The sequence below is a fragment of the Ceratotherium simum genome, chromosome X (assembly GCF_057802395.1).
Source record: "Ceratotherium simum simum isolate JZ-2026a chromosome X, ASM5780239v1, whole genome shotgun sequence".
NCBI lineage: Eukaryota > Metazoa > Chordata > Mammalia > Perissodactyla > Rhinocerotidae > Ceratotherium > Ceratotherium simum.
Genome location: NC_141940.1, coordinates 106,413,941 through 106,558,119, shown reverse-complemented (window position 1 = coordinate 106,558,119; position 144,179 = coordinate 106,413,941).

The window sequence follows — 144,179 nt, the reverse complement described above, 5'->3', positions numbered from 1 at the left end:
CTTTCCTTGTCAAAGCCCCTCACTCTTTTTTCAGTGCATACAGCACATCATCTTGGCAGATACTAAGCTGCACACAAAGAAGCAGGTTGTTCCTGCTAGGCTTCACAAGGAGGAGGTGACAGAAGCCCAGGCATGAGCACACAGCCATGGTCTCTGACATGGTAGGGTACAACAGCCCCTCCATTCTGCACAGAGCCACATGTTGACTGTATATCTGTTGAAATGTTGCTAGCTCCGATCCTGATCTACAGAACACTGTGAGGCTAGTTCTGAGGAAGCCCTGTTCCAGAACCAAGGAATTTTTTATGGCAGTGACGTATGAAGGTGAAAATATCTCATCCACAGCTTCCATTAAGTTGGCTACAGTGACCAGGCCAGGCAACTCGAGCTTCTGCTGGGAGAACTCACAGATCTTTATGGCATGCCTGTAAATGTCCAGCCAGCCATCATGGATCTCCAGAGAGAGCTACTACCTTCCTGGCTACCAAGTGGATGACACCCTCTTCAAAGTCTTTTAAATATTTGAGTCAGGATACTAAAACACACTGCAGTTGGCTGAGTACTGCACTGGAAGGACATCTATGGAAGACCCAGTTGGCTAGACCTCAGGTCATTATGATTTGTTCTGGAAGGTTTGTTGTATTGGCAATGGTCAGGCTCACAAACTGGCCGCCTTGAGATTAGGCCAGTCAAACAAATTGTACATTATGTCTTATTTCAAGTCCACAGGTTGAGCTCATCCACAAGCAGCACAATAGTCTCCAGAAGTGGTTTCCAATATAACAATGTTCCAGTTCCTCAATGTTTTGAGGAATTGCCATATTGTTTTCCACAGTAGATACACCATTTTACGTTCCTACCAACAGTGCATAAGGATTATAATTTCTCCTCTGCCTTGACAACAATTGTTATTTTTTATTTTATTTTTTTGTGGTAGCCATACTAATAGGTATGAAATGGTATCTCATTGTGATTTTGATTTGCATTTCTCTAATGATTAGTGATTTTGAGCATCTTTTTATGTGCTCATTGGTCATTTGTGTATCTTCTTTGGAGAAATGCCTATTCAATTCCTTTGCTCATTTTTTAAATGGATTATTTGTTTTTTTGGTGTTGAGTTGCAGCTCTTTATATATTCGGGATATTAACCCCTTATCAGACATATGATTTGCAAATATTTTCTCCTCTTCTGTAGGTTGCCTTTTCACCCCGTTGATTGTGCCCTTTGATGCACAGAAGTTTTAAATTTTGATGTAGTCCAATTTATCTACTTTCAGTTTTTATTTAATATCTGAAATCTAAGTTCAATGACTTGCATCATTGATCTTCAAACTATGTCATGAAAAGATTTATGAAATCAACCAAATATGGCGCACTCGTACATGGATATCTAGTTTGCCTAACTGTTAATATAGTTTTTTCTTTTAAATGCTGTCTATACCCAGTTTTGAGGCCCTGGGTAAAGGCCAATCAGTTCCTCTTCTTGAGCAACCGATTAAGTCCACATACCAACCACTTCTCTTTTTGGCTCTCACACTATGGGTCACTATGTACCAGCCCCAATCATCCTATGGCCAGGTACCAGACAACTAGGGGCAGCACCTATGCCCCAGAGCCTATGAAATTATCCAAATTAGCCAATCCACAGGGAGCCTGAGAAATCTAGCTAACCTCATCAGCTTAACATAGACAAGCTTCCTCCTACAGCTCCAGCTTGCTGTTACCCTGTCCCAGGTGCAGCCCTCTAGTGTGGCTCTGCCTGCCAACCTTCTCTCATTTGGAGCTGTAAGTAACAAAAATCTCTGCCTTTCAGAACCATCCAAGTGTCTTTGTGTTGTATCCTGCCATCAGAAGAACCTTTAAATCTTATAAAACAATAACCAAGACAATGTAGAGTGCCATCAAACCAAAAATTAATGATATAATGATAAAGATGTCAATTCTGGTCAAGATGACACAGAATAAAAACATTTGATGCATCCCGAATACTTCAAACACATAGAAAAATAGATAATATAAGAATAGAAAATAAAAAATAGGAGGCTTAAAATAAATATCTTCATGAACCAAAGACAAAACAGAAATACTAAGCTTAAGCCATGTACCTGCTAGTTTACAAACCCAGAGGCAAGAACTAATGATTATGTGTTCATATCTCCTGAGATAATGGTGTTAAAATATGCTCTATCTAGTGGATAAAAACCTGACAAAGGCAATAAAAAAATACATATGTCCCTAATGAATATTGCCATCAGAATCTTTAGCAATATATTAACAAGTTGACATCAACTATTAAAAGAAAAAATACCTGGGGCCAGCCCCGTGGCTTAGCAGTTAAGTGTACGTACTTGTGTCCATCAATAACATTAGTGGAGGGCCGGCCCGGTGGCGCAGGCGGTTCGGGTTCAGATCTGGGCGTGCACCAACGCACTGCTTCTCCGGCCATGCTGAGGCCACGTCCCACATACAGCAACTAGAAGGATGTACAACTATGACATACAACTATCTACCGGGGCTTTGGGGACAAAAATGGAGGAGGATTGGCAATAGATGCTAGTTCAGAGCCGGTCTTCCTCAGCAAAAAGAGGAGGATTAGCATGGATCTTAGCTCAGGCCTGATCTTCCTCACAATAAAAAAAAAAAAAAGAAAAGAAAAAATACCTAATAAACAATGTTATTATCCCAGGAATGGCCAAAAAGCAGATGAAAAAAGCTCAAAATCATTAGTCATCTGGGAAATGAAAATTAACATCACAATGAGATATCACTAAACTCACCGGAAGGGTAAAATTAAGCCTGATAACTCCTAGTTTGTCAAGGATGTGGAACAACTGGAACTCTCATATATTGTTGGGTGGGAATGTAAAATGAAACAAGTGCCTTGGAAAAAAAGGTCAGGCAGTTTCATATAAAACTCAAGATATACCTATGTTGCCACCAGAAAGTACACTACTAGATATTTACCCAAGTTATATGCAAACATATATGTTTACACAAAGCCTTGTATAAGAATGTGCATAGAGCTTTATTCATAAAAGCCAAAACTGGAAACACAGCTCAAGTGTTGATCAATAGGAGAATGAAATAGGATATATTCATATAATGAAATACTACCTAGTACTATAAAGTAGTAAGTTCCTTGCACAGAGAGTGACATGGATGTATGTCAAAAACATCATGCTGAGTGAAAGAAGCTTTACACAAAGGAGTACATAGTGTATGATACAATTCATAGAAAGTGCTGGAACAAGCAGAGAAAAACTCATTTATGGTGGAAAAACGTCAGAGTAGTGGTTACCTCTGACAGGAGGAAGAGAGGTGGAGACTGACTGGAAAGGGGCACGTGAGAACTTTTCCAGGGTGATGATAATGTTCTATATTGTGATAGGAGTTTAGGTTATTTGTCAAAATTCTTCAAACTGCATGATTAAAATTTGTACACATTGTTGTAAGTAAATTTTACTTCAAACTAAAAGAAAATGTAAACAAATATTGAACTCTTCCTTATGATTTGCATGCTAAAATATTTAGGACTGAAGTATACTGATGTGTGCAACTTATGATAAAATACCTACAAAAAAATAAGATCGCTCGATGGATGGGTAGATGGATGGCTAGATAAAGAGATATGTGATAACATAAGTATAGCAAAATGTTGATTGTCTAATACTGGTGTTCAGTATGTGAATGTTCACTGTAAAATTCTTTGAAATATTGTGCATGCTGGAAATATAATATAATGTTGGGGAATAAGTTGTGAGTCTAAGGCTTTGAAAGGAAATACATATATAACTTAACACCATAAAGTAGCAACATTTTCTCTGGCTCTATGACTAGATCTGTGTTACCTACCATTTCTGCACAGGCAGGAACACTGAATCATCAATGTCATGGAAGATTCCTGAGGAGGCTCTGAGATGGCAATTACAAATGCTCTAGAAGGAAAGAGAGAAAAAGAAGGAAAATTTTTCATTCAAAATGAAACTCCTAATCAAATGCAAAACATGAACAAGTGGTATGTTAGAAATGGAAACCATCAAAATTCACCATTCAAAATATCAGTTCAATAAATTCCACGAGGGAGGCGGCAAAGCCCTGAAGAAAGACAATCAGGTATTCTAATGGTGTTAATTGTTTCTAAGAAAAAGAAAGTATAAATTGAACATTAAATTGTCATTTTACAGCATGACATTTCCCTGATGGGACTTTAGATCGGTATATGCTATTTAAAGTATATAAATAAAGATACCAGAGAAACACATATATCCAATTATGACTTGATCTTGGAATGCTTCAGAGACTATTCAGCTCTTCATGTATTAAATTAATGCACTCATTCATTCACCAAATATTTATAAACACTTAGAATGATCCAGGTGCTGTCCCTGGTATGCAGTGATGTAAAAAACAGCTAATGGCAAGGCCCATAAAGAGAATACTTTCTGAAGACTCATCTTTACTTCTTTTTTTCTTCTTTTTTTTAAACGTCTTATTTTTCCAGTTTTATTGAGACATAATTGACATACATCACTGTTTAAGGGGTTCAGCACAATGGTTTGACTTACATATATTGTGAAATGATTACCGCAATAAGCTTAGTTAACATCCATCATATCATATAGATACAATAAAAATAAAAAGCAAAAAAAAAAAAACAAAAAAATGTTTTCTCCTTGGGATGAGAACTCATGATTCACACTCTTAACTACTTCATCTTTACTTCTGAGGCATGGTGGAGGACAAAAGCTCGAACGGATGACAAGGGTAAGGCTGGAAATAAAATACTTATTGGGCCTTCAGGATTAGCTAATTGAGTTAGCAAGAATAATGCATGCAAACTACACACATTAGATGTTATTTTTCATTTTGTCTCTACATGAGGCTAACAAGATATTGGGGTGGAGTCCTAGCTGCCATTGAATGCATAACACATTTTTACTAGAAGACTTTAAGCTGTGGTTTCATACTCGAGGTCAGGAAGAATTTTTAGGGGTGGGGTATGTGGTGTCTCAAGTAGTTAAAAAGTTATAGTGTTGACAAAAATCAAAGATTTTATTAATTGAACTGAATTGTATTGAGCTGAATTGTTGGTTAAAAATTCCAGTCTACATGTTGAAAGAGAAACATAATGCTATTTCCTCAACTAGCTTAAGTACAGACCTCAGCATATCCTCATCTTCCTCCCAAATAATACACACATGTTAAAATTATTATGAATTTATCTACTCAAAAATATTATTGATCAGTAGCCATTTTCTCTGCTTAAGTGTTTTTCTTGCTAAGGTTTCTCTGCTAAGTGATAGGAACATACTTGTGATCAAAATAGATGATTCCTGACTTCATGGGGTTTATATTCTTGAGACGAAGACTGACAATAATTAAAGAGATAAAAAACCAAGATAATTATGATATATCATAACTTCTATGTAATAAATAAATTACGTAGTGCCTATTGAATCCAGAAGCCTTCTTACCTTGACTCAGAATTAATCCCGCAGGGGATTTTTGAGGTGCTTAATTTAAAGAAGTTCAAGTCAACTCAATTGTGCTCTTCACATCTTTGATAGAACTCAGTAACATCAATTTTTTTCTGAGCATAATGGGAAATGAAATAGTATTTCGCTGTTTTTTTAACTTGCATTTTATTGGAATTTAATTCACATTTCCCCAGTAACTAGTGAGTTTGAACATCTTTTCAAATGTTTATTGGTTGCTTGAGTTTCTACTCTCTGAACCCTCTCATCTTGTGGTTTGTACTTAATTTTGTCGATGGACTGTTTGTACATTTTTAATTTTTTTAACATCCAAGAACTTTTATTCTCATCTTGTTCATACACATAATTTTTGACTTTGTCCAATATCCTCAAATTTTACATATGCATACCCAGGTATTCAGTAGACAAAAGGCACCCTAGTCATTGGAACCTATATATTTTAGAAAGTGGTCAGAGTTTTAAAATTTATTTATTTGTTTATTTATTTATTTTTTGTGAGGAAGATCAGCCCTGAGCTAACATCCACACTAATCCTCCTCTTTTTGCTGAGGAAGACCGGCTCTGAGCTAACATCTATTGCCAATCCTCCTCCTTTTTTTTTTTCCCCCAAAGCCCCAGTAGATAGTTGTATGTCATAGCTGCACATCCTTCTAGTTGCTGTATGTGGGACACGGCCTTAGCATGGCTGGAGAAGGGGTGCGTCGGTGTGCGCCCGGGATCCCAACCGGGCCGCCAGCAGCAGAGCGCGCGCACTTAACCACTAAGCCATGGGCCGGCTCAGAGTTGTAAAATTTAAAACAAAATTTTCTACATAGTAAAATTTTATAATTTAGATAGATGATTGATGATAGATAGATTTTATAAAGTGTACTTGGTTTCAACTTATTCACTACAGGGACAGACAATGTGTACAGTATTCTATAGAAAACAAAACGTGGGAGGTTGAAGCTTGAGTTGGAGAAATTATGGAGAGATTTTCTAAAGAACAGATATTTCATTATTTGCTTTTGCTTTTGCATTGCAGCTCTATAAATCCCCCCACCTCCATATTTCAATGAATTTTGCTACACAACAGTCTTTTGTGTGGATGAAGGAAATGAACTAAATTCTATACCTTAGCTAGCATGATGTAGAACAGGGAAAGCATGAATGACTCTTTAGATCGTCATCACCTGGACCAATTAGAGGGGAAATGGAGTTTAGGGTCAGAACTGAACATGAGAACACTGGATCTGAGGAGCTTCACAGAAATGGAAATTGGACTTTCTACATACTATGGAATAGTGTTTTGAGCTAATCTTCATTGTATTTAAAAGAACAGGGCAAGTTCAGATTTGGTTTTCTATGTTTGGTTTTCCACTTCCAAGATCGGAGAAGAGTTGAGATATCCAAGTTATGCAGCAGAGCAGCTGAGTGTTTTAAGACCATTCAAGGAAAGGTTTTTTTGTGTGTGTGAGGAAGATCGGCCCTGAGCTAACATCTGCCAATCCTCCACTTTTTGCTGAGAAAGACTGGCCCTGGGCTAACATCCATGCCCATCTTCCTCCACTTTATATGGGATGCCTGCCACAGCATGGCCTGAGAAGTGGTGCGATGGTGTGCGCCTGGGATCTGAACCGGTGAACCCTGGGCCGCCGCAGCGGAGCGCGAGCACTTAACTGCTTGCACCACCGGGCCGGCCCCCAAGTAAAGGTTTTTCGTATGTCATTATGCATCAAATCAATCCTTTCACCTTCTCTTAGTACAGTCTTCTTTAATTTAATAAAGTTTTATTGAGGAAAAGGAGGAAAGAGGATGAATTCCATACTTAATTTGGATGCCTAGACACACAGAAAGGAAAAACTTTAAAGCTGAGCATAGAGAACAAAACTTCAGTAAAGGGAAAATTATAGTCAAAGGAGACCAAAAAGAAATTAAGTCCAAACCACCCATCTACCTCACGCAACACAAATTAAAATGTACATAATATTGGGGGAATAATGGGATTGGAGTTTGAGCTATTCTCTTTTAGATCTTATGGGACAGGTAGGTCCTGCTAATCCCTTTCTCTTTAAGAAGCACAATAGTCCCTAAAATTGCAACTGCCTATTGCATAACTCAACCTCAGTACTTCTCAAATCTGGTTTCATTTTAGAGCCAAATAGGAAGCTTTAAGAAATAAAAATATCTAGGCCCTATTACACACCAATTAAACAATACTCTCTGGAGCTTGGCCTTCTGCATTGGTATTTTTTAAGCTTCCCAGGTGGTTGTAATATGAAGAGTTGACAACTACTACAATCTGAGTCTGTCAGGCTGAGCAAACATGGGCAGGTATATAAACATTCTAGCTATTTTTTTGCAGTTGGATATTTTGTAGACTTTCTGCACAAGCCACCTCCCAGGAGCAGAGCTCACTGGTGGCAGTAAAAAGATGTCTACGTGTTCCATACCTAGTTAAACTGAAATGCATTAGTTTAGAGCAGTGTTTCTCAAACTTGGGTTTTCATAAGAATCATCTGAAGAGCTTATTAAAAATATATTAAGGGACCACTCAGAAACTAATGAATCAAAATCTTTAGAGATCTCCAGGAGAGGAGCTCAGAGCTTGCATTTTTAACAAATATCCTAGGTAAATCTTATGGTGAGGCAAATTTGCTAAACACTGCTTTAGAAGAATCACCATAATAAATTAGGATCTTGGACTTTCAATATCTTGTCTTTCCAAGAGAGCATCCCGTTATCTCATAGGAATATGAACACAGTCTATCCTCCATAAAATCAACTTTTTGAGGTAAGGCTAACACATACAGTCAAAAGGCAAGTGGGATGCCACATTCCATTTAGGCTTTAGCCATCTTTGCCAGGCTGGAATAACAAATATGACTAGTTCCTTTTAGGGGACCTATTCTAAAGAGAAAAATCAAGCTAGTTTCATTTTTAAACACTACTGAAAAATTTATGCATATACTTATGATTTGTGCACCGTCCGTATCAATTAATAGTTAAAAACAACAGTGCCAAGATAACCACAACAATAACCAATTTTTCCTAATTCCTCAAAATAAAAGTAGGGTGATTTGCCTAGTCACACATCCAGAAATCTTCCTTCAATGCTGAAGATTTAAGTAGGTCTAATTTCAGATAAATATGTGAGACCTGAGCTGGTGAAGAAATGATGCTGAACACTCAGTTGGGAATCATCCCCTGCATGAGTAATTACATCTGGCCAATGGGCAGACTCACCTGGAGGGAGTTTTAAATATACAGAACTCTGGGCTTTCTATGAAAGAACAAACATATCTCAACAGTAACAACGACAAAACTAAAATTAAGAAGGCAAAAGTGATATTACAAATTAATTATAGAAATTTTCAAGCATACACAAAGTTAGAGAAACTAGTATATTAAACCCAGTCCCAGGATAAGTCATTGTATACTTTTTGATCTTCTCCAAAATTTTAGGAAGTAGAAATTTTTAAATAAATACCATTGTCATTTTACATGTCAATACTTTATTATATGTGTATAAATGATAAAGGTATTTTGATTTTGAACAATTATGCTATTTTTATACTTATCAGAATTTACAATAATTTCTTAATGCCATCTAACAACCAGACAATATTCAGATGCTCTGGTTCTCTCAAAGATGACTTTTACAGTTTGTTTTGTTTTTTTCTTTTTAATTAGGTTCCAAACAAGATCTGCTTATCATGTTTGGCTCTTTTGTCCTTTAAGTCTCTTTTATTCTATAAGAGCTGCACATCCCCACTTATTTTTCCCCTTGCAATTGATTTCTTGAGAAACTAGGTCATTTGTCCTATAAAGCTTCTTACATTTTTTTTTTAGTTCCATGCTTTCTAGTAGCATCGTTTAACTTGTTTCTTAAAGCTATGTATTTCCTATAAACTCTAAATTAAATCTAGAGGCTGATTTGATTTAGGTTCAATTTTTTAAAGCAAGGATACTTCATTAAATCACATGATAAGGCGCATGATGTCTAGTTGTACTACTTATAGTGATGTTTAGATAAATCTTGGTGGGTTCAAGTGAAGCAATGAAGGAAATAATGTGAGAATGTATTCCATTATAAATGTGGAATATATTCCATTCCATTCTATTATAAAAGTGAGTCAAATAACAGAAAAGGAAGAGACTTCTTTGGAGATTTGTGATTCATCACCCTCCCCTCCTTTGTCTAGTAATGGGAACTTCCGTATGGACACTCAGTCTATATCTGTAGTCCTGAGATATGGAGAACCTGTGTTTGACTCCTGTTCGAGAAAGCTTAAAGTGTCGGTAACCACAGGATTTTGGTGGCTGCATTGGGATTAGCCTACAATTTTTGGTAGCATGAAATGTTCAAATGGACTAGATATAAGAAAGAGCTAACATAAGGTTGTGTTGAGTCCTGTTCAGGGGTAGCATTACATTATCCCACTGAATAAAATGGGCAAGGTGAGACCAAAATAAAATTGCATTGTGCTCACATCCTCTGAGTTATGTATTCTATATTCTGGCAACACATGAAGATGCAGATCGAATAGAAATGCAGCTATTGAAGATGACTGGCAGATGAGTAAGTGTAGGCAAAATGGAGAGATATTTCTCAGAAATTTGGCTGTGATGGCGCCAGAATAATGGAGTGCTCACTGGAGGAAAATGTAAGGAGGATTTTTTTAATGTAGTAAAGAGATTGGAATAAAATAAAGGGATCAAGAGACTATCCAATAGGGCCATCTAGAGGGAGGCAAATGCCATCATCAAATAACTGGATGTACTCTGGATACCTAGGGCTTTGAAAAGAGCTGCAAGTGATGATCTTGAAGAAAGAGAAATCCACTTGGATCAAGGGAAATGTAGGAGTGATCCCTATTAATAGGAATTTCCAAAGAACTCAGGAAATTGTCCCAAGAGAGAAGTTAAACTTAAAAGGTAGGTAACTTGATGATAACCTTTTTGGAGACATGCAGAGTATTAGCAGTCATCATTCTAAAAGGGTGCTTGTTGGAATCACTTGGTCCACAACCCAGAATAATTCAATCAGAATCTCTGGTGGCAACCCAGACATTGGTATTGTATTAAAGATCTCCAGTGATTCCAATATGCAGTGAAGTTAGAGAATGCCTGTCGTAGCTGATACACTCACTTCCAAGGAGAATCGAGTTTCAGTAAAGGTAAAAACATGGTATAGTGATTTCAGAGGATGGAGTAGAAAGGGCAAAAGAGGAAGACCGCAGTGGGAAAATGTTTCAGAGGTCACAATGAGCAAAACAGCATGGGGATGGTGGGAGGCTGGAAACTTGGGCTTTGGGGTACCATAATCTTAGATTCCAAGCCAGGCTCTTCCACCTTTTAGCTTTGTGATCTTGAACAAATTACTTACCTTCTCTCAGGTTAAATTTCCTCATTTATAAAATGATTTTATTACTAGTATCTACCTTGTTCTATCTGTTTATCGTTTGTCATCTCTCACTGAAATGTCAACTCCATGAGAATAGGAACTCTGTCTGTCTTGTTCAAAACTGAATTCCCAGTTCCTAGATCAGTGCTTGAGCATGCAGTAGATGTTTATTATATATTTTTGAATGTATGAATGGAAATACTTTATATTTTTGATTGTTTACTATATGCTGGGCACTTTATTCTAAGCACTTTACATCCATCATTTTATTCAATTCTTAAAACAACCCCAGGAGATGGGTACAATTTTCAGATGAGGACAATTAAGCAAAGGTCAGTTAATTAGTAGATAGTACATGTGGCATGATGCACGGAAAGCACTTAGCTAATCTAAGAAATTCTCACTAAATGTTAGCTAATTATGAGCAAAGGATAAAAGGCATAGTGGAATTATCTGCCCTTAAGATTCTAAGAGGAACTCAGGTGTTAGATTGCGTCCGTGAGATCTTATACATGGGAACTGAACATTGGGATATCAAAAGCAAGATGATGTTTAGAAGTATGCAAACTTTATTTACATTCCAGATAAAGCTTGAATGCAAAAGGTATTCCACGCTTCTACAAAGCTAGTGGAAAGGGATGGGGTAGCAAGTCCTATATGTCAAGAAAAAGAATATTGCCCACCTTGGATTTTGGCTCAACCTCTTGTATCTATCATTGAAGAATCAGTGGCTCTCTGTCAAAATTTATCTTTGATTATTATTGCATGGATGTAAGTACTGAAGAGGTGATGGTGTGTTGAGCCAAGAAATATTCTTTGGAAATGCTTGTCATGGGCAGTTTTTCGTCTGCTAATAGAGTGCAAAAAATGCTACACAAAATTAACTCCATCAGTTCCTATAGAAGGTGTGATGTGACCTCTCAGCACTTTCTGGCTTTAATATTACTAACTATAGGAATGAAAGATATTTCTGTCCCCAAACCCATCTTGAATCTAGCTATTTTGTTGCGATTGTCAACAACGCAGAGAATTACTCCTTAGAACATTTTCATGGGCAGAATTTTTTTTTTTCTTTTTGTGAGGAAGATCAGCCCTGAGCTAACATCCATGCCAATCCTCCTCTTTTTGCTGAGGAAGACTGGCCCTGAGCTAACATCTATGCCCATCTTCCTCTACTTTATGTGGGATGCCGCCACAGCACGGCCTGACAAGTGGTACGTCGGTGCACGCCCAGGATCCGAACCCAGGCCGCCAGCAGTGGAGCACATGCACTTAACCCCTACGCCACGGGGCCAGCCCACCATGGGCAGAATTTTTTAAGTGGAGTATTTGTATTATTTTTAAAGTGTCAAACTTCATTGTAAATCACAGCCTACTTTATTCTGAATTGTAGCATTTTTTTCCCTTGTACAGATACTGTGCCCTTAACTTGACAGTTTAGTCAGATGATCTCTTTGCAGTTCATCCATGTAATCACAACATAACAGATGACCATTAGAGGATCAGAGTTGAAATGTATAGGAATGCACAAACAATCTCTAGACAGGATTAAAACCAAATTGCCTGCCAACTTGGTACCAACAGGGAGAGCTTTGCTTTATGCACTTTCCAGTAAACTGCATGCCCTATTTAGCAAAGGAAATATGTAAAACTAAATAAAAAATCATATGTCTACTCATACAATCCTTTGGCTTCTGTAAGTTTTGTATTTCTTGAAATAACGTAAATAAAATGGCAATGTTGAGGAAATGAATAATTAATGCTATCAGAGTCTCATAGTATGTATTTAAATTTTAATCCTCTAAAAGCAAACATATTTTTCTAACGTGAATTTTTTCATTAGTCTATAAATAACATAGCATAGTTCTACTAAAGGATCCTTACAAATGCACAACATTTCTAAAGCTACATGTAAATATGCAGCACCTTAAAATAAAGTTGGTTGGAACAGTTTCATATACCAAAGCACAGCTACATATCGGATAACTGAAGAGGAATGGAGTAGATTTAATTATTCCTAATTCTTCACTCCCTCCCTCTAACAGAATTCTGCATACATTCCCTTTGCTGTGCAACTTTGTAGTGCCTATTAACAGAATAGGTAGATTTTACATCTCTGCCCCATTGACTTTGAGCTTCACCACATGACTAATTTTGGACAATGAATAGTTAGTAGATGTGATGTGGGTGGAGACTTTAACTGTCGGTGCAGTTTGGCTTGGCCTCTTGTCCTTCTGTGCATGTGCCACGAAAGTATCTGCTCCTCTCAGAATAAAAGACATGTGGAGGAGACCTAGACCCAATCCACTGCCTGAAACAAAGCCACCCTGACTGACCAGCAAACCTGTCAGCAAGAAAAAAGAATGTTTCTTGTTTTAAACCACTAAGATTTAGGAGTTGTTCGGCAGCATCATTTTAGCAGAGACCTAAAGGATACAAGGAGAAATGAGGAAACTGAGGCACAGAGGAAGAAAAGGCCCTTTCTCAAGATTATATAGCAAGTCACAAGACGCTCAAAGTTAAAACCTAGCTATTCTCATTTAATCCAAATACTTTATCCCCTTGACTAATATATTATGTTTTTGCCACGGAGAGTAAATTATTCTCTTATATGTGCATATATATGGCATCCACAAATCACAACCAATTTAAGGTTTTGGGAAGAAAGAGAAGTTAAATTTTGAACATCCATTCAAATGAACAGAGATAGCTCTGAGTATACCAGAAATCAGAAACTCGGGGTTAGATATCCACATAGGGTTTTACCACGTATTTGCTCACTGTTCTGCCCCTTATTTCCTCCAAACTCAGTTAATTGCTAAAAAGAGTTAACACAATTTTTTCAGAGGGTCTGTGAAAAAAAGATATTTAAGTAATGGCCTAGTAAGTGACAGGCACATGGTATGTATCAAATATTTTGTATTAAACATAAATTTATTTTTAACACCCTAAGATATTGTGTGAATTAAAATATTTTATTGCTCATTTATACTTACCACATTGTTGATTTAAGTACATCATAGCTGATCATATCTTTTTCTCTAGAGTTTGTAATCTAAGTCATGTATCATCAATTTAGAAGTGGATTTGATAAAATTTTATATTCCCAAATATTCATCTACCGTTAACAGGGAGCGAAAAAAGTCTCTTAAGAAGCATTTCACTCTCATGCTTCATTATTGAAAATGCTTTGATATTACAAAACAACTATGTAGAATGGAGAACAAACAATAAAATACGCCATAAAAAACAAGTTGTAAAGAACTTACCCTTTATAAGTATTTTCAGAGTTTTGCTATTCCTGGAATCAACAACATAAGTAGTAGAGTTGCAACTGTTTTTTAACAATTTCTGAGAGGAAATTTTCCTTTCCTTACTGTATTTAAATGTAATTAATAGAAAATGTCATGAAAAAGTTGTTTTTCATGATCAACTAAGTTGATAAAACTCAGGATAAAATACTTTCACAGTTACTTAAAGTAATCTTCTGCTGAGATGCAAATTCACAATTGATACAACTTTTTAACTTGTAGCCTATAATACAAACGTCTTTCTTAAAGTAGAGTAGAATTTATGGAACTTCATTATTATATAGAATATTTAGAGTTGGTGAATATTTTCAATATACTTGAAAATTAGAAATAATCAGTAGTGGATATTTTCCTAATAGTGTCTTTAGGTATATATGATTCCTCTCCAATACAAACCTAGGAGTGAATTGATGTTGTTGACCAGCCAATAAAAAGATTAGGGCAATTTACGTCTTAATCCTATTATTATTATGTACTTTCCAGTTAAGTTTCCAAGCCCAGAGGTCTACAATCAGTGAAGCGGAAAAAATGGAAAATGTAATGGTGTTTCTTATACTATGTAGGGTCTGGCAGAAGAAAGTTAGCCATCTAATGCCCTTATGCCTTGAATAAACTCAAGTATTTCAGATGATCAGGCAATATATTCCCAAGGAAATATTTATTTCCTGTGAGATCATTTAAACATAAATCTATTTTGAAATTTCCCTGTTTTTCACAATATTTTTCTTTATCAAATAACTCTAGCAGAAAATAATATCATCTATGTTTAATCAGACACAATTGTTAAATTAAGGAATTTAATAGTAATTACTGAAATTAATAGGTTAATAAAATTATGCTGAATAGTAGTTATACTTTGTTGGTATATACTGGAATATTTATTGGTATCATAAACATTCAACCATTTTTCGTGAATATAAGTAGTATAATGTGTTGTAGAAAAATAATTTTCCCTTTTCCTCCTGAGAAAAATCAAGGTAATGGTCCCAAGTTATTTATTTTTCTCTAAGATTGAAAAACAATAAGAGGGTAAAAATAAAAATAATGCTAAACAGTGGAAATTAGAAAGAGCAAACATGATGTCCATTCCTTAGAATAGGTCAATGTTTGGAAGCATTTGGAAAAGTCTTGGAGATTTTCAGAGGTCTTAAATTTTCTTCAGTGTTTGCATGAAACTTGAATTAACTTTATAAAACATGGAAACCTGCAAAAATATCGAAGCTTTCCTTTTTTTCTCTATAATAATTTGGAAATGATTCAAATTATTAAAAAGAAAGATATATAACCCCAATTTTTTAAATTAATATTTAAAAAATTAATTTTGGCCAAAAGAAAAAGGCAGCATAGTTGAAACACTTTGAGAAACATTTATTCTGGAAAATCATATACATACATACATATACATATATATACATATACATACATATACATATATACATACACATACATATACATATACATATATATATAGGTGTTTTGAGTGTTGGTGAAACCAAATATACATATGTTGGCGTTTTCGATGTTGGTTTGGTGAAAAACATGTTGGTGTTTTTCTAGAGGAGATCACTCTTCTAGATTATTTCCTTGAAAGCAGATACTTAAGAAAAATTATCTGTAATCCCAGCACTTGTGTTTGATACATATCAAATGCACATCCCTCATTAAATGTGATCCATGGTAATACTGGGTTCATTTCAGGTAGCAGCACTAGAAGCTTCTAATTCATGGAATTGAGAATTACAGAAGCAAAGGGAGACCTAAAGGCCACCAAACACAATATTCTGATTGTATGGATGAGTAAACTCAAACTCAGGTCAAGTGATTTACACAGTACCACACATTCAGCGATTGATTGGGAAGTGGAGCCTAGGCTCCCATTTCCACATTCTCCCATTCCACTAGGATGCTCTTTATATGATCTCATTATTATGGTAGAGGAATGTGAGGAGAGGAGGCATTTTATACTCCCTTTCTTCTTACACTTCTAACCTACATGAAATAGCTTGATATTTCAGAAATAGACCAAGTGCATCAGGAATAACCCCTTGAGTTAACTAGATTTTCTCTTTCAACTGGTTATCCTGGTTCACTGAAGCTGCCAGTCTGATCTGGAAGCTGTTGAAACTGACAGTTTCAAAGCCTAACTTAGAAAATAGTAGTCTCTAGACAATTGCTGTCTGATAGAACTTTCCGTGATGATGCAAACGGTCAATATCTGCACTATGCAATACACAATCGGTACTTGACACATGACTATAGTGACTGAGGAACTGAATTTTTAATTTAATTAAATTTAATTAATTTAGCTCTAAATGGCCACATGTGGCTAGCACCTGCTGTATTGGAGAGTGCAGTTCTAGACCCAGAAAATAAAGTGCCAAACGTAAATGTAGAAAAAGTATTTTCGTGGAAATGATATCTTTTCAATTTAGTGTCCACAGAAAACTAGCATATTTTTGAGGCAGCTTGAGCAGTTACCATCCAGGCAAAGATGAAAGAGAGTAGTGACCAGGCAAAAGAAAGGAGTAGTGGGTACGTCATATGCAAACTAGGATAACCAGCTGGAATTTTCTTTTTCCTTTCAGAAAATATTTTTGAACAGTGCTTCTCAAACTTTAAATTTAACGAATTGCCTGGGGAAAGGGTCTTTTAAAAATACAGATTCTGATTCAGTAAGCCTGGTCTGAGGTCTGAGATTCTACATTTCTAACAACTTCCAGGAAATGGTGATGCTCCTGGTGTGTGGATCACAATTCAAGTAGCAAGAATTGAGACAAAAGGTAAAACCTCTGGTGGAAAAAATATTTGGTGAACAAAGGGTGAAAAGGTATTGCAAAGTAATCATGAACCACATAAAATTGGATTCAGAAGAGCATCCCATACAAATCCAAACTGGATTCTCTCCACAAACCAATAAATGACTCTCAATTCCCAACATTACATAATCAAATTGCATCTTCCATGAGCTATATCAGCAACAGAGAAATCCTTTGTCATGTATCCTTGCATCACTGTGGTCCAGAAAAATGTTTTTAAAGGGAGAAAAGGAAAGGAAATCGATTGTTCCTGGAAAGGAACTGGATTGGGGCTCACTGAAGGAAAATTCCCAAAGCATTTCAATGTAGAGATAACCTGAGTCATATCTATAGCTGGGAAAAGGATAAAAGTGGAAATTGTTAATGACGTATATACTATGAATGACAACAGTGATGCTTCTTGCTTGGTATGAATTGAATATAGCTGCATGATTTTCACAGCTTTGGTTATTTCCACAGACATGTATTGGGAAAAATTAATCTAAACTTATTATTTCTAGTACTAACTTGGATAGACACATCCACGGATTTGACTGTTCCTATCAAGAATCTTAGGAAACAAAACTAGCTGTACATAGTAGATAACTAGCAAAAAAGGCTAGAGAAGCTTGGGCTAGGGTAGAACACAAGGGGCTAGTCTGGATTCAAAAATTTCTGGCAATGTATATTCCAACCAAGTTCAGATTTGCCTTTAATTCACGTTTATGACTGAGCCTGCAAGCAAGCAGTACAATTTGAGGGGATGGAGACACTAACCCATAATTATTTCTGGAGGGAAACCTGGAGTTTGGAAATCTGTGTATCTGACAAGGTGTGAAGAAACTATCAGGTTTTAAGAAACAAAGAAACCATGGGCTTAATGCATTTTATACATTAGGTTTAGAGAGTGGCCATGTCAGCATTCAAGAGTCTACATATTACTAGAGAAATTATTTGATGTTCCACAGTTACATAATATCATGTTCTAATTCTTACTCCTTCATCAGGCCCACAGCAGTCTTGGCAAGGGAACAGGAAAGCTAAATCCTCTGATAGTCATATCTTGCTGTATTTTACAGTAAGAAAAGAAATGATTAACAAACCAATCATTTGTCATCGAATGTCAAAAGATGCCAATGACTTCTAGTTCGTTAAAGTGTATATATTTACTGAATTTAAACTGCCAAAATGATTGGTTTCCATTAACCAACAGGCAGAAACACTGCAGTGATAGAGGTCACAATGTGTGCAATGGTGTAGACATTTAAAAACAGTGTGTCATTTCCCTTTTCACTCGGCCACTCAGCACGTTTGTATGTATCATTTGGGATGCTTGGAGTTGTCTGCAGTTTCTACAGTTTAATATCCCAAGTCAATTCTCAAAATGAGGTCATCTGTAGAACTGCTAAAAGATGTTATTTAGATAGTAAACCTGTAAGGATGCAGAGAAAGATTTCCTATTTCTGCTATGGGTTAGTAGAAAATGAATTATTTTGTAGTTGTAAAAACTCGGAATTAGAGATGTTAAGATATTTGGGGAAAAGTTATAACTTTACTATTTTTTCCTTATAAATATATAATTGGTATCCTGCAATCTGATAAGATCAAGTTCAAGATGTTGAGTTTACTTTGCTCTTTTTCGTACTAATACATGATGCTCCTGAATTTTTACATTGCCAGAAGTAAATACAATTAAAAAAAGAAACAAAATCTCATCTATTGCAATAAAGTATTTTTCCTTGGCAGAACCAAATTGCATATCTTCATTCTAAATCCCTTTCCTTGACTTCCCTCTCTTGCCTTCGGTCCAAGAAGAGAAAAATCAAGCAATATATAGATGTCAGAAGTTAATTCACTCTTTTATTAAATATCCAATAATAGAAAGTTTTTAATAAATAATACAGCAAATAAAATACAGCAAAAACTTTAAAAATCCCTCCCTCTCTCTATATATGTGTGAGTGTGTGTTCACATATACAGAAATAGACATATAAGGGATATTTTTAATAAAAATATAGACATTACTTACCTATTGATCCACTGTTTTGTCCTGTGTGCTCTTACAGGCCTTCAAAACTAGTGTTTAGTCTTGTTCTTAGCCAATGAGAATGCTTGATACTCTGGAAATTTTGTTTGTTGGTTTGTTTTCTAAAGTAAGAAGGTAAAGGGGCAGAGGCAGAGAGGATATATGAAGTATAGGAAAAGCAAAAGTGCAAAGAGGAAAGATATTTGTATTTTCTACAAAATTTAAGAGCTGAAAAGTAATCATTTTAACACACATAAAATTAATCATGTCTCAATGAAAAAGGAATTCAAAATCTCTGAATAAATTAAAGTGTTCCATTCTTCCAATATAAATTATCTCTACATTCTTAAGGATTATTCTAAGATTTCTAATTACTGTAGATAACACAGATTAAATAGAATATTACTTCTATTCTACCACTTCTAAGCTCTGTGACCTTTGTGGATAGTGGTCAGTAAATGGCATCTATTATTATTATGACTTCTTATCCACCCACCAATCATATTTTTCTCCCCACTTATCTAGGAGGAAGTTCATCCCATACTATCAAAATATGATACTGGCCATCAACATGCCACAGAATGCCTACCATAGAGATCACTATGTGAAACTGGTGGACATGTGTGAGGGGGATTCATTTTTACTGGAGACCCTCTATGACTTAAAGAAAGTATTTATTTTCCAACATCTACTAATTTATTAGGAGCATAACAGGAATTAAAGGAGAAGCCAAAAATGCTTTTATATTTCAAAATTTAAATGAATATTACGAGCATCCTATCACTCCCCACTTTTCACCTTAGTGGTACAGTTTTGATCTAGCATGGCTAGTTTGGGAATGCTAAGGCTAAACCAACCCTCTTTCTTTGTCCAGAATATATGATTATGTTTTGAGAAATTAGAAAAACTGCAAACTTCAGTCATCCACATTAATAGAGAAGAGAGACATAAGGAGTTGCATGAATAAAATCAATATTTTTGTTCCTAATATAATAGGCCAATTAGAATTATAATTAGAGAGTACTCAGGAGTTCCACCAGAATTAAGGACCTGTCACCATTTTCACTCAATTTTCCTCTTTTCCAGCGGTTAACATTCAGCTATTAAAAGAAAATAATCCTTGAGACACATAGTAAATATTTCTAGTGATTTTAAACGTCATTTTCTTCTTGACAAATTTGGTTGGTGCCACATTGATCATTTATAACTTGTAGATAACTGAGATCAACTTCTGCGTTAACAGCTTCTCGTCTTCTTAACTGTGGCTAACACTGCCTTCCCCAGGTAATTCCAAAAGTATTCACAGAAAAATATCTCAAATTTATGATTCATTTTGGTAAATATTTTGTATTACACTATATCTAATATATAATTGTTATAAAATATAATTTTGAAATACAGACAAAAACGTATATTTTTGCTTCCTTTTTTTCTCAATTTTTTAGCTGATCATCATTTAGTTTTAATTTGGTATTGTGTAAAGAGATTAAAAATAAAAATTTAATTCTTTTCCCCTTCCTGAATGCATACTTTTTGCAATGTAACTTTGATGTTTCTCCCATTAGAAGATGCAGTCTATTACTCCAACTCTAGAATCTGGGCTGGTATCCTGACTTACTTTGACCCATGGAATGTGGTAGAAGTTACATTGTGCTATTCCTGAGCCTAGGCCTCAAAGAAGCCTTTTGTGCCTCTGCTCTTTCCCTTGAAACCCTGCCCCAACCACGAGAAGAATCAGAGTTAGCCCTCTGGAGAATTTGGAACAGAGACACGTCATCCTAGCTAAGGCCATTGTAAGCCAGCCAGCCTCCAGCTAATCTGCCAGCTGACCATAAACCCATGAGGAAGCCCAGCTGAAACTAGAAGAACTTCCCAGCTTAGCCCAGCCTAAACTGATGGCCTGCAGAATTGTCAGCTAAGTAAGTGAGTCTTGTTTTAAGCCACTAAGTTTCAGAGCGGCTTATTATGCAGCAAAAGCTAACTGATACAGATATAAATATTTAAAACAAAGTGCACACAATTTTGATAAGGGATTAAAGAAATAGAAGTTACAGCAATCTACAAAACTCATACCAGAATTGATTTTACTCTTATTTGCAAGATAAAGAAAAGACTAGAAATTAATCAAAAATGACAAAGGTTAAAAATTAAAGATGAAAGAAAAGAGTTTGTAATAATTATAAAGACAGATATTGTATTTATTGTTTCTTTATTATTTGCATGTAGACACTTAGTAAATAAGTTCATACCTAGGATATTTTATCTTATGTATTTTATACTATTTGACATATAACATGTTTCTCCATGTTTACTATAGAAAATCTATAACGTAGCACTATCTTCTTCCTTTGATATGTCTTGTTATAAAGAAATCCTATAGTCATAGTTTGAGTTCCACCAGAAGCTGACTCTGAGCCTAAGGTTTGAGGGAAAATAATTTAATTTGGATATTAAGGATATAGCAGTAAAAGAGTGGGGAAATGAGGCAAAAAAGGAAAGTCAGCCAATAAAGGGTAATTATCAAGCAAACTAGCACTTTTGATGAATGGAGCTTATTTCTCCTGAAGACACACATCTCAGACTTATCCTAATTGAGAGATATGGAAGTTGGGTTATTTATACACTGACTCCCATCAATTATTGAGTTAGGGCTGTTCCTGGGAGTTATTAATTGCGCATCACTTTGGGCCTGCTGCATAGCTGCAAACCAAGCCCCAGAGACAAACAAAACAAAACATAAATTCAAGAGCTGGTAGTTTAAAGTCCACAGGTGTGAGCTGAGATGGTAAAGGTAAGAGGATATGGGTGGGATGACATCTGTGTCTGCTACACCTATCATTTTACAGATGTAGTCTAGGATTTGATTCAACCTATTCAGGTTAAAAAAGAAATCAAGCAAACACTTTTCATTGCACTGGGCTCCTCACATCTTTTCGTAACCTTTCAAAAATAGTGTAGATCAGCATGTTTAATGCAAGCAGATCTATATCCAGCATTGATCTTAGATTTCCTATAGAGTTTCTATTACAAAGAAAATGCCACTAGTTTATGACCTTTGCTTACTAAAAGGCACTGTCAATTTAGACTCGTTATTATACTTTTCTCCACTAGCTTCACTTCAAATTACTGTGTCTTTGTACATTTAATCTAAAATACAGCTCTAAGGGTCTTAGTTTAGGCCCTACCCCACTAGTTCCTTTCACACAAATCACTATATCTTCTTCCTACGCATTTTTCCTCAACTTAAACATGAGCCTCCCATTCAATTTCCATTGCCTTTAACCAAACTATTTTCTCCCCTGAATTAATTAATTTGACTATTCCTCTTTTCCTGGCTGCACTGTTACTTGCTGAGGAATTACTTTACAATCCTAGTATCTCCTCAGGTCCCAAAGTCATGGGCATGATGATACCAAAGAGCCTAGATGTCTAGAAAGAAGAGTTGAGAGGAGAGGCTCTTCATGGAAACGTGAAGTGAGAAGGGGCATGTAGAGGAGAGGTGGTACCACTACCTTTTAAGACAGCCAAGGTAAACGAGGATGCAATTGTGGATGACTTTGCGTCTTTTCACTATAATCTATACAAGATCCATGATCCTGAGCTTTTGCTTCAACAGATTTTACCAAAACGAACACAGAGTTTTGCATCTTTTGTTTTTTCCTCCATCCATCTGTATGTTTCTCTTCTTGTGAAGAAGTTGCTTGATGCATATGTAGAGCACGGCTTCCCAGGTACTGCTCTCTGTCTAAATCTGCATCCTCACCTCCTGAAATATTCTTAGCATAACCCGGAAGGAAAAATTTTGGCCCTTGCTCAAACACTCCATGTGGTTTGAGGTCTCCATTCTCCATTATTAAACATTATTAAACAGCCTGCTTCCCCTGCTGGGACCTAATATTCCTCACATCTCCATGGGCGAACTCTTACCTTTCAACACCAATATTAGTCATCACTTCCTGGCAGGGCTTTTCTTGACATTGACAGTTTGAGTAAACCAATTCCTTTTTTTTTTTTTTGTACTTCCTCTGTATCAGGTTTTCTACCTATATGGTAGTATCTAGTTTACTGACTAGTATGAATTCATTTCAATATTAGTCGCCCAACCAGACTTTGAAGTTCCCAAGATCCAAAAATGGGTCGTATTTTCTTTCAGCACCCAGAGCTAAGAAACATCTGTTACATAGTAAGAATGCAGTAAATGGAGTTCATTGTTGAATTACCATTTTATTTGGTTCTCTCTTATAACTCCTTATGGCTCTATGACTTTCTACATTGTAAAATTCACATAAAACTCTCCACTTAAAATTTCTACTCTCCTTAAAACAAAAATAAAAGGGCATATTCTTTTTTTTTTCTTTAATTTTTTGTTTATTGCAGTAACATTGGTTTATAACATTGTAAAAATTTCAGGTGTACATCATTGTACTTCTATTTCTGCATAGATTACATCATGTTCACCATCAAAATACTAATTACAACCCATCACCACACACATGTACCGAATTATCCCTTTCACCCTCCTCCCTCCCACCTTCCCCTCTGGTAACCACCAATCCAATCTCTGTCCCTATGTGTTTGTTTATTTTTGTTATTATCTACTACTTAATGAAGGAAATCATACGGTATTTGACCTTCTCCCTCTGACTTATTTCACTTTGCATTATACCCTCAGTGTCCATCCATGATGTCACAAATGGCTGGATTTCATCGTTTCTTATGGCTGAGTAGTATTCCATTGTGTACATATACCACAGCTTCTTTATCCATTCGTCCCTTGATGGGCACTTAGGTTGCTTCCAAGTCTTGGCTATTGTGAATAACGCTGCAATGAACACATGGGTGCATGTACCTTTACAAATTGGTGTTTTCAAGTTCTTTGGATAAATACCCAGCAGTGGGATGGCTGGATCATATGGTAGTTCTATCCTTGATTTTTTGAGGAATCTCCATACTGTTTTCCATAGTGGCTGCACCAGTTTGCACTCCCACCAGCAGTGTATGACAGTTCCCTTCTCTCCACATCCTCTCCAACACATGTTGTTACCCGTCTTGTTAATTATAGCCATTCTGACGGGCGTCAGGTGATATCTCATTGTAGTTTTGATTTGCATTTCCCTTATAGTTAATGATTTTGAACATCTTTTCATGTGTATATTCAACTTTTCCTGGACCTCCCTTGATTCCTTGTCTTTCAAATCAAAGAAAACTTTGCCACTTAATTTTTTTTATAAAGCAAATGCTTACGTTCCTCATTAGAAAATGATCCACAAATAGGTACATTACTGGAAGTTATTTATATAATGATCGTGGTCATTTCTTCCTTATAAGTTACCATAAGACGGCAATTGTATCTGTTTAAGTGTTTTGTATTCTTTCTATTTTAGTAATTTGGATTAAAAAAAGAAGGAATGACTTATTCAAGCAGGTGCTTAGTAATATAATTATCATCGTCAACATAATCTTAATTCTCCTTTTCCAAATATTGTTGCATTATACTGTTACTATGACTACTTATGTAGGTGAAATCATTGTTACATAGTAGCAGAAACACCAAATGGCAGTCAAGATACCAATGTTCCAATTTAGTACTTGCACTTTGCTGTGTATCTTGAAATGTGCCACTTAACTTCTGAGACCTTTGATTTCCTTACCAATAAGATAAAATTGTTGATAAAAATAATCTAGAAGGATCATTCTAGCTCTAAATGATTTCCAATCCTAGGACACAATGGTATTCCTTTCCCTTTTCTGATGATATCACTAGATCCATATGCTGTACATATAAAATTATGTCAAACGAGTGAATTTATGGAATAGGGGCTTAAGTTTCTACGATCTTAGAAAGAGTAGGAAAGTGAAGAAGGTTGGTTTTGTATACTTAAATGACAGGTATATGTCAAAGAAATGGAAACTAGAAGATGACGGCTTTTAATCTGGACTGGATTTATTCATGTTGTCGCCATGGAGATGTCAATGACATCTTTATGTTAGTCATTCTTATTGTTAACTCTATGTAAAAGCTGAAGGTAGGATCTAGATTCTTTAAATAATAACAATAATGAAGAGAAATCCAAAGAGCAGAAGTTAAAAACTGTCAGAAAAGAAAAGAAAAAAAAAACATGCTGCTTCTCAAACACCCATTAATATGAAAATAAGCTAAATAACAGTAGGGCAAGTTTTTCTTAAGGAACAAGTACCACACAAGAAGTCTATTAAATTACATGAGTTTTCTAAGATCTATGATCATGAGTGCCTATAATAGTCCTTCAATTAAGGATGTAGTAAACAGTGCAATGCTATGAGGGTAATGAGAAATCTAAAGGCGACAAAGGAGACCTCAACACTTACTTCGTTTCATTCTAACATTAAAAAACGGTGGGATGATAGCCTGAGGAATCCAGCCTGAAATTTTAAAAATTCATGTAAAATGTAAATTCTGCTTTACAATCAATCTTGTTTTAATATAAAAATAAAGTGATTTCTCCAACTCCCCTAAAAAAAAAAAAAAATAAAATAAAATAAAAATAAAAAACGGGAAAACATATTTAAATATTGATTTTCCTCCAAAGCTTTCAGTTAGCTATTTCAAACTTAATAAAGTAGAAAGATCCTAGAAATTGCATTTTAGATCTCAGTAAAATTATAAAGAGATTAAAAAGACCTGTGGATAATTTTTTACCTAACATACAGATGAATTTGAAGATTATCCTAAAGTTGAAGAATCATGTATTATATAATTTGCCACATTTAAGATAAAAATAAGGACACCATGCAGAAAAAATGTTATTGAATTTGTGGAAGAAATGCTGCAAATGTTTATTAGTGGACCAATACATTTTTCAGTAATATTTGGGAAACTGACAAATGTAAATCAAGTTTTGCCAGTTCTTAAGCAGATAAGAATTTACTTGAGTACATTTCTCCTTAATCACAATTGCAAATGTTACTACAAAATGAATTTAGATGTGCAAGCTCTATCTCTCACTCCACATATTGTCTACTTGATAAACAATCAAGTAGATTCTTATTTGAAAAACACAGCTCAGAGAGTCCCTACTGACTCATTCTGTCATGGTCTCAGCCTATCCTAGGCAAATGTGAAGTTATTTTCTACAAGAAATGTCAATGAAATGTTTCCTAAGCAAATGCCTTTCAGATCTATTAAAGTCAATATTTTCTATTTACATGGTGTCATAAATATAATTAACTATAACCTCTGTAAAAAATTACAAAAAAAAATTTTGAAAAAAAGTGAATTTTAAAACTATAACAATAAGGCAAAGCAGGAAAGTTTCCCCTATTTGGTACCATTAATTCAGCTGAATTGCAGTAGTCTGCTATCTGGTCTCTTGGCTCCTGCCCTAGCCACACTGTAGTGTCTTTTTTCTCAACTGGAGTGAACTTTTAAAAATGTTTGATCACATCAGTCATTTTCTCAAAGCCCAAAGGCTTCCGATCTCACTTAGAAGGCTCTTAATAACTTGGCCCCTTCCACCTCTCTTTCCTCCTCCACTCAACTCCAGTCACATATCTTCTTTGCTGTTACTTGAATATACAAACATAGCTCTGCCTCAAGAACATTTTACTTATTCCCTGTTTATATGTTCTTTCCCTAGATACCATCATAGCTCATTCTTAGCTTTCTTCAGGTCTCTGCAAAAACAAAACTAAAACAAAAGCCCTTATATCCTCTTCCTAACACATTTTGTCCCCCTTATCCTGTTTTGGTTTTCTACATTGCATATATCACAGGCTGACATTTTATGTGTTTTTACATACTATTCTCTTTTCTACTCACTAGAATATAAGCTTCATAGGGGCAGGGACTTTATCAGTTTGATTCATTACTGCTTGCCCAGCCCCTAGAATGATATGTGGTATGTCACAGACATTCAATAAATATTTATTGAAGGAATAAATGAGGTGATACGATGTATATTGATAATAAATATGTCAATATATCAACTCTCTGTTGGCCCTTTTGCTCTCAGTCAAATTATCTGCCAAGTGAACCTATCAAGAGTACATTTAATATGGGTAGATTACATATCCTAAAAGTTTGTTGAGACCTGCAAAGTGTGCATGTGTTTACTCTTTGGTCCTAAACATAAACTCGGGATTATCAATATATAAGCTTTGAGAAAGCAGCCTAGAGTGGCAGGACGGGAGATGGTGCCAGAGAAGCCGCATTTGAGAAGCCTTGGTTTTATTTCTTCTTATAACTGTAATTGGACAACTCAACTGGCTTCTCTGCATCTTAATTTCCTCATGTACTAAATTGGACCAATAGAGATAATTACTTTCTGGCTTACTTCACAGGGTTGTTGTGAAAGTCAAGTAAACTAAAGCATTTAAATATATTGTGCAAACTTTTTTGTGGGCAAAGTGTTCCTGATGTTTACCGGTGTAAGGAAAAATATAAATTAAAAATAAGAAAAAAAAATCAATTCTCCTTGGTGCAAATAGGGAAACAGGCTCCTCCCCCTTCCTTTTCTTAAAGCATTTGCTTTAGAAATTTTATAATTATGAGATATTTCTGTACCTCTTTGAAATGTATGTAAATGTTTTCAAAAGCTAAATAAGCCTCTTACCAGCTTTACAACCCAGGAATGTTTCATCAAGGACCTGGGAGCCATGTCTTTGAAATGTAATCATCAAGGAAGATAGCACCCCTATCTCCCATTTCCATGAGAGGATCAGAGCCTAAATTTGGCTGGCACCTGGCTCCAAGTTGCAAACCAAACTCTTGTCATAAAGATATGATAAATTTATTTTTCTTTTGGATAAAGACAATTACCAAACACAAATGATCACTCCAATCACCAGGTGAATTTAGGATGAAGCATGTGTGAGAAAAGAGTATTGTCAAGTTTTCTTACCTGAGGACTATTTGTTGTTTATCTTGGGAAAAGTATATAATAGTTTGTATCTGCTTAGCTATATTAAAAAGTGAGATTTCGTTCTGTCTTTGTAATCTCTTTAGATTGCCTGTAATGTGCATCACATTCCAGTTTAACACTTATTCAATAATAAAACTGTTTTCTCTCTCTTCTTCTACCTTTGTGGAGAGGTTTTCTGGGTTGGCAGAAGATTTTTGTTTCTAATTATATTTCCCCAACATAGGTAAATGAAAAGTCGCATTAAAAATAGAATGAGGGAAATTCTGGTTTCCACTTGGGAAGTAAAGAGCTGGAAAGATCATTATCCCATCCTGACAACAACAACAACTGAAGCTGGACAAACTGCAAGTTTACAACTTTTCTCAAATCCATAAGAGACCTTCAGTCACAGGGTAACCAACCAGACCAAAATCTAACAAGAATTCAGCTGGAATTGTTAACAAATTGGTAGAGGATGAGTGGGGACTGGCAAGAGAATGTGAATCCCTTGGGGATCATAGCTAGAGGGGCAGTTCAAACCCACTCTTAGGACCTACCTTTCTCCATGGGCCTCACTGCTCCCCGCCAAAAGATTGGTAGGACACCTGAGACAGCAAAACACACTGTTAAGAGAATGAAAAGACAAGACACAGACAGGGCAAAAATATTTGTAAATCACATATATGGCAAAGAACTTATTTCCAGAATATATAAAGAACGTTCAAAACTCATCAAAGAGAAAATAAAAAACCCAATAAAAATATGGGCAAAAGGTTTGAATACATACTAAAGCAAAGAAGGTATATGAATGGAAAATAAGCAGATAAAATGATGCTCACCATCCTTGGTCATTAAGGAAATTCAAATTAAAACCACTGTGAAATACTACCACATGTTTATTAGAATGGCTGGAAAAAAATGCTGGTGAGGATACAGAGCAACTTGAACACTCATACACTGCAAAATGGTACAGTCACTTAGGAAAGCAGAAGCAGTTTGTCAGTTTCTCATAAAGATAAACACACTTATACCACGTGACCCAGAAATCCCACTTCTCCCCAAAAGGGAGAAAACAAATGTTCACACAAAAATGCGAAAAAACGTGGATGTGTATAGCAGCTTTACTCATAATCACAAAACACTGGAAAGAACCCATATATTCTTCAATCAGTGAATAGATAAACAAACTGTAGTACATCCATACAGTGGAATACTCTTCAGCAATAAAATTAAAAAAAAAACCAATACTGGGGCCGGCCTGGTAGCACAAGTGGTTAAGTGTGCGCGCTCCGCTGCGGTGGCCTGGGGTTCGCCAGTTTGGATCCAGGGTGCCAACCGACGCACCGTTTGTCAAGCCATGCTGTGGCGGCATCCCATATAAAGTGGAAGAAGATGCGCATGGATGTTAGCCCAGGGCCAGTCTTCCTCAGCAAAAACAGGAGGATTGGCAGATGTTAGCTCAGGGCCAATCCTCCTCACCAAAAAATAAATAAATAAATAAATAACCTCAGTACTATTGATACATGCAACAACATGGATAATCTCAAATGCTTTTCACTAACTGAAAAAAAAGCCAGACCAAAGACTACAAAGTAAATGATTCTCTTTATGTGATATTCCGGAAAAGGCAAAGCTATAGGAATGGAGAATAGATCAGTGGTTGCTAGGGGTTCAGGGAGGGGAAAAGAGTTGACTACAAAGGAAAGGCATGAAGAAATTCTTTGAGTTGATGGAACTGTTCTGTATCATGACTTTGGTTGTAGATACACGACTCTGTACATTTGTCAAAATTGATAAAATTGTACACCACAAGGAGTGAATTTTACTGTATGTAACAAAAAATAAATTTAGAAGGAATAAAACATAATACCAATTTGATAATTTGTTATCAGTTACTAATAAATCTCAACTGTGGCACACTGAATCATATAAAAGTTTCAGATTTATTAAGCATAACTTATTCGGTTTTAGTGTATCAACAATGGATCCAACAAAAAGCCATATTAGTTTCAAACTGAGGACAAAATGGACAAAGAACATAAAGTGTATTTTATAACAAAATTATGAGGTCTGTCCTATTAAAGGGGGGTAGTATCATATTTGAAATATCAGGCTTACCTCCAGTCTCCTTAGGCTAGGGAAAGAAGAGCAGAGATTACAAAGGTTGGGTCAGAACGCACAGAAAGAGTTCAGGGTTGTGGGTATGAATTATAAAGACAGATTAGTCAGAGCTGACTGATAAGAGTTAAACAAATGAAATTGTAAGATCACTGCATGGTACAAAGATTTGAAATAGAAAGGAATGGATTGATTCTAGTAAGCCGTTTGAGCCCGTGTAATAACTAATTAGAGAAACAAGAAGTTTATTGATCAAATTTGAGAAGGGGATTATTCTATAAGCAATTCAAGCAAAATTTCTTTACAAAATGGTATTTAGACTATAGAATTAACTGTCAAAATGTCTTAGATAAGAGCAAAAGAAGTAGATAAATATGTATCTATTAAAGCAAGGGCTTAAATGAGAAAATTATTGATAGGCAATGTGCAATTATCAATAATTAGAAATAGGGAAGTGGAAATTAGAATTCAGCTCAAAGCTGGTTGCAAACAACTGTGTGGAGATTGTAGAGTAGTTCGTCAGACATCGGCCATCTTTCTTCAGCACATAGTACAAAGGTTTGTAAAGCATCTAGTTAATTTGATCAGTGTAAGCAGCCTAGTTCAAAGTGACAATGTAAAGAAGAGGGCTAAATTATCCCTTGGAACGTAAAATTTAAGCAAGGCTTTTGCTTTTGACTATTTAGGGTTGAATTGCATCTTCTTTTTGAATAAAAAGCCAACATGCTCAAATGAAAATTCATTAATTTCACTCAAATTATACTCACATAAAAATCAATGGGCTATTCTGAAAAGGCCATTATGATTTTCCCATTTGTCAAATGTTTACATAAATTTTATTTGTCTTCTTAATCTAACTGTTGCAGCTCTCTAAATATAATTCCATTTGGCATTTTCACTGACAATATGTAAAAGTTACTTAAAAAAGCACTCTCACACATTATTGGTGGAATTTTAATTGGTACAACAGCCAAGAGACTACCATTTTTTTCAAAAAAAAAAAAAAAGAATAAATTCTGCCCTCAAATACCTTCTCAATTAGTAGGGGAATCAGATGCATTAAAAAAATATGAAATGAGGGGCCAGCCCGGTGGCATAGCAGTTAAGTTCGCACATTCCGCTTTGGTGGCCCGGGGTTCATGGGATCAGATCCTGGACGCGGACCTACTCACTGCTCATTAAGCCATGCTGAGGCGGCATCCCACATAGAAGAGCTACAACTCTACAACTATGACACACAACTATGTACTGGGGATTTGGGGAGAAAAAAGAAAAAGAGGAAGATAGGCAACAGATGTTAGCGCAGGGTCAATCTTCCTCAAAAAACAACAGCAACAACAAAGAAATATGAAATGATACCTTAAGAGTTTATAATAGAATTAAGTATATCTAGAGCCTAGACAAGAATGTACCTTGGTCTTATAGGGATAATAGAACCTTGAACTTGACAGTAGACATCAGCAGTCATATGAAAATAGTCTTTAATAAGGAAAAAGAGAAGAAAATTATGCAGAATTTTAGTTTTTTAGTTTTTGGTGGAAAAATTCTTCCCTTGTCCCTCCAACCACCAGCCCAGCTCGGCCTTCAGTTATTACTTTTCCTTGAAAAAAAAAATTCCTACTTTGTGGGATTGTTTATTTAGCAAATGTTCTCTTGATGTCTTCAATGAGTCAGACTCTGTTTTAGACACAGGGGATACAGTGATAAATAAGACAAAGTCCTTCCCCTCATGGAGCTTACTTAACTAGTGGAGAAGTCCAATTATAGACAAATGAACGCATATATACAATTGATATTTTCGATTGCTATGTGTAAAGTGTAAGTAAAATTTTAAATTGTTTTGTATAAAATACCTAGCAGAAAGCCCCAAACTTAATAATCATCCCAAGAATATTAGTTCCTTTTCTTCCACTCTCCTTCCTTCCCTCCTTTTCTTCCTTCCTATATCCCATTGTCGCCCTTTCTTTCTCTCTTAATTTTTACTATCTTTATTTTCTTGCTGTGTATAACTTCTACTATGCCTATCTCTTCTCTCTAAAAAATTAGATTATTCTGTTGTGATTTTTACTTTTGAGGATGACTACAAAAAACCAATCCCAATGCAGCAGTGTCAACACTTGGAAGAGCCTTTTTGCTGTGGGTTTGAACGTCAGTGGACCAGCCTATTTCATACATTTATTATTAACCTCCATTATTAAAGCTGATGCTATTCTCAGTGATTAGCATCTTTGTGTGGCCTGAGCAATTCTGACATGAGCAATTCAGGACCAATGACTTTCCACCGTGAGTGCCACTGAAATCTCTCTCTCTCTATTCATAGCTATAACTGTTCTCTGGAAAAGTGGCAAATGATTTAACCCACCCTCTTAACATCTCAGTTGTATTTTCATCTTTTGTCAAATAGAGAATCCCAGGGATTAAAAGAGTCCACCAAGCAAGAGTGCGGGTTACAGAAGTTTCCCCTTCCATCTGCAGTCATGTCACACATGTGAGGCTGTAATATGGTGGATACTAAAATCAATTTGAGTGCCCTTTCTGCTTGATTATGTCATGGCTTACACACGCCGCACATCGATTCTTCACATGTATGTAAAGAGAATATCCTATATAGACGCTCAGATATTGATGCCAGTGAAATGGAAAAAAATATAGTAAAATTAACCCTTTTCCTTGAAGTGCTTATATTTTCATGCTCTGAATGAACCTCTATATATGTGGATAGAAACACATGAAAATATTGTCTTGTTAATTTCTTTTAAAATAGTTCACATCTTCCTTGTAGGCATTTACCAACAATCTCCACCTTGAATGATTTATAAAATATTGCAAGAAAATATTTCAAGGAATTTATCTCCCTTTTTCTTCTTTCTAAAGAAGTTGTATGTCAAATACTTTCATGCATTAAAAGCAGAAGATTTAGAGTTAAGGATTGATGTGGAAACAAAGGTAAGGCACAAAGCTGAGGAGTGATCTGCAGAAATGGAAATCTGTACTGAATCAATAAGATATTACAGTTTGCTTCAGAAATAGCCTTTGTTTAATCCACTGTACCAATCCAGATAATCATGCGTTATCATAGTGCTCTCTAGGACTGCACAAGACATGAATCACCATAGCAACTCAACCTAAATAAAAAATACCACGTTAGTGATTTTAAGGGGAAAAACCTATAGGTGCTGAACTCACAGCCATTACCTCCCCCACCGAGGTTATCCAAAAAGTGGAGCCATTTCACACGTGTGAGCATTTACAGACATCCATATTTGTGTCTAAAGAGCTTAGCTGATTCATTGAGATTCACAGCATTGTTCTCTATTCTAGACAAAGCCCACTTTGTTCTCTCCACAATTAACATTAAAATCTCTGCCTCACCTTCAATAAACCCTCACTCATCTTTGAACAAGTGCATATACCTTTTCCTGAGGTACTTTTTCTATAAATCTATGTCTTTAAGCTCATTCAAAATTTTACTTAAAATGTATCTCCTTTTCATGGTTTCTAAGCCGGAACCTACTTAGGATCTATCACTCCTATTATTTTAATGATTCGCATTCATTCTCTCTCTCTTTCATCTCTCAGTTTCCTTTCTACTTCCACTTATGTACAGTACTTAGTTCTTTTTCTTGGGACAGCTGCATGCTAATATGCATGCTTATATGTTCCCGTCACCTGAGCTTAAAGATATTTTTCTATATATCTCTTGTCACTTACTGATTGATATGGCTGGCAGATGGCATTTTTTTTAGAAGAAGTACATATCATCAACTATACAAAATATGCTGATATCTCCAGTAGTAAATAATGCAAGACAGCCATGGTTTAGAAAGCACAGTTCCTGCTTTTACAGGAAAAAGAAAATCATAGACTTATAAGAAAATGATAAGGTATACCTTAATTTAGAATATTCTAGAAAATGATCTTGGTACTTACAGTAAGAATTTATAGAAAACATTTTCTTTCCTTCATTTAAAAGATGTTTTCTGTGTGCATTCCAATCACTGTCCAAGGCACTCAGGAAGTCACGGTGAATAAGAATCACAAGGACTTTGTTTTTATGAAATTCATATTCTTTGTGGGGTGATAAAACATCAACAAGCAAGCAAATATGTAAATAAGGTAACTTTGATGATGATAAATCAGAAGAGATAGACGTGCTAATAATTGACAATCTGTATAGGCATATGTAGTCTGCATGTGTGTTTGGGGGACAGAGGTGTGGGACAGATGCTATTAATGCCCTTCCCTGTAACTCCATGGCCTACCTTTGAGTTCACCACCAGCCGGAACCTCAAGAACCTGCATATTTCTGCTTCTCGGCCTGGGGGCTTTCTCTGGCACCACAGCCGTATGCTCGACCAGGCACAACTCACAAGTGCAGGGGGTAGGGTTCACATCAATCCTCAACCAATGGGGGATGAGAGTTAGTATATAAATATCATAGTCTCCTTCTCCTCAGATGGGACAATTCTAAGGTGTGTTCCACAGTTTCGTAGAGTTTACCAGAAGGACTTAGCCCCAGTTGCTCACAGCACCAATCTCCTCATTAAGACATATTTCATAGGTTTTCTTTACTTCCCTACCTCACTTTCCCGACTCCTTCATTTGCGTTTCCTGGAATCAATTCCTAAATAAACTACCTGCACTCAAGTCCTTGTCTCAAGATTTGCTTTTGGGGAAAACTGAAACTAACATAGTAGGAGAAGGAAATCGAAAAATTTAATTGGGTAATTAAGAAAGATCACACTAAGGTAGTATTATTAGAAATGAGATTGAAATGACAAGAAGTTATCATCCATGGGAAGATCTAGAGAAAAGAGTTCCTGGTGGAAACAAGAGCAACTGCAAAGGTCCTGAGGTGAGCAATGTTCCATGAACACCGAGGAGACCAGAGTGGCTAGAGTAGAGTGGTAAGTGGTGAGCAGTAGGCAATAATGTCAAAGGGGCAAGTAAGAGATATGTTTTATAGGACTGTGTAGGTGATACTAAGGAGTTCAGGATGTATTATAATTATAATCAGCCTTTGTAAGCTTTTAAACATGAGAGTGATATAATTCGATTTTTAAATAACTCTCTGGCTATTTTTTGGAGAATAGATTTTAGGGACACAAGAGTTAAAAACTAACAGAAGGGAATCAAGAATACTAGTTATGAAACTGCTGTACTAGGCTAGGTGAGAGAAAAAATATAAGCTTCTCTTAATGAGGAGAAGTAGAGATAGAAAGAAGGTTCATGCTCAAGACACGTTTTTTGAGAAGAAATGAATAGGACTCACTGATGGATTACATGGAAAGGCAGTAAAGAGAAAAGAAAGAAACCAAATCCATTAAATATAAAAAGCCACATTGAAATGAGGATGGGAGAGGAGATATAAATTTAGGAGAGAGTAGCATCTAACAATTTGAAAACATGAAACCAAAATGTGATCCTCCAGGAGAAGAAAGTAGAGAGCCTAGGAATAAAATTTGAGAAAGAGTTAAAGTAACCACAAAGCAAACTGAGATGGAAAAGTTAGCAGAGTAGACAGAAGATAAGAATTATGGTTTCATGGACACCAAAAATGATATATATCAAGAAATATCACTTAGGAGAAAGTGGTCAACTGTGTGGAATGTTGCTGAGAGTATAGTTAAGAGGATAGAAAGTCAATCATTTGATTTGTCACCTTTCAGATCATTGATAAGAGCAGCATGAATTAGTGGGCATGGAAAATGAACTGTTTTATGTTGAAGAGAAAAAGTAATTTGAGGGTGTTTAAATAGGGAATAGAGAGAGATGTTTTTAAAAACTTTGTTCTTAAGAAGAGCAGAGACATAGAGCAAGAGCTGGATGGGGCATGTGGGATCAGTGCAACTATGCCAGAGAAAATGTTATGTGTTCACAACATTTCCTCTTCCTGAGCATAGGAAGAGTACATTTCTCAGTATCCCCCTGCAGTTAGGTTCCTACTATGTAACTGCATCTGGACAATGGGGTGTTGATAGAAATTATGTATGCCATTTCCAGGCATTGAGCTTGAAAAATATCTCATGCAGTCTTCCACTTACTTTTTCCCTTCAACGGCAAACTTGAAAGTCATGTGTTCCAGATGGAGCAACCACACAGTGGAAGCAACCTGGGTTGCTGGGTGAGTCTTGAGGAGAGCCTTCAAGAAGAGCCAAGCTACCCATCTTGGACTCTGATATGAGGAAAAGATAAACCTTTGTTGTGTTTGGCCACTGAGTTATACAGGTTCAATTGTCACCTCAGCAGAGCTAAGCCTACCCTGCAGCAATGTTTTTAAGATGATTGATAAAATATCATTTTGCATATTTTAGAAAATGTACTAGTAGAGAGACAGACTTCATATTGCAGGGGAAAGAGTATATAATTGCAATAATATTATGCTTGAGAAGATAACAAAGTCTGAGATCAAGAGGAGCAATTGTCGAGATTGGCCTCAGAAGTAGGGGCACTGCAAAGGAAGAGTACACGAAGGAAGGAAGGAATGTGAGTACAAAAGAAGTCACAATGATAAATTTGGTCAAAGAAAGCTGAAGGCATTTTCTCATTTATTGCTTCCAATTCGTCAGAGAAGAGTTAGATAAGAAAAGAATATCAGCTGAGAGAGAGAAAGTAGATGGGAAAATACTGCTTCTTTAAGGAGAGAGGACAACTTATGAAAAATAATTTGAAGAATGGGAAATCAGCCAAATAAGAAAGTAAAAGAAGCCTGTCTGACAATATTGTGCATATTTTAAATGTGTGATCATGAGTGTAAAATATGTCCAAGTAGAATATTTGCATGCATTTTTTTATGCTGATTTCAGGTCCCTGGCTGAAGGCATAAAGTATTTGGATAGATGACTTTAGCCAGGCATGTATAATGGAGAAAGAGCGGAGCAAGAATATAATAGGTAATTGCAAAGGAGTGACTCTAATGATGGATCAAGGAATGTTAGCTGATTAAGGGGAATACAGACATCCACAAGCGATGGATAATGCGTAATCTGTAGATGACAGGCCTCCATAAAGACAAACAGTTGCTAAATTAAGAGTACTGGTATAAGTGATGTAGAAGGATAAGAAATGGTGGTCAGAATGTAGAAATGCATTTACATCAAGATTTAAAAATTAGTTCACTTATTTATTGATGACTAAGAAGTCAAATGTATTGCACAGTAAAAGACAAAATACAATGTTTTCCTTACGAGAGCTCTTGGGGGAACCACTCTCATTCTTAAGATCAGAAAAACTTTGCTACCTTTGAGCAACCCATTTGTTTTTGTTTTATTGATGGTGGGAATTGTGTGAGTTATTGGAGAGGGTTATACATATGGCAGAAACATGAAAGTTATCTCTGTTAAATGTGGTGTAGATGATAATAAATCTTAGAAAGAGACCAAGAAATAACTTGAAGCTTATCTTATAAATTATGAATCTGTGGAAATTAAAAAGAGACTAAAAGAGGGAGAGAGGGCAGAAGGAAAGAGCAGGCTATTAAGCAGGTAGAGAACGTGCCATTTGGTGTCCTCTTTACTATACTAGATTGGCACCACTTGGGTTAGATAAAAGTTAGGCCCAGGACATAGGCTACAATAGGAAACAGAAAATCATCCACAGGTATAGTGAGGATAATTCATCTCAAATAATGTGTTTCTTGCCTGATTAAGAGGACAGCACTTGGAAGGAGCCTAAGCAAGTCATACCACAGTGCAGTGTCATCATCAAACACAGAGAAGGGACAGACACAGGCATATGCTTCACTTTATTGTGCTTTCCAGATATTGCATTTCTTTACAAATTGGAGGTTTGTGGCAACCCTGTGTCGAGCAAGTCTATCAGAGCCATTTTTCCAACAGCATTTGCTTACTTTGTGTCTGTGTGTCACATTTTGGTAATTCTTGTAATATTTCAAACTTTTTCGTTATTATTATATTTGTTGTGGTGATTTGTGATCAATGATCTTTGATGTTACTATTGTAATTGTTTTGGGAAGCCACGAACCATGCCCATGACGGTGAACTTAACTGATAAATGTTGTGTGTGTTCTGACTGCTCCACTGGCCCGCCGTTCCCCCATCTCTCTCCCTCTCCTTGGGCCTCCCTATTCCCTGATACACAAAAATATTGAAATTAGGCCAATTAATAACCCTACAATGACCTCTAAGTGTACAAGTGAAAGGAAGAGTCGCATGTTTCTCACTTTAAATCAAAAGCTGGAAATTATTAAGTTTAGTGAGGAAGGGATGTCAAAACCCAAGATAGGCCGAAAGCTAAGCCTCTTGCACCAAACAGTTAGCCAAGTTGTGAATGCAAATGAAAACTTCTTGAAGGAAATTACAAGTGCTACTTCAGTGAGCACATGAATGCTAAAAAAGCAGAACAGCCTTATTGCTGATATGGAGAAAGTTTTAGTGGTCAGGATAGAAGATCAAACCAGCCACAACACTCTCTTAAGCCAAAGCCTAATCCAGAGCAAGGCCCTAACTCTCTTCGATTCTATGAAGGCTGAGAGAGGTGAGGAAGCTGCAGGAGAAAAGTTGGAAGCTAGCAGAGTTTGGTTCATGAGGTTTAAGGAAAGAAGCCATCTCCATAACATAAAAGTGCAAGGTGAAGCAGCAAGTGTTAATATAGAAGCTGTAGCAAGTTACCCAGAAGATCTAGCTAAGATAATTAATGAAGGTGGCTACACTACACAACAGATTTTCAATGTAGATGAAACAGCCTCACATGGGAAGAAGATGCCATCTAGGACTTTCATAGCTAGAGAGGAGAAGTCAATGCCTGACTTTAGAGATTCAAAGGACAGGTTGACTCTCTTGTTAGGGGCTAATGCAGCTGGTGACGTTAAGTTGAAGCCAAAGCTCATTTACATTTCCGAAAATCCTAGGGCCCTTAAGAATTATGCTAAATCTACTCTGCCTCTGCTCTATAAATGGAACAACAAAGCCTGGATGACAGCACATCTGTTTACAACATGGTTTACTGAACATTTTAAACCCACCGTTGAGACCTACTGCTCAGAAAAAAAGATTCATTTCAAAATATTACTGCTCATTGACAACGATCTGGCCACCCAAAAGCTCTGATGGAGATGTACAACGAGATTAATGTTCTTTTCACACCTACTAACACAACAGCCATTCCGCAGCCCATGGATCAAGGGAGTTATTTCAACTTTCAAGTCTTATTATTTAAGAAGTACATTTTGTAAGGCTATAACTGCCTTACATAGTGATTCCTCTGATGAATCTGAGCAAAGTAAATTTAAAACCTTCTGGAAAGGATTCATCATTCTAGATGCCATTAAGGACATCCACGATTCATGAGACAAGGTCAAAATATCAACATTAACAGGAGTTTGGAAGAAGGTGATTCCCACCCTCATGGATGACTTTGAGGGGTTCAAGACTTCAATGGAGGAAGTAACTGCAGATGTTCTGGAAATAGTAAGAGAACTAGGTTTAGAAGTGGAGCCTGAAGATGTGACTGAATTGCTGCAATCTCATGATCAAACTTTAATGGATGAGGAGTTGCTTCTGACGGATGAGCAAAGAAAGTGGCTTCTTGAGATGGAATCTACTCCTGGTACAGATGGTGTGGAGACTGTTGAAATGATAACAAAGGATTCAGAATATTACATAAACTTAGTTGATAAAGCAGTGGCAAGGTTTGAGAGGACTGACTCCAATTTTAAAAGTTTTACTATGGGTAAAATGCTATCAAACAGCATTGCATGCTACAGAGAAATCGTTCATGAAAGGAAGAGTCAATCAATGTGGCAAAGTTCATTATTGTCTTATTTTAAGAAATTGCCACAGCCACCCCACCTTCAGCAACCACCACCTTGATCAGTCAGCAGCCACCAACATCGAGGCAAGACCCTCCACCAGCAAAAAGATTATGACTCGCTGAAGGCTCAGATGATGGTGGCATTTTTTAGCAATAAAGTATTTTTTAATTAAGGTATATACATTTTTTAGACATAATGCTATTGCACACAATAGACTATAGCATAGTGTAAACATAACTTTATATGCACTGAGAAACCAAAAATGTATGTGACTCACTTTATTGCGATATTTGCTTTATTGTCGTGGTCTGGGACCCAATCTGCAATATCTCGAAGGTATGCCTGTACAAACTTTCCCTGATCAGATATCCTACAGACAGACCTCACTGCCACTCTCTTCTCCATAGCCGCTGGATAAATGAATTACCAAGCCATTCTAGAGCTTAATAAATGATAGGAACCTAGTAACAGCAATAAAGTAGAAAGCAAAAGGATGAAAGTAGCACTACAATGGAGAAAATAGTACACCTGTTCATGATACCCATTGTTCAAATAAATAGAAATCTAAAGACGTGGAGCTTGTGAAATAAATTCAATGTGATAAAAATATAAGAAAAGCAAAGGAAAAAATTTTTAAAAATACAAAAATAAAGGGTAATCAATATATGTTATGTCATCTCAACTAATTTCATGAAAACATGGATTTTTTGAAGCAGGATTAGACAATGAGATAGTGAAACAACAGAGTTACCCAGAAAAGAGACCGATAAGACACAGAAGCAAAGATTAGGTAGCTATAGCTCATAAGGAAAGTAATGAATATAATTCTGATGATAAAAAGTAAATCATGTAAAAATCAGGAAAGGGCAAAATCATAATTCCAAAATTACGGAAGCAATAATGTGAAGGACAAATCTGAGCTTCTCTCCAAAAATGAACAAGGAAAGAATGAGAAGACGTAAATAAGGAGAAAATGATAAATGTACAAGAAAGAAAATGAAAATCCAATATACATAAAATATGTGATCAAGTAAAGGAACTAGAATTAAAACAAATACTACAAAGATACGACAGTAAACCCAATTCTGAATGTGAATAAAGACACAAAACTACAGGTCTAAAGCCTGTGATCCTGGGTCCCAGACAAAGTTGTTGAAAAGGGAAATACCTCTAGATACAGGTTTGAAATGTACAGTTATTACCAACATGATAAAAAATATCTACAGCCATCCAGGCAGAAAGAGAGAAAAAACAATCACCTTACACATATTAGGATGGCTATCATCAAAAAGACAAGAGATAACAAATGTTAGTGAGGATGTGGAGAACAAGGAACACTTCTGCACTATTGATGGGAATGTAAATTAGTGCAGCCACCATGGAGAACAGTATGGAGGTTCCTCAAAAAATTAAAAATAAAACTACCATATGATCCGCAATCCACTTGTAGGTTTATATCTAAAAGAAATAAAATCTGGATCTCAAAGAGATATCTGCTTTCCCACGTTCATTGCAGCATTATAGTCATGTGCCGCATCATGATGTTTTGGTCAATGGATTGCGATTATGACAGTGATCCCAAAAGATTAGTACCATATAGCCTAAGTATGTAGTGGGCTATACCATCTAGGTTTGTGTGTAAGTACACTCTACGATGTCCACACAATGAAATCGCCAAACGATGCATTTCTCAGAATGTATCCCTGTATGTAAGCGATGCATGACTGTATTTACAATAGCCAAGATAAGAAAACAATCTACATGTCTGTCAACAGATGAATGGATAAAGAAAATGTTGTATATACATACAATGGAATGTTATTCAGCTGTAAAAAAGAAAGAAATCTTGTCATTTGTGACAACATGGATGAATCTGGAGGACCATTATGCTAAGTGAAATAAGCCAGACATAGAAGGCCAAATAGTGCATAATCTCGATTATATGTGAAATCTAAAATAGTCATACTCATTGAAGCAGAGAGTAGAATGGTGGTTGCCAGGGGCAGTGTGGAGGAGGAAATGGGGAGATGTTGATCAAAGGGTGCAAAGTTTCAGTTATGCAAGATGAATAAGTTCTGGATATCTAATGTACGGCATGGTGACTGTAGTTAACAATACTGTATTCCATACTTGAAATTTCCTAAGAGGGTAGATATTAAGTGTTCCAACCACAAAAAAAAAAAAAAAAGAAAATGGTAACCATGTAAGATGATGAATATGTTAATTAGCTTGATTGTTGTGATCATTTCACAAGGTATATATGTATCAAAACATCATGTATATATCCTTATGGATATATAATTCCTATTTGTCAATTATTCCTCAATGAAGCTGAAAAAAATTAAATAACTTAAAGAACAGCCTTACTGATCTGTCTTCTACTGTTTTAAAGGGCAGAAATTAAAAAAACAATATGTACAGTTTTATATGGAAAAGAATCCTATCCCTAGAAGAGGTTTTGTTTACATATGAAGTGTCACGTGTTCAGGATTTAGAAAAACTCAAACTTGAAGGAGTATGTGGAAATGAATCAAAAAAACTCAAGAACATGGGAGACATGGACTGGCAGGAATGATTAAAACCATTTAGAAAAATCTAATTTTAAATAATTGTTATAAATGTTATCACAAAGAGAAATCAAAAGCATTTTTAAGTCTTAAATTAGTAAAAGCAACAGAAACCAAAATACTATTTAAAATTAAGATAAAATATTGAGTTTAAAATTCCAGACTTTACCAACAACGTCTAGAGAAAAAAATAATTTCTTGTCATATACAGGCAAGGGAAATATTAAAAGGTGCAGTTTAACACTTAACATTGTCAAAGAAGGAAATATTAACTCAATATTTGATGAAGTTTATATATAACTCAAGTATATTGTTCTTAATTGAGGTTTTACTTACATTAAATTGCAAAATAAATCTTATTTTCTGTGGATTTTTACATATATTGACATAATCACCACCACATCAAGTTACAGAACATCTCCCACATCCCAGAAGTCTCTCTCGTGCCCTTGCCGAGTGAGAAGCATTTCCCTACAATGATAAATACTATTCTGATCTCTATCACCAAAGGTTAATTTTGTTTTTTTAACTTCATATAAATGGAATCATACAGTGTGTACTCTTTTGTGTCTGAATTCTTTCTTTCAACATTATGTCTTTGAAATTAAGCCGTGTTGTTGCACCTATCGGTAGTTTGCCCTTTTTCGTTGCTGTGAAGTGTTCCATTGAATAAACATATCATAATTTGCTTATCCATTCAACTTTTGATAGACGTTTGGCATGAACACTTATTTCTGTTGAGTATATATCCAGGAGCAAAATAAGTTGCTTAAGTCACTGTGTAGCTTAAGTGAATACTTTTAGATATTTCCCCCATCCTTGACAACACTTGATAATGTCCAACATTTCAGTCATCCTATCACAAACAGAATTTTTTAAAAAGAGTTTTGCCTTCTAAATGACAAAGAAAAACATGTAAAGAAACTTAGTCCAGGAAAATAACAAAAAGGAGAAATCAACAAAAATACCATAAAGTAAAATAATAATAGGAAAACTACCAAACATAGCATTTATTTCAATTATTATAATACCTTGTTAAACCCCTGTGTTAAATACATTAGACACCTCTACTCCTGTTTTGGAATTCCTCCATAGAACATGTATCGATGGCTCATCTATCTTTATAGTTAACTACAAATAATGCATAACTTTATTGTCTAGACTAATAGGAAATTTAATTGCCACACTTATAAATAAATAAATAAATAAGCAAACCAAAACCCAGCAAATGAAGATTCTCCCAAAGTAGACTTCAGAGTGTAGGATGAATACACAACCACGGGAGTGGTTAGGGAGACCTAGCCCTGCTGCCGCGTGCACAGAGGCCAAGTAGAACAGCTGCTGCAATGAAACCATGCAGTATTGGGAATTCTGGAGCTCTTGATTCTGGTTGTTCTTTCTGCTTAGTGTCATGACTTGCAGCAATCGATTAATGTGATAGAAGATCACTCACTTTCTCCTCAGTTAGCAAATTGTTATGTTATCAGAAACTCAAGCCCTCTAACATCTGCATAGGTATAGCTAAGATAACAATGTAATAGAAAAACTAATTAGCTGCATGCTGTGGTTGTGAATAGGTGATTATAATTCCAAATCCAAATTTAATTTAAACCAGTATTTCCCAGGTTCCCTTCCATTATTACGAATATTTGAAAATTTATATCTGGTAATGTAAATAGTATTTCTGTATGTCATTTCCATTTCAAAGTTAAATAATATTGAACTTAAAGAGATTTAAATCAACACACTAAAGTCATCCTAATTTATAGAACTTAGATAAAATTATATATATCTGTATTCCTTGCCCAAAACACCATATTTGTTTTTGCTGCTTTTAACACTGAAAACATTTTAAAGTATTTGTGCTTCCTATTCAGATTTTTTTTTGGAAAAACAGGTCATGTACCAATGATACGGCCATATGATTAAGTGTATTTTTACAATCCTGGAGAATGTTCAGAAAGAGTTCATCTGCTTAGTTACTTCCCCTAATGCACTTAATACCAGTGATTACATGCTTGTTGCCTTTTTCTATAAAAAGAAACTTCTGAAACAGGAAGACATTTACCATTGCATGAATATGTAAGTCATGTTCAATGCCAAAATCATCATTACCTTGAATAACGCCATGAGCTTTTGCTTCCTATTGTGGTATCTTATAAATACCTCGGCTAATTTTTAATGTATTCCTTCTGTATCTACAACGCATTACCTTTATTTAATCTTCAGCAGTAATATCTAATACACACACAGTGAAACTGAATGTGATTTCCTTTTGTCACTGACAGTAACAGATAGTTGTTGATAATTATGATCCATGTGTAGCTCCTTCTTTCATTAGAGGAGAAGAGCATACAATGCCAGATCAACTGCTGGAGCAGTTCTGTGTCATCAATCTCAAACTACTTGCCAATGGCGTGAACACGCATATCTCCACAGAGTAATATATCTGTGTCATCTCATTGTCATATATCCTGAATTGTTTAGAAAAGCAAACTAGAAAGGAAAAAACAAATGTGAGTATTTTTCTGCTCTGTATGAAATGTGAGATACATGGACATTTACTGAGTCTGTATATTCCTGTGTGTGTGTATTAGTGTGCGTATAGGCACATGTTATGGGTGGGAGGGAAGGCATGTTTACTAGTGTGTACATTTAATGAGTTTATTATATGCCATGATGGAATTCCATCCATAATTTAACCACCAAAAACCATATGGGGGAAAAAATAGAAAGGGGAATTCCTTTTTCTTCTTCCCTTAGTCAATGTTAAAAGTAAGAGCCAATTTCCCTGAAAATAAGCAAATGATCACAGTTATATTTTTTAAGATATAGAATCAAGCTTATGTAATATAGGCATCGTTATTACTATAGCTATGATTCTGAGATCTTAGCATCGTCGGAATACATTTTCCCTAGTTAAATTCTCCCATGGGGGCTATTTGGGGTTCAAACTATCTTTTTTGATGGACACACCGAATAATCGTATGGAACACATAGCAAAACTATAAGCAACATCCCTACATTATTTGAATGTAAGAGATTAATAACATTAAAAAACAGTTATGGGATTATTTAAAGAATTTCTGAAGATCCAAATATATCAAACCATATTTCATTCTTCCTTTTGTCATCAGATTTATTATGATATGGTTATTTCACAAGAAACATAAGAGTATATTTATAAATGCTAGTAAAATAGAAGGAATACAGAAGCAAGAAAAATCATCTATACTTCACCTCTTTCTGAGCCTTTGGATGAAGTCACTTAAACTATGCCTCAGTTTCCTCACTCAATTTTTATAAAGACTGAAAATAAAATGGCATAATGTCTTTGCAATCACTTTATAAAACTGTAATCAATGATACATCTTTAATGTAATTGTTAGCTGCCTAGTTTTAAATCTTACTAGACATTCAAAATAGAGCAAGAAATAGAAGTATAATGATGTACACCTGAAATTTTTACAATGTTATAAACCAATGTTACTGCAATAAACAAAAAATTTAAAAAAAATAATAAAATAGAGCAAGAATCCCAAGTGGTCAAGACTATTTTAAAACAAATGCTTGTAGAAGTGTATAATATATCTTGTAATATGTATGAAACAGGAGAGACTAGTTAGGATGTGTTACACACAACCTCTAATATCAGTGGCTTAACACAACATGCAAATTTCCTTGTAGGTCTGGGCAGGTCAGCAATATTCCATGTAGTGACATACAAATCCAGCCTGATGAAGGCTCCGCCATCTTCTCCCTGTACCATCTGGAACATGCAATCTCCTAGGTTAATAAGGAAATAAAAGCACTAGAGAGTCTCACTCTCACAGTTAAATCCTTCAGTCTAGATGTGAGCCAAGACCTAAGCAACTTTCACTCACAATCCGTTAGCAAGAACTAGTCACAATAGCCCCACATAACTGCAGGGGAGTAAGGAAGCATAGTCCTCTTGTGTTTCTTGAAGGAGAAGAACTGGATATAGGAAAGCACCAGAAGTCTTAATTATGGTAAGGTTTTCAATAGCCCTAAATTCAATTGTCTATTAGATGATTTAATATAGCCCTTTCTACCTTTCTCTTCTGTACAGGTGATTCAATAAGAAAAGACTGAACCATCTGTAAAGTTATATATGCTTGTAAAATAAAGATGACATATTAACTTCTAAATATAATTCAAGGTTTGATATTTGTTCTGTTACAAACTTACCCTATATCGTAAACCAGGCATGGGAATCCCAGGCACCTCAGGTGATTTTATTACCACAAGTAACTACTTGTAATGCTTGTAAGTACTTGTACCACAAGTAATGCCACAAGTAACAACACAAAACCTTTCCATTTCCCAAAGCCCCAAAACCAATCCACATGCACACTCATATACACGTACACACGGTTTCAGACAACGTGCATGCCCATTTAAATGGAATAATGTAAAACATCTTCTGAAGACACTAAGAAACCATTACAGAGAGGATTGAGAGGCTAGCAACAGTGGCAGAGAAATGTCCATGCTATAATGTAAGTTTAAAGAAACTTTCCAACATTTCTTTCCCAGTGTGGATAGGCAGAACACCAAAGGAATATCAAGATGATCATACTCTGGATAAGGAAGATTATGACCACTACTAAATAGCATGGATGTATATAGTTATGTGTTTGCTTAGCAGGACCTGTGAATGAGAACTGGCAGAGTAAGTTCCAAAATTATATAAATAGATAATAGTTTACAATACAGAAAATTTTATGCGTGTCATTTTTGATGTCTTGGTATAAAGGCAGAGTGTGATTGCTGTAGATCGTTGATGTTAGCAATCAAGATCTTAAGTTAATGTTGATCTTAAAACTATATAATTTTAGAGAGGAAATCTGATGGAAGCCTTTCCTAAGGGCCCAGGCCGAAGGGAGGACCTTATTTTCTGCTCCCCAGCAAATACTATGTATGGTGCCTCTAATAGCTCTCTGACCTTGCATTTTAAACAGTTGACTTCCCCTAATACCATTTTTTTTTTTGCATCCTTAACCTTGAAGTCTTAACCTTAAATGTAGTGGATGCTCAATAAACATTTGCTGAATGATTGAAGGTGCTGGGAAACTAAAGACATGTGACAGACAATAAGGAAGAGAATAATTTGGGCTAAATGTTTTGCTCCCAGATTTAACTTGAGCTCCACTCAATAGTAACAGTTTCTTGATAGGAGAAAGCTGAGCTATGAAGAAGGACTAACCATCTCCCAACAATTATGAGGTATATAAATCATAAGAGCATGGGCTCTGAAATCAGACTGCCTGGCTTCAAATCTTGTCTCCACCAATTCATTCTTGTGTGACACTAGGTAGGGTACTTACATTTTCTGTGTCCCAATTACCTCCTCTTTTAAATAAGGATAATACTATCTACCTCATAGATTTGTTGAGAATATAAGCAGAGTAAATATACACAGAGTAGTACTTAGAAAAGTGCATGGCAAACGAAGCACTCGATAAATGTTTGCTTTTATTGTTTTGTGTTCTCTTCCAAGGGGATTCCTCTGACATACCTAGGGCATTCTTAGTCCTAGGCCTGGAACTATTAAGGGATGACACAATGGGAACAATGCTACTACTAGAAGACATGGTCTTTTCTGTTTGACAAAAGAGATTGGGAAAGGAGATCCCAAATTAATTATAACTATCCACACTGCAATTTGAAAGGGTCAGTTGTTGAGGGAACCATTTTCCTTTAGCAGGCTAGACTTCCTGTTTCACATTAATTCTCCTCTCCCTCACGCAAAGGTCTCTAAACTTTGGAAGAGGGACGAAGTTGAGGACCACGCAGTTTAGTGATCAACAGTACAGTATCTCTATAAAAATTTTACACATTTGTTAGGTAAAAATCTCTTGATATTTGGAGAACCAGTTTGGAACTTGAATTAGAAAACACTCTTGAAACTCCAGAAAGTGAAATAAGTACAAACTTATCTCCTCAATGAGTTAAAATGACCAAAGGCAGGTTGTGTCATCTTCCTTTGTTCTGTCTATGAAAGCAAAGTGTACTCAGCTATTTAATATTGGACATGTTCAATCTAAAATACTGGGGTATTTGATCTAAAAAGGCCAAAAAAAATTATTGTCCTCCTAATCATCAGCTGAGAACAACTGAAAAATCACTTAGCAGTATTTGCTGAAATCTACTGAGAAGTTCCAAATAATTTGATCTGCTGAATAGAGCCCAACTCAAAATCAAATCGCCAATTTAATGTGAATGATAATAAACAAGCTTCCCATTTTTATTGTATTAAGTAAATCTGGACCTATTTATATAAGCACCTAATATGAAGTTTAAAAATTAATATATATATATTTTTTTTCTCTCTGTGTGAAAATTCATGGCAAGAAAATCACAACTAAAATTAGACTGAAACACCATTTTCATTTATAAAGAAGTCAAGTGGTACAGAAACTGGCTTACTATTTAGCTTCTCGAAACATTTCTGCATCATGAAAAGAGTTACTTATGCAATTTCATGAGGTTTTTCAGATATTTTAAACATATACTCAAAGGAAATTATTTCCTGTGTTATACCTCATATCTAACCTATAAATTTCATATCAATAAGAAGGATTTTTCATTATTGTTATTAGATATATTTCTTAACCTGTTCCAGGGCTTAAATAAAATAACATGTAGCTCATCTTTTCTGTGCTTCTAATTTTTTCAAGGTAGAATATAAGAATTTACATATAGCTAAGCTATGAAAACTAATAGCAACGTAGCTATAAAATTTGTATTTAGTCAGATGGGAAAATGTGGAGACCAGCAGGTCTCTCCCTATCAGAGCTTCTACCTTTTCAGAGTGCCCAAACTGAAACAGAAGTCGAAGATAAGAAGTAAGAAAATGCATACAGTGATACCAAATATTTACCAAGCATTCATTGATGCATTTTGCAGGGACTGGCTCATTTAATTGTTCCAAAAAGCCTTAGACCTATGCAATTTTATCCCTAAACTAAAGTTGTAAGACTTAGAAAAGTATAAGATGCCTAGTTAAATTTGAATTTCAGATAAACAACAAACCATTTTTTAGTGTAAATGTGTCCCAAATAGTCCATGGGATATACTTATACTAAAAAACTATTCGTTGTTTATCCAAAATTCAAATTTCACTGCAAAATCTGGAAACTCTACCCTAAAGGCAGGTGAATTTTACAGATGACAAAATTGAGACACATACACAAAAAAATTGTAGAAGACAAAACTGAGACACACAGGGTTTGAATGTAACACTGTAGCAGTACAAGGGTTCAATTCTAGGTCTATCCGTCTCCAAAACCCAAAGTTTTCTACTCTACTCCACTGTCTTATGTCACAGTAATTCTCTAGACCTCATTTGTTTATTTTATACACATATATATATATATATACGTATACGTATATATATATATGTATATATATATATAAAAGAAGTATAGGTGAAAATTCATCTCTTGACTTTTTTGAGGGGCTCTTTTCATCCATGATCACCCAAGTTAATCATCTCAGTTTAGATTTCCAGAAGTCTCATACAAATCACATGATCTCATGACACGACTTAACAGAACTTCTCCTGAAACTTGCTTTGCATTTAAAAGTCTCAGGTTTTCACAATATTTTATTCTGCTCTCATAAAAGATAGCAACGTTGAGTTCTGAAGCACATAGCCTTCCAAACGTGCCTAGCATCTTAACTCATCTGGGTTAAAACAGTGGCATCATCTTCAAAGGCGTTCTAGGTGATTTACTCTTTTGAAAAATGGGATAAATTAGAGAGATTTGCAAAACTTAAGACAAGTTGGAAATAATCCCTTACTATCTAGTCTGGGGTTAGGATTAGGGTTAGGGTCAGGGTTCAGGTTCTCATTCTCATGCTCCACATCCATAAAATTTCATAAAATTCATTGTATGGACCAAGTGGTCTTGATTTCAATTAACTTTTTCCCGGTACCCATTGACAGATGTTCTCTAGTAGTCTTAACTGAAGGCCACATCCCCAGACCTATTGAATTAGAGCCTAGAAATCATTGTCTGCTCACTGCATACTCTCTTCCCCTTAACTCCTATAAATCCTGAGGAATTGAACCACACTGAATATGAATAACATGCTATGATTTAAAATACTTTATATACAAAAATGTTGCAAACTGTCTCCTACTTTCAAATTATACTAAAAAGCAACTCCCTAAGTGCTGGTTTACTGTGTTAGTTTTCTTTTGTTCTTTACCAAAATACCATAAACCTAGAAGCTTAAAACAACAATTTATTAGCTCACAGTTTCTATAGGTCAGAAGTTGGACTAGCATGACTGATTTCTCTGCTCATAATGTCACAAAGCTGAGATCAAGATGTCAGCATTCTCATCTGGAGCAAGGATCCTTTTCCAAGTTCATTCAAGTTGATAGCAGAATTCAGTTCCTTGTTGTTATAGAACTAAGGTCCCCATTTCCTTGCTGGCTATCACCTGGGACTACTCTCAGATCCTAGAGGCCTCCTATATTCTTTGCCATGTAGTCCCCTCCATCTTCAATGCTAGTAACAGAGACCCTCCCTCTCATTGAATCACTCACACTTCCAATCTCTTGCATTAGCCCAGTGCCTTTTAAGGGCTCATCTGATTAGGCCTGACCCACCTAGGATAATCTCCCTATCTTAACATCAACTGATTTGAGATCGTAATGGCATTTGCAAAATCCCTTTTGCCATGAAATCTATAATAATCATGGGTGTAATATCTCATATTTACAGGTTCCACCCACTCTCAAGGGCAGAGAATCACATAGGAGTGGGCAAAGGACATTGAGAGTCACCTTAGAACCCTGCCTATCACATCTATTTTATATTTCTAAGTTAAACGTGTGAAGCTTTAAAAGGCTGAAATACTTTCTTGTTTATCTTTGCACAACACCATGAAGTGCACTGAGTTGGTGGCCCTATTTCACACAGACGAAGATAAGAACTTCTGGGATTGTACTTCTGTACTGTCTTGTGAGGCTGTTTATCAGCCTTCATTTACAACTAAGTATTAACTTTTGGCATGAAAGAAATGCAATACACAGAATTTGCCTAAGCCTTGACAGTATACTAAGTACATTCATGCATACTTTCTTTATGTCCTCTTTACAACAATCATATTGGTTCCATTTATAAACAAGGCATTAAGATCCAAAGATGTCACACAATGTCACAGGAAAGTAATAAGAGTGAGGACATGGACACTCAGCATTCCTTACAGGAAGCAACAGCCCCCTGCTCTCTATTCTTCATAGCCAAATTGGCACCATAGAGAGTATGCAGTAAAATACCCAGGCCCATTTTGAAGAAAATTAAGCAAAACTGAATCTTTTACAGGCTTCCTAAATGATGTATTCCTTTTGTTCCAACATCCCAAGATCAAAATATGTTTTATTATTTTAATTTTCTCTATTATCCATACTCTCAAATTAGAACATCAGGAAATTCTTAAAACCCACAGAATTGTCAATGATTAAAACATGTAAGGAACACTCTTTCCCAGTGTGTATGTCTTTAAACTGGATCCAAGCCTTGAATGTTAGCTTTTAGGTATTAGATATTGGTTAGATACTGGATGAGAAAATTGTGTGTGTGTGTGTGCATGAGCATGCATGCAAACACTTGCACATACATGCACAAATGCTCAGAGGTGAAGGAGGATGGTGAGAAAAGCCAAATGCCTGAAATCACATCACAGATGGACCTGCCTGCTCTGTTTTTGTTAAGGCTGGCCTGGGTTAGGCTACTCACAAAAGTTAAGGAAGACTCTATTAACTATCCAGTACAACTTCCAACCTGAAGGAAATGTTCTTCTCTGTCTAATCTGGTAGCCACTAGGCTCATGTGGCTATTGAGCACTTGAATGTGGCTAGTGTGACTGAAGAACTGAACTTTTAACTTTATTTAATTTTAATTAATTAAATAGTCCTGTGTGCCTAACGTTTACTGTATTGGACAATGAAGATCTAGGTCCCAAAGTCAGTTAATAAACCAGTCGGAGACACACCCTTTAAAGATAGTTATGTTTACATCTTTATAATATTGTCTTGAATATAAAAGATTCTAAGTGATTATAGATGATCAATGAAGAATGTTAGTTTGTAAATCCAAAAATCTTACATATATTTTAGACCAATGGCTCCTGAAGTGTGGTTTCCAGACCAGTAGTAGCATCAGCATCGCCTAGGAATGTGTTAGAAATGTAAATTATCAAGCCCTGCCCCAAACTTAAATCAGAGTCTCAAAGGTTGGGGTCCAGCAATCTGCTTTTAGTAAGCCCTCCAGGTGATTCTAATGCACTTTTGAAAACCTCTGTTGTGGAGTAATAACAGTGTACTAAATAATTGATTAAATAATTAACACAGTAAGTTATTTTCTATGCTAATCAGTTAAGTAAATAATTATGTAACACTTCAAAAAATTCCTTCAGCTGTCAATGACAATGACACACATTTATTGTATGATTTTGTTTAAAATAAAATGAAAAGGCCAAGGAGGCACATCTTCCTAGGCTGATGGATCACTTATTCTACTGGCATATTTCCTGGGCTTTTAATGGCTGTCCCAGTGAGAGGAGTTCCTGTCAGACATTTTGTCATACAAAACACTGCAGCAGCTTTGAGACTCCTGCCAACAAGGGTTTCTTAAGGTGCATTGCTGCTCTGGGGGCAGGAAAAAAGCCTCGAAGGAATCATTTGGTTTTAAGCCAAATGTGTCTGAAACTGTTCAGTATCAGCACGACTATGTGAATAGCGAAAATTTTCAATTAATCAGCCATTTTTATGTCTGGCACATTATTGATAAAAGCAGTATTCCCTGTATTCTTTCTTTCCATTTGTAGTCTTTTTTTTCCTTCAGTAAACTAACGAAAATGAGCCATGGTTTAAAGATCAACAACTTCTAATTTGTAAAGGGCTAGCATTTCATTACAAAGCAAAGTCCAAATCCATCTTGCCACTAAGAATCCCATCTCATTTTTTATTGAAAGTGGTCTTGGCCATTTCAATTTTCTTTATATTTTAATAAATCACCTTTCACTAAATGCCAGAGGGTTAAAGTAGAAAAATACGGGATTAAAATTAGGGTGATGTGGGTGCGAAATCCAAGAAGCATAATGACTGTGTGCCCTTGAGTAAGTTATTTAATTTCTCTGAGCCTCAGTTTCCTCATCTACAAAAATGGAAATAACACAACTCAGAGAATGATTATGTGAATTAAAATAATAATAAATATGAAAGTGCCTAACTTATATTAGTCAAAAAAGTTACCAAAGCAGATCTACAGGAAAACAAACATTCTTATGATTAAAACGGATATTTCCTGTGAAAAAAGCCAACATATTTTAATATTATTATTAGCTGGAATATAATATTTTATTCTCTTGATAGTTTTTCTCATTAAAAAACAATTAAACTAATATATTCCATTTCTCTATTTAACTGAAGGTTTTCCTTACTTTCAAACATTTCTTCTCAGATAATTACATTCTTGATGAAGATACTTAGTTTGAATTTCATTTGATCCTTAGTGCCTGCTTTCGTGCTTGATGGTTTATTAATCTATAGTTTTGTAAGCTTATGAATTAAATAATTGATAAGATACTTCCTTCTATTCTATTCTTTTTTTCTTTTTTTAATTTTTTTGTTTATTGCAGTAACATTGGTTTATAACATTGTATAAATTTCAGGTGTACATCATTATACTTCTATTTCTGCATAGATTACATCATGTTCACCACCCAAATACTAATTACAACCCATCACTGCACACATGTGCCGAATTATCCCTTTCACCCTCCTCTTTCCCCCCTTCCCCTCTGGTAACCACCAATCCAATCTCTGTCTCTATGTGTTTGTTTATTGTTGTTATTATCTACTACTTAATGAAGGAAATCATACGTACGGTATTTGACCTTCTCCAGTGTGTTTTATTTTTTCTATTTTTTCATATTTACTGAAGTATAATTGACAAATAGGAACTATAAATATTTATGATGTACAACTTGATGTTTTATATACATTGTGAAATGATCACCACAGTGAAGCTAATTAACATATCCATAACCTCACATAGTTACCATTTTCCTTCTTTTTTTCTTTTTGTTTGTGGTGAGAACACTTAAGATCTACCCTCTTAGCAAATTTCAAGTATACAATACAGTATTGTTAATTATATGTATTATACACACATATAACATATCGTTAACTATACACATAACTATAGTCACGTACACTATGTTGTGCATTAGATCTCCAGAACTTATTCACCTTGCTTAACTGAAACTTTGCACCCTTTGACCAACATCTCCCTATCTGCCCCTCTCTCCTTCCCCTGGCAACCACCATTCTACTCTCTGATCCTATGAGTCTTACTATGTTAGATTCCACACACAAACGAGATCATGCAACATTTGTCTTTGTCTGCCTTATTTCAAATCCCCTTATAGCATTCACCAGATTCATTAATTTTTTTATATTTGCATTTTGTCCCATTTACTTTATCATTCACTCCTTTCATACACACACTGCCCTCACACATATATATATGTGTATTTCCTAAGAACAAGTATATTCTCTTAAATAACCACAGCCCAGGAAATTTAACACTGATAAAATACTATTATCTAAATTTCATCCCATATTCAAATCTTGCCAATTTTCCCAATAATCTCCTTTACATCTACTCCCTTTCATCCCCAGTCCAGGATCCAATCCAACATCGTGCTTTGCACTCGTCATGTCTCCTTAGTCTTTTTATTCTAGAGCAGTTCCTCAGCCTTTCATTGTATTTCTTGACCTTAACATTTTTGAAGAGTACTAGTATTTTGTAGAGTGCTTGTCTGTCGTTTCTTCATGGTTAGATTCTGTTTGTACACTTTTGGCAAGAATAAAGAAAATACTTGTAATCCATTCTTAATTACATACTATAAAAAGTTACTTAGAGGGGCCAGCCCCATGGCCTAGTGGTTAAGTTCTTCGGCTCCGCTTCAGCAGCCCAGGTAGGTTCCCAGGCACAGACCTACACCACTCATCGGCACCCACGTTGTGGTGGTGAACCACATACAGAATAGAGGAAGACTGCCACAGATGTTAGCTCAGGGCGATTCTTCCTCAAGGAAAAAGAGGAAGATTGGCAACATATGTTAGCTCAGGGTGAATCTTCCTCAGCAAAAAAAAAAAAAAAAAAGTTACAAACAACCATACACAAAAAGGTATGAAATTTACTAAGACTTTATTTACTCTAGGTATAAATCACATAATTGATGCCCAAATGTTATCAGGAAAAGTCTAATATGGTGAAAAGAACACAAATTCTGGAGCTAAATTACCTGAGCACCACAACTTGCTAATCGTATAATCTTGACATTTCATGAAATCTTTGTACCTTGGGTTCCAAACTCATAAAACAGGATGTTAACAACAGCTACCTCATTCGTTTAGTGTGAATATTTATTGTGATATATGAAAATCACTAAATATGGTGACTAGCATATAGTGATGCTCAATAAATGCTACTTGTCATTGGTGCAATTAATATACATATATATGTATGTATACATATATATATAGTTTTTTTATTTTGATTTGTATGCAAATCTTGCTATGCATATAAGTTGATTTTTAAAAATCTGCTCTAATTCCTGCTTTCAACAGAGAAGTATCATTTGAAAGGTCCAAAATATGTAATTAAATTACAGAAAAATAAATATATTTGAAAACATTTTCAAATCTAAAGTGATAAATTTTTCTTTTGAACATTTCTATTTTGTCTAACTTCTTCCTATTTAGAAAAATAAATTAGAATTCTTTTGTTTTCTTAATGTATTTTTATAAAAATACTAACTATAACTGGTCTCAAAACTAATAGTGTTAACTCACCACTGTTGATGACTTCTAACTGTATGGTGAAATATTATTTATCATTACCCCTCGTTCACAGTGCTCTAGCTGATTTTAGCTTGATTTCAACAACACATTCTAAATAAGATAAATGCATTTTTCAAGTAGCATTTAGAGTCATTGGTGACCTTGGTAGGACTCAAATGAGATGAATTTCTTATATTTTAAAATATATTTTTTATATGAATATTATTCACTAATGTTTTAAAATGTGCAAATCTCCCCATCTGTATTTTAGAAATGGAATAACTGAGCAAAGACTTGCTAAAGAACTCCCTGATGGCAAAGAAGAATTAGAATATATACCTGAACCCAGTCAGTAGCAAAGGAAATTGGAATAGCATTATGTGTCTTCAGCATGTGCCAGGATATAGTTACAAAGACAGGAATCATAAATTCAATCATGAATTTGCATGAATGCAAATTGTGACCCAATACAGGAATATGATCTGTTGCTTTAAACAAATGAGTATACATGAAAATTGTGAGCCCTGATTCAGATTTAAGACCTTTCATTGATTTTTATTGTGGGTGTCAAATAGAATATAAATTTTCGCATTCAAGAAGACTTAAAGATGATCTATTTTAATTCCCAAATTTTTTTGATGAAGAAACTTGTGCCTGAAGAGGTTAAAGTGATTTTCTCAAAATCACACAGATAATTAATGTAAATTCTATAACTAGAACCCAACTGTTTCCCTTCTTTATCATCTTCTAATTTAATTTCAATTAAATAAAACAAATGTATTAATTTTCTTAGCTCTTCCAGGCACAGGGATTCCACTGATATAAAAGGACTTGGTATCTGTTATGGACTGAATTGTGTCCCTCCAAAATTCATATGCTGGAACCTTAACCCCCAATGTCATTGTATTTGAAGATAGGGTCTTTAAGGAGGTAATTAAGGTTAAATGAGGTCATTAGGGTGGTATCCTTAGGAGAAGAGGAACAGACACCAGAGATCTCTCTCTCAGTGCATACACACAGAGAAAAGGACATGTGAGGAAACTGAGAAGGCAGCTGTCTGCAAGCAAGGAAAGAAAGTCTCACCAGAAATGAACCCTACTGGGACCTTGATCCTGAACTTCTAGCCTCCAGAACTGTGAGAAAATGAATTTCTGTGTTTAAGCCACCCAGTCTGTGGTATTTTGTTACTGCAGCCCAAGCCAACTATGACATTGTCTAATGCAAACAGGCAGGTTATTGATTTTTTATCAGAAAACCAGTATAGCACAAAAGAGAGAGTAGTCATTTTTACCTGGGAGAGTAAAGAATAAGAAGAAATTGAACAGAGAAGGTGATTCTTGCGCTAAGTCTTGAAAGATAAGTGGAAGTGATAGGGGCTGAATTGGAGTGGCGATGCTATGGGATCTTCATTTCATTTTCCTCCTGGACCACAGGAAGACTACATTCTTCCTCCTCTTAAATGTAGATGGATCATGTGATCAGTGCTGCCAAAGGAATATGGGTGATAGTGATGTAAGACACTCCTAGACCTGACTCTTGAAACAATCATTGCGATCTTCTATCTATGTTCTCTCTCTTGTGGCTTCTTGCTAATCCAGATGGAAGGGATCCTATGGAGAACTCGGAAGTCCCCAGGGGACAGTGAAGCCTCAAGATGGAAAGGGCCAGGATGCCTCAGTCACAGCCTGGTGAAGACCCTTTACTGCTAGGTGATCTTCACTACACTATGCATGAGGAGAATGCAATATTGCATTGATTCGCAGGTACTTTTCCTCCCTACGTTTTAACTCCTCTGTAATAAGGATGAATCTTAAAATTAAGGGGATAAGGAAGCACTGTGCCATAGTTTAAATGGAAGAATTCATGTTTTTCCTTGGCACTACACAAAATAATGCATCTTACAATAGATGGCAGCTCAGATTTGATGAAATGCAGTAATCTTTGTAGGTTAAGGCAATGAGATTGTGGGGGTTTTGTCATAGCAGGAGCATTAATTACTCTATTAAAAGTGGAGTGTGGTTCCCAGATAAAAAGAACAGTGTCAGCAGGCACGCAAGACTTAAAACGGTTTTGTTCGTTTTAGAAGCTGCAAGCAGTTAGGTCTGAGTGGAGTGTAACTTATGGAACGGCAAACGGGAGTAAATACTACCCAGCAGAATGTGAGTGGAACTAGCAAATGCTCTGATACTTAATAATGCGTTTCCTCTTGGTGGTGAGCTGCATAATCAGGAATATTTATTTGAATGATGTTTGTGGCTTTTCCAGTATGGTTTTAGTAATGGAAGCATATTTTAAGAAATATTTTGAGGGAGATAAGCCAAATAATTAGCATAAATGGGCTGCTATTTTACTTGATCACTTACTAAGAATAGTTATACATATGGTATAAATTTTTTTTACTAAAAATAAGGTTATGACATATAAATATTTTATGTTAACATGATTATTTTCATATAATAGATTTTCACATTGCAAAGTCTTTGTTAACTCTATATTTCTATCCTTAGCTTTTGCCTGAAAGAGATGCAATCTTAACAGATTTGTTGATCATTCCTTTAATACACTGTAAAATGTTAGTTGTATGCAAACTTCAGCATACAAACATCTGTAATCACAGATGCAATTCAAATTTTATCCCTCCAGGCCCTAAAAGAAGCTCACTTCAGTGAAAGAAACAACATATTTACCATTTTTTTTAACCTAAGGCAACCAACCCTAACAAGGAGGTCATAATAAGACAGTAGAAATATTGATATACTTTCAACATCCTTTGAAAAAAATTTAAAAATGGAATTAACATGTACCCGCTTAGCTAAAACAATAGACTGAGGAATTATGCTTCTTTTATCACATTTGGGTTTCCCAAATGATTCTTTGTACCAATAAAAACACGGTAAAGAGAAACTTAGAGGAGCCACTGAAACAAGAAGCTAAGATATTACCAGATGGTTGGATTTTGGGGTGATTCTATTAGTGACCCCCCAAGACTTCTGAATAAAGACTTCCTTTTGTTCCCTATAGTTTTTGTGTGTGTGTGTGTGTGTGTGAGGAAGATCAGCCCTGAGCTAACATCCATGCCAATCCTCCTCTTTTTGCTGAGGAAGACTGACCCTGGGCTAACATCTGTGCCCATCTTCCTCCACTTTATACGGGACACCGCCACAGCATGGCCTGACAACCGGTGTGTGGGTGCGCGCCTGGGATCCGAACCGGAGCCGCCAGCAGCGGAGCGCGCGCACTTAACTTCTATGCCACGGGCCGGCCCCTTGTTCTCTGCAGTTTTGATCTACAAAATGAAATTGTATTTTGTATACTCTGATTATATATATATATACACACATACATATCTTGGCAATGTCATCAAGTGAACAAAATGAAACTTGTTTAGGCTGTAATAACTATGCCAGTCTCCAGGATAATCTAGTATAGAGGGGTCCAAGCTGTGTCCAGAGACACAGAATAAGGCAGATGGGGCAGATGTCAAATTCCTCACTTTCCCAAATTAAACCAAACATATCCACATATATCTATTTTGTGTGTTGGGATATACATGAGATTTCATTTAGAAAATTATTGTGTAAAAATCTTCTAAAGCCCATTTATATCCTGAATGTCAGTAAATTAACACAGTAATTAAACAGGAGGACAATGGAGTCAGTCTGCATTGAAAATCCTCAACCAGCACTTGCTATCTTCAGACACTTGAGTGAATTACACTAACTCTCTGCATCTCAACTCCCTGTAAAATGAGGTTAATAATTATTTCACATAGCTTGGATTTGAGGATTAAACTAAATGATACATGTAAAACTATGCTACACCAAGTTCATGGCTGCCTGTCCATGACCAGGCTACAATGACATAAGAAGCTTATGCCAAGATGTAAATCAACTATATCACTAAGCACTCTATTTCATTCAGCTAATTTTTTGTTTTTCATGGTATGACTTTCTCAAATAAGGAAGCAGTACATTGAATTTCATTCTGGCACAAGTCCTTATCTAGTTGAGGACTGACCTTTTGGGAAGCACTGAATTTCATTTTATTTTCCAGCTTTATTGAGATATAATTGACATATAACATGGTATAAGTTTAAGATGTACAATGTGATGATTTGATATGTATATATTGCGAAATGATTACCACAGTAGGTTTAGTTAACACTTCTATCACCTCACATAATTACCGTTTCATTTTTTAGTGAGAACATTTAAGATCTACTCTTTTAACAACTTTCAAGTATATAATATAGTATTGCTAACTATACATGTTATATGTTGTACATTAGATCCCCAGAATTTATTAATCTTATAACTAGAAGCTTGTACCCTTTGACCAACATGTCCTCAGCCCTCAGCCCCCAGCAACCACCATTATACTCTCTGTTTCTTTGAGTTAGGCTTTTTTAGATTCCACATATAAGTGATATCATACAGTATTTGTCTCTGTCTGATTTATTTCACTTAGAATAATCCCTCAAGGTCCATCCATGTTGTTGCGAATGGCAAGATTTATTTTTTCCCATGGCTCAATAATATTCCATTGTATGTCTACAATACTCCTTCATCAATATATCTGTAGATGGACAGTTAAGTTGTTTCCGTATCTTGGCTACTGCGAATGATGCTTCAATGAACATGGGAGTACGGTTATTCTTTTGAGATCTGATTTCGTTTCCTTTGAATATAAACCAGAAGTGAGGTTGCTGGATCATATGGTGGTTCTATTTTTAATTTTTTGAGGAACCTCCATATTGTTTTTCCATAGTGGCTGTACCAGTTTTCATTCCCACCAACAGTGCACAAGGGTTCCCTTTTCTCCACATCCTCACCAACACTTGTTATCTTTTATATTTTTGATAATAGCCATTCTAACAGGTGTGAAGTGATATCTCTTTGTGGTTTGATTTGCATTTCCCTGATGATTAGTGATGTTGAGCACCTTTTCATATACCTGTTGGCCATTTGTATGTCTTCTTTGGAAAAATGTCTATTCAGGTCCTTTGCCCATTTTTAATTGAAATGTTTGTTTTTTGCTGTTGAGTTTTATAAGTTCTTTTATATTTTGGACATTAACCCCTTATCAGATAGATGTTTTGCAAATACTCTCTCCCATTCCATAGGTTGCCTTTACACTTTGTTGATTAATTTTTTTGTTGTGCAGAAGCTTTTAGTTTGATGTAGTTCCACTTATTTATTTTTGTTTTTCTTCCTTGTGCTTTTTTGTCATATCCAAAAAATCATTGCCAAGACAGATGGCAAAGAGCTTTTCCCCTGTGGTTCTTCTAGGAGTTTTATAGTTTCAGGTCTTGTGTTTACTTAAACATAATCTTTATGTTTAATCCATTTTAAGTTAATTTTTGTGAGTAGTGTAAATAGGAGTCCAGTTTCATTCTTCTGCATATGATTATTCACTTTTCCCAGCACCATTTATTGAAGAGACTGTCCTTTCCCCATTGAGTATTCTTGGCTCCCTTGTCAAATATGAGTTGATTGTATACGCGAGAGTTTATTTCTGGGATCTCAATTCTGTCCCATTTGTCTGTGTCTATTTTCATGCCAGTACCATACTGTTTTGATTACTATACGTTTATAATACAGCTTAAAATCAGAAAGTGTGATGCCTCCAGCTTTGTTCTTTCGCAGGATTGCTTTGGCTATTCGGGATCTTTTGTGATTCCATATGAATTTTAAGAAAAACTTTCTACGTCTGTGAAAAATGCCACTGAAATTTTGATAGGGATTGCATTAAATCTATAGATAGCTCTGGGTAGAAGGGGTATTTTAACAATATTAATTCTTCCAGTTCATGAACATGGTATCTTTTCATTTATTTGTGTCTTCTTCAATGTTTTTCATAGAAGTCTTATAGTGTACAGATCTTTTACTTTCTTGGTTAAATTCATTTCTAAGTATTTTATTGCTTTTGATGCTACTGTGAAAGGGATTGATTTCTTTATTTCTTTCCCAAATATTTTGTTGTTAGTATATAGTAACACAACTGATTTATGTATGTTGATTTTGTATCCTGCAACTTTACTGGATTTGTTGATTAGTTCTAACACTTTTTGGTGGAGTCTTTATGATTTTCTGTACATGAGATCATATCATCTGCAAACAGAGACAATTTTACTTCTTCCTTTCTGATTTGGATCACTTTTATTTCCTTTTCTTGCCTAATGCTCTGGCTAGGCCTTCCAGTAAGAGTGGTAATAGTGGGCACTCATGTCTTTTTCCTGATCATAGCAGGAAAGCTTTCAACCTTTCACCATTGAGTATCACATTAGCTGTGGACTTGTCATATACAGCCTTTATTATGTTGAGGTATGTTCCTTCTATACCCAATTAGTTGAGAGTTTTTATCATGGAAGGATGTTGAATTTTGTCCAATGTTTTATCTGCATCTACTGAGGTAATGATATGATTTTTATCCTTCATTCTACTAATGTGGTGTATCACATTTATTGATTTGCCTATGTTGAACCATCCTAATGTGTTTGGCAGAGACAGTTCTTTACCACTCAGCTCAGTTTGCGTTTCTGAGCGTGTCAGCTGGTAACATGCTTGGGCAGGCAGGGCTTACTATCAGGGTCTATTTTGGGGTGAGGCCACTGCCCGACCTCTGAGGTGGGGAGGGGTGCTGCCGGCTAAGAACAGTTGGATAGGACTGCTGGCTTGGTTCCCTGCCCAAGCAAGCCTGTAGGATGGGCTCCTCAGTTGCCTAGGCTCTCTGGTCAGGCTTCCTAGACCATAGGGACTGGTACTATACTCAGAGGTAGGCGGGACTATGAATTAGCTTCCCTGCACTGATGGGGCAGCAGAACAGGCTCCAAAGCCTGCACCCCTCATTGTTTGGGGACCTGAAGCAGGCAAGACTGTGCACAGAAATTCCTGGTCAGACGGGGCCACTGGTTTTGCTCTGCAGATGAGGAGAACCACCAGCTGTGCTCCCTGTTCAAGTGCCCCTGTAAGCAGGGCTGTCGGATAGGCTATGCAGCTTCCTATGTGCTTTGGTTAGGTTCCCTAGTCAGGCAAGCTGAAGGCTGTATTCAGCGATGGGCAGGGCTAAGAATTAGTTTCCTTGTCCAGGCAGAGCAGGAGAACCAGCTCCAAGGATAGCAAGGCCCTTTGTTTGTGGTCTTGACTCAAGCCAACCCAAGCCCCAAGTTCCCTGGCTGCTCGGGGCCACTGGCTTTGCTCTGGAGACAATCAGCTCTTCTTGCCTAACTCTCTGCTTGAGTGTTGCTAAGCTGCACAGCTTCCAGGTGTTCTGGACAGCCTTTCTGGCAGGGCAGGGCCAGGAGCTACATTCAGCAGTAGGTGGGGCTATGACTTAGCTCCTCTGCCTGGGGGGGGGTGCGGGTGGGGTGGGTGCAGCAGATCAGGATCCAATGCTCGCCAGCAAGGTTCTTTGTTTGAGGACCCAAATCAGGCTGACTTGCGCCCTGCCAAGTTTCCTAGTCAGACTGTGCAACTGTCTTGGCTCTGCAGCCAAGACAGAGCCTCTGGTTGGGAATTCTACTTGGGTGCTGCAGGTAGGAACTTGGTCTGCCCAGATCCAAAAAATCGTTGTTGCAAGCCCCTCCCCCTTTCTCAGTCACAGTCAGATTCTCAGTGGCCAAGCCCCACGGATTCCTCTACAATCTCTGTGAGGCAAGACTGAAGTGGGTACTCCCAAGAAGTGCCCAACAATGCTGGGGGAGCTGGATGTCCACCCTGGGCTCTCTTTTTCCACTACAGGAACTGGAGGCTCAGGGGAGACCGCTTGGTGTGGTGCTGTGCCAGCCTGAAGGAGGGGCAATTCGGTGAGCATGTAGCTGCTACTCTTACCCTTCTAATGTGGTCTGTCTTGGTCTCTGTAGTGCTGGGGGTGTTTTAGCCTCACCCCCATGTTCTAGGATTTTCTCAGTGGTGTCTTGTCCATGAATAGTTGTTAGTTGTTCTTGTGAGGGGGAGCGAGGTTGGGAACGACCTGTGCTACTCCAAGAATTTCTTGTTTAATTCATCTTACTATAGCAGCCAGGTCCCAATGCAATAAATTCCAATTTACCTCTAAAATACCTTGAAGACACACTCACAAAGGTTTTTAAGAAAAGATCATATCACTATCAGAGGCTAAAACTGTCTGAAAACCTGGTGCCATATCCTGGGGGAAATTTCTAGTAACTCTCATGTGATGAAGCTGGACTCTCTGATCTCATGACCTAGAGGCTGATGCTATTCCCTTCTACCATTAAACTGCTGAAAATAACACTTTTGGAAGCCTTCTAAAATAGCCACTCCCAAAATGCTTCATATGATTGCAATCCTTGGTCACAGGCCAAAATAAAAACCATTCCTGTTATCTGTCTGCTTCAAGACTTATATGCCCACGATATATTGTGCTTTTTCTCACTTGGATCTCCTTTGCACTTTTTCTGTACCTCCAAGGCTTTTCTCTGAGCCTTTGGTTATGGAGAAACGTCCCTATAATTCTCACTACCTTCACTGAGTATGCCATCAACTTCCCTGCCTTACATGAGTGAGCTACGTCAAAAACCCAACTGTTCTCTGCTACCTTCTCATGGTGTACTGCTTATGCTCTTCTATAAAGTGTATCTAAGAGGACAAAGTTTATTTGCCTGAAGACCACCTCATGTGCACATATCACATTATATCTTGTGATAATTTCAGTTCATTCTATTTTGGAGCCTGGCATTTAGCAGTTATGTAACTCCTCATTTTAATCAGTTCACCTGTGCTTCCAAATCAAAATGAATGAATACTATAGTAAAAAATTATGAAGACAATATATTTTATATAAGATATAAGAATATTTGTCTGATGTTTATGAAAATTCTAGGTCCAGTTGTCCATCTATCCAAATGAAACACAAGTTTTAATAATTAATCGATATCCAAGTAATTAACCTAGTTACAAAATTATATGAAAAGTTAAAAGATCTAGCATTTAATCTTAATATAATAATCATTGCTTATAGCATAGGCAAAAATAAAATCCTTGTAGGCATTAAAAGAGTTTGTCAAAATAGCTTGAATAAATTATAAATTATAGCAAAGTCCAAGCCCACCAAAGTTCTAAATAAAATATCTCATAGGCTTTAGATTAAAAAATATCGGGGTTATATTCTTATTTCACTATATAGTGGCTTTGTAAATTCAAAAGCTTATATACTCCATGTTACATCAGTTTCCTCATAGTAACTTATTGAAAATGATACAAAATTTACCAGGTTATAATATATATATATATTCTTTTTTGTGAGGAAGATCAGCCCTGAGCTGACATCCATGCCAATCCTCCTCTTTTTTGCTGAGGAAGACTGGCCCTGAGCTAACATCCGTGCCAATCTTTCTCCACTTTATGTGGGACGCCGCCACAGCACGGCCTAACAAGCGGTGCATCTGTGCGCACCCAGGATCTGAACCCAGGCCACCAGCAGCGGAGCGCACTCACTTAACCACTATGCCATGGGGCCGGCCCCTACCAGGTTATAATAAAAATTAAGTGATATAAGATACGCAAGACACACCGTAGGGTGCCTGACCCAATACAGAAGAGCAAATTCAAGTACAAAAGCAGTGCAGTTGAATTAAACAAAAGAGGCAGAATGGAACTTCTAAGATCTCTTTGAAATATGAAAGATGACCCTTATAACATAATAACATTTATTGTTAAACACTTACAGTTGATTTTGTGACTAATTGTGGTGGTCACTGAAGTGCTGCCCAGATCCTCTTTAGAAATGAAGAGCACATTATCCAGGTGCTGGAAGTACTACTGCTGATTGACAACCCTCAAGCTGTCAAGCCCTCTTCAGAGATTGCCTCAGCTAAAAAGAATAGCCTCAGCCAAGGTCATTCCTCAGTTCCAGATGGCCCACATCTAATGACTGACCTATGAGAGGGCATGAAAACTCATTCCTCTCATCCAAACTCAGAAATCCTCTGAAGATTCATCCCATCTACAAAATTCTCCATGGATTGCCTGAGGCTTCCATTGAGACTGCCTTGCTTCTCAACTTCTCCTTCTGCCTAATCACATTTCTGTATACTCCCTTCCACAATGTTTATCCCAAGAATACTCCTTAATAATACACACAACTTATAGCTATTATCTTATCAAATCATCACAAGGATCATTACTATCATCCCCAGAAGTAAACTGAGACAAGGAGAGGTTAAGGAAGTTGCCCTCTGTCATGAAACTACTACCCAGGATTTAAACCTACATTTCACACCAAATGTAGTGAACTATACCAGTACCATATTCATTCTATCTCTACTTCTCTCTTATTCATTAAGAGCCATCAAATATCAGAGAGAATATAATATTTAAGTTTCTATCCTAGGGAAGCCCTGTATTTTCAAGTGAATAACTGTACCATAGAAAATTCCTTGGACTGAGTCCTGTGTTTGGCATAAACTAAATCAAAAACACAAAAACAAAAACAAAATGTTCCTGTAAGATGAAATTATTATTGAATTTGTTACTTATTTTATAAACTCAATGATTAATACTTGCTTATTAGGCCTTTCCCAGTTAGTATCAAAGTGGATCTTCAACATTTTGAAGTTGAATTTGTTCTTACTAATCTTTTTATACAGTCATGGATTCTGGCCAAAATAAAATCCTTGAATGTCAGAATATTACCATACAAGTTGCATTTTTAATAGTTACCAGAGGCATTAACAATTGGGTAAAAAAATCTGTCCTCATGAGTTTTGCAACAATTTGTAAAGGATAGGGTTCTGTTTATTTTTTGAAAGTCTAAACTTTTGAGCTCTTTGCAAAGTGATATATAGACTATGAATTTCTTAACTTGTTTTCTATATTCATTTTCCTTTAGGCATTACAATAGTCTCCATTACCTGACCTGCTCGTAATATTTTTTAAACTAAACTGGTGTAATTTTAAGCTGTTTTTCTGAATGATGTAGCTGGCTAAGGCACTCCTGGAAGCTTTGTTAGCAAAAGATAATCAAGTTAAAAATGTTAGTTAATATTGGAACATGTGCTTAATCAGAGAGAAATATATAGTGGCTGAACCTAAAGGGGAATGGGTCCTGGGCACACAAACATGGTGAATTTAGTTCTTTAAATATTTGAGGTCAATGCTCACCATCAAAGCTTTCCTCAGTGACCTCATGGTAGGAGTCTGCATTTGGGAAATGGAATTCTCGGTCCAAAAAGTTTTACTATTTTTAGTCATTATATTAAAAGATGAGCAGGTTAATGGGTATTTATCCTTTTTGCCCTTTAAAGATTTCTGTTCTGAGAGAGTTTATAATCTCATTGGGAGTAAAATCTGTGTTTTGTGTTTAACATTCCTCACTGCAGTTAACTCCCTGATGTGCATAGAATAGCTCCAATGTGCTGAGTGCTGAGTGTGCCTTACAAAAAAGTAATCTCTGAAATACAATGACCCTGTGAGTAGGTATTATTATTCTTTTTTTTTAGATGAGAAATCTGAGGCTCAAAGAGGTTAAATAAATTATATAACCTATATTGTAAGAGAGATTTTCTCATGCTTGCTAACTTGAATTTATTACAGTTTACTTTGATTTACCAAGAAAAGCATTTATATAATGCATATATTATCAAATGTACTTACACAAACATAAGCGCAAATATATTTGGTAGCATATGAGCAAATATGAGCTAATCTTTGCATCCACTTCTTATATGTCCCTATGCCACATTCACAAAGAACAATTTTTCCTTTCCTCAATTTTCCATACATTCTTGTCCTTCCATGTTTTTGCAAATGCTATTTGCTAATGCCTGAGATGAGAAAAGAGTTTTCCAGAAAGGAGTTTTCAGAGGATATGAAAGAAGATAGCAAGGATGACATAAAAGAAGAGCAGGAAAAATAGAGAATTTAGGACCATGTTTGAGACTTTAGATTTTATTCCAAGTGAAACCGGAAATGATTGAAGAGTTTAAGCAGAAAATGTGATAATATGATTTAAAAAAAAAAATCACCTTTATTATTAGGTGGAGAATGGATTGATGAAGGTTGGATCAAAATTAAAAATAGGAGTAGCTAAGGCTTTATTGGAGCATATAAAGGTTCTCCATTGGTATCAATAGTGGGTTGTAAGAAAGGATCACTATTTTTAATATTCATAATTGTCAAGTTATAATAATACCACAAAGGGAGGAGGCCTGAATAAGAGAAAACTATAATTTGAAAAATAACAGTGTGAGTCAAGTTTTAAATAGACCATGCAAATACCAGAGAAATGTGGAAAGAATCTTATGCAAGTTCTGCTTTTTCCACTGAGGTAGCCCACTCAACATACTGAAACTTTGTCATAACTTATCAAGTGACTAAATTCTAGGATCTCCCTTTACAAAACTGTGGCAGGATGCACCTGAATAAAGAGAGGAGTAAGCTAATGTTTCAACTATAGTTCTGATTGAATTCGTTTACTTTGTAACTGATATACGTTTACAGAGATTAAAGAGAGTTTGAAGATGATCTCACAATGTGCCCAATTGTCTGTTAAGTTTTACAAGTAGTGAAAGAGCATGTCTGAAAGGATCAAAATAAAGATGAATATACTTTACTGTATTTCCATCTCATACACTTTTTAAAAGCTCCAATAATGATTTTTTTCCTGCACACAATACAAAATAGTAAATAACAATGAGTTAAAGAAGAAAATATTAAGACTAAGGACCTGGGATTTGAATAGACAATCCTAGACAAAGAGTCAATTTGTATAAACCACCATGAGAAGATTCAAGAAAACCAGAGCAAAAGAGACAAGTAAAAACACTCTTCACTGATCATTCGTTTTGTTTAAGAGATTCTTCATGAAAGGATGCGGATTAAAAACAATAGATGCAGCTAAAAAATAAGCTTTAAGGAAGCAATTTGATATACTTCAAGAGAAAATATAATCATGGATGTATTTGTTGGGCCCAGAAAAATGCATACAGACTTTAGTAGAGTTATGTCTATACTATATTCCCTTCAATGAGTTTCTTCAGGCCTCAGGTGAGGGAAAAGGAACTTGAAAATTTATGGAGAGTAGGCAAAACTGGTTTTCAGCATGCCCTACCATATCAGTTATCTATTGGTATGACACACTGTATAACAAACACAGAATCTTGCTTACATACAACACTATGTATTTATTTCTTATGCATCAAGGGGTAAGCTAGGGATCACCTGATAAAGGCTGGACTTGGCTGCAGCAGCTCTGCTTCATGTATCTCTCTTCTTTCTTGTTGAACTGACAGGCTATCTCAGAAATATCCTCACGGCAATGACAGAAACACAAGACTGTAAGCAAAAAAATACAAAGCCCTCTAAGACCAAGGCTCAGAACAGGCATGCTGTTACTTTCACTGCATTCTATTGGCCAATGCAAGTCATATAAGCAAACCCAAAACTCAAAGGATAGACAAATATATTACATCCCTTGAGTAGGGAAAGGTAAGAGTAAGTAAATATTTCTGAACAATAATATAACCTACCAAACTCCCTTTCTTTTCTTCTCTGCTTCCCTTGTGTCGGCCCCTTTCTTTAGCTCTGGGGGAGAAGTCAAATAGGAAGAAACTAAATCATAATATAAGCTACTTGATGTGCTATCTGTTGAAGAAATATTTTTATTTTGAAAAAACAAACATAGGACAAGTGTAATCACTGATGGTGTCATTTCAAATATCTCATGGGAGCTATATTTCTGGAGAGTACTTTTATAGATAAGCACATACGGGACCAGAGACAGACCAGCCCTGAACACCAGTAAAGTTTTTTTCCCTCTCCATTTCACTTCTGGATTATATTATTTAGTTATTTATTTTTATTTTATTTTACTTTTTTTGGTGAGGAATAGTGGCCCTGAGCTAACACCTGTTGCCAATCCTCCTATTTTTGCTTGAAGATTGTCCCTGAGCTAACATCTGTGCCAATCTTTCCCTATTTGGATATGGGACTCCGCCACAGCATGGCCTGACGAGCCATGTGTACGTCCACCCCTGGGATCCGAACCCGTGAACCCCGGGCTGCCGAAGCAGAGTGCATGAACCCAACCACCACACCACTGGGCTGGCCCCTGGATTATATTTTTATTATTTTTTTTTATAAATATATATTTTTTTAAATTTTTATTTATTTATTTTTTCCCCCAAAGCCCCAGTAGATAGTTGTATGTCATAGCTGCACATCCTTCTAGTTGCTGTATGTGGGACGCGGCCTCAGCATGGCCGGAGAAGCGGCGCGTCGGTGCGCACCCTGGATCCGAATCCGGGCCGCCAGCAGCGGAGCCCGTGCGCGCACTTAACTGCTAAGCCACGGGGCCGGCCCTGGATTATATTATTTAAATAAGCTTTCTTTTTCTCTGTTTCTGCTTCAGAAACACTCAAACTCTTCTGCAACCACAGGAGCAAATCAAACGGTGTGCTCACCATACTTGGCAAGCCACCAACTTATTAGGCTTTACTGGCCTAGTGAATTGTTAGTATTTTAGTAAGAGAAAACTGTAATATCATAATTATAAAATAATCCAAAACCAGTCTACTGAAACTGCAACATTATCATTTTCATTTGTGTTCTTTATTAGCTATGAGGATTCAAATTTCCAAAGACCTGTGGGCTCTTTAACACACACACCATACTCACAAACAGCTGCAAACTGCCATGGATACTATTTTACATTAAACAGGGTAAGAGAGATAATATCTTATTTTATTTTTCATTTGGGCAATTTATTTTCTATGCCATACCCACACAACTTCTCGAAGTACTACCAAATACACAAATATTGCCAGAACTAAATTATTTCCTTAAGAACATTAAAGGATTCTGATTCCCTATTAGTTCTCACTCCCCCACACACCAGTGCACATTTACCATAAGGTTTACCTCCACATCACCACTTCACAGAAACAAACTCTTTCTTTCTCTCTCATTGACTGTCAGATCCCATTTTGTTTTTTAAAAACAATTCTCTAATATAATCCCCATTTCACAGATGAGGACTACCAGGCCTGTGAAAGATGGAATAACTTATCCAGAGTTTACATACTTAGTAGCTTGTATAGTTCATATTTTAAATGCAGGTAAGTCTAACTCAAAAACTCATCCTTTATCCATACAGCAGATTTCAATAAACTCTTTCCAGGAGGGAAGTAGATAGTTGTGGTAACTACTATAAGGATAGTGCAAAGCCACCACAATAATAGTAATAATCATAGCTAATTTTATCAAGCGCTATGCTTTGTCAGGCATAATGCTAAACTCTCCAAGTAAATTGCTATTTTTTCCCTCAAAAAATTCTGTTATTTATGTTTTATTGTTACCTCCTTTGGTTGATGAGGAAACAGGCCCAAAGCTCTCAAATTATTCCCTAAAGAACATCCTTAGCTTTGAATCCAGAGTTTGAACTCTTAATAACTATGTTCCAGAACCATGTATCATCCTAGAACTGTGTATGATCATGGATCTGGTGAAGGACCAAAATCCCATCTCTTGACCCCCAGACTTCACAGGTGAACCACACTGCCATCTTGTTTAGGAACTTTATTTCCTAATATTCAGTGGCAGAAGTTAGAGCAGGAAGTTATCAGATATGAAAAGTCAGCCCAAGGCATCAACTATTAAAATATCAGGAGGTAATCCCCAGGAAGAAAAACTCAACCTGAGTTTTCTCATCATCCTGCTCACTAGGCCGAGATGGATCCCAAGGCATGGGAATCCCAGAGCAAGTGACGATATTAGGCTGGAGGAGGACAAAAGAGAAGGTCCCGCCATCTGGCCTTTGCCTGTTGCTCTCTCAGGACTCATAGGACTATATAAAACCTTGACATCCTGGACACAGTCATGGCAGCTGGGAATTGTCTGGGAAACGAAACATGCATGCTCGGTTAATTAATCTTGCTTCCTAGTAAACAATGAAGAGAAAAATCACATAAAATATATAAGAAAAAAAGGGAAAGCTGAATATTGGAATCAGTATAGTGAAGAGAGAAAACCAAGGGTAGAGTGTCACAAAATTAAATTTCAGCCCTGAAATGCGCTAACAGAAATCTGTGGTCTGGTCATTTATCCCTCCAGAACCTGTTTCCAGATCTTGAAAATGGAGATGGGAGAGGGGGAAGGTAGTTAAATGTCATTCAATTTTCTTTGAGGCATTAGAGTTCAATTTTCTATGTTTTCGAAAGTTTTCAGAGTTTCTGTTAAAAAAAGACATCCTTTTCTAATACTTAGGTAAAAATAGACTTGAAAATGAACCACTCTATCATTGTAGGTCTGCAGCTCATGTTTTATCACATTTGTCAAATCATGCAACAATTTAGCCCCTTTCAGCAGTTTTACACTAGGACTTCTTCCACTGTGCCCATGTATACACTAAGACTTTCTGTAGTGATAGAGGTACTTAGAATTTCCTCAAGTGATTTCTGTTACTTCAAGGGGTCCAAATTCAGATTTTAAAACATATAATTGTGTGATAATAACAAGAAGCCTCTTTTGTGTTTTTATTTGCGTTATTTATTTTAAGCATGGACAATCAGATTTCCAGACTACATTTTTTCTCCTGTTACCTAGGATTTCCCTGTCATCTAAGACGAGCAAACACTATAACCAGTTTTCCTCAGGCTTGAAATTATCAGTGCTATAACTTGAGTTCAGATGGCATCTTCCTTTCAAATCTTTGCTTCAGTTAGAAAACTTAATTTTGGGGCTGAAATTTCTTACTTGCTCTTGGTCCAGAAGTGAATTATTTTAAGGAATTTAATTAAAATACATCCAGATAAGGTTTACATGCCTGCGAAATGTCATTTTAAATAAACAGAACAATTTACCCCCAGTTTCTTTTGTGATACATAGATGAGCAAAAAGAAAATTTCAAATTATTAGGCACTTATTATTTTCATTAAATTAAAAAAAAGTTTCCTTTTTTCCCTTTAATTTTCTATGAATTTCTCCTTCCATAGTGCGTGTAACTTTTTGAAACTAGCACAACACTAGATTTGTTGACTGTGTGAGGAGCAGATAATACTCTTCCCTGGTGCTGTGCAACATTTGAGATAAAACTCAGAAAGGTGGTTCCATAGAAACTGTGCTTCAGCAAATTTAATAGGTTTTTTTTTTCAATTAAAAAAAATGAGAGATGGGTACTGTCAAACTTCAATTTTGTTTTTCTGTATCATACATACTTATACTATATGAGCACAATATTCTTCATAGCAATTAATCATGAACATGAACTCGTGCAGTGTTTTAAAAACACTTCTTAGTCCTTTGGGAACTATAACATACACTGAATTTAGAAACAGAAATTCCCCTTATTGTTAAAACTTCCAAGTATCGTATACTGAGTCATTTTTACACCCTTTAAAAAAGTAATTGGCATGTTTGTTTGCTTGTATAGTTGCAAGAAAAAGTAAAATTAATGCCGTGAAAATATGCATGCGTTCCGAAAGGAAGACAGAAAAAAATTAACTACAAAAGATATATAACCAAATAAATTATTTTTATTATATACTATTGATACTGTGAACTAAGTATATGTTTTCCCATTTATAAAAACCCAGGTTACCAAATGAACTTGTTTTATTTAAGTGAAACTTAGAATCATAGAAATTTAGAATGCCAGAGCTGGAAGGAATATCCAACCCAAATTCCTGATCTTATTAATGAGGAAACTGAGGCTTAGACTGATGAAATGAATTGTCACAGAGTCCATTGCTATTTTACATTTACATTCAAATCACAAACGTGCTTACCCAAGTGAAGCTATGGTGCAAGTCTTCTATAAAAGAATATGCACATTTCATAATGTATTAATCCTATCCAAATCTTTCGAGGTAAACACACAGCAACGTATTTGTTCATAGTTGGGGGAATCGCTTTGTTATTAAATAATTTTACTCCTTGTGATTTCCTTCTCACTTAGAATCCAATACAAAGCTCATTAATCCAATATTTATTAAGCATCTACTATGTATCAGGCTATGTTCTAGACAACAGAGATGAACAAGATTCATGATGAGCATTATACTCAGATATGTAAATGGATATAGTCTGAATTACTTATTTCCATTTTTTAAAAAATCATTCACGTTCTTTTCCCATTTCACCTTCTGAAAATTTTAAATTTCCTTTGTTAGGCTCAAGCTACTCACTACAAAATGTAAGGGATCATTGTCATTAACAGGTGCACCAATACTATGTTTATTTAAGAAAAAAATGAAATTTAATTAATTTGACTATTGTAGACAAAGTAAATCTTTCAAGCCTCTGTTTTTGATTTCCTCAGTAATTTAGACTGATTCTATTAACCAAAATTTATCCCTAAAAAAACTAGATAATGATACTATTAGTAATCCAATGGGATAATAATAGTCCTTTCTATTGGGATTTACAATTCACCAGTTACTTGCAAGTACACCTTAAATATGTATGGCAATGGGTGATTTTGGTGCTGTGGAATTTAATCCCTCCCCTCCTCCTTTGAGAATCAGATTATATACTAATTTGCATTATTGTTGGGCTTTTGCTGTATTTATCTCACTTAAACAAACCTGGGAGATAGGCATGCCACTTGGTGCCATTTTATACTGAAGGAAACTAAGGCTCAGAGAAATCAGATACTTTGCCTAATTTGGGAAGCGATAATTCTCTGATTCCGTATTATATTTCTAGAGGTAAGTAACATTTTCATTCAAATTAGTCTCTACCAATATCTCCCCAAGCTTAAAAAGTACTACTTTAATGTAAATTTTTCTGACTTTTTAAGGGGACTTTTAGCTTTGCCTGGGTCTTCAAGCCATTGTATCAGCTTTGCTGAATGTTATAAACCCTATATTATCTTCCTCAATTCTATATTATAATTTATAGGGCAATAAACGAATACATACATACATAATACATAAAGTTATCTACTTTTCTAATTCTTCTCTTTCCTTGATGCTCATTCTTTTTCTGCCTACAGAAAGAAACAATTTAAAAAGAAATATATATCCGAATAAATATTTTGTCTCTTTCTCATACATATATTTTCATTCAAAATGAAACTTCTATTCCTTAAATTGGTCTAAACATTACCTTTTTCTTAAGATAGAATCGAGTGTAAATTGTCATTGTATTGATTAATAGATAGTCTTCATGCGTAGGCAGAAAAGTCTACCCTATTCTATACAAAGTGTCCATGCCCCTTTCCTACAACTTTGCCATTAAAAACTTCATTACATCTTTTCATGTGCCTATTGGCCATCTGTATATCTTCCTTGGAGAAGTGTCTGTTCAGTTCCTCTGCCCATTTTTTGATCGGGTTGTTTGTTTTTTTGTTGTTCAATTGTGTGAGTTCTTTATATTAATCATCAGGGAAATGCAAATCAAAACAACACTAAGATACCACCTCACGCCTGTTAGAATGGCTATAATCACCAAGACAAAAAACAACAAATGTTGGAGAGGATGTGGAGAAACAGGAACTCTCATACACAGCTGGTGGGAATGCAAATTGGTGCAGCCTCTATGGAAAACGGTATGGAGATTCCTCAAAGAATTAAAAATAGAGATGCCCTATGATCCAGCCATCCCACTACTGGGAATCTAGCCAACGCACCTGAAATCAACAATCCAAAGAGGCTTATGCACCCCTATGTTCATTGCAGCATTATTCACCATAGCCAAGAAGTGGAAGCAACCTAAGTGTCCCTCGACTGACGATTGGATTAAGAAAATGTGGTATATATATACAATGGAATACTACTCAGCCATAAAAAAACACAAAATTGTCCCATTTGCAACAACATGGATGGGCCTGGAGCGTATTATGTTAAGTGAAATAAGCCAGAAAGAGAAAGACAAACACTGTATGATCTCACTCATATGTGGAATATAAACCAACACATGGACAGAGAAAACTGGACTGTGGTTACCAGGGGCAGTGGGGGTGGGGGGTGGGCACAAGGGGTGAAGGGAGTCATATATATGGTGATGGACAAACAAAAATGTACAACCCAAAATTTCACAATGTTAGAAACCATTAAAACATCAATAAAAAAAAAACAACTTCATTACACATGATATAAAAAGAGAATAAAACGATGTAAGGTTAGTTCTTCCCCATGAAGTAAAGAAAGTACATCTGTCATTTAATGTATATTCATTGATTACCATTGCGTTCTGTGTTAGATATCTGGAGATTTAAGTCTATATTGATATCTATTATCTCTACTATACTACCTAATTTATAAATAAATATATATGTATATGTATTTCATGGACTTTATTATTTATGTTTAAATATTAAATTTTGTGGTATGTGCTACTGAGTTCTGCTGTTCAAGATAACAAAGAAGAGATGCATAATGAGAATTTGAGGAGTCAGGGAAACTCAGGAAACACTTTTGGGGCTGTCAGATACAGCAACAACAGGATGATAGATGTTACTATAGACAGTTGCAAAGGAAACAAATGAGCCTAGAGTTTGATGAGGTGGGGATGGGGTGAGGTGTACAGAAGTAGTACTTTCTAAGCTGATTGTTGAGGACGTGTAAGAATTAATCAGAAACAGAAAAGGAGAAAGGATCTTCAAGGCAGAAAGAAAAACACAAATTTGGATAAGGAGGTCCAGAAGAACAGGATATAATCTAGGATTGAAAGTGATGGGGTAGTGTCTGATTGTTCGGAGATAGGGGGTGGCTAATGACAAGGCTGGAGAGAGGAGAGGAGATATCATGGAGGTCTTTCTCTCATATCTTGCTGAGAAGTTTGATTTCTAGCTTTAACTTTAATTTGAGAAAGAACAAACTGTCAGAAATGAAGAAGATGGAGGGGTAAGGCTTGTTGAAAAGAATAACATCTGGATACAAAAGTTAGAGAGACTACTAACATAAAATTCTATCTGGCTAGAAATTGCCAACATATCTCCTCTCATATTCTTTCCCAATAATATCTGCTGAGCCAAAGACAAAGAATAAAGGAAAAAAGGAAAACAAAAAACTTCAACATACTCCAAATTAAATGAACTGAAACTAATTGGTAGAACCTATACAGAATTTCATTAGTTACAAAGTGTAATGAAGCTCGATTGAGAAATAATTTGTAGCCTGATCCTAAATCCTTCAACAGAGACTATTAATTGATTATTTAAAAATAATGAGCTAGCTTTACGTGTGTTATCATGGAAGGCTAATGTATATTACTAAGAAAAAACAAACAAAAGTTAAAAATAGATAAGCAATATGTATAGAATCATCCCATCTTTGTAAACACATCCATGCATTTATGTATATTTGAATATATCTATAGAAGCACAAAGAAAGGTGCAAAGGGAAATTAAAGAAACTTATAACATTGGTAATCTGGGGTAGAGAAGATACCAAATTTCTTTATAAATCTTTGTATTGCTTGATTAGTTACAGCAAGCATGCATTATTCTTTACATTTAAAATATGTAAATTACAAAAGCATAAGAAAATGTAATTGCAGATAATCCATAAAATAGTGAGAATATTACTTATTAAAATATAGGAAAGCTGGTGAAAGTATTACTCATTGAAAAAAGGTTCATAGGTTTAAATATGTTCTTGAGAGAAAAAAGAATTTAAATTAATGTTTAATTTTAGAAAGAAAAAATTAAATGAAGAAAGCATGAAAAAATACGAACATTTAAAGCATAAATTAATAAATTACAATATGGAAAATCAATTACAATGCAACAAATAGAATACTTGTTTTCTTAAAGTATTTCGTACATAAACTATTGGTAAATTAAATAATGATAGAAAACATTGATAAATAAAATTTGAAGCAAAAAAAGAAAAAACTACAGAGCTGTTTAAAAATATACAGACAGAATACATACATTCTATCAATCTGAAAAAAATAAACATTTATGAAAAATATAAATTCTTTAAATGGACATAAGTAGACAAAACCTGAACCAACAAATTATCATGGAAGAAATGAAAAAACATATCAAAGTTTTCAAATAGGTTCTAAGCAAAGATGATGTGTTGTTTTCTGTTATGATAATTCCCGTGCTAAATAAACCATTCAGTCTTATAGAAAATAAGGGAAAGCCAAGCAATTTGTTACTGAATGGAGCACAGCTAGGCTATCCATAATTGGCAAACGTAATGAATACACATAAGCTCATGTGCACACACACACACATCTACATAAAACCATAGTTCCACAATAGTCCAATCTCAAGTAAATTCAAATGAGAATACCTGATTGCATGAAAACAAACTCAATTGTTCATTAAGTGATTTATCCGCTGAGAAAAAAATAGGGCTATCTCAGGAATAAAAGGATAGCCTAATATTAAGAATCTTATGAATATAAAACAAGGAAACCTCTGTATCATGAAAATTAATACCTTGAACTACCAGCAAATAACACTTTAAAGTCTGGGAGAGGCAATGAGCAAAAGTGTCCAAATGTGATCCTGGGAGCTTACTTCAGTTCTCTAGACAATGAGCTGGCTGAGACTTGGGGTACCCTCTTCTCTCAGGGGGAGGAGATGTACTTTCAAACAACTTCTCCAAGGATGGATGAGTTCCTGCTACTGAAGAAGAGGCAACACGCCTGTCTTGAGCCTCAGCATCTCCAGATGCAGGGCAGCTAGCTTTCCCAGACAACTCGGATGCCCTGGTACCACAACAATCTGTTCCCACACTGATGAGTTTGTTCTCATATTTGCCCCTAACAAGGAAAAGCAAGAAGCAGGTAGTGACCCTCCACTTGACCCTGGCATGCCTCTTTGTGGAAAGGTGGCAATATCAGGTATTTATGCCTTCTCTTGCTACTCTTGCCTTGTAAGTTTCCCCAATAAAACCTGTGTCTTAATCTATTCCTTCCTATACTGCACATTTTGCCCTGACCAATCACACAGGACTTGACAAATGTCTAGAATCCTGGCCATTAAAATCTGAAATAAGAAAGCAAAGAATGTACCATGTTCTTCCTAATGCAAAGAGAATAGGAACAGAAAAAAATGTATACGTTTGTTCAGGTCCTTTGAGAAGCAGATGCCAATATGGGATTAGATGTCCAAGAGATTTATTGGGGAAAACACCTATGAAGGAAAAAAGGGGAGGGAACCAGAGGGGACTGGAAGAGTCGTCACACTCTGAGGCAGGTCTAACCTCCATGGAAGAGTGAAACAAGAAGATAAATTTGGGCAGGAAATATATTAGATTGGGTGCAGTGCTAAGAAGGTTTCAGCAAAGCTGATGGGGAGTCCTTGAGCCAAAATCTGCTGTCGGAGGAGTCCTGTGTTTCCCAGAACGTGTCTGTCTCAGTCACTGGCTGGGGAAGCTCATAAGAAGCGTGGCCTCGGTGCCAATACCATGATGGATTTCAGAGGGCAATAACTGGGGACCTCTGTCAATTATGCTCCCTGCAGTAAGAGATCTGAGAGGCTCATTCTCATGGCTGCCACAGTGTAGTTTTTAACTAAGAGAAAACCATGAGAATTCTCAGATATGCTTGGAAACCACAAGAAGACGAACAGCAAAACATTTATTATTTAAAAGACACTTTAAAATTCATCTGTGGGGCTGGTGATGTTCTGGAATTAGGATGAAATTGCTTTGCAGGTAAGTAAGAACACTGTGTGCTATAAAGTGTGGTGCAGCAGAACTTCATTTAATTATGATAGCATATATCCAAGAATAATAATAATAAACCAAGCACCACATATAAGCCTCCAAAATCTCATGACAATCTGTCCAGCTTTCATATGCTATGCTAATAATAAAAACGGATGTGTTTGAAATAGATTATATCATAGCAGTTTTAAAATAGTAGAATATTAAAAACATGATATATCTAACAAAGAAAAATATAAATGAATATGTCTTTGCATATATGTGATGAAATATTATACAGTTATTTAATAAACCAATCATTTCAAAGAATTTGTGCTGAAATGGTAAAATTTTTACAGTAAGTGAAATTTAGAAGTATATAAATCTGTTTCTGAAGTGTGATCCTAGTTACACACACACACAAACAGAGAAAAGCAAATGCAAGGGAACAAACATAAACACTCATGCATAATTTCTGAGGGTTGAATTAGGAATAATTTGATGTTTATCCTTTATGCTTTTTAGCTCTTTTCAGATTTCTCCATTAGGCATGAAGTACAAAATCAGAAAATAATTTTTTAAAATAATTTTAAAATTTATAAAGTATTATAGTAGGCATGTGGTCATCATTGACACTGTTTGTCAACTATTTCTGGTCTCCCCCTTCCAAGCAAATGGTAGGAATGCACTTCCTGGTTAGGTGGCCTCATGGTTCAGTGGGGCTGCATGACTAGATTAAAACAGTGAGTTGACAGCAGAAGCATGATGTGTCACTTCCAGGCCGGGGCATTTAACTGCTGATACAACATATTCTCTGCCATGATGACCAGAAACAGCGAAAGTGGTGGCTGCTTCATCAGTCTGAATACCTGAGAGACCACCATGAGCAAACCCTCTCTGCCAACCAGTGATTGCCATGTACCGTGAGTAATACGTGTGTTCCCTTAAGCACTGAGATATGCAAGTCATAGTTTCAACATAACCTAGTCCACTCTGACTGACACAAATGTGATTCCTAGAAAAGGGGGACTGCCATAACAAAAACCCCAAATATGAAGCATTAGCTTTAGGACTAGGTGGCAGACAGGGAGGAACTGCTCCAATAAGGCGCCCACAATTAAGAGAGAGAGAGATCTCAAAAATAACTGGATAATACTTCTGCGATATTCTTGCCAAAAATGAATAACTTCAATCTAATCATGAGAAAACATCAGACAAACCCAAGTTAAGAAACATTGTGCAGAACACCTGGCTAATACTCTTCAAAAGTGTGAAGGTCATGAAAGAAAAAAAAAAAAGAAAAGAAAAACTGTCATGGAGCAGAGGAGACTAAGGAGACATTGACAACTAATACAATACGGGATCCTGGATTAGATCCTGGAAGAGAAGAAAAACATTAGTGGGAACACTGATGAAATTCTAATTAGGTCTGTAATCTAGTTAATATTGTTAATTTCCTGGTTTTCATAATTATACTATTGTTATGTAAGATGTTAATATTGGGGGGGGGCTGGATGAAAGGTGGGAACTCTCTGTACTATTTTGCAACTTTTCTGTAAATTTTAATTATTTCAAAATAAAAAGTTAAAGAAAAGATGTAGTGAGAGGACGGCTGATCAGCTTTGTCAAAAATGTCATGCAAAGCTGAATAAAGAATTCTTCATGTAAAAAAGCAAAAGGAATTGTGTTGTGTTTACACGTGGAACAAGCTGGAATAGAACAGAAAGAAACCACAAACTTGCAGTAAAAATTTTTTACAATTCTTTGAGACACAAAGCAATACTTAGGCTTCTAAACTTCTAAACAGACAAAGCAGGATGAGAAAGCTGCACAGCCCTCAAAAAGGGTTTAGTTTCAACTCTCATTTTAAATGTGGACAAAGATAGTAATGAAAAAGTAAGAACTCACCACAAGACACAGAAAAGGGTTTTAAAAATCAATGGCTGATGAGTATCTCCTAGGGAGAAAAATTGAAGTATAATCAAGGAATATTTCCTGCATTCAGATGTCTGCCCAGTAACATATCAGAATTGCTAACCAACTCTACAAGTCCCCTATTCTTTCTTCTCCCAAACAGGAGTGTTTACTGCAGTTATACTGAACTTGTTCCTTCATTGTATATGGTGTGGGTGGGGTGCGAAGATAATTTGTGTTTGTTTTTGTTCACCGATTCTGCCAGAACAGAACCTATGTAAGACAACCACACGTCAATCTCTGTGACAGAGGCAACTCGGTGATCCTGGACATTGAAACTGATGTTTTGACTACAAGCAGCCTTTGGTTTGTCTCCTTGGGGAAGAGATATAAATGTATTTTGTATGAGAGAGAGAGGGTGAGCCAAATATTCAGCGATCAGTAGGTGGGGACTGTTTGTCAAATACTACTGATTCTTCAGTTATTACTGTTGTTTGACAAAGATTTCTGATTTTTCTCCCATTTGTGTACATGGTAGGACTGTACTTTCTGGTCTCCATATGGCTGGATAGGACTGTGTGAGTAGATTTAGCTGCTCAGTTGTGAGTAGAAGTAATATTTGTCACTACTGAGCTGGTTCATTTAATTGCGGATGTGCTGCCATCCATAGCTTCCTTTCCCCACTTTGCTCATGACCAGCAATATTCCAGATGGTGACTGCTCTGTCAGCTTGACTCCATGTTCAACTACCACAAATGGAAACCACTTCCCCTATCCCTCCTCAGTGCCCCATAACAGACACGTAGAATAAACCAAATATCAACTTTATCATCATCATCATCATCTATGGAGAACTGAGGATTTTTTTGTTACTGCAGAACAGCCTAGTCTGACTGAGACAAACTATGTCTCCAACTGCCATAACATGTTCCTGTTATTTAAATCTTTAGCACTTAGTTCAGAATATTAAGTTATACTTTATACTTAGAGGGAGACAAATCATTCAAGATTTATTCTAAGTTTCTGAATATCCATTACCAGACAGTCATTTTTGTCCACAACAGCAAATTACCTGGCACAGGATAGGTACTTAATAAGCATGTTTTAGTGAATTTATGTATTAAATCCATATATGTATGAATGAATATATAGAAGAATGAAACAAAAACAAAAACAAAATGTACTGAATGTCTCATGGAGAATGACTAGTAGTGAATAGCCCAAGAAAGATATTCATTTTGAAGTTAAAATCAATGTAAAAATCTAATAGTGAATAATTTCACATAAAGAAGACACAAGCAACAGTGCCTCAGACTCAAGCAAAAGATAATTCCCTGAAATTTTTAGAAGAAACAGTAAATTTATGCCACCTTCACAATGAATCCAACCAAGGGAAGGGTTCAAAAGTATGTTTTAAAGGTTAAAAGAAAACATGAAAATAAAATCAAAATGAAAATGTGTGTGTGTGTGTGTGTGTGTGTGTATGTTCACTATTAGGCTTGACTTTCTGTCATATATTGGGGTTAAATTTGGAAATCTACATAAAATTGCCTATAAGAAAGTATATTTACCCCATAATATATAAGGGAAATATTAAGTAAGAGTAACTGCTAAATATCACACATCATTTCAATGCATTATTTCCTTTACTTTTCACTTTTGTGAGTTAGTATACATTACTGGTAGAATTGAGAAAAGTAGGTCATTGGCCATGTCCTGGTGGGCAAAGAAGTTTAACTTGTGGAAAAGTAGGCCAACTGCACCACAATTAAGACATCTGCCCACTTAATTACTGCTGCATTAAAAAGATAACTTTCAAATTTTCTCCTAGCCCTACTGTCACTGCAAAGTTTCAATATGACACAGTCTGTCAACCCAGAGGGTTAAAATCTTAACATGTATTTCTTGAAAATCATCACATTTGTCTATTTTACATGTTTAATAAATGAGAATCTCATGTAAAAATTAAATCATCACAATATTATTGTCTCTGCTGAAAACTATTTTTCAATGTAAGATGCAATCTGTAATTGACTCAATTTAATTCAGCCAGCTGCTGTATTTTAAGAACAATTTGCTTCCCTCAGCTTGTCTTTTCCATTTTTTCCTTTCCATGTTTGTGAGTGAAAGAGTTATTTGGTCAGCAGGAAACATTCTTGAACATCAAATATTTAAAACTGTGGAGCCACAAATTTGAAACAGTATCCATGCTAGGCTTCTGCAAAGAACAGAGAATTTGAATCATACCGTAAATTTCTGTGGTTTGCTAGGAGATGCATTAAAAACAATAACAAAATGGTAAGAAATTCAATAAGCTTTGAAATTTGTGAGGTGTGCATAAAAAACATTACTGCAACGTGTCTTCTCTTTTAATAATCAAAATTTCTTCTGAAAAATGGTATGAAGATATTACTTTAAAAATAGTAAGAAAGAAAAATAGCAAAGAAAAATGACAGAGCGTGTATGTTATTCTACTCGTTAAAAAACCTAGCAACATACAAATAAATAAGACATGAGGAAACCTGTAGCATATTCTCTAGCAAAGCGATGTTAATAGAATAAGGTTAAATTTTAAATGTCAATAAGTTTTTAAGTTTTTCCCACTAGTATGTATGGTATTGCTTGACATTTTATTTACTTCTTTTTAATAAGCACAGGACCTAGCTTAGTACATTCTATATAGTAGATGTGGAGTAAACATTTGCTGAAATGATTTAAGTGAATTTCTATTTAAAATTTTGGTAAACATATATAAAAAACTTACCCGCTCAACAATATTTGCCCTTACTTATTAAGTTAAATTTTGGAAGGTTCTTTTAATAAAGCATATTTCCCTAGAGGAAAAAATATCTTAAGGACGTGCTTAGACTTTATCAGAGATTAAATACAAGACTTTCCAACTCTGTACAAGAAGAATCCTCAAAAACGAAGTACTGTGTCCTCCCTCATCACCCAGCTCCACATACACATGCTGATGTATCCAGTGTTCTTTGTATTTTATATGTTTAATTTTGCTCCTGACAGAAATTTCTCTCAATATGAAACATTTTTATTAAAGTATATTCCAGGAGTTGTTTTCCATGGGGATTTTGAGCTTTTAATTTTAGCTTGATTTGTGTGGTCATGGCTTAGAGTAACAGCCTGAGCCACAAGCATCCTTTCAACACAAAATAAGTGAGGAAGAACAATCCCACAGACCTTCCCCACTTCACAGTGGAATAAGTATACCGTAGCTGCATGTTTCAATGAATTGACCAGGATTCACTCCATTTTTTATATGGGAGACACTGCTAGGTGCTGAGGAAGTAAAGTAATGGGAAAGGGATATTTTTCGCCCTTGAGAAAATTCTGAAATCTAGCTGAGGAGATGGGAAACTGGAAAATTGCTCCCTTATAAGTCAAAGAATGTTTATGGAAACCACCATGATCTTACTGACCTTGGAGTCTCAAGGTGCTTTGTTCCTCATTTTTGGTACACACTTTATTTGGTTATCTTACTATTTTTACCTATATCATGCCATATCCTTATTAGAGTGCAAACTTCTTGAAGGCGCATATTGTGAGACACTTGTTTTCATGATTTTTGTGGTTGAACCTATAGAGGGCTTTTCAAACTACGGTGAGTAGTCAAGAAATATGGAGAGCCCTCCATGAAATTCTCTGTTGCAGCATGGAATTCTCTTTCTAGGTCGACTCATCTATCCTTCAACTTTTCCTTAATTTCTGGAGGGAGAAAAAAGGACAAAGGGAAAAAAAAGAATTTAGGGGAAAAAAAGTACAAAGAGGCAGAGATAAAATGTTTTGCAGTTATGTTATGAATAACCGTCACTATTAGCAAAAGAAAGGTGGATTTGTCTTTTCTTAAAAATTTAAAGGATCTAAAACCCATTGAGTAATATAAAGTTAGAATCTCATTTTCCCTTTCCAGAAAGAGCCAGGAGTATATTCCAGTACCTAGGGAGTCTTTTGACACTTCTGAAGGACCTTGATTCTGATGAGCAAGGAAAGACAAGACTGAAGGAACCATAGAGAGAAAAGGGAGAGGGAAGCCCAGCTGAGGTAGATCCCATAGACAGAAGGAAAAATCGAAGTTTACACTGTCCTTTGGATGCCATATTCACAACTCTCTAAGTGTGTTTTGTAAAAGATCCCCTAATAGATTTTTTTTCTTCTGTTATACCTTTTTAGACTTCGTAGGCATAAGCAAAGGACTGCAAGGAGCATCATACAATTTTAGACCCCAAAAAGGCTTAAAATGCAAATTTAAGAGGACTTCTCTAATTAACATCTGAAATGAAGAACCTGAGACCAAGAAAAGTTAAGTTTCTTCTAGATTATAAAGGATTTATGTTTATGACAGACTAAGGACAAAGGGCCAATAACTATATTTCCTCATCCAATGTTGGCAATTTTTTTCCATGGGAGTGTCCTATTATCACAGCTTTACTCTCTTTTACAAAACACACATAAAAAGAACATATGAGTCTTCATATATTCATTCTCTCTGAAATTAAATCTAATATTTAGTGGTGGAGAAAAAGGACAAATAGAGAAGGGAAGATATAATTTCCTTTTTCTACAAATGTTGTTCCTTCATGTCCTTTGTTTATAAGTTATTAATGGTAAAGCTTAGTCAGATCTGGCTGTTTCATATTATAATTGATGTTCTCAATGACTTCTCTTTGTTTTCATTGATGAAGATTTAGTTTATTTTGGCAGATGATTTAATATTTTTAACCAAGGGCCTAACACTTCGTCCTCCATAAAGTAATTTTATCATAGCAATGGGTTGAAACTGCATATATGTATTACCCGAAGTGTTAGGTTGTAAACACATGATCATATATTATCTGTAGCTGTAAATGTAAATTTCTGCACAATAGGGGCCATTTCCTTTTTCTTTTGAAGAATTAAGTACTGCACCTCTGCAGAACAATTTTATATAAAAGAGTGAGTATAGAAAATGCACATTGTCATCCCAAGAATATGTGTATACTAATATTTACTAAATTTTCCTAATCACTATCCTGACAACTAGTTTAAAAGGATCCCTCCCTTACCTTCTACAACGACTTGCTTCAATATCCATGTAGATGGAAATACGTCCCTTGCATTTATTTTAGAGACCACAATGCATCATTTTCTCTATTCATTGTTAACTTTTCTTCCTAAATTTGTCATTTTTAAATTAAGCCATCACTCAAAGCAAAAAGAACAGAAAAAAATATTTCCATAAACTTCTATACATAGTCAGACTAAAGTTCTTGCTATTAAATTATTTTACGCATTACCTCAGGCAAAGTCTAGATCTACTCCAACTGTGGTAATTGCTAGAAATGTTATTAAACAGTGAACAGCTAGAATTAAATCTAAATTCAACACAAAGCAGTATTATTCAACCCTGCATTTAAACAAAAATCTTCAGTGTTCATCTTGTGTTTGTTAAACATGCATATGGTGTTTCATTTTTAGCTGGTGCAAGACAAGAAAAATAGAAAAGAAGGGAGAGTGGACCATGGCAATCTAATGCCTTACAATTGAGTAAAACATAGTAAGAAAATTCTTTGCAGGCAAATAATTGTCCTCAGATTCATTAAAAGCAGCTCACTGTTTTGTGATGTCATAAATAGAAAATATTCCTATGTTCATGAGACTTTCAATGAATGAAAAATTATATATATGTATTAGAGTCTAAACCTTCAGAAAAAGAATCTCTAAAGTATATTCAGAATTATTATTTACCAGGAAAAGTTTCAATTTTCCATGAATTTACCTCTTCAGGAAACAAATCATCAAGCGTATTAAGGTATATCTATATTTTATAACCATTCCTTTGTTTCAAAAAGTATTTTCCACTGTATAAATTCACACAAGTAACCTTTATTTTAATATCTTTTAAAGTTATTTTTATTTGGAAAAACCAATGATAAAAAAAACCCTAAATACATGAAGTTGCATATATAACCTACAGTCCTTTTCCTCACAGGAAGCCATTATTTTTTGTGAACCATCCAGAAATAGCCCAAGCACATATCTATATTTTTCTAAAAATTTTATCTAAATGAGCATTACATACAGTCTTATGTGCACGAGTGTATAATTTGTTTTATACTTTCTTAGAATATCTTTTATATGTTTCAATATCAGCATATAAAGACAAGAATATCATTTGTTTTAATACCTAATATTACAATTCTAGCTATTATAATTTTTAAATTTTTTAAACTATTTTTTAAACTTTTAAAGAGACTATCACTACAAAACCTTTAGTTCCATTCCAGGATTTTGCTATTAATTAATAACACTGAAATGACAAACATTTTACATATTTTTACATGTTTCAATCATTTTTATAAATGTATGTGTAGAATACATAAATGAATGACTAGATTAAAAAATGTGCATTTTTCAAAAATTTGATATTGCCAAATTGCACTCAAAATGATTGCTTCCTCCTTTCACTTTTTTCCAACAGAATATCTACAATGAATTATAAACTTTCAGATCTGTGTCAATATAAAAAAAAACTGTGCCTCAAATTTTTATTCTGCATTCTTTTATTTATGACTTGAGTCTTCCAAAGTACCTGTTCATATGTTGCTTATTATTTTTCTGTAAATTGCATGTTGTTACATTTGCCCATTTTTTTTATTGTTTTGTGGTTTGTTTTATTACTAATATGAAAGAATTCATCATATGTCAATGAAATAAGCCCTTTGCCATATATCTGACTAATGCTTTTTGCATGTTTTATTTGTATTTTGATACTGTGAACGTTCTATTTTTCCTTAACGAAAATTTAATCCCTCCACTACTTACTAGCTGACCAGATCAGCTTTGTGCCAGATCCTATGGGCGTAAGGCTAGTATCATAGAGTCTTCAGAAAGATTAAGGAGCTAATCCATTTAAGTATTTAGAAAAATATCTAGCACATATTAAGTGCTTTGCAAGTATTAGCTATCATCATCATCATCATCATCATCATCATCATTATCATGGCTGTTTGGTTGTTTAATCAGATTTGTCAATTGTTTTAGAGTTTCTAGGTTTTCAGTTTCCTTAGACAGTTCTTGCTCAATGTAAAATTATAAAATAGATATTTTAAAAATTTCTTTTCAATCTAGTTGTTCTCAAATGTTTTTTGGAGTACTTACTTGATCTGAAATGCTACATTTAATACATGCTAAATTGTCATATTTTGGAAGTCTCCTTCTGGACTCACTATTTTGTTTCTTTGATCTACCTGTCTTTTCATTTATTAACACAAATATAGTTTAATATCTACGATTTATTCAGCATTCTTATTTTCTTTTTTATATGAAGTTAAATATACTGTAAATAATTATGTTGATTATTTATAGAGGTCATATTAAATTTCTAGATTAACTTGGAGAGAAATGATATATTTATATGAGTTAGCCTTCAAGGCTAAGAGCAATCTTAGGCTTCTAATACCTTATTTCAATTGAGTTTTAAAGTGTTTTCATATCAATCTTTCACATTTCTTAACTGTAATTTACTCTTTTTCTTATTATAAGTGAGATTGCTTTATTTCATTACATATTCGAACTGGATGCGTTGCAAATCTAAGAGAGATTTTAACTGTTATACATTAATTCAGAGGTCAGCAAACTAAGGCCCTCAGGTCATATCTGGCCCTTTGTCTATTTTTGTAACTAAAGTTTTATTGGGAAACACCCATGCCCTTTTGTTTACATATTATCTATGGATGCTTTCATGCTAAAAACCAAGAGTTGAGTGTTAAAACAGACTATAAGGCCTAAAAAGCCAAAAAATATTTACTATCTGGTCCTCTAGAGAAAAATTTGCTGATACCTGCCTTCGTTAATTTTATAACCATTTTATAATTCTTATTATTCATTAGAATAATTAAGTCATTAAGCTGATTTTTTTTCTCTTCAGGCCTATGAACATATCACCAAATAAAACGTTTCCTACTTCTTGTTATTTTATATACATCTTATTTATTTTGCTTGCTTAATTCCATTGGCTAATACTACAACAACAAAGCAAAATAATGGTGATGATTAATAAAAATACTTTTCATGTTCCTAAATTATATAAAATTTCTTGTAGTATTTCACAAGTAATCATAAATTTGGCTTTTTACATTCACATCAAAGTACCCCTATGTTCCTATTGCATAAAAGTATCTTATCCTTTCCCAAATTAGGATTGGTTTTGAATTTCATAAAATCCATTTGTACACCTGCAGAGAGAATTATATATATTTTTTCTCCCTTCACTAATTAATATTGTAAAATATATTAGTAAATATCTTAATTATTTGCAGTGTTATAGTAGTACTAGCCAATGGAATTAGGCAAGAGCAAGGAATAATAAGTATATAAATTATGCTAGTTTGGTAAAAAGAATTTGGAACTGTCCCTTTTCTCTATGCTCTCTACAGTTTAAAATCATTGGGTTTATACTCCCTGAAGCTTTGCTAGCAATTTTCTGTGAAACTACTAAGACTTGGTACCTTTTTGACGGTAATTCTTCAACAATATTCTCAATTTACTTAATGGAATTGGAATGTTTAGATCATCTATCTCTGAGATGAAGGTTAATATAATTAATATTATCCTAAAATATGCAATTAATCCATGCTTTGTGCTTCTTTGTAAAGATTTGAGGAAGATATTCTCTGATTTTTTTCTCAACTATTATTTCCCCCATTTTCATTTCAAAATGTATGTATTTGTACTTTCTTATTTTTACTAGTTGATTGTATTACTGTTTGTTCCATTCTCCTCAAATAACCAATTTTCAGTTTGTTTTTATATTTCTTTCTCTCTCTCTTTTTTTTTTTTTTTTTGGTGAGGAAGATTAGCCCTGAGCTAACATCTGTTGCCAATCCTCCTCTTTTTGCTGAGGAAGACTCGCCCTGGGCAAACATCCGTGCCTATCTTCCTCTACTTTATATGTGGGATGCCTGCCACAGCACAGCTTGATAAGTGGTGCGTAGGTCTGCGCCGGGGATCTGAACCTGCCAACCCCGGGCCACCGAAGCGGAGCGCACAAACTTAATCACTACGCCACTGGGCTGGCCCCTATATCTATTTCTTTTAAGGTTTACTAAACATTAATTTATGTTGCTCTTTTTCTGTTCCCTCCATTTCCTTTCCTTATATTTATTTTAGTGATCTCTTTCTAACATTTAAATTGTGTGCTTAATTCATTTATTTTCATTCTTGCTTGTAGTATCACTTTCTGTTGAAAGAGAATATCCTCATAAATGTGTTTTAAACAATAAGGACATTTATTATCTCTCATAACAAGAAGTTTTCAGGCAGGGTGATTCCACAGCTGGTTTAGCAGCTCAATGATATCTTTCAAGGCCACCCTGTATTTTCTATCTTCTACTTTACCATTCTCACCAAATCAAAGTTATCGCCACTCATGTTTTATAGGTAGCTAGAACAGTTCCCAGCTCCACATGCAAATTTAACTATATATCCAACAAAGCTTTTGCTATTTTAAGCCTAAAGTGTGGAAAGAAATTTCTGCCAGCAAGTAATTAGAGGGTAGGGAGCCGCTGGTTAGGAAACTAGCAATATCTGTCACACTTTTTAAGATTTAAATATTTTAAATTACTAGAACTCTGAATATTGCTTTAGCCATATCCTATTGGTACTGACATATAGTGCTTGTTTATGATTATTTGTTATATATTTATGACTTTTAATTTTTATTTCCTTATTTACACAATTACAAGTGTTTAAAAGTTATGCATGTGTGTGTTTATTTCCTAAGTCATTGTGGTTTTCTATTATTATTAGTTTGTGGTTTGATTACATTATGAAAGGAGAATATGGTATGCTTATTTTTTAATATTTAGACAATTATTAGCGATTCTTATTGATCTGTGTGACCAAATATACAGTTGATTTTGTAAAACTGTCATGTGGGCATTTCAAATGAAGATACAGTCTCTGATTTTAGGGTATAGATTTTGATATATGTCTATCAAGGCCATTCAAATCTGTATTTCCTTGAATGGACATGAATTGATAGATGTCAGTTAAAAAGGGTCAGTGATATTCCATTCTTTTATTTCTTTCTATTTTTGATGATTCAAATTTGACTTCCTTTTAATGACCATTCTTCCTTTTATTTTCTGCATTCTGACAGTTCATGTTTCTCTTTTATTCTCATTTCCTGTCTTTGAAATCTTATATCACATCTCTTAAGCCTTGTTTCAGAGAAGGCATATTTTCTTTAATATCCTGGATATGATGTAGAAATTTTTTTAAACATGTTCTTATTGTGTGTAACTTTTTTCTAAAATTGTTTTTGTCTTTTATCTTTAATGCTTTGACTCTCTTGTTTATTTGCATTACTTTTGCATCTGTCCTATACTGGTTATGTTACAATTCATCCTTAAATAGGTAAATGCCTTTTGGGTCTAAGTTTCAAGCAGATTCCAGTTACATGGAACATAAATGTCTTCAGTTCTTTTAAGAACAGATTTAAAACAAATTGGAACATTTTAAGGAATGGGCTGACAGGCATTATTCCATGATGAACAACATGGAACAGACCCAACAGTGGAGTTGCTACCTTCTATTATCAAGACTGTAGCTAATCAGAAGGATGTCATTGAAACTGCTGACTTCAAGAACACACTATCATAGCTTCAATCCAATGGTCATTAAGTGGTCCTAGTTCTTGGCTCTAGAGCCATTCTTTATAGATCCATAGCAGCACAAAATAGACACCTCACATTCTGCCTCTTGACACCCTGGATGCTAGAACTTACATTGAGTGTTGTGGGGGTGAGGGGGACATGACCTTGCTTGACAGCAGAAAAAAATTGAAACAACACTTCTTCATTCCAAAATTCATATGAATGCATCTAGCTTACAGAATCTACATAAGTTTTAGGTCCTTAGCTACAAGTGAGCTATAAAATAGAGTCTTTAGTTTTCCAGACTCTGAAGTACAGAAGAACAAGCTAAATGTGGTTGAAATGAGTACTGAGTGCCAATTGAACATATCTTCTCTAGCCAAGCTTTCATTAAATACTGTGAGGGAGAAAGACCCACGGGATGAGTTGAGGAAGTATCTTAGATTTAGATCAACAGAATTAAAACTCTTTATCCCTGATATTCAATGCTGAGAGTATTTTTCCACCTACCAGTTGGTATAAGACTCTCAGTGAATCAGCACTTCAGTGATCCTTTATATAGTGATTTAGCTTCCACTACTTTTCAGGTAACCAAGATCAGCAACTATTGATCTTTATCCTCTCCTGCTAGTTGTCTATGCTTGGCCATAATTAAAATCTGCTTACTCCAGTAATGGTATGTCTATCTAATTCTTTGATCATCACTTTCCCCTGAACTTCTTGGTATCACATGAGTTTTGCCACACTTCTCTAGCCTGTCTGTGGTAAATGGCCTTATGGTTCAACAGATGGATGGTCAGTTTCATAGGCTACCAACTTATGAACAGCTCTGTGAGATAGATGCCTGAGAACTGAAAAGGCATGCAGTTTTCTTGGGGCTATTATCTTAATTTGGTCCAAATTTGACTCTAATTCATTGGGGATTTGGTTGTTTTTTTTTCTACTTCACCAAGTTTGAGTTTTTACTTTTTTATTTTTCTATATTGTTTGTCCTCAATTGTTTTCAGGGAAGAAGGTGACCCCATTTTATGTATCTACTCCCAATCTCATTAAATAATCAAACCAATTCATTATAGATAAACTGAAATATTAAAAAAGTAAAAAAGAAATAAAAGGTACCAAAATTTTTCCAATTAGCTGATCAAGAAATATGGGAGTCTAGAAAGCTAAAACCATAGAATGTAACTCAGAAAAAGCCTTAAAAGCCAATTAGTTCCTAACGTCTTTATTTCATAGCTTAGGAAACTGATAGAAACACATTTAGTTTAGATTTTGTCAATTTTCAGTTCTGAACAGGAGAAAACTCAAATTATAAATATGTAAAATAGTACTTTTAAGTTAAGAGAAAAACTATTTCTAATATACTTGCCAAGTAGGACATTTGAGACAGAATTAACTGAGTCTGTTCATTCAGAAGCAAAATGGTTCCAATAATTAGTTATTTACTGTATTATCTTTCAGTAAAGTTGGTTCAATCCTGACAGATTCTGATGGCTAGAACCTCATAAATATCAGTCACTCATTCAAAAAGTGGTCCTGTGTAGAGGGAACTTAGATGAAAAACAGCTGCTGTGATCTTCCGTCTTTTTAATTTCTTTAAACAAATCTGTCTGAATCAGCATGTTCCTCATGATGAAATCAATTTCTCTGAATATGGTTGGACAAAAAACATGGAAAAGAAAGTAATAATAAAAGAGTGTGGGAAAGTACAGTAGTAGATATTGTGGGCATAGGACTTCTAAAAAGGTAATTTTTCAACCATGTGTTTTCTTAATACCCAGAATAGCCACAAAGGAATGATCAGAGTCCATACTTGATCCTAAAAACATAACATATCCATGTTTATTTTTGATTATATGAGCAAGGGTATCCCACAAAGAAATTAGAATAAAACATAGAAAGGCAAGCTTGATAAGATGGCCACATAATAGGAATGCTCTAGATAGAGATTTTAGTTTAGTTCAGAAGATGTACAGAAACTGATTTCCCTCAATACTGCAAGTAAGCGTTAAAATCTCCCATGCTAGTCAATTACAGTGTTCATTTTCCAACCAATTTCAGCCTATGGGCAGTGAAGGTGGAATTAAAGAGCAATCACCTTGTAAAAAGAGCTTAATGTAGTTTACAACTCTTATTTATATCATCTTCTTAAATGCTGAAATGCTTCATTCAATATAGTATAGAATAGACTATTTTTATAAGTCTCGCTTATAAAACTGCAATCACTGTGCAATTAAAATACCACTGCAATTAAAGTGTGTGTAATGGAACATTCAGAAATGTACACATGACTTTCCTTTATAACCACCGAGGGAGACATTTTATATTCAAGTCTCCCAACTTATAAGATTCATTCAGCTAACAAGGAAACTTCTTTATTCACACAATAGCTTCACACACATACACACATGCACCCTTACTGTGGGGTGTTATGTGTTTATAAACATCCAAAGGAAAATTTAAGAAGCTTATATTTTCAAAGTTTGAATTGCTATATGAAGATAAATTCATTTGGTGTTGTTTATAGACTGTTCTTTTACATTTCAATTTTTTTTTCCAAATGAGAAGAGAAAGTGAGCAACATCACAGCACCAGTCATTACTAATTGCTTTCTGTAAGTTACCTTAATTGAGTCCCCAAACAGTTTGGCAAGGCAGTTCTCTTTCTTCCGTTTCACAGGGGAAGAGACTGATGCGCAAAGAGGCAAAGTCACCTGCAGCTAATAAACTTTAGGGCTGGAATGCAAACCTATGGCTGTCTTGTTGCAAAACTCTTGCCCAGATATGAACTCCATTCACCCAGTATTATTTCTACTATAAATATATGTGGTTAATGTATTTAGAAATGTTTTTTGGTTATTAGGTGGACCCTGTGTGAAAAATTCCCCATGTATTTTAATGTGCTGTACTTAAATACAGATAGACTCTTACAGATGATCTAGTTTCAAATTCTTATTTTAAAGGAAAGATTTTGGGGATCTAGGAAGTTTAGGTGATTACCTCAAGTTCTCAACAAGTGAAAAAGCAGGGTCAAGTTTAGAAACCCAGAACATCTAACAACCAGTTTGCTGTTTGGTGTTTACAACTTGCCAAAACCTTTGGTTAAATGACTACATAAGTATTGTAGACTCTAAATGTTAATCATAAATATTTCAGAGTATTAGTTCAACAAATCTGGATTGTGTAACTATATACATGCCACGTTAAGCACCGAGGGCACACAAATATTACTAGGCATTCCTATGTTGATCTAAATGATGACATTTTTCCTTTATATATTATTAGTACCTAGCTCATAGGGTTGTTGTGAAGATTAAATGAAATAATTCATGTAGAATACTTAGAACCATCCGTGGTATATAGTGAATTGTTAAGAATTATTATTGGTAATATCACCAATCTAGCCCTCATTCTCTCTCCATCCACTGCATGTATGCACTGCCTATCTTCCCTGGAGGGATACAGCTTTGTTTCCTAAAGCAGCTTACAAAACAAAAAGAACTGGATAGAGAAGTTAAGGAAATGGTATAGTGCATTTGATTTAAAAAAAATTCAATTTTTATTTTTAAAAAAAGATCTTCTCTTTGATTCCTTTTAAAGTCTATAGTGCCCCCCATGATTCCTACCTTCTAGTATTTCATGCCCTGTATAATACCTTGCCCTTGAGTGTGGACAGGACCTGTGACTTGCTTCTAGCCATAAAATATGACAAAGGTAAAGGGACTTTGCAGGTGTAATTAAGATCCCAAATCAGTCTATACTGAATCAATCAAAAGGGAGATTATCCGAGATAGGCCTGATTGAATCAGGTGAAAGCCCTTTAAAAAGGGACTGGGCCCTCCCTGAGCGGTTTGATGAAGTAAGCGGCCATGTTGGAGAAGCTCACGTGGCAAGGAACTGTGGGTAGCCTCTGGGACCCGAGGGCAGCTTCCAGTTGACAGCCAGCAAAAAAGCCAGGGCCCTCAGTCATACAAGTGCAAGGAAATGAATTCTGCCAATGACCTGAATGAGCTTGGCAGCAGATTCTCCCCTAATCAGGCCTCCAGATTACAATACAGACCAGCCAACACCATGATTAAGGTCTTGTGAGATGAACAGAGTACCTAGCTAAACCAGACCTGGACTCCTGACTCACTGAAACTGAGATAATAAGTGTGTTGTTTAAAATTGCTAAAGTGGTGAAAATATGTTACACAGCATAGAAAACTAATATGAAATTATGTTTCATTTCATTTGTCCCTCTCTATAGCACATTGGTGTTGCAGACTAGAAGAAAAGAATAAGGCACTTCAACACGGACAGAAAAGAAAAATAGCTTTTTGGTTTACATGTTAGTGAATAAAACTAGGGAGAAAAGAATCCTTTTTGGGCAGAAATTACTCCCTGTTTGGGCAGTAATTTCTTTGCAATTAACTTAAAACCACCAGGCAAGTTATCTCTGACCAAAGATTTCTCCATCATTAGCTGATTTCTTTCCCTGAAATGCCCACTCTTACCTTTTCCTATGGTTGAACAAAATGCAGGAACTGTTTCACATGCTACCATCCTAATGATAACACACAACTATCCAAATGCTTTCATATAAATGGTCTAATTTGAGTTTTTTTAAAAACAGACAACAGGTCCAAAATGGGGTCACTTATGCTAAGCTCCACGTCACCGAACTGAGACAATGCTTAATTACAGTTTCAGCCTCTCCCAGAAATGGAATCTTAAAGCAGTCAATCAGGTATCACCTGATCAGCACTAGTGAGGTAATCTGCCTGATAGACCCTAGCCGTCCCCTAAAAGAAGGGGACCTTGCCACAACCAATATAATTTGCTAGGATAACTTCTTTGTCCTTCTCCTTTCTGGCTAGAAAAGTCTTCCATTTTGTACGGCTCCTCAGAGCTCCTTTCTGTCTGCTAGATGGGATGCTGCCCAATTCATGAATCACTGAATAAAGCCAATAAGAGAGTCAAAATTTACTCTGTTGAAAATTTTTTTAACGGTTTCATAACAATTTTGTGAGGTAGGAACAAAAGAACTGTGAGATTCTCAAAGTCGGGGCATAGTTGAGAATCCAGTGGTTATCTGTGGGCCTGAAAACAACAAAGTCCCTCAGAAAGTGCTAAAATGAATGAAGATTACTTTTTCATATAAAGAAACTGTAGTTCAGAAAGAATAAATGACTTACCCAGCAAAACCTGTACAGAAAAGTACAAGAATTAAAACTCAGACCATCTGCAACAGAGGCCAAGAATTATTTTCTGTATTAGCATTTTACCTCTGAAAAGGAAACACATTTAGCTAACAGCCATTAACCTTTTTGCTCAAATTTGCATCTCTTCTTAGCAGAGAATCCTGAAGGAAGGGGTGCAGGAGAGATGAAAGGAAATATCGTAAGTATGGAGTACTGTCTAGCCTGTGGAATGCCTTGAATATCTGAGAAAGAGCAGGAACACAGTGGCTGCCTCTCAGGTAGAGCTGTCTTCTGATAAAGGGAAGATGAGTTGGTAAATGAAATGTTAAGGTTTTAAAGGAGAACTACCCATTTATTCATTTTTCTAGCAGGGCCTTTGAAAATGCAAATCAATAATTGTCTTTTTTGAAAATAAATTTCCAAAAGCTTTGAAAAATAATTTTTCTTACTATTGCTGTCTCTATCTTATTCTGATGTAACCTCAAGTGACAGCTCATCATTTAAGTCCCTGTCTCAGTGAGAGCAGTGGATTGCTTTGCAAACTACACTATTAGATGCTGAAGAAAACACCAACTGAAGCTGAATACCAGTAGCATCCTTATGCTGTCATGAATATGAAGCCATCTGTGTTCTGTCACCCTAGGGCTTCTCATTCTTGTTCAGCATAAATATATGCTTCTCTAGTTTTTTCCATGCACAAAAGCAGTGGTCATTGAAAGAAGCAAAAATTCCCTAAGCAAGAGGTTAGTGGTGTTGATGTTTACCAGCCAAAGACTACCAGGAAAGATACCTGGGTTTATCACTTGCTGTAGCAAAGAAGCCTGCACATCATAGCGACACATCAACAAGAGGCTGTTAGGAGGAGCTTATTTTAGGATTTGGTCTTGTGGTGCTTTTGAAGAATTTTCAAGGCAGTGGAGATTTGGTCTGGATTGGGTGCTGTCAGAAAGCAGAGGCAATTTGGCGACAAGATATCTTAAATTTTTTTTTTTTGTGAGGAAGATTAGCCCTGAGCTAACACTTGTTGCCAATTCTCCTCTTTTTTGCTGAGGAAGATTGGCCCTGGGCTAACATCTGTGCCCATCTTCCTCTACTCTCTGTGGGATGCCTGCCACAGCGTGGCTTTATGAGCAGTGCGTAGGTCCGTGACCGGGATCTGAACCCACGAACCCTGGGCTGCCAGAAGCAGACCACATGAACTTAACCACTACGCCACCAGGCCGGCCCCTAGATATCTTAATTTTTATCCAGGAGGTGTAAGAAATGAAGTAGGGCTGTAATTAGTAAAGAAGCAGCAGCCATCTTGTAAGCTGGGAGAGGGGCAAGTTTGGACATTTTTGTAGTTTTCACAGTGTTCTTATTTTTGTCTGAGCACAGACATGATTATGAAGTGGCCATGTTTGTGACTCACTCCATCATGGACACAGACTGACCTCATCTGATTGGTATTCTGTCAATTTTTGTTCATAGTTAGCAAGAGAAGGCCATAGCCAGCTACCAGATTACAGCTGTCAGGGATGCTTTATTCTTTCTCAGTGGACATCTAGGTGGTTAATGGAGAACCTGTCCCATATTCTCAGACTATGTGGTACAGGTAAGGCTGACTCTGTCCCTCTCCTTAAGGATGGGCACATGACCTAGGTCTGATCAATGAAACTTCTTTATTTCTCAGTCCATAGCGAATATTTAAGAGATGAGCACTTGACCCAAGATGGGTCAATGACAAGCAACAGCCACAGAACTTTTGCTGAAGCTACCTGGAAAGAGGTGTATGGTTTTAATGAGACCGTGTAGGCCTAGAGGTTATAAAGCATTAAGATATTTTTGCTACCTCACACCAAGAGTTGTAAGCCCCTAGCCTAAAGCAACTGGTCTTCCTGCTAAACACAAAACTATGCTTTCTTAAACTGTCCATTTTCCTTGCTAAATTTGAACTGAAGTATGTACTTTCTCAGAATTGCTTAGCCATAGAACAGCTACTTTGGAAATCTGACAACTATCCACTTGCTTCATATATCACATTTTTTGTTTTCCTACTCTTTTTTCCTTAACCACCTGAGTGTCTGTAACACATAAAACCTCAGCTAACAGCCAGAAGGCACAACAATCTCATTTCAGATTGTGATATTGTGATTTATAAGAAATAAATATTTGGTCATTCAGATGACTACAATATATTTCTCATATATATTTGATCCATCCACAGTACCTGGATCACAGCTCCTAAAACTACTGGAATTTCCTGTGATAAGAATGGTGAGGGTGTCTTTTGTTATGTTAATGAGGTGACTTTTGGAAAGCCCTTAGGTAACCTAAGGAGAGGGTCTGGTTGCCTGGAGAAGCAACCATATGATTAGAGGAAGGGGATAAGGGATGGAGTTTGAGTTCAATTGCCAATGATTTAATCAATCATGACTATGTAATGAAGCCTCCTCCATAAAAAGCCAAAAACGATGGGGTTTGGAGAGCTCCCAGGTTGGTGAACACGTGGAGATGTGGGGAAAGTGGTATGCTGGAGAGGGCATGGAAGCTCTGCGCCCTTTCTCCATGCCTTACCCTATGCATCTCTTCCATCTGGCTATTCCTGAGTTATATTTTTTATAATAAACCAGTGATCTAGTTAGTAAAATGTTTCTCTGAGTTCTGTGAGCCACTCTAGAATACTAACTGAACCCGAGGAGGAGTCATGGGAACCTCTGATTTATAGTCAGTCAGTCAGAAGCACAGGTGATAAACTGGGCTTGCAACTGGTGTCTGAAGTGGGGAGGGGGCAGTCTTTTAGGACTGAATCCTTGACCTTTGGGATCTGATGCTATCTCCAGGTAAACAGTGTCAAAATTGAGTTGAATTGCAGGACATCCAGCAGGTGTCCGAAGAATTGCTTGTTGCTGTGGGGAAACCCATTCTCCACATGTTGGGAATTGGGTCCAGGAACCCAAAAGAGAGACCAACTCTCCTGCTAGCAGCTGATGGGGAGCAGAACTTTGATGGAGAGTGGAATTTGTAACCTCAAAACATATCTTTTTGGCATAAGGATTATTTTAGGCTGATTATTTTTAAAAAACAGCAGACATAGGAGAAGCTCTGAAAACCAAGTAGAAGTTACCCTTTTGTAAAAAATATATACATTTATAAGGGAAATCTCCAGGGCCGGCCCCGTGGCTTAGCGGTTAAGTGTGCGCGCTCCGCTGTTGGCGGCCCGGGTTCGGATCCCGGGCGAGCACCGACACACCGCTTCTCCGGCCATGCTGAGGCCGCGTCCCACATACAGCAACTAGAAGGATGTGCAACTACGACATACAACTATCTACTGGGGCTTTGGGGGAAAAATAAATAAATAAAATCTTAAAAAAAAAATAAATAAGGGAAATCTCCATTTGTATGGGTGTCTCCCTGTCTGTACCTGGAAGAGAAGGATGATTCTAAATCTCTAGAAACTCCTATCAGGAGAAGACAATGACTTGAATCTGTATAACACCCATACCCTCGTTTACTATGATTTTCCTGATAACCTACCCTTACTGGTCTCCCTCCTATGCACATATGCTTTCCTCTTTAGCTGAAGATGTTATTTAAGATGGCGGCTTGGGCCATTTCAGGGAGTTACTCAGTTTTCCTGGGTCTCTTCCATGTACACATGAGGTATTGTTATTAGTGCCATCCATTCACTTCCACCTCCTAGCGACTCTGTGTACAGTGGAGTGGAACCCTGCCCAGTCTTTTTGCACCATCCTCTCACCTTCCTGTGCTATATCAGACAATGCTCCACTTCTATTCATAGAGCTTTCATGGCCAATATTTTTGGAAGTGGGTGGCCACATACTTCTTCCTAGTCTGTCTTGGTCTGGAAGCTCTGCTGAAACCTGTCCACCATGGGTGACCCTGCTGATATTTGAAAGACCCGTGGCATAGCTTTCAGCAACACAGCAACAGGCAGCCGCCACAGTATGACAACTGACAGATGGGTAGTGTGGTTCCCTGACGCGGATGCCAACTTGGGCTGCAGTGGTGAGAGTGCTGAATCTTAACCATTAGACCACTAGGGCTGGCATACAGGAGGTACACATTTTATTAAACTTCTGTTTGCTTTTCTCCTGTTAATCTGTCTTTCCTTACAGGGGGGTCTCAGTCAAGAACCTAGAAGGGTAGAGGGAAAACTATTTTTCCTCCCCCATACAACCAATAAGGCTGTCTTGTCGCTCAACTTGGAATGTCTTTTTCAGGATCCTTTTGAGAAGGTGCTGGTGGCCATTTTTGTCTCCATGTTTAAAGAGCTTTCTTAAGAAGTAAACAAAGAGGAAAGCATAGCCAAAATATGGAGAAAGATCATATCATGATGTCATTTGGTCTTGTGAATATTTTTCCCTTTTTGATGTCAAAAGTACCTCTGAAATTCTTAGTTACTGATAAATTACCTTTTTTTTTTTTGTGAGGAAGATCAGCCCTGAGCTAACATCCATGCTAATCCTCCTCCTTTTGCTGAGGAAGACCAGTTCTGAGCTAACATCTATTGCCAATCCTCCTCCTTTTTTTTCCCCAAAGCCCCAGTAGATAGTTGTATGTCATAGTTGCACATCCTTCTAGTTGCTGCATGTGGGACGCGGCCTCAGCATGGCCAGAGAAGCGGTGCATCAGTGCACGCCCGGAATCTGAACCCGGGCAGCCAGGAGCGGAGTGTGCGCACTTAACCGCTAAGCCACGGGGCCGGCCTTAAATTACCTTTTTGTTTCAAGTATTTTTTGGTTGGGTTTCTTTACCTCCAACAGGAACATACTTTTCCCACTCCCTCACACTAACAGTTCAAGTACATGAAGTATGTCAAATAAAAACAAATCCGGACTAAATGGGGAGAGACTTTAATTAGAAAGAAAGACAATTGCAATTGTGAGAACTCTCCAATCTCAGAAATCTGTGTCTCAAAATCAAGCAGAAAGTTTCTTCTGTAGTGTAAAGGAGGGGCAAGCAGAGACAAACTTAATCTTTTAAAGGGATGCCAGACAAGCAAGGGGAAATGAACATGGGGGTTTGACAGGAAAAGAGTCTTGCTGTGGTCAGCTGATTCCCGGAAGAAGCTGATAAGGGGGCCACATTCCACTTTTTAGTGTTTGCTAAGGCTTTGGACAAGCAGAGCTCGGGGGCCTATAGAAAGGAGAGAAGCCTAACTAAAGTTTGGTCAAGACAAAGTGGAGGGTAAGACATGGGCAACTGTGTACACTTGGTCAAGTACAATTGGGCAGTTTTGGGTTCTGAGCATCTACCAGTGTCTTGGCGAGAAGGATAATGACAATTCTTTTATTTCCAATGCTTTGTTACTTTAGGCTGCCAAGTAACAGATTCAGTGTTTAATCTCCAGTTCCTTAAATTTAACACATGTATCTGCTCCGATGGAATACCCTGTTTTTAGGTTTTGTCCTTTTCTTATGATAGTATAAAATGGCATAAAATCCCATTAGTATTTTATAGTATAAAATCCCCATTCCATGAGTAGTGGGAAGCAGTCCTCAGCAAAAATTTATGAGGTTTTCTAGAGAGGGAGAAGAAGAGAACATACTTTCCCTGGTTGCAGCCTGCTTCCACACCACTATCTGACTCCCCACTGACAATCTGAGCTTCAGGGCGTCAGTCCTGCTATTAGGGGGATGAAAAAATGCCTTACAAATTCCCCACGAAATCTCCTCTCTAATTCCCCTGCTTCTGCAACCTCTACTTGTTTATACACTGAAGTTGGTGAGCAAACTGGCATTGTATTTACATACCTCCTTTACAAGTCCTGCATAGAACGTCTTCTCCTAACTTGGGAATAGGAGGTTACGAGTACTTAATATCTTGTGGCCTCAGACACAAATAAGATTAAAATAGTTCCATTTAACATCCTGTTTTCACATTCTTCATATTATGAATGGGTTATTCACAAGAAAGTCAAAATAGTTAAGTAAACATACACTGGAAAAAATTATAATTAAATTATCAGGTATACTCTTTTTAAAAAATGCCACAGCTATTGAATATGTAGAGAGTACTGTGATAAGAATAGGAGAGTGTAATGGGAAAAATTACAAAGAAAAAAAGATTAGTTGGCACTTAATTTTTAATGTGTGAATCATTGGTTTTTAAAACACATTTTTATATTATTAACTCTCAAACCTACAACATTCATACCAAGGATGATTTTGTTGAACTACACATCAGGGAGACTCACTCATGTTGATAACAATGTAGTTTCCTTTCATATCTACACCCACTGCAAGAATGCTTTTTAGATGTATTATTGTTCTCATCTATCAACTCAGAGCTATCTTAATAGGCAAACTAATGAGAGATTTGTGAAGATTTTATTTATTTTACTCATAAATGGTGGCCAGCATTTCAAAATTGCAACAGGGCAAGGAAATACTTTATAATAAATATAAAGAGATCTGGCTTAATTTAACTAAACGATGTGTTAATTTTACAAAATTTAAAACACTATTATTTAGTATCAGGTGGGACTAAATAAAAATTAGCAAAAAAATGCATTTAGATATTCAAAATAATAATACGTATAGATATATAAATTGTTGAATCAGATATTAGAGCCACTACAATATTTTTGTTTCAATAGGATATCTCTTAGGCATTTTCATTTAGAATAAGGAATATATTACTATTGCCTAAATTATAAAGAATGTATGCTCATAGTGCCATTCCATAATTCAGGCCAAAAAGGCAGGCAGGTCATTGCTAATATATGGATTGTTTATTTTAGGGTTTTCCACTGGGAAGAAGAGAAATTAGAGCTTAATTAGTAGGCTCTACATCAAACTGTGCATATTTTGTATTATGCATTTCATAATTACTTCACATAAATTTTAACATTTTTAATTAATTAAAACTATAGAGTTACTTATACAAATAAAAATTAAGTCATGGAGGTAAAAATTTTCCTGAATATTTGTGGCTATCTTTATTTGATACAGCTACAGAGTGAATTAGGGAGAGCTACAATATATATTTGCTCCATACCTCCTGAAAGATAGGCTTAAAAATTTATACAGGATAAAAACCCTCTTGGGCTGCATTTTGTACATCCTCAAGAACTCATTCTGGAGTTTTCATGTCAGTTAGGCAAACTTATTATTTGGACTCACATGTGGAGCACTGTACTAGGTTCTATAGGGAGATATGCCTGCCTTCAAAAATCATCATTGTTTGAGATAGAGAGCATACATGGTGAACAGGTGTAATCTAAATGTATTAGCAAGCTCGTGAGAAAAAATCATAGATGAACTGACATTACTGGTGATGTTATACATGGCCCTTGGACCATAACTTTGAAATCAAGTAAACATTACACTGTTTCTGGCTGAAGGTAGTGTATTATAAAAACAATCACACAAACCAAACGAAAACATACAGATAAACAAAAAACTCCTCCAGCTTTAAACAAACAAATCTGAGATAAAAACTTGGCTAGTAGGTCTTCAAGCAGGATAATTTTTTAATCTCTCTGAGCCTGTTTCTTCCTCTGAAAAATGTGAAAAGTTAACTGTCTCCTAACACAGAATTATGCAAAGATCTGTGCCTGACATACTGTAAGCATTCTATAAATGTAGCTCTTATTACAAGGCATATGGTAACATTTGCTGACAAATAACATAACTGGGGGAAATGGTGGTGTACATGAAAGGACAAAACAAATTTTTCTTGCAAATCAACTGAAGAGAATAAAAAGAAGTTAAAATAAGAGAGTGTGTAATCAGCTCTAAAACCATGGAAGGAGGTTAAAACTTAAGATTCCAAGCTTAGAGAATGTAATTTAACAATTTGGATTGTATTGGCCATGAAATTCTAGGCCCCACTTTTAGAAGGAAAGGTATATAGGAGTGAACAAATAAGTAGACAAAAAGAAAAACTTTCTAATATATCCAAATATAAAAAGTATATTTTAGGCATGAAGATGCCTCCTCATAGATATTAGGCAGAAAGTCTCCCCATAGAAGCTAGTGCAATGAAAAAGATAAAATGTGAGAAATGATTTGATGAGAAATTCTAAGCGTGCACTAGAAGTTTAACCAAGCCAGAACATTTTTTTTTCTGTCCATCTATTTTCAGCCCTTTGGCTCACAGTCTAAGAGGAAAATTCATACAATACCCAGGTAGATAGTGAAGAAAGCCAAAGTGAATCCTACTACACAATTTTGGTGCCAGGAGCAGGTCCAGAGAGAATTCCCCCATCTAGCATTGCTGATTCATAGATAAGTAGGGGAAATAAATCAAACTGGGAACTATGTAAAATTATAAAAGAAGAGAGGATGAGGAAGAAGGAGGAGGAGGAAGAGGAGGAGGCTCTAGAGAGAGGAGGAAGGGAGAAGGAGGCAGGCAGGGAGGCAGAAGAAATCAGGCCAAAGAGAGACAGAGGAGTGGAGTACATCTTAGAAATATTCTTTAAAATATAAAGAAAAAGAAAGGAAAAAAGTTTAGACAATCCTTCATAGTTTCAAGGAAGTTAAAAATAAGCCTGCCTCTATGAAAATGAGGTTGTGAGTTATAAGACAATATAAAAACAGAATGAGATAAAAATAGACTTTCCAGAATTAAGGAATTAAGTAAAGGAGAAAATACACAAAAATTCAAAATACACACAAAGTAGCAAAGAGCAAAAACAGTGCTGCCAAGAAGGGAAGCAGTGGCCCAGAAGCAAGTATTGGTAAAAGTCACAGATAGAATAGAGTAAAGAGAGGATAGTGGCTGGCCTGAAAAAAGTACCTAATCCATGGAACAGAATATAACTGTTTTAAGAATATGACGCAAGGGAGTTTTTCTCTAATAAAAGAAGACCAGGTACTCAATCTGAAACTGCTCACTGTGTACCAAGACAATTTATGAATTTATGAATTTATAAATTAATTCTAATACATATCCTAGTGAAATGACTAACCCACAAAGATAGAGTCCTATAAACCTTTAATCAGAGAAATCAGGCCATTAAGTTGGGGAAAAACATTAAGATGGACTACTATTTATCTTTAAGAACATTAAACGTAAGAAGTAAAAACAGCAAGAGCTACGGGATTTTTTTAAAATAACACTTTCTCTCCAAATTTTAAAAGTTCATATGTGCATTATAGAAAACTGAAAACCCCAACAAGAAAACGACACAAAAACCATCCATAATCACAAGCAGTTTACAGTTTGACCTAAACTTCCAGTTGTGTGTGTGTATATTTACACGAGTGTGCACACATTTTTGTGGTTGAGATTACGTAGTATGCATCATTCTTTGTCTCATATAAAGATATTTACCCATTCAAAGCCGCAAGGTCACGACTATTTTGATAACCAAGAATACAATACACCAACTCAGTCAGGATAGAAATGCAATCATGCCTTTCTCAAGGTCAAAAATTGCCTGAATGATAAACCTCTAGATAAAAAATGTTGGCAAAGTTACAATTAAAATACTGCATTCCTTTAATGTTCAATTTAAAGTGAGACACAAAGCAATGGAGTACAATAAGTATAATGCTTCTAAGAGAATTCATTATCAAGTCTATGCTATTAAACTAATAGGTAGAAGGTGTTTCCATTGAGTTGTTTTACAATGCATTCATATAGTATGGCCAAAAGTATGCACACATACATCAGTCTTCTCCCTCTTGGCCTGACCCAGTACATAAGTACAATGGGTACTGCTCAAAGAGAAAGTTTAGCCATTCCCTTCCCCATACATAAGATTTCAAATGAATTTTAATCCAAAAAACACATATTAACAAAATGTGTTACTTTACTATCTCTACTTTTAACATACTTCATGCACCTCAGAACGTGTAGAAAGAATAGATATTTCAGTGAAGGACACAACATAGTTAACTACATACACAGAATTGAGGAGTAATATCTTCCCTCTGCATGTCTCCCTTCCAATTTCCTTCATCCCAATGCTCAAGGCCTGATAGTATACTGCTCACAGAAGTGGTTTAGCAATTACATTTCCAAATAAAATATTTCCCATTAATATTTTCAAAGCTATTAAAAAGTTTTATTTTACTACCACTACTTTAAATTCCTTGGGCATTTCTAAATATCTAGAAATTTTAGCTATCTAAAATAAGAACTTTTTGTCCACTTTATACACAGTACCATTGAACAAAACTGCACACACGTAATGATGATTATGATCCGAGGTGACTTCTAATCGTGACCATCCTGGCCCTCAACCATGTCCTCCTCACTTCCTCCTCTATACCACCAATCCAGTGGACAAGTGTACTGCTCAGAGGTATTTGAACAAAATAAAATTCATTTCCAAAAGTACTTTACAGAAGACAACCTTTCCTATGAGTTTCAACACGAAGTGTACAAATGGGCTAATTTTACTCATACAATTAAGAATTCATACAATTATTTAACATCTAGATACTAGATGTTGCAACACTGAGATTTGTCCATTATATGGACTCTGACTATAAACAGAGTGAAACAAAATACAGCTCAAAGAGGAGGTTTAGCCATTTCATTACCCAAAGATAATATTTCATACAAATTTTAATCAAATATTAACAGAATATGTTTGTTTACTACTTCTACTTTTTTTTTTTTTGGTGAGGAAGATCGGCCCTGAGCTAACATCTGCCAATACTCCTCTTTTTGCTGAGGAAGATTGGTCCTGGGCTAACATCCGTGCCCGTCTTCCTCTACTTTATACGGGATACCGCCATAGCGTGGCTTGACAAGTGGTGCGTGGGTGCGCGCCCGGGATCCGAACCTGCGAACCCCAGGCCGCCGCAGTGGAGTGCATGCACTTAACTGCTTACACCACCAGGCTGGCCCTTACTATCTCTACTTTTAATACACTTTTTGCATCTCAGAAAATTTGAAACATGAAAAAAGATTAGATGTTTCAAAAACGGACATAACCTTATCAACTATGTACACAGAAGGGGAATAAAATGCGTATACAGAACAATGGTTATAACATGAAAATATCCTCTAAAGATGAACTCTTTCCTTTCTTTCTTCTCAAGGCCTTTTGCTCCACCTCCTCTAACCCACCGAATAAATGTGGTCCTGTGTTGCTCCTGGTGTCCATTCTAGCGGTGGCCTAAAGATTCCATTTCCCAAAGTCACACCAGAATACATTTAAGATTTTTTTTTAAACAAAAGATCACTTAATAAGAGCTGTGATTTATAACTCTACTTTTAAATCAAATGTCAGCAACCTCTTTAGATCTAGAAGCCTAGATGTAGCAAAATCAGAATCTGAAGTTGTCTTCTAGAAGGTTGAGGGAAAAATGGAGAGTTTTTTTTATACTATATGCACTAAGCCTTTTATACATGACCAGTACATCTCTCAAAACATCGGGCTCTCCCTGCTGGCCAGAGTCAGTACATTGTTCGTTCACCAGCTCTCCAGACCTGGTAGCAGGCCTACCACCCACCATCTGGCTGCTGACCTCTCCCTTGGCCTTGTCCGGGACTCCACTCACCTGCCGGATCAGCAAGGCCTTGCTCCATCGTGGTCAGCACCAGGTGGTATCTGCTTCACTTGGGACACAGCGGTTGAGCCGAGTCGCAGGATGTGCTTGTCTCCATGAGGCAGAGCCCACGTCCACGAAGGTGGCTTCTCGTGCCTCTGGGCATTCTGGCCTCCTGCAGCTTCTCTGCCCCACTGTAGAAGTCAAATGGCAGGCCCCAGTCGGGACGCAGGTTGGCCAGGAACCGGGAGGCTGCCACCGCTGCAGTCAGGTCACTGACACAGGTCATTGCTGCCTCTGGGCTTGGCAGGTCCCCAGCACTTGAGCAGACCGCCAAGAAGCCCCGGTTGCCAGAGCGTGGGAAGGCTGGTGAATGCAAAGGCTTCCGGAACCCTAGTGGGTGGGCACGCGCGTGATCGGAAGAGCTCCCCGGGGCACCAGCTCAAAGGACGGAAGCGGCAGGAAAGACCCCCGGGTCAGTAGCGCGAGATCCGTACCGTGGCTGGAAGGTCGCGAGATCCGCGCCACGGCTGGAAGGTCACGAGATCGACACCACGGCTAGAAGGTCCTTTTGTTTCCACAGCATTCCAGCAGGTAAATGGCAGGAAGGGCCTGGGTTCCACAGCGGGCGAGCTTGGTGGTGGCCTGAAGGACCCCCTAGGTCCTCACCACATGGGTCATACGGTGACTGAAAGGGCAGCGAGGTCCGGAGCTCAAGGGTGGGTGGTGACTGGATAGGACCCCAGGGCATCAGTGTGTGGCACGGATGGTTGCTGATAGTGCCCTAGGTTCCATACCTCGAGGGCAGGTCGGTGACTGGAAGGAACCCCGGGCATCAGCGCGCAGGAAGGATGGTGGACGAAAGGAAAAGCCTTTGGTTCCCCAGAACACGGGCAGGCCAGTGGCTGGTAGCCAGAAGTGCCCTAGTGTCCCAGGGTAGGGTGCAAGGTGACTCGAAGGGCCCTCGTTTTCCCAGCAAACAGGCAAACTGGTGACTGGAAAGTCCTGTCCAGGAAAAAAAAAAAAAAGCATGTCTGGAAATTAGTCAGGAATGAATTTATTGAGTGACTACTGCAGTAGAGGGAGAGGGACTGTTGCACTAGGGAGATGTTTAGAGCCAAAGCCAGAAACAATTTAGGGCAGGGGTGGGTGAGGGAAGTTTTTATATGCAAGACCATGGGATAGGTGGCTATGGAAGGAGAATGCTAAAAACTGCTAGCGGGAGGGCTTGCAACTTAACTTTATCAAATATTGCAATAAGGGCAAGATTGAGGCAGGAAATGTTTATTTGTGCTTAAGCTCCTGAGTCAGAAAGGTTTAAGCCTAAGATGAGCAAACCAGTTATAGTGCAGGAAGTTCACACAAAATTTAGGGCCAGCTGTCCTGGTCAAGCCAGTCTAAAGCTATGTCAAGCACAAAGCTGATCAATCTTGTCAGTCCCTTCTCTTGAACTCTGTCTGTTCAAAACAGTCTCAGTGATACTGTCCTTGAACAACTGAGCCATAAGGGGAATCTGAAGTAGGGGATGGCTAAGTAAATTCATCTTCAGGGTCGGTGTTTTCTCCGTGTTGTTTTCCCTGGAGGACCAGTTGAGCCATCTGTTGGACCAGCTGGCCGAGGTCAGTTGTTTTAGGGTCCTACAGATCAGGCATCTGCAAAGAGCAATGCCCCAAATGCAAAAGATAAATATTATTATAAAGTAAAGAACCAGGAGTTGAACCCTAAGGGTATCCAGTCCAGCGAATTTCAAGAAGTCAGTGGATGAAAATCTTTCGATTATGCAGCACTGCTCATTGAGTTTTTGATGGTCTTGGTGATGTTGTTGACAGTCTTTGTTACCTCTCTCATAAGGGCATGCATTGCTTGAGCATTTCACGAGACTTCCTTAGTGACCCAGACACTTGTCCGGGAAGAAATAGGCCCATACATAGTCCGCTGCGGTGATGAATCCTTCAAGGTATATATCCAGTTGGTCAGGCTTGAGCTCAACAGTGCTCCTTCAGATCCTGGAGAAAGGGCCAGCTATGAGGCCATCTAGAGTCCCTATAAGGATCTGGTACTCAGGTTTTAGTTCTTTGTGATGCCAAGGTAAGAATTAAGGAGAAAAATTGGAAATGATAGTTTGGACGGATGTAGCCAGACACTAAAAGAAACTGGAGAAATGAAAAATTTGGTACAGGTTGACAATTTGGGCAAGGTAATTCCCAATTGCTGTTTAAAGACAATGAACAGGACCAGAATCTGATAACCCAGAAGGATGTACTATAGTTTTTATTGAAACATAATTTAAAATTTTTTTTACAAATCTCAATTTATTTATTCTTTCAGTTTTATTGAGACATAACCGACATACAGCACTGTATAAGTTTAAGGTATACAGCATAATGACTTGATTTACATATCTTGTGAAATGATTACCACAATGAATTTAGTTAACATCCATCATCTCATATAGATACAAAAAAAAAAGAAAAAAAATGTTTTCTTCCTTGTGATGAGAACTTTTAGTATCTACTCTTAGAAACTTTCAAATATACCATACAACAGTGTTAACTATAGTCATCGCGTTGTACAGTACATCCCCAGAACTTACTTATCTTATAACTGGAAGTTTGTACCTTTTGACCACCTTCCTCCAATTCCCTCACCCCTGGCCCTGCCTTTGGTAACCTCAAATCTGATCTATTTTTCTACGAGATCATTCAGTATTTGTCTTTCTCCTTCTGACTTATTTCGCTGAGCATAATGCCCTCAAGGTCCATCTATGTTGTTGCAAATGGCAGGATTTCCTTCCTTTTTATGGCTGAATAGAATTCCATTGTGTATATATATATATATACACACATCACATTTATATATATATATATATACACACACACATCACATTTATATATATATATACACACATCACATTTATATATATATATATACACACACATCACATTTATTTATATATATATATATATATATATATATATATCACATTTTCTTTATCCATTCATCTGTTGATGAACACTTAGGTTGTTTCCATGTCTTGGCTATTGTAAATAATGCTGCAATGAACATGGGGGCGCAGATATCTCTTCGACATAGTGATCTCATTTCCTTCAGATATATACCCGGAAGTGGAATTGCTGGATCACATCGTAGTTCTATTTTTAATTTTTTGAGGAACCTCCGTACTGTTTTCCATTGTGGCTGTACCAATTTACGATTCCACCAACAGTATACAAGGGTTTGCTTTTCTCCACATCCTTGCTAGCGTTTGTTATCTCCTGTCTTTTTGATGATAGCCATTCTAACAGGTGTGAGGTGATAGCTCATTGTGGTTTTTATTTGCATTTCCCTGAAGATTAGTGATGTTGAGCACCTTTTCAAAACATAATTTTTTGGGGGGCCGGCCCTGTGGCTTAGCGGTTAAGTGCATGCGCTCCACTACTGGCGGCCCGGGTTCAGATCCCGGAGGCGCACCGAGGCACCACTTCTCCGGCCATGCTGCGGCCGCGTCCCACATACAGCAACTAGAAGGATGTGAAACTATGACATACAACTATCCACTGGGGCTTTGGGGGAAAAAAAAAGAAGAGGAGGATTGGCAATAAATGTTAGCTCAGAGCCGGTCTTCCTTAGCAAAAAAAAAAAAAAAAGAGGAGGATTAGCATGGATGTTAGCTCAGGGCTGATCTTCCTCACAAAAAAAACATATTTTTTTTGTACAGTCACCCCTGTCCCCTTTTGAGCAACAATAATTTCAAAGAAATATTATTCTGGATCACAAAATAATACTAGTCTCATTAGAGTTGGCCTGATTATTTACATAGATGCAGCAAGAATGATTTTCTATATAAGCCTTTTTAAGTTTGCTTTGCTGGAAGTTTTCACAAGGAATCTCAGACTGGAATTTTAAAAGCCTCTTGAGGCTAGGAAGCCAAGCCAAGGATTTGCCATCACATTTTTTCTGCAGTACCTATAGATTTGGGTGAATCCCTCTTTTCCTGAGGTCACCAAAATATCCCAAGATTCCTTGGCCTGCCAGGAAGTGATTTTCCTTACTTACTTGTAAGGCTAGAAACCTAGTAAGCGAGGTATCAGGCCGGTTTTCCCAAGAGGGCTTGGTAAGCATTCGCTCCATCAAGTCAACCTTAGCTCCTTAAAAGTGTCTAATTGTATCTCATTAAATGAATTTTATTCTCAAATATGACATTCCAGATAAAGCCTTGGTTGCATAACCAATTTTCCAATTACATTCTGTTAACAAGGAGGATGGACTTATTGAATCTATGCAAATAACTATATTGCCACAAAAGTAAGAATATTCAATAAGAGTTTCTGAATTATAGAGGGATCAGGCAGGGAGAGAAAGATAAATGTTTCATTTCTTTTTACAAAAGCATAGTCTACTAAATTGTTATGAGTTAGAGATAGCTTACATGTAGAAAATAGAACATTAAAGTACCAGCAATATTCTGAACAAAACCTATAATCATCTTTCATCAGTTCATTCAGTCCTATGTAATTAATTCTTGTTCCACTTGATTTTGGGTTACCAGTCTCATGAACCCATCTGTTTTTCCACTAGAGTTCTGGAAATCCTGACTCTGGCCCCTGGTATTGTTTCAAAGTTGTTTTAAGTGATACCATCAGAAGCCTGTGCCCAAGAATACCCAGCTGGCATAGTCCTTTTCCAAGGGTCTCTGAGACAGTCCTTTGTTGAAGACAAGCATTCTGGCCTGTGGCTGATGGCAAGTGCTTTCAGGGGAGCATGAGAGTAAAACAAAAACTATATGTACATGACAAAAGACATAAAACGGCTGTGGTTAACTTATTACTGATAATTTTCAAAATGAAAGATCTAATGACAGTTCATTATAGAAATAATGTGATTAGCCAGGAAATTTGGTTGTTTTGTGGCATGCAAAATACAAGTCAATCCCCAAAAGTTTTAGACAAGTTATCTATAAACATAACAATTAGCCCTATTTTCAAAGAGTGGATATCTAATTTATAAAAATGGATGAACATAATATTTCAAGTTAAAAAATCTTCAGATATAACTTAATAATCCTGAGATATAATATACCATGAATACATCAAGCATTGTAAATGTATCAAAATATATCATATACCAAATGTAAAAGGTACCAAAAATATATCAAGAATATCAAGTCTGGAGTAGGCCCTAAACATCTGGATATTAATAAGACTCCATAGGTAAGTGATTGAATTCACAATTGAAAACCACTAGCCTAGAACATACTGGATTCAATTTTAAGAAGTAAAATTGTGACCAAGTTAACGTTTTAACAAGTAGCTGAAATTATCACTAATAACATTATACTCTTGTTGTCTAATATCAAGAAAAACAGTGCCAGGAGTCTGATAAATGGAAACATTGATGGTAGCAAGGGCATTGATAGATCTCTAGAAACTTCATATAATTTCTTAAATATTTATATTGATAACATTTTACCCATACATATTTAACCTAGAGAGGGCCAAGTGTCTCTTCTGATTTGACAACGCTTCCCATGTAACTCAAAACATATCAAATAAGCCTAATTATTTCTAGCAACTCTCTTTTTGAAAGGTGAAAGAACAAATCCTTTGTGATTTTCCAGGGGCCTTCTGGGAAATGCAAAGATAGTTTTAGGGGCAAAAGATAACATTTAGGATTCGGTTCGAAGAAGATAAAATGTCAAAATTTGTCAGGAAGTTTGAACACTTAATTAAATGGGATCATGGGTCAGTGAAAAACAATACTTGGCTACCTATTTAATCCAAGTGACAATGAAAGATTTTAAAAGGAAATATTGGAAGTAACATGATTGTAAAAAAACCTTAGGTCTGTTAAAAGTGAGAACACTTTATTTTCTTAAATAATCAAGGACATGGTAAAGTCAACATAAGGCACAGGAAATTATTCTAAGGCATAGCCTATTTGCCTTCAAAGCAGATTACCAGAAAAAAAAAGAAAAACCTTTTACAACCTCTTTACTAAGAGCAGACCAATATGATCTAAGACGATTATGTCAGTCATTTTAACAGAAAAACAAATTCTAGTTTTGCATCAGTATAATATTTGATACTAAAGCTCTTTTAAAAATCTTATAAATAAATTTTTCAACCTTAGCTAGCTTGGACCACAACATTCCCTGCCCATGAACCTTTTACAATTTTTTATATCCTTTCCTGTTTTGTCTTACCCTTTTTCTTTTTCGTTCTGTAACAAGCAGTTCTTTTACTTGAGGATAAAGCTATTCTCTTTTCCTTAATAAAAAACATATTCTGCATACCTTGCATACAAAATATCTATTATAAGTGTTAACAATTGGTAACTTCTATTATACACAGAAAACTTGGAAATGGATAATTGTGAACTGTCTGTCATACACTAGCATTTTATTGCAGACTAGCAAAGCTTACAGATACATATCTCACAACTTTTTATAGTTATATAAAGGATATAGTACTATATCCTCATGGTACAATTTCTCAAATTGGAAAAAAATTAACTTGTTCATTAATAAATCTAAATATATATACCCATAAAATTATGCCCAGTAATTCATATTTAAGTAATTTATCTCATTCATAATGATCTAGGTATTTAATGAATATCTATTAATTAACATAATTTAGCATAAGTCTAAGGTTTTCAGTTACCTAAAGATCTTTGAAACTATCTTTTTTAAAAACAGCTTTATTGAGTTATAATTCACATACCATACAACTCATCTCCTTAAGTGCACAATTCATTGGTTTTTGATATAGTACATTATTAATTTTAAAAAATTATGATAAAATTAACAAAATTTTCCTTTTAACCATTTTTAAATGTACATTTCAGTCGCATTAAGTACACTTCACAATATTGTGCAGCCATCCCCACCATCCATTTCCAGAACTTTTTCATCGTCTCAAATAAAAACTCTGTACCTATTAAACAATAACCCCCCATTCCCCTCTCCTTCCAGCCCCTGGTAACCTCTATTGTGCTTTCTGTCTCTGTGAATTTATCTATTGCAGGTACCTCATATAAGTGGAATCATACAATATGTGTCCTTTTGTGTCTAGTTTATTTCACTCAGCACAATGTTTTCAAGATTCATCCATGTTGTGGCATGTATCAGAACTTCATTCCTTGTTAAGGCTGAATGATATTTCATTATATTTATATACCATATTTTGTTTATCTGTTGATCTGTTGATGAACACTTGGGTTGTTTCCACCTTTTGGCTATTGTGAATAATACTGCCAACAACACTGGCATACAAGTACCTGTTTGAGTACCTGCTTTCAATTCCTTTGGGTATACACCTTGGAGTGGATTTATGGGGATATATGTTAATTCTATGTGTAGTTTTTTTTGAGGTACCTCCAAACTGTTTTCCATAGCGACTACATCATTTTACATTCTTACCAGCAATGTATGAGGGTTCCAATTTCTCCACATAGTCTCCAACACTTATTTTCTGTTTTTTTGTTGTTGTTGTTGTTGTTATAGCCCTCTTGGTGGGTGTGAAGTGGTATATCATTATGGTTTTGATTTGCATTTCCCTAGGGACTAATTATGTTACACGTCTTTTCATGTGCTTATTGGCCATTTGTATATCTTTGGAGAAATGTCTAGTTGAGTTCTTTACCCATTTTTTAATTGGGTTGTATTTTTGTTGTGGAGTTCTAGATGTTCTTTATATATTCTAGATATTAAACCTTATCTGATATATGATTTCCAAATATTTTCTTCCATTCTGTAGGTTGTCTTTTCACCTTCTTGATAATGTACTTTGATGCACCAAAATTTTTAATTTTTATGAAGTCCACTATCTATTTTTTTTCTTTTATTGTTTATGCTTTTGGTGTCGTATATAAGAATCCATTGCCAAATCCAAGGTCATGAAAATTTACTCCTGTTTTCTTCTGAGTTTTATGGTTTTAGCATTTATATTTAAGTTGTTGCTCCATTTTGAGTTAATTTGTGTATGTGATGAGAAGTAGGAGTCCGACTTCATTCTTTTTAACGTGGAAATCCAGTCCTGCTAGTCACCATCTGTTGAAGAGACTATTCTTTCCCCATCGAATGGACTTGCCACCCTTGTCAAAAAGCGATTGACCATATATGTGTGGGCTTATTTTTGAGCTCTTAATTCTATTCCATTGGTCAGTATTTCTATCCTTATGCCAGTACCACACTGTTTTGATTACCATAGATTTGTAGTAAGTTTTGAAATTGGGAAGTATGAGTCCTACAACTTTATCTTTCTCAAGATTGTTTTGGTTATCTGGAGTTGCTTGGGTTCCATATGAATTTGAGATTTGGCTTTTTCACTTCTGCCAAAAAATACTGTTGGAGTATTGATGGGGATTGCATTGAATCTGTAGATTGCTTTGGGTAGTATTGACATTTTGACAATATTAAGTCTTCCTATCCATAAGCATGGGATATCTTTCCATTTATTTAGGTTGTCCTTAATTTTTTTTCAGAAATGTTTTATATTTTCCAGTGTATAATTCTTTTACCTCCTTGGTTAAATTGATTCCCAGGTATTTTATTCTTTTAGATGCTATTATAAATGAAATTGCTTTCTTAATTTCCTCTTCTGATTTTTCATTCATGGTGTATAGAAATATAAGTGAATTTTGTGTGTTGATCTTGTACCCTGCAACTTTGCTGAATTTTTTATTAACTATAATAGTTTTCTTGTAGATTCTTTAGAATTTTCTATATATGGGATCTTGTCATCTATGAATAGAGATAATTTTACTTCTTCATTTCCAATTTGGATGTCTTTTATTTATTTTTCTTGTCTAATTTCTCTGGCTAGAAATTCTAGTACAATGTTAAATAGCAGAGGTGAAAGTCAGGATCCCTGTCTTTTTCTTGATTATAGGAGGAAAGTTTTCAGTCTTTCACCATTGAGTCTTACGTTAGCTGTGGGTTTTTCATACATGCTTTTTATCATGTTGAGGAAGTTCCCTTCTATTCCTAGTTTTCTGAGAGTTCTTATCATGAAAGGGTGTCAGACTTTTTCAAATACCTTTTCAGTGTCAAATGAGATGATCATGTATTTTCTCCCCTTGGTTCTATTAGTGTGATGTATTATGTTGATTGATTTTCTTATGTTGAACCACCTTTACATTCCTGGGTTAAATACCACTTCATCATGGTGTATAATCCTTTTAATGTGCTGTTGTATGTGCTTTGCTAGTATTTTGTTGAAGTTTTTCGCATCTGTATTCATAAGGGATATTGATCTATAATTTACTTTTCTTGTGATGCTTTTATTTGACTTTGGTATCAAGGTAATGACAGCTTCAAAGAATGAGTTAGGAGGTGTTCCCTCTTCTATTTTTTGGAAAAGTTTGAGTAAGATTGGTGTTAAATCTTTAAATCCTTGGTGGTATTCACTGGTGAAGCCATCTGGTCCTGGACTTCGCTTTGTTGGGAGATTTTTGATTACTGACTCAATCTCTTTATGTGTTATAAGTCTGTCAAGATTTCTATCTTTTTCTTGAGTCAATTTAGACAACTTATGTGTTTCTAGGAATTTGTGCATTTTTAATAGGCTATTTAATTTATTGGCATACAATTATTCATAGTATTCTATTATAACCCATTTTTTTCTTCAGAGGTCATTACTAATGTTTCCATTTTCGTTTCTGATTTTAGTTCTTTGCATCTTATCTCCTTTTTCTTTGTCAGTCTAGCTAAAGGATTGTCAATTTTGCTAATCTTTTTAAAGAATCAACTTTTGGTTTCATTGATTCTCTCTATTGTTTTTCTAGTCTCTATTCATTTATTTCCACTTCTTCCTTCTGCTAGCCTTTGTTTTAGTTTGTTTTTCTTTTTCTAATTCCTCAAGGTGTAAAGTTAGGTTTTTATTTCTTATTTCTTCTTTGATAAATTATTACTTTATTTTTAGAGCAGGTTTAGATTTACAGATAAATTGAGCAGAAAGCACAGAGTGTTCTCATATACCCCTTCTCCCCCTACCCCTGCATGCGGTTTCCCCTATTATTAACATCTTGCCTTAGTGTTGTACAATTGTTATCACTGATGAATCAGTATTGATATATTATTATTAACTAAAGTCCATAATTTACATTAGGGTTCACTCTTGGTGTTGTACATTATATGACATTTCACAAATATATAATGCCGTGTATCCAACATTACAGTATCATACAGAATAGTTTCACTGCCCTAAAAAGGTGCCCCTTTCCTCTACCTATTCATCCCTCCCTCCCTTCCACTGAACCTCTGGCAACCACTAATCTTTTCACTGTCTCCATATTTTTGCCTTTTTAAGAATGTCATAGTTGGTATCATATAGTATATAGCCTTCTTTCTCTTAGTAATATGCATTTAAGGTTCATCCATGTCTTTTCAGGACTTGATAACATTTATTTTTATTGCAAAATAAAATTCCATTGTATGGATGTACCACAGTTTGTTATTCATTCATCTATTAAAGGACATTTTGGTTGTTTTCAAGTTTTAGCAATTGTGAATAAATCTGCTCAATATTTGTGTGTAAGTTTTTTGTGGATGTAAGTTTTCAACATATCTGAGTAAATACCAAGGAGTGCAATTGCTGGATTGTATGGTAAGAGTATGTTTAGTTTTGTAGGAAACTGCCAAACTGACTTCCAAAGTGACTGTATCATTTTGCACTCCTACCAGCAATGAATGAGAGTTCCTGTTGCTTTGCATCCTCCCCAGCATTTGGTGATGTCAATGTTTTGGATTTTAGACATCGTAATAAGTGTGTCATTGTATCTTGTTTGAATTTGCAATTTCATAATGACATATGATGGTGAGCATATTTCATATGTTTATTAGCCATATGTATATCTTCTTTGGTGAAGTGTCTATTTATATCTTTTACCTATATATATATATATATATATATATATATTTTTTTTTTTTTGGTGACAAAGATTGGCCCTAGGCTAACATCTGTTGCCAGTCTTCCTCTTTTTGCTTGAGGAAGATTGTCCCTGAACTAACATCTGTGCCAGTCTTCCTCTATTTTGTATGTGGGATGCCGCCACAGCATGGTTTGATGAGCGGTGTGTAGGTCTGCACCTGTTATCCAAACCCACAAACCCAACCACTGGGCTGGCCCCTCTTTTACCTATTTTTTTAATTGGGTTGTTTGTTTTCTTCATGTTGAGTTTTAAGAGTTTCTATGTTTTGGATAACCTCCTTTATCAGATATGTGTTTTGCAAAGATTTTCTCCCAATCAGGCTTGTCTTTTCATTCTCTTAATAGTGTCTTTTGTAGAGCAGAAGTTTTTAATTTTAATGAAGTCCAGCTAATCAATTATTTATTTCATAGCTCATGCTTTTGCTATTGTATCTAAAAAGTCATCACCAATACCAAAATTACCTAGATTCTCTCCTATGTTATCTTCTAGGAGTTTATATGTTTGTATTTTACATTTAGCTCTTTGATCCATTTTGAGTTAAATATTGTGAAGGGTGTAAGGTCTGTGTCTAGACTCTTTTCTTTGCATTTAGATGTCCAATTGTTCCATCACCATTTGTTAAAAAGACTATTCTTTCTCCATTGAATTGACTTTGCTCCTTTATAAAAGATAAGTTGACTTTGAGTGGGCCTATTTCTGGACTGTCTTTTTCTGTTCCATTAATCTATTTGTCTGTTCTTTCACCAACCACACTATCTTGATAACTGTAGCTTTATAGTAAGTCTTAAAGTTGACTGGTGCCACTTCTTGTGTGTGTGTGTGTGAGGAAGATTGGCCCTGAGCTAACATCTGTTGCCAATCTTCCTCTTTTTGCTTGAGGAAGATGGTCCCTGAGCTAACATCCGTGCCAGTCTTCCTCTATTTTATACATGGGACACTACCACAGCATGGCTTGATGAATGGTGTGTAGGTTTGCGCCTGGGATCCGAACCTGCGAACCCTGGGCTGCCAAAGCAGAGCGTCTGAACTTAGCCATTATGCCACCGGGCTGGCCTCTAGTGTCACTTTTCTAACTGTGTTCTCCTTCAATATTGTGTTGGCTATTATGGGTCTTTTGCCTCTCCATATAAAGTTAAGAATCATTTTTGTCAATATTCACAAAATAACTTGTTGGGATGTTGGTTGAGTTTGCATTGAGTCTCTAGATCAAGTTGAGAACTGACATCTTAATAATACTGAGTCTTCCTATTCATGTACATGGAATATCTCTCCATTTATATATACATATATATATATATTTTTTTTTTTTCTTTTTTGTGAGGGCGATTGGCCCTGAGCTAACATCCATTGTCAATCCTCCTCTTTTTGCTGAGGAAGACTGGCCTTGGGCTAACATCCATGCCCATCCTCCTCTACTTTTGTGGGATGCCTGCCACAGCATGACTTGATAAGCAGTGCGTCGGTCTGTGCCCAGGATCTGAACCTGCGAACCCCAGTCCGCCGAAGTGGAGCACGTGAACTTAACCACTACACCACCACGCCAGCCCCTCTTTTTTATTGTTTTATCAGAGATTTATAGTTTTCCTCAAATAGATCTTGGACATATTTTGTTAGATTTATACCTAAGTATTTCACATTTTTGGTGCTACTATAAATGGTGTTCTGTTTTTAATTTCAGATTCCAATTGTCCATTGCTGTTATATAAAAAAAAAAACAATTGACTTTTGTATATTAACACTGTATTGTGCAACTTTGCTATAATTACTTAATATTAGTTCCAGGTTTTTTTTTGTTTTTGTTGTTAATTCAGGTGATCTGTTTCTTCTCATGTAAGTTTTGGCAGATTGTTTTTCAAGGAATTGGTCCATTTCATCTAGGTTATCAAATTTGTGGGCATACGGCTCTTTATAACAGTCCTTTATTACCTTTTAATTTCTATGGGATCAATAGTAATTGGCCCTTCTTTCATTACTGATATTAGTAATTTCTGTCTTCTTTTTTTTTTTTTTTTACTTAGTCTAGAATTTTGTCAATTTTATCAGTCTTTTCAAAGAACCATCTTTTGGTTTTGTTAATTTTCTCTGTTGATGTCTTGCTTTCAATTTCATTGATTTTTGCTATTTTTTATTTTCTTCTTATGTTAGATTTGATTTACTCTTCTTTTTATAGTTTTCTAATGTAGAAGCTTAGATTATTGATTTTTAAATTTCCTTTCTAACAGATGCATTCAATGCTATAAATTTCCCTCTAAGCATTGCTTTTGCTACATTGTGATTTTGATAAGCTATATTTTCATTTTCATTTCAAACACTTTTGAGTTGAAAATATTTTTTTGTGTATGTGTGAGGAAGATTGGCCCTGAGCTCACATCTGTTGCCAGTCTTCCTCTTTTTGCTGAGGAAAATTGGCCCTAAGCTAACATCTCTGCCCATCTTCCTCTATTTTGTAGTGGGATGCTGCCACAGCATGGCTTGATGAGTGGTGCGTGGGTCCACACTCGGGGTCCGAACCTGCGAACCCCGGGCCGCCGAAGTGGAGTGCGTAAACTTAACCACTATGCCACCGGGCCGACTCCTCAAAATACTTTTTAACTTCTCTTGAGACGTATTATTTGACCTATGTGTTACCTAGAAGTGTGATGTTTAATCTCCAAGTATTTGGGGACTTTCCTGCTACCTTTCAGTTACTGGTTTCTAGTTTAAATCTACTGTGATCTGACAGCATAATATATGTTATTCTAATTCTTTTAAATTTGTAAAATTGTGCTTTGTAGCCCAGAGTGTAGTTTATCTCTGTGAATGTTCAGTGTCAACCTGATCAAAATGTGTATTCTGCTGTTGTTAGATGAGATATTATATAAAGATCAGTTAAATCCAGTTGATTGGTACTGTTCAGTTGAATTGTGTCTTTACAGGTTTTCTACCTGTTGAATCTATTAATTACTGATAGAGGAGTGTTAAAGTTTCCAACTATAAGAGTGGATTTATCTATTTCTCCTTGTGGTTCTGTCTGTTTATGTCTCATGTAGTTTGATACTCTGTTGTTAGTTGCATGCACATTAAGGATTGTTGTATCTTCTTGGAGAGTTGACTCCTTTATCATTATTTAATGCCCTTCTTTATCCATGATAATTTTCCTTACTCTTATGTGTACTTTGTCAGAAATCAATATAGCTACTCCAGTTTCTTTTTATTACTTTTAGTGTGGAATATTTATCTTCATCCATTTATTTATTTATTTGTTTGTTCATTTTTTGCTGAGGAAGATTTGCCCTGAGCTTACATCTGTTGCCAATCTTCCTCTTTGTGCTTGAGGAAGATTTACCCTGAGCTAACATCTGTGCCAGTCTTCCTCTATTTTGGATGTGGGTTGCCGCCATGTGGCCACCGACAAGTTGTGTAGGTCCATACCTGGGAACCGAATCTGGGCCACCAAAGTGGAGCATGCCAACCTTAACCACTAGGCCATGGGGCCAGCCCCCCCACCCCTTTATTTTTAATCGATCTGTGTCTTTATATTTAGAATGGGTTTTCGTAGAAGATATATAGTTGGGTCTTCTTTATTTATCCATTCTGCCAGTCTTTTTATTTTAATTGGTGTATTTAGACCATTGATGTTTAAAGTGATTATTCCTTCTTGAACAGTCTTCCTTTCTTTATGTAGATCTGAGTTTCTCGCCTATGTAATTTTCCTTCTCTCTGAAGGACTTCTTAATAACATTTCTTGCAAGGCAGGTATACTGACTACAGGTTACCTCAATTTTTGTTTATCTGAAAGATTCTTTCTTTCTCCTTCAATTTTAAAGGATAATTTCACCAGATACAGAATTCTAAGTTGATGTTTTTTTTTTCTTTCAGTGCTGTAACTATTTCACTCCACTCTCTTCTTGCTTCCATGGTTTCTAAAGAGAAGACCGGTGTAATTCTTATCCTTGCTGCACTTAGGTAAAGTGTTCCCCGCCCCTCCCCACTGGCTTCTTTCAACATTTTCTCTTTGTCTTTGATTTTCTGCAGTTTCAATATGCTAGTAGACTTTTTGGTATTTATCTTGCTTAGTATTCTCTCAGCTTCCTGCATCTGTGGTTTCATGTCTGTTGTTAATATTTAAAAATTCTTAGTCATTATTACTTCAAATATCTCTTCTGTTCCTTTCTTGCTTTCTTCTTCTTCAGTTATTCCCATTTTGTGTATGTTACACCTTTTGTAATTGTCTACATTTCTTGGATATCTGATTGCATCTTTTACATTTTTTTTTCTCTTTGCATTTCAGTTTTGGAAGTTTCTTTAGACATATCTTAGAGCTTACTTAATCATTCTTCCTACATGTCTAGTATACTGCTGAGCCCATCAAAGGCATTTTTCATTTGTTATAATGTTTTTGATTTCTAGCATTTCCTTTTGATTTTTTATTGGAATTTCCATCTCTTTGCTTACATTACCCATCTGTTATGGCATTTTGCCATTTTTTTCTGTTAAAGCCCTTAGCATATTAATCATACTTGTTTAAAATTCCTGGTCTGATTCTGATAATACCAGAATCTTTGCCATACTAAGTCTGGTTCTGATACTTGCTCTTTCTCCTTAAGTTGTGTTTTTTGTATTTTAGTATGACTTGTAATTATTTCGTTGAAAGCCAGACATGATGTACTGGGTAAAAGGAACTGAAACTGGCTCCAGAGGTTGTTTCTGCTCCTGGACTTCTGCCAGGTCTCTGTATCTGCCTGTGTGTCACTAAAATTTGGAGGGGGGCCAGGGCAGCAGTTTTCACTGTTACCTCTGATGGATTTAAAAAGTGATGTTGATTTTCAATTTATTCAGCTTTTTCTTGTTATGACAATCAGAATGATGATTTCCAAGTTCCTTACATGCATACTAGAAATCAGAAGTCTCTTTTGTCTTTTTTAACGTATGCATTTACAGCTCTAAAAATTTTTATGACAACTGCCTTTGCTGCATCCCATGTGTTTTGCTATGTTGTATTTTTATTTTCGTTTGTCTGTAAATATTTTCTAATTTCTCTTGTGATTTCTTCCTAGATTCATTGGTTGTTTGAGTGTATTTAATTTCCACATATTCGTGAGTTTTCCAATTTTCCTTCTGTTATTGATTTCTAGATTCATTCCATTGTGGTCAGAGAAGATGCTTTGTATTATTTCAGTCTTTTAAAATTTATTGACTTTGTTTTGTGGCCAACATATGGTTTATCCTGAGGAATGTTCTGTGCGCACTGGAAAAGAATGTGGATTCTGCTGTTGCTGAGTGGACTGTTCTATATATGTCTGTCAGCTCTAGTTGGTTTATAGTGTTGTTCAAGCCCTTTATATCTTTATTGCTCTTCTGTCTAGATGTTCTATCCATTATTGAAAGTGGGGTATTGAAGTCTCAACTATTATTGTAACTGTCTATTTCTCCCTTCAATTCTGTCAGTGTTTGTTTTTGTATATTTAGTGGCTCTGCTATTTGGTACATATATGTTATAATTATTGTAGCATCTTGATGAATTGACCCTTTTATCAATATATAATGCCTTTATTTGTCTGTTACAATGTTTTTTAACTTAAAATCTATTTTATCTGATATTAGTGTAGTGACCTAGCTCTATTTTGGTTGCTATTTGCATGGAATATATTTGTAATATCGTTCCTTCCCTTTAAATATATTTGTTTCTTTGGATCTACAGTGGGTGTCTTATAGATACCATATAGTTGGGTTATATATATATTATATTATTATATATATATTAATAAAATAATACATATATATATTATTATTTTTGGTGAGGAAGATTAGCCCTGAGCTAAGTTATGTTGCCAGTCCTCCTCTTTTTCATGAGGAAGATTGGCCCTGGGCTAACATCCATGCCTATCTTCCTCTACTTTCTATGTGGGATGCCTGCCACAGTATGGCTCGATAAGTGGTGTGTAGGTCCGCGCCCAGGATCTGAACCTGCGAACCCCAGGCCACTGAAGCAGAGCACGCAAATTCAACCACTACACCACCCGCTGGCCCCTGGGTTATATTTTAAATGCGTTTTGCCAATTTCTGCCTTTTGATTAGAGAGTATAATGCATTAACATTTAAGTAATTACTGATAAGGAAAGACTTACTTCTGCCATTTTGCTGTTTGTTCTCTGTAAGTCTTGTATCTTTTCTGTCTCTCTTGTCCCTCATTACTGTCTTATTTCGATTTTAGTTGATTTTTTGTAGTGAACCATTTTGATTCCTTTCTAATTTCCTTTTATGGATATTTTCTTTGTGGTTACCATGGGGATTACATTCACCATCCTAAAGTAATAACAGTCTAATTTGAATTGATACCAACTTAACAGATAGACAGGCTAACTGCAGAGGAACCCTCCGTTTCCCAGCACATGGACATGCTAGGGGCTGGAAGGACCCCTGGGAGCCTAACTGGAGAGAAGCAGCTGGCCTGAAGTTTCCCCAGGGAAACAGCACACATTGGTGGTAAGGTTGGCAAAAGAGGACCTGAAGCACCAACATGCTGGATGGGTGGTTGCCAATAGGGCCCTATATTCCACAGCACTGGGCCAGGTTCATGTTCATAATGCCCTTGGGGATAGCAATGTGTGGGCAGTCTGGTTGCCAAGAGGCCCACCAGGGCACCAGTGCAAGGACAGAAGTATCTGCAAGTTCCCCCAGGATACCAACATGTTGTTAGGCATGTGTATGGAAGGGCCATGGGGATTTAGAGGGTGAGATGAAACAAGACTGAAAGGGCTCTGGTTCCACAGCAGGCTGGCTGGTTCATAGCCTGTGACCCCTCAGTTCCCCAGCCCCAGGGCAGGCTGAAGGCCATAAGAACTCAATAATTGCTACTAGGTAAATAGGCTGTTGGTCACATGGTCCTCAAAGATACCAATGTGCCAAACAGACAGTGCCCAAAATGGTTCTATGTTCCACACACACACATGCTGGAGTATGGCTGGAAGGGCCCTCAGTTCCCCAGTGCAAGCCCTATTTGATGACCTAAAAGGCTGTAGTTTCTACATCACAAGGATAGACTGATGCCCAAAGAACCTTTGGTTCCCCAACATGCAGGCTGACTGGGTGCTGGAAGGACCCCTGGAACCCTAACAAGTGGGCAGGTTAGTGGTCCAAAGGTTTCTCCAGGGAGACCTGTGCAAAGGATAGCCGAACGCTCAAGCTTCCTGAGCTTGTGGGTTGGCTTAAGGCCAGAGGGTAAAAGGTTCTCCAGCTCCAGGCATTTAATGTGATTGAATGTACTCTAGTTTCCACAGCAGGTGGGCAGGCTGATGGCAGAAAAACCCTTGGATTCATAGCATACCAGCAGGCTGTAGTGGGAGGAAGGCTAGAACTCTAGTTGGTGTGAAGTCTTGTGGCCAGGATATTCGCTGGGGCACCAGCTTGGTAGATAGTGGCTGAATGGGCTCTTGCTTCATCAGCTTATGGACTGACTGAGGTCTGAAAGACCTTATGGTACCCCTGAGGAAGGCCAGTACTCTGACCTAAAATGCTCTCATTTCTACTGTAGGTGGGCAGGCTGGTGGCCAAAGAACCCTCGGTTTTATAGCCTGAGCATGCGCTGGGGTCAGGCAGGAACACCTGAACCCTAGATGGTAGGAAGACTGGTAGCCAGAAGGTTTCCCAATGCACTTGCATGCTGGAAGTATGGTAGCTGAAAGGGTCCCCTGAAGCACCATCATGCTGGAAGGATGATAGACAATAGATCCCTGTATTTCATAGCATTAAAGCCAGTGAGTGTCTGTAAGGACTTCCGGAACCCAGTGCACAAGCAGTCTGGTCTCAGAAAAAGCCCATGGGGCATCAGGGCAAGGGTACAACATGTCTAGAAGTGCTCCAGAGTACCAGCACACTGGCTATCACACGTCCAGAAGAGCCCCATGTTCCAGAGGTCAGAATGGACCTAATGCCCAACAAATTCTAAGTTCCACAGCCTTTAGCGAGGGTGATGGTCTGAAGGCTACTAAGTTCCTCAGCACTCCTGCAGGATGGGGGCCATAAAGACCTGGGATGTCTGGTGTTTGGAAGGTCCCCAGGAACAATAACATGTGGGAAGTTTGGTGACCAAAAGTATTCTAGGTTCTGTTGGACACAGGCTAGCTAAGAACTGGAAGGGCAGTTGGTTCCCCAGTACTATGTCCCATTACCATTAGGGTTCTATTTTCTGCTTCATGCGGGCAAGCTGGTGGCCAATGGTTGGTTCCCAGGCTCGTGGTATGACTTGGGGCCAAAAGTAACCATAGAACCCTAGTGAGTGGGCACGTTGGTGGTCAGAAGGTTCCCTAGCAGTCCTGCAAGTAGGGAGGACAGGACTGATGGTAGCCAAAAGGGCTCAGACACCGGAGCCAAAAGGGCCCAGGGTAACCCAGTCGAGGCCTGTACTGTGACTCAACGTGCTTCGATGCTTCCGTTCAACAGCAGGCTTGCAAAATGATGGCCACAAAACCCCTGGGTCACTAACTTTCCAAGAGAATGTAGGGTGGAAGAAATTCCTGAAACTTTTGAAGCCAGAAAGGCCCTAATGATACTAAGGTGATAGGAATAACAGGGGCTAAAAAGGGGACCAGTGTGCTGGAAGTATGGTTCTCAAAAGCGTCCTATAATCTATAGCATGAGATCTGGCTGTAGACATTATGGGTCCAGGAGACCCCAGTGCACATGAAGTCTGGTCATCAAAAGAGTCCACAGGGAAGATGGTGTCCAGAAGTTCTACCCATGGCACCAGTGAGGTGGCAAGTAGGTGTCAGGAAGAGTCCCAGAACTTGAGAGGGCACAATTCAACCCAGGCAGAAAGGCCTTGTCTTGCTGACGGCCTAGTAGGAGGACCCCATGGTTCCGTCATTTAAGGACAATCTTGGGGCCTGAAGGATCCCCAGCATCCTAGGGACGGGGGAGCAAGTTTCCCCAGGGCACCCGCATGAAGGACAAATGGTGGCCAAGGGGGTCAAGATTCTTGAGCTTGCGAGCTGACTGAAGGCCTGAAGGGCTCTGAATTCCTGTTCAGGATGCCAGTACCATAACCAAAATGCTCTGCAATCAGTCACAGATGGGCAGGCATGTCACTAAAGAATCTCCAGTTCCCCAGAGTGCACATAGGCTGGAGTCTAATAAGAAACCCGCAACCTTAGCTGGCAGGAAGTGTGGTGGCTGGAAGGTTCCCTGTGGCACAGCCCAGATAGAGATGCAGTGGTGAAAAGGGGTCCCGTGCACCAGAGTTGTGGATGGATGGATGGTTACCAGTAGAGCCCTGTGTTCCACAGTACTGGACAGGGCTAGTGCCCATATGGGCTCTTCTAGAACCCAGTGCATGGGCAGTCTGGTCTCAGCACCCGTATGGCACCAGCATCCAGGTTGACAATGTCTGGAAGAGCCCCCGAGGACCTAGAGATCGGGAAGGACATGATGCCCAAGGGTTTCACAGCCTACAAGAAGAGTGATGGTCGGAAGGGTACACTGTTGACCAGCTCCAGGCCAGCTGGTGGCCATTCCAACATTCGGAACTCTGGGGTCGAAGCTGGATGGTGATCAGAATGTGCCCATTGATACTAACTCCTGCAGAGGCTCTTGACAGAAAGGATTCTAGATTCCGTTTCAAATGGGGTAGCTGAGGACTAGAAGGGCAATAGTTTCCTACACCTGTCTGGTAGCCAGAAGGTTTTCGGTTTCTGCATCACACAACCAGGCTTATGGCCGGAGCACTTTTGGTTCCTAGGCAAGCAGGATAACTCCAGTCCAGAAGGAACCCCAGAACCATAGCAAAGGGGCATGTTGGTGGTCGGAAGGTTGGTTGGTACACCCACGTTGGGGGGAAGTATGGTGCCTGAAATGGCTCATATTTCATAGCTGAAAGGGCCCTCTGTGTCCCAGTGCAAGGCCAGTGCGTACTATGATCGAAAATGCTCTGGTTTTAACAGCAGGTGGGAAAACTGATGGCCGGAAATCAGCTAGGTCCCCAGCATGCCGACTGACTTTGGAAATTTAGGGCCAGAGGGTTTTATGACACTAATGCTGTGTGGAGTAAGGTGCCTAAATGGGACCAAGGGCATGGGCATACTGGAAGTATGGTTCACAGTAGGGTCATATATTCCACAGCACAGTCTCCAGCTAGGGCCCTCGGGAAGTCTAGCCGCAGAATAGGCCCCCAGGGCAGCAGTGTCAGGGCAGATGGTGTCCTGAACTGCCTCCTGTGGCACCAGCACGGTGGCAATCATGTATCCAGAAGAGTCCCAAGGCCTGAGAAATCGAGGACTCAGACCAAAATGTCTCAGCCTGCTGATGGACTAATAGGAGAAGTCTGAGTTCCACCACATAAGTGTAATTGGGAGCCTGAAGGATCCCTGGAACCTTAGTGAATGGGCATGTTAGTGACAGGATATCTTGGGGTACCCAGCGGAGGGACATACGGTAGCTTAGAGGTTTCATGATTCCTGGGCCGGAAGCACCGACGATATCTCTTTGCAGGGCCTCTACTGTGAACAAAGATGCTCCGGTTTCAACATCAGGTGAGCAAACCTAATTCCAGGAAACCTTGTGGTCCCCAGCATGTTGGGAGTCTTTGGGTGGGAAGGAATCCCAGGATCTTTTAGGGCCAGAAGGGCCCTAATGACACTACTGCAAAGGGAGTATGCTGGCCAAAAGGGGTCTTGGGGCACCAGCGTGATGGAGGTATTTTTTCCCACTTGGCTATATATTCAGCAGCACCCATGGTGGGGGATGAGGGAGTGAGAGGTAGGAAAATGGGCCGTATCTGAAAGGTTCAGATTCCTGATCAGAAAAGACCTATACTGTGATGGAAAGTGCTTCCGTTTCAACAGCAGGCAGGCAAATTGATGGCCAGAAAACCCCAGGGTCCCCAGAATGCCAGTATACTGTGGGCAGGAAGGACTTCCTGTAAACTTTTAGGGCCAGAATAGCCCAGAAGACACTAACACGATGGGAGTATCTGGGCCAAATGGGACGTTAAGGCATTAGTGAGCTGGAAGTATGGTTCTCAATAGGAGTGTACATTCCATAGCACAGGGTCTGACTGAGGCCCTTGGGGCTCCAGTTTGTGGACAGTTGTGTTGCCAAAAGGGCCATCTAGGCAGCAGTGCTAGAGCAGATGGTGTCTGGAAGTGCCCACCATGGCACCAGGGAGGTGGCAAAAGACTTCCAGAAGAGTCCTGGACTATGAGAGGGCACAATGGACCCATGATGAAAAATTTTGTCCTGCTAATGGCCTAGTAGGAGGAGCCCCTGGGGTTTCACCACATAAGGACAATTTGGGGGTCTGAAGGATCACCAGAACCCTAGCCAGCAGGCAGATTGGTGGCAGGAAGGTTTCGCAGGTCACCCAATGCGAGAGATAGACAGTGGCTGAGAGGCCTCATAACTCCCAAGCTTGCCTGCTTCCTGAAGGCCCAAAGGGCCCATGGTTCCCGTGGTAGCTGCCCCTGCCCTGACTGTAAATGTTCTCCTTCCATTGCAGGCAGGCAGGCCTGGTCACTAAAGAACCCTAGGTTCTCCGGACTGGGGAAAACAGAGTGGTGCTAGAAGGAATTCTGGAACCCTAGGTGTTGGGAAGTCTGACGGCCAGAAGTTCCCTCAGATCACCACCATGATGGAGGTATGTTGGCTGAAGATGCCTTTGAAACACTAGTGTTCTGGACAGGTTGCTGACAATAGGGCTCTATGTTCCACAGCACATGGGCAGGTTGGTGCCCATAAAGGTCCTCAGAACCCAGTGTCCAGCTGTCTGGTAGCAGACAGGGCATCCAGGGCTCTAATACAAGGGTACGCTGTGTCCAGTAGTTCCTCCAGGACGCCAGTGCACTGCGAGGCACGTGTCTGTAGGAGCCATGGAGACACAGAGGGTGGGTTAGATCAAGCCTGAAAGGACTCTCAGTTCCAAAGCTCACAGGACATTTGATATCTTATGAACCCTGGTTTCCCTAGCAGAAAGGCGGGCTGGGAGCAGAAGGACCCTAGGCACCCTAGTAGGCAGGCCTCCTGGTGATGGAAGGTTCCCTGGGACACCAGCTTGATGGATGGACAGTGGCCAAAATGGCTCTGCTTCATCTGCCTGTGCCCTGGGTGAGGGCTCGTAGGACTCATGGTTCTGTGGGTAGTTAGTACTATGACCAGAAGTGCTCTTATCTCCACAGTAGTCAGCAGCTGATTGCAGAAACTCCTCAGTTCCCCAGTACATGGACAATTCTCGGCCGACAGGAACCCTGTAACCCTAGATGGCTGGAAGTCTGGTAGTAGGAAGATTCCCCAGGGCACCAGCGTGATGGAGGTATGGTGGGGAAAGGGGTCCCTCATCACCAGCATTGTGGATAAATATTCCACGGCACCGGAGAAGGCTGGTGACCGTAAGTGCCCCTGGGAACCCAGTGTTCAGGCTGTCTGGTCACCAAAAGGCCCTCATTGAGGCAATGCAAGGACAGAAGTTTCTGGAAGATCCCTGGGGATGCAGAGGTGGGATGGGAAAAGCTGAAAGGGCTCTCAGTTCCATAGCAGGCAGAACGGCTGATAGCCTATGAGCCCTCAGTTCCCAAACACACAGGACTTACTAGGGGGTGACACCAACACAGGGAAAGTACAGTGGCCAAAATGGTACTAGCTTCCACAGCACATAGACTGGTTTAGGGCCAGAAGGGCCCTCGGTTCCCAGCACAAGGACTGTTCAGTAACCGAGGGCATTCTGGTTTCTTAGCATGTAGGCAGACGTGGGGCCAAAATGACCCCCAGAACCCTACCTGTCAGGAAGGGGAGGGCTGGAAAGTGCCCCGGGGCAGGAGCACATTGGCAATGTGGTGGCCAAAGGGGGCACCAGAGTGCTGAATGGATGCCAATAGGGCCCCACATTCCACAGCACAGAAGTGGGCTAGTGCCCCTAAAGGCCCAGGGGACACCAGTGTATGGGGAGTCTGGTCTCCACAACAGCATCCAAGACGCCATTGCATGGGCACATGGTGTTTGGAACTGTCTCCAGGGCGCCAGCATTCTGCCAGGCACATGTCCAGAACAGCTCCAGGGCCACACGGGGGAATGGTACGACGCCCAAAGGGCTCATGGTTCCACAGCTGGCCAGGCTGGCTGGTAGCCAGAAGGTTTCCTAGAGCACTAGCTCCATGGATAGATGGTGGCCAAAATGGCTTTTGCTTCCTCAGTTTGCAGGCTGACTGAGGACTGGTAGAGCCCATGGTCCCGCTGTAGGAGGCCAGTAGTGTGACCTAAAGCACTCTTGTTTTTACAGCAGGTGGGAGGCAGATTGGCAAAGAACCATCAGTTTCCCAGCGTGTGGACAGGCTGGAGGCTGGAAGGAACCCTGGAACCCTAGCTGGCAGGAAATCTAGTGGCCAGGAGGTTCTGCAGGGGACCACCGAGATAGAGGTATAGTGGCTGAAAGGTGCCCCTTGCATCAGCATTTGGATGGATGGTTGCCAATAGGTCCCTGTGTTCCACAGCACAGGTGCAGGTTAGTGCCCATAAGTGCCCCCATGAACCCAGAGTGTGGGATGCCTGGTTGCCAGAAGGGTGTGTAGGAGAGTGGTATAAGTGTAGGAATGGTTAGAACTGCCCCTGAAGCATCACTGTGCTGTCAGGCATGTGTCCAGAGGAGCCCCAGGGACAGAGATGGTGGGAATAACCAATTCTCAAAGGGTTCTGGGTTCTGGTCAAAAGAGTATGCAGTTCCTCAGCACATAGGCAGTCTGGGGGCTGTAACAACCCGTGGAACCCTAGCTGGGCAGGCTGGCGGTCAGAAGGTTGCCAGAGATACCAATGTGTGGGAAGGACAGTGGCAAATGGTTCTAGGTTCTATAGCACAAAGGTTCCATAGCACAGAAGGGCCCTTGGTTCTCCAGCGAGAGACCTGTTCGGTGACCAAAAGCATTCTCGTTTCTGCATCATGTGGGTAGGTTGGTGGTCTAAGAACCTTCAGTTCCTTGGCACACAAGCAGACTGGGGACCAGAAGAAGTCCCAGAACTGTAGCAGTTGGTTTTCCACAGCAGGCAGGCAGGCTGTTTGCTGAAGAACCTTCAGTTTCCTGGCACTGGGACAGGCTGGGATGCTGAAAGCAACACAAAACCTTGGTGATGGGAAGTCATCTGGCTGGGAAGTGCCCAAGGGCACCAGCGCATTGCAGGTACAGTTGCTGAAAAGGCCCCAAAGCACCAGCATTCTAGATGGGTTCTTGTTTATAGAGCCAGTATTCTATAGCAGGAGGCTGAAAGGGCTCTCCACAGCAGGCCAGACTGCTATGAACCTATGAACACTCAGTTCCCAAGCACAAAGACAACCTTGAGGGTGGAAGGACCCTCAGAACCCTAGTGGGCAGGTCCATGGGTGGCCGGTAATTTCACCAGGGCACCAGTGCTATGGACAAACTATAGCTGAAAGGGCTCTTGCTTCCTCAGCTTGAGAGCCAGCAGAGGATCAGTAGGGCCCATGGTTATCCTACAAGAGGGCAGTGCTGTGACTGAAAGTGCTCTCCTTTCTACAGCAGGCAAAAAGCTGATTCAGCACCCTTGGTGGAAAGATGTCTGGTGCATGGAAAGTTCCCCAGGGCACCAGCATGCTGGAGGTGCAGTGGTAGAATAGGGCCCTGTATTAGTTTGCTAGGGTTGCCATAACAAAATGCCACAGACTGGGTGTCTTAAACAACAAAAGTTTATTTTCTCACAGTTGTGGAGGCTGGAAGAGCAAGATCAAGGCGTTGGCAGGGTTTGTGTCTTCCAAGGACCCTCTCCTTAACTTGTGGATAGCTGTCTTCTGACATGGTCTTTTCTCTGTGCACACACATCTGTATTCTAATTTCCTCTTCTTATATGGACACCAGTCATACTGGATTACAGCCCACACATATGACCTCATTTTATATTAATCACTTCTTTAAAGGCACTGTCTCAAAATACAATCATATTCTGAGGTACTGGGGGTTAGGGCTTGAACATGTGAATTGTGAGGAGCACTGAAACCCTAGTGAGAGAGCACATTGGTGGTCAGCAGCCTCATCAGGGCACCTGCCCTGGGGGAGAGGAGGGACTGTAGCCAAAAGGGCTCAATCTCTGAGCCAAAAGTGCCCATGGTACCCAGCATGCAGTGTGTACTGTGGCCAAACTTGTCCCAGTTTTAACAGCAGGCAGGCAAATTGATGGCCAGAAAACACCGAGTAGCCAGGAGGCCAGTGGATTGTGGGCAGGAAGAAGCCCCAGAAATTTTTTTTTCGGGGGTGAGGAAGATTGGCCCTGAGCTAACATCTGTGCCCATCTTTCTTTGTTTTGTATGTGGGATGCCTCCACAGCGTGGCTTGATGAGTGGTGGGTCGGTCCATGCCTGGGATTTGAACCTGCGAACCCCAGGCCGCCAAAGTGGAGCGTGTGAACTTAACCACTACGCCACTGGGCTGGCCCCCCTATAAGCCCCAGAAATTTTTAGAACACTCAGAAGACTAACACTATGGGAGTATGGTGCCTAAATGGGACCCAGGGCACCATAGTGCTGGAAGTATGGTTCCCACTAGGGCCATATATTCCACAGCACCTGCTCTGACTAGAGCCCTTGTGACCACAGTGTGGGCAGTCTGGTCACCAAAGGGCCCCCAAGGAAGCAGTGCCTGGGCAGATGGTGTCTACAAGTGCCCCCCTGAGGCACCAGCATGGTGACAGTGCCCAGAAGAGTCCAGCGGCTCGGGAGGCAAGATGGACTCAGGCCAAAAGGGCTCATCCTGCTGATGGCCTAGTAAGAGGAGCTCTTGTTTCCAGAGCATAAGGACAGTCTAGACTCGGGACAGATCCCTGAAACCCAGGCAGGAGGGGAGGTTGGTGGCAGGAAGGTTCCCTGGGGCACCCTGGAGAGGAACGGAGAGTGGCTGAGAGGGCTCATGATTCATGGGTTTGCAAGCTGAGGGAAGCCCTGAAGGGCTCACAGTTCCCCTGGGAGATAGTAGTGCTCTGAGGGGAAATGCTCTCCTTCCACTACCGATAATTAGGCTCGTCGCCCAAGAACCCTCCATTCTCCATAGTGCACACAGACTGGGGGCAGACAGGAATCCCGGAACCCTAGCTGGTGGGAAGTCTGGTGGCCAGAAGGTTCCCAAGTACACTGCCCAGATGGAGGTGCGGTGGTGAAAAGGGGCCCTATTGCACCAGGGTTCTAGGTAAATGGTTGCTTATAGGGTTCTGTGTCCCACAGCACTAAGCAGGCTAGTGTCCTTATCGGATCTCCTGGAACCCAGTGCGTGCGGGCAGCCTGGTCTCAGAAAGGACCCCCAAGACACCAGCGCCAGGGCAGAACGTGCCTGGAAGTGCCCCTGAGGTGTAAGTGTCTGGAAAACCTCCCTGGTCCTAGATGTCAGGATGGAAACGATGCCAGTAGGCTTTGGGTTCCACAGCCTACGAGGAGGGTGATTGTTGGAAGGGTATGTGGTAACACAACTCGTGGGCAGGCTGGGGAATGTAAGGGCATGGGGAACCCTGGGGTAAGCTGAAAGTCCCCATGGACACTAATTCGTGGGCAGGCCTGGGACCGAAAGGGCTCTGGGCTCCATTGCAAATGGAGTAGCTGAGGACTGGAACGGCCAAATGCCCCCTAACGCTGGGCCTGACCAGTGACTGGGAGAGTTATGGTTTGTGCATCACGCGGGCGGGCTGGTGGCCAAAGAACCTTCGGTTCCCATACACGCCGGAAGAATCCAGGCAGGAAAGAACCCCGGAACCCTAATGAGGAGCCACGTTGGTGCTCGGAAGGTTCACTAGGGCACCCACGCGGGGTGGGGGAGGAGGGAAAGGAGGGAGGACGGTGGCCGAAATGGCTCTAACACCTGCAACGAAAGTACCCATGTTGCCTCAGCGTGTGAGTGTACGTGTGCCTGTTTCAACAGCAGGCAGCCAAACTGATCACTGGAAAAACCCCGGGTCTCAGGCATACTGCTGTATTGTAGGTGGGAACTACCCCGGAAACTTTTAAGACCAGAAAGTCCCTCATGACGCTAATGCTATAGACTTTGGGTGCCAAAAGGGACCCGGAGTACCAGCGTTCTGCAAGTATAGTTCCCTGTAAGGCTGTATGTTCCGCAGCACACGCTCTGGCTAGGGCAGATGGGACCCCTTGTGCAGGTAGTGTTTCTGCGTAAAGGGCTGCCTGGGCATTAGTACCAGGGCAGATGCTGTCCAGGAGAAATGCCCATGGCACCAGTGAGGGGCATGCAAGGGTCTGGAAGCGTTCGGGCCATGAAAGGGCGACGTAGCCCAAAAGCGAAAAGTCTTGTTCTGTTGATAGCCTAGTTGGAGGAGCCTGAGTTTCCACCCCATAAGGACAGTGTAGGAACCTGAATTATCATCAGAACCCTAGCGAGCAGTCGGGTTGCTGACAGGAAGGTTCCTTGGGGCACCCATGAGACGGACAGACAGTGGCTGAGAGAACTTAAGATTCCTCAGCTAGCAAGGACTGAAGGGCTCTTGGTTCCCCTGCGGGATGACGGCACTGTGACCCAAAATGCTCTCCTTCCCACCTCAGGCAGGCAGGCAGGCAAGTCGCCAAGAACCGTCGGTTCCCCAGAACGTGCTCAAATGGGGCCAGTAGAAAACCCGGAACCCTAACTGGCAGGAAGTCCGATGACCGGAAGTTCGCCGGCGCACCTCTGGATCAAGGTGCAGCAGGGACAAGAGGCCCCTTGCATCAGAGTTTTAGATGGATGGGTGCCAGTAGGACTCTGTTCTATAGATTGGGTGCAGGATAGTGCCCATATGAACCCTCCTGGAAGGCAGTGCACAGGCAGCCCGGCCTCAAAAAGGACCCACAGAGCACCTGCACCAAGGCAGAACGTGTCCAGAAGTGCTCCATTGGTATAAGTGTCCCGAACTGCACGTGTCTGGAAGAGCCTCAGGGACCTAGATGTCGGGATGGACACGATGCCCGGTCATCTCAGTTTCACAGCCAAAAGGAGGGTGATAATCCGAGGGTACCTGGTTCCTCTAGCTGGCGGGTGGGCTGGGGTCATAAGGATACGTGGAACCCTAGGTTCCAAGCCAGATAGTGATCGGAAGGTACCCAGGGACACTAATCCGTGGGGAATTCCATGTTTTCAGGGGTTTTAGGTTCCGTTGCAAACGGGATAGCCAGGGACCAAAAGAACCGTAGGTCCCCACGGCCAGGCCCAGCTGGTTACTGGAAGGGTCCTCACTTCTGCCTCAAAATGTCAGGCTGGTGGCCTGATAACTTTAGGTTCCCCAAGAGACAGAACAATTCCAGACCCTAATAAACACCGGAACCTTAGGGAGGAGACATGTTGTTGGCCAGAAAGTTCATTGGCAAGGACGGTGGTTGAAAGGGCTCAGATTCCTTCACTGCAAGGGCCCGTGGTATATAAAGCCAAGTTCAGTACTGTGACATAAAGTACTCTAGCTTCAATAGCTGACAGGCAAATTAATAGCCAGAAATCCCTTGGGTCCCCAACATGTCAGTGGACTTTGGATAGAAAGAAAAAACTGGAAACTTTCTGCGCCTGAAGTCCGTTCGTGACCCTAATGCGATGTGGAGTACGGTGCCTAATTCGGACCTACGCCACCAGTGTGCTGGAAGTGTGGTTTCCTTAGATCATATAGTCAACATCACGGGATTTGTAAAAAGCCCCTGCGATGCCAGTTCACAGGCAATCTGGTTAAATAAGGGCCCCCAGGGCCTCAGTTCTGCGGCAGACGGTGTCCGAAAATGCCCCCTGCAGCACCAGTGTGGTAGCAGGCACGTGTCCACAGGAGTCCCGGGGCCTGAGAAATCGAAATGGAGGCAGACCTAAAGGGCTCACCAAATTGATGGCTTTATAAGAGGTTTCCAATGCATAAAGATGGTTTGCGGGCCTGAAGGATCCCCGGAACCTTGGCGAGAGGGAAATTTGGTGGAAGGAAGGTTTTCTGGGGTTGCCGTGAGAGGGATGATGGTGGCCGAGAGGGCTCACTTAATCCCAAGATTGCGAGCTGACTGAAGGCCTGAAAAGCTCACAGTTCCCCTGGGGAATGTTAGTGCTATGAGGGGAAATTGCTCTCCTTTCACTGCAGATGGGCAGGCTGATTGCCCAGTTACCCCCGGTTCTTCCAGAACAAATACAGTCTGGGGACCAGTAGGTATCCCGGAACCCTAACTATCAGGAAGTGTGGAGGCCGGAAGGTTTCCAGGTACTCTGCCTAGATGGAGGTGCAGTGGCAAAAAGGGCCCCTCTCACACCGGGGTTCCTGATGGATGATTACTTATAGGGTTCTGTGTTCCACAGCACTAAGCAGGCTACTGTCTTTATAGGATCTCTTGAAATCTAGTGTGTGGGCAGCCTGGTCTTAGAAAGGACCCCCAAGACAACAGTGCCAGGGCAGAACTTGTCCGGAAGTGCTCCCGCAGTGCCAGCACCCTGGACGGCTCATGCCCGGAAAACCCCCCAGTCCTAGACGTCAGGATGGAAAGGATCCGCAATGGACTTCGGGTTCCACGGTCTGCAGGGCGGGCGGTAGTCATAAGGTGTACAGTTCCCCACCTTGCAGTAGGGCCTGGGGACTTAAGGACATGCGGAACCTCAGAGGCCAGGCTGGATGGTGATGGGAAGGTCCCCGGAGACGCTATCCCCTGGGAGGCCCTTGACCAAAAGGATTCTAGGTTCCGTTGGAAACAGGGTACCTGTGGACCAAAAGGGCCACTAGTTACCCAGTTCCCGGCCTGTCCAGTGACTATAAGGATTCTGGGTTCTCCACAGGCGGACAGGCTGGTGTCCGAATAATGTTCGGTTCCCAGGCACATGTGATGACTCAGGGGAGGCAGGAGCCGTGTGACCTTCGGGAGGGGCCATGTTGGTGTTCGGCAATTTCCCTGGGTAACCAAGTGGGGACCCGGGGAAGTGGGGGGTAGGGAAACAGGAGGATAGATTGCTTCTGAAAGGCTCCGATTCCGGATCCAAAAAGGCCCAAGTTGTCTTAGGAGGAGCCCTGAACTGTGACCGAACATGATTTGGTTTCAGTAGCAGATGGGCAATTGATGGGCAGAAACCCCCGGGTCCCCAATATGCCCGTGTACTGTCGGCAAGAACGACTCCAGAAATTTATAGGAACAAAAATGCGCTCATGACACTAACACGATGAGAGTACAAGTATGGTTTCCAGTAAGGGCTTATATTCCTCAACAGGAATTCTTACTTCGGCCCATAGTGTTTCAGTACGCACGCAGTCTGGTCACAAAAGGGCCCCCAGGACTGCAATGCCAGGGAAGATGGTGTCTGGAAGTGCTTGCCTGGGCATGAGTGCAGTGGTAAGCATGCATCCAGAAGAGTACTGGGGACTGAGAAAGCAAGAATGACCCAGACCGAAGGAGCTAGTCCTTCTGAAAGCCAAGTAGGAGGAGCCCATGACTGCACTGCATAAAGACGATATGGGAGCTTGACTAATTGCCGGAACCCCAGTGAATGGCAGGTTGTTGGCAGGAAGATTCCCTAGGTCACCGGCGAAAGAGACAGACGGTGGCCACGAGGGCTCAAGATTCTTGAGCTTGAGAGCTGACTGATGGCCTGAAGAGCTCATGATTCCCCTGCAAGATGGCAATGCTGAGACTGAAAATACTCTCCTTTCCACCTCAGACAGGCAGGCAGGTCGCCAAAGAACCCTTAGTTCCCCAGAACGTGCATAGATTATGGGCCTGTGGAAACCCTGAAACCCTAGATGGCAGCAAGCATGATGACCGGAAGGTTTTCTGGGTCTACACCCAGATGTAGTGTAGCGGGAAAAAGGAGCCCTATACACCAGAGTTCTGGATGGGTAGTCGCCAATAGAGACCTCTATTCCACAGCAAGGGTGCAGGCTAGTGCACATAAGGGCTTTCCTGGAAGCGTATGCACAGGTAGTCTGGTCTCAGGACCTACAGGTCACCAACACCAGGGCCAAATCTGTCCAGAAGTCCTTTCGGAGCGCCAGCACCCAGGCCAGCGTGATTCCAGTAGAACTCCCAGGTTCCTACCGATCAAAATGGACCCGATGTCACAAGGGTACACAGTGTCCCCACGGTGGGATTAGGGACCATAAGAACACTTCTAGGAACCTTAGGTGCTGGGCCAGCTGGTGTTTGGAATAACTCTAGGGACACTAACTCATGAGCAAGCTGGTGACTGAAAGGGTTCTAAGTTCCATTGCACAAGAGCAAGCTGAGGACTGGATGGGCTATTGGCTCACCACCGCCAGGCCTATCCCGTGACCTGATGGGTTTTAGATTTTGCATCACGGGGGCAGGTCGGTGGCGATAGAACCTTCGGTTTCCAGGCACATGAATGACAGCGGAATGGAAGGAGCACTGGAACCCTAGAACACGGGAATCGTTGGTAACCGGAGGTTTACTAGGGCAGCGGAGCTTGGGGAAGGACGGTGGCCGAAAGGGCTCAAATTCTTTAGCTGCAAGAGCCCACGCTACCTCAGTAAGAGATCTGTACTTTGACCGAATGTACTCTAGTTTCAACAGCAGGGGGTCAAACTGATGGCAGGGAAAACCCTGATTATCGTATAGACTGTGGGCAGGAAGGACGGAAACCTTTAGAAGGAATGGCCCTCATGACACTAACGCGATGCGAGTACTGGGGCCAAAGGGGACCCCAGGCACCAGCAAGCTGTCAGTATGGTTCCCAGTAGTCCCGTATATTCCACAGCAAGGATTCTCCCCAGTGCACTGGCAGTCTGGTTGCCCAAAGGGTTGCCACAGTGTCAAGGAAGATGGTGTCTGGAAGTGACCCCCAAGATACCAGTGAGATGTCAAGCATGTAAACGGTAAAATCGCGGGCTGTGAGAGGGAGCAATGGCTCTATGGACCCAGGGCGTAAAGGCTTCCTCCTGCTGACGTGTTGGTAGGAGGAGCCCATGGTTCCACCTGTAAGAACTCTTTTGGGGTTTGAAGAATCCCCGGAACCCTATCGAGGAGGCAGGTTGGTGGCAGGAAGGTTATTATGGGGCACCAGCTGGATGGGCGGACGGTGGCTGAGAGAGCTCTTACTTCATCAGTTCGCAGGCTGACTACGGGCGGATGAGACCCACCCCTCCTTTGCTGGTGGCTAGTGCCAGGACCAAAACCGCTTTCCTTTACACCACAGGCGGTCTGTCAAGAACCTTAGACTAACTAGCGCACACAGAGGCTGGGGGCCGGCAGGAATACCGGAACCCTAGCTGGCCGGAAGTCTAGAGACCGGAAGGTTCCCCGGGGCACTGCACAGATGGAGGTGCGGTGGCCAAAAGGAGCCCCTTGCTCCAATGTTCTAAATGGATGGTTGCCAATAAGGAAATAAATTCCACAGCACTGGAGCAAGCTAGTGCCCATAAGGGCTCTCCCTGAACCCAGTACACGGGCAGATGGGTCTCAGAAAGGGCCCACAAGGCACCAGTGCCAGGGCAGAGGGTATCTGGCGTGCCAGTGCCCTGGACCGCACCTGTCTGGAAGAACTCCGGGGTCCTAGATGCCCAAGGTCTCCGGGTTCCATAGCCTACGGGGAGGGAGATGGCCTGATGGGTATATACTTCCTTGATGACTCCGGGTCAGAAGGGGCTCTGGAATTCTAGTGAGGGGCTAAACTGGTGGTCGGAAACTGCCCCAGGGTACTCAGGCAGGTGGGGACGGACTGGGGAACGGCGGTGGCCGAAATAGCTCAGATTACTGAGCCAAAAGGAATCACGAGCAGTCAGGCCAACTGATGGCCTGAAAATCCCCAGGACCGTGGGCGGAAAGAATTCCCTGAAACACTTAGGGTCAGAAGGGCCTTCAGGACACTATTGCAAAGGTAGTATGCTGGCCAAAGGGGGCTCTGGGGCTCCAGGGAGCTGGAAGTTTAGTTCCCCAAAGGACCATATAATTCACGGCAAGGGATTTGGGCAGGGCCCCGGCACTAGAGTGCGCAGTAGGTCTCAATGCCAAAAGGGCCCCCGGGGCAGAAGTGCCAGGGCAGATGGTGTCCAGAGGTCCCTTCCCCACCCCCTGCCCCTCCCCCGTGACACCAGCGAAGTGGTAGACAAGTACCGGAAGAGTCCAGCTGTTTGAAAGCGAGATATGTCTCCAGACCGAAAGGCCTGTTGATGGCCTAGTAGGAGTTGCTGGGGTTTCCCCCGCATAAGGACTGTCTCCGGGCCTGAAGGATCCCCGGAACCCTGGTGAGTGGGCATGTTCCTGGTAGGAAGATTCCTGGGCGCCTGAGCGAAGAAGAGACGGTGGCCGAGAAGGCTCCTGATACCCGAGCTTGTCAACTGACTGAAGGTTGAAGGACTCATGCTTCCTCTGCTGGACACCAATGTCGTGACTGAAAATGCTCTCTTTTCGAAAGCAGACGGGCAGGTTGGTCGCCGAAGAACCCTCGGTTCCTCAGCGTTTGCGCAGGCTGGGGTCGAAGGAATCCTGAATCCCTAGCTGGCAGGATGTCTGGTTGCCGGAAGATTTCCAGGTGCACTAGCGTGGTGTAATTAAGTTGACAGAAAGGGCTTGCGAAGCCCCACTGCCCTGGAAGGATAATTGCCAATAAGTCCTTATATTTCACAGCATGGGAACTGGCCACCATAAGGCTACCCTGGAACACAGTGTGCAGTCATGTCTCAGAAAGGGCCCTTAGAGCACCAGCACCAGGACAGAAAGTTTCTGGAAGTGCTCCTGCGTGCAACCGAGGTGGCAGGTAAGTTTCCAGAAAAGTCCTGGGGACTGACAGGATGAGGTGGACTGAGGCAGGAAATGCTAGTACTGCTGATGGCCTAATAGGAGTTGTGGATTTTACAGCACCCGGGTTTCAGAAAGGGTGCCCGAGGCATGTGGGTGCAATGGTTGCAGAGAAGGCTCTGGGTTCCTTTGCTAGCAGGCAGCCTAAAGCTTCCAAGGCCCTTGGGATACCAGTTCTTGGGCAGGCTGGTGGCCATAAGGGTCTTTGAGTCTGCATCTGGAGGGCTGTAGGGTGGCTGAAAGGACCCTCTCGCACCTAGTGTGTGGTCAGACTGGTGCTGCAAGGGCGGTGATTCCCGGTTGGGACAGTCTTTTTGGCCTGTAGTCTTTTGATTTCACTGTGTCAAAAGTTCAGAATAGCAGAAGTAAAACCAATGAATCACCTGGAGTACTAATTAGTAAAAGTTTATTGTGCACATATCAGAAGAGAGTTTGCCAACTGGGAGCCCTCAAACCAAAACACGAAATGTGGCTTAAGGGTATATTGTTATAAAGCAGCGTATATAGTGAGAAAGCAGTGACTGTTCATTCTTCACAGTGACTGCTTA